Raw genomic sequence first — 132,723 nt, forward strand, 5'->3', positions numbered from 1 at the left:
GCCACAAACCTACTTAACGCATTGTGCATTTTGGGAAACAAACATACATGAATAAACAATTATTTAGTAATAAAATATTAAAATAATATACAGGGGGTAAAAGGCAGTTCAGAAGGGAGAATAGAGTAATTTTGTTACAACCTCACTAAATTTAGGATACACACTAAACAAAGTAAACTGTATATAATAGAAGTACTCAGTTTCGTTTACAATCCTTTTTTTGCTCTTTGCATATTGAAGTGTTGTATGGGTTGGTGATTTCTTAAGCTCATAATTTTTTAAAGTGTTATTGTTTTATTTCTGCACCTAGTTAGTGGCAGAGCTAAGACCAGAATTAGAGCTCTCAGACCACACTAGCTGACCTGGGCCTTCACTGAGCTCTTTTTCTGAATTCACAAAATATTTATCGTCTACATCACTCAATTCACCACAGAATTCTACACAGCCATACATTGTCTTATTATATTGTGTCAATCTCCTAGAGTTCATAGATTATTATTATAAATGACATAATATCACAATACCTAATAGCCATAGGGCATTTTTAAGTTTACAAAGGGTTTTTTCTACATTATGTCATTTGATCCTCACAATAACCCTGAGAAGTAGGTTATTATTCATATTTTGCAGATAGAGAAACTGAAATTCAGATGACTTGCCTAGGGTCACATTGCTAGTAAGTGTCTAAGTCCAGATTTGTAAACAGGTCTTCCTGACTCCAAGTCTAGCACTTTATCCACTATAATATGTTCACTGTCTATTAAACTAAGACTAACTTTAATTTTTACAAAGTCCTTTACATATACCATCTCATTTAATCTTCGTAACAAACCTGTGAAGTAGATGTTATTATTGTCTCCAATTTATAGACAAGGAAATTGAGGCTGGGATGGGGGGGGGGAAGCATAATCCCTCCTACCCCACCTCTTAACTCAGTTTCTTACATAACATGGCCCTACCAAGTTCCCAGTCCAAAATCCCCCTGGCCTTTGTTTCATAATATTCTGGCTTCTAAATGCTTCCCTGCTGGACTGACAACAACATCCAGCCTGAAATCCTTCCTCCAAGGTGATCATGGCTCAAGCTCCTGGATATGGGGCCTCCATTGCCTCCATTCTAGAACTGAGAGTGATGAATAAAAAAAGACCAAAGACCCAAACGCATTTTGTGGGCCATAGGTACTAAAGGAGAGAGGGGAAAGGTGGTCTTTCCTGCCCACACACAGCTCAAGGCATACCGTATGCTTAAGGTAAACAAGACTGTCATCCCTTGAATACTGCCAGAGAGAGTGAGACAGTCCTAATTTGATGGTTTCAAAGGCTCAACCTGTTCTAGTTCTGCAGCCAAGGGAAACAAGTTAGGGAAATGCAGCATACCTTCACCCAGAAGCAGACACCTCCTGTCTCCCACAAGTGCCTTCATCTTAAATACTCTGGTCATGAGCCAAAGTCAGATTACATTTTGTAGTTGAGTCATTTCAGTCATACCCAACTCTCCGTGACCCCATTTGGGGTTTTCTTGCCAAAGATGCTAGAGTGGGTTCCTTCTCTAGCTTATTTTATAGATGAGGAAACTGAGGCAAACAGGGTTAAGTGACTTGTCCAGGATCACACAGCTAATAAATATCTGAAGTCAGATTTGAACTCAGGAAGATGAGTCTTCTTCACGCCAGGGCTGGCACTCTATCCACTATGACACCTAGATGCCAGGTTATACTAGTAAAAGGTTATACCAAAATATTGTGATGCTATAGCCCAGATGAACAACAGCCTATAGTGCAAGAAAAACTTGAGATCTATAGAAAAAAAGGATAATTTATCAACGTTAACCATGGTTGGTCCATGAGTTATAAATCAGCTTATATTTTTGCTGTGAGCAAAGCTTCTAAGAAGAGGTCAAATCTACAACTAATTCTTTTTCCTCCAAATGAGTTTGTTTATTTATTCATTTAATGTCTCCTCTAACTCAAGACAGCAGACAAATGGCCTAACCAGAGAAAAGCTGTTACCCTTTCTTCAAGTTGTTTTCCAACCTGAGGATTAGGGAATTCATTCTTGTTCTAGGAAGTTTGGGAACAGGTCACAATGTGAGCAACCTTAGGAGGGAAACTAGAGGCCAAGTTGTCCTTAGAGGACATGCAAGCGCCAGCGTGGTGCCTAAATGATTCAGGACTGGGCTAAATCTAAATTCATGTTCCTGCCTACCCATCTCCTTCCCCCAAATCCTTCCAGATATCATAAAAGACAAGTAAAATGCCTCCCACAGAGGAGATATTTAATAGATGAATATTTAATGGAAGTTAAATCAGGCTAGGTCAAGGACAAGCTTGAAGGGGAAAAGGAAGAAATCACCAAAGGGCAGCCTGAGGAAAATGAGGAGAATGTGTGAGAGTGGGTAGAAATAGTCCTGTTCCCTTTAACTTGACAAAAAGAAAGGGGTGGTGAAAAGTGAGGGGTTAAGATCCAGGTCTTTTTTAGCATCACCTTGTAGAACTATGTCCCCCCAAAACCACTCTCTAAATAACTGCCCAGGTTCCATCAATGCAGAACTCCCCAGAAGCTTGGGACTACAGGATTCTCAAGCCATGCCTTGATTGGAGGTCAATAGCCTCTTTCTAGATTAGATAGATAGAATGAGGGGTTGGTGCCGACCCTGGGGCTGTTAGGACCCTGGCACTTGGCCTGTTTCCTGGGTAAACCAGGCAGGCTTAGTAGGAGCGGAACAGCAGGCACCCGGAGGGAGGGCCTCCACCCTTGGGGAGCCCCTGTAGTCTACTTACACATGCGGGCAGAGCCTGTCCACGAGGGACACACGAGCCCAGAAGGAGGGACCCAGCTGGCCATTACCTAATGTTCTTGAACCGTTGCCTAATGCAACGCTTTGCTACTTTACTTACTGGAACATCTTGGATACTTTATGGGGACATCCTGCCTCGTGTCTCACGTAGTTCATACAGGTCTGATACCATCTTGCAACATGCCCAAGCATTCCCATGCCCTCATAGATACCGTAGCGCAACATCCCCCCTCGTTCCCATACCCCTACAGATACCACTTTTCAACAGTCCTGATCTTTCCCATACCCTTGTAGATACCATAGTGTACCATACATTGCAACAATCCAGATCCTTCCCATGCCCATACCAATATCCATACCGGAACAAAGTGCAACAATATACCTGTACTGCAACCTTTCTATCCTGTCCCTCTGCAACATTTCTGTTCCTTCCCATGCTGTCATCCTCATACCCATTGGCCACTTGCTTATGCTCGTGTAGTGCAAACCCTATAAAAACGGATGATTTCTCCCCATAAATCAGAGTTCCTTCCATCTTGACTCACGTACCGAGACAGGTCCTTGGTGCACAAGGACCCCCAAAGGAGAGGAGACCACAACAAGATAGACAGATAGATAGATAGATAGATAGATAGATACATACATACATACATACATACATACATACATACACACACAAATATACACATGTACATACACATATATAGTAAATTTTAAATTCATTTTAAACTTACAATATCCTCTTAGTTCAGGTTCAAGGTTGAGAATTCATAGCTGACTCTTCATGACCCCATTTGAAGTTTTCCTTGGCAAAGATAATGGAATTATCTTTAAGATATAAATATAAAAATATAAGAAAAACCCTTTCCTTCTCCAGCTCATTTTGCAGATGAGGAAACTGAAGCAAATAGATTTAAGTGACTTGCCCAGAGGTGAGATTAGAACTCAGGAAGATGACTCTTCCGGACTCCAGGCCCAGCACTCTATTCATTGTGCAACCTAACTGCCCAAAAAGAGGCTTACTTAGCTCTAACATAGCAAGGATATTCAACAAGGACACACTGGCACATAGCTTCAAGGGTCATCATCCCCTTTCGCCTCCCTATCAGAACACATTTGATCAGCTGGGCAGGGTATGATTATTTCCCCAGTCTTCAGACAGCTATGTAGTCAAAATGGCGCTGATCCTATACAGGTGGGAATTTTTATGCCCATAAGTAACCAGAAAATCATTTCAACACAGACAGATGCCACCGGGAAGCTTCTTCGAGCAGAGCTTGAGCCTAGCCCTGTTCCGGGGCCAATCAAGGTCTTGGCATCGTTTCCATTTAGCCTAATCTTTATGTTTGGGAAATGGAGATGTCAGATCACTGTTCAGCATTTGTCTAAATAGAGGTGATCCTATGTCCTAGGAATGGTTCTAGAATCATTAGTTGTAGTGCTCTCTCATTCATCCATCAAAAAAAAAAGCATTTACTTTTAATTTGTTATTGTTCAGTCATTTCCATCACGTCCAACTCTCCATGACTCCATTTAGGGTTTTCTTGGCAAAGATACTGGGGTTGTCTTCCATTTCCTTCTCTAGCTCATTTTGCAAATGAGGAAACTGAGGCAAACAGGGTATAGTGACTTTCCCAGGGTCACCCAGCTAGTAAGTGTCTGAGGCCAGATTTGAACTCAGGAAGATGAGTCTTCCTGACTCCAGTCTGAGTACTCTATTCACTTTGCCACCTAGCAGCTCTCTTATTTTTCATACATTTAGTTTTTGCTAAATTAGTTTTCTAAATCATGATTTTTCTCACATTGGAGAAGGAAGAAATAGAAATCATTTCTATCCTTAATGAAAAGTAACCTCCACTTTTAACTAACAGGTAACTGATATGTGGGCCAGTTGAGGAAAGTTCTCTGAGACTTTACACAATATGGGGGAAGGGAGTCCTTGGGTATTTCCAGGCACAACAACCGCAAAAAACACTAAGAGTTCACAGTGACACTTTCTAATTCCATACAAAGAGGGAATGAGCATCAAAAAAGGCAACCACAAAGTAGCCATCAACTTAGGCAAAGAATTTCCAGGGGGAAAAGCATTTATTAAGCACCTATCACATGTCAAGCACCATGCTAAGTTTTGGAGATACAGACACAAGAGTGAAAACAAAACCTCCTCAGACTCACCATTAACCTCTCCGTTGCCTTTTAGTTGATCTATAACTCAATTTTTCATTTACTCTAGAGTTCCAAGATTAGCAGAATATATATATAACTAAAAAGTCATTCATTGGTGGGCAAAAATACAGGCCTTTGTTTTAAGTAGAATCTTGGGATCATATCTTGCAATTAAGATCAAACTTTGCAATTTCCCAAAAGCCATTCATCTCATTCTTCCTCTAATGTTTAATTCTGGGCCAATCTCCATTTGCCATGCCTGTCCAAGATAAATATATCAATGGGCTAGCTCTATCAGTTTCCCATTTAACTATGTATTATAGGCTGGACAAGGAACATTCTTCATCCACTTAGTTTTCCTGTGCAATCAACTCAGTTGTGAACATAGCATCAATTGTAGCCAAAAGACTGACAAAGTGCTCTTGTAAAGAATGAAAAAGTTCATGAAAAAAACTGCTCCTTTTTTTCTATTGAAATGGTTGATTGGATCAAATAAACCAAATGTCCTCTTATAACTTAACCATAGCTACAATCAGTAAACAAAAAGCCTAGAGATTTTTCTATTGTTGCCACTAGCTTGCTCGGACTCCGTACACAACAGTTTCCCCATCAGTCAACTGAGGATTGCCCACTCACCTTTCTTATTTGTGACAAGATAAACTTATAAGAGTCTGTTCCCTACATACATCAAAGCAGCAGTCTACATAAACAAACTCTCTGAATCTCTTTGTCATTTACAAAACTTACCTGGAATGTTTCTGATTTTATTTCAAAACTCTTTGGAATATTTCCCCCTTTCTACCATCATCCACTTATTTTTTCTCCAAAAATTGGACAGAAGTCATACAAGATTGATTCCTTTTTTTGCAGGGGTGGGGAATGTCTGGCATAGAGACTTCGCGAGTCTGTAGGAATGTTCTACTTCTGTGACTCACCGTGTGGCCAAACAGCAGAGAGGAAGGCATAAATCTATGAGGACAATAACAGCCATCACTGGAGTACCAAAGATTTACTAACTTCTTCCTGCTACTTAAAAAAAGGTCCAGCAAATGTACTGAAATACTCACAGGAATAGCTTTCTGTTCATTTCCTACTGGTTGCCTAGATACAGTCACTTAGTCTCCACAAATATGTTTTGATGAATTATTTTCATGTGCCTATCCAAAATTCAAACTTGAAATTCAAATTCAGCAAACATTTATTAATCACCTAGAATGTAGAGAACACTATATATACGAGGCCTTCGGGAAATACACATTCTCATTTGTAGAGCTTACAGTCTAGTAAGAGATATAAGACTCAAAGACAACTAACAGAAAAGAGAACTCCATAAACGCCAGAGGGACAATGAGAACACGTTTTGCAGTTTGAAAAAATAAATGTATTACATACAGTATTATATTTCATCTGATTCTCAATAAAAGCTATGGAATAATTAGCCCAATTTTATAGAAGTAAAAACTGAGACTCAAAAAGTAACTTGTCTAGTGTGAGAGCTATTACATGTTTGAAGTAGTATTTGAACCCAGATATTCTTATTTCCTAGTCCAACAGGCAAATTACCTAACCAAAAATTTGCTATGTGAAGTCCATGGATGGATTTGTATAGGGGAGATCATTATTAGGTAAGGGAGATCAGTAAGCATAGAGGAGGTAGCATTTGAGTTTTGTTTTCTTTTAATGGTAAGTAGCAAGAATAAGGGATGATATGACGGGCTGCCTAAGTGCTATACGCATTGTTAACTCTTCAAATACCAAAAGACGGCCTGTTCTTTGTTGACTGTTTTAGCTCCATTAGACATGCTGTATTTCCTTTTCCCACTTATCCCAGCAGAGGACTTATTGCCTTTCTTTTTTTTTTCTTTATTGTATTTTATTTATTCATCGCTTTTCGATTTTTCAGTCAGTCCCAGGGCTGTCCACCCCTTTTCCTCCCAAGGTCCTGTGGCCTGCAACCCTTCCCCAAACTCACCTTTCCACCAGGGTGGACAGACGCCAAATTCCCATATAGGATATCTCAGATTAGTGCAGGAAAAGCAGGGATATCAGCATATCACCAATAGGAAATGCAGCCCTAGCCTTCTCCCGGTGTCTAGCCTACTCTTCCATTCCTTTACCACTGCACCCTCTTTTATTAACCAATTCTCCTCTAGCCTAGCTCTTTTCCTTTCACATTCTTTCTATCTTTGGGAGTCCATTGTTCAAGCTTAAAACTGCATTAGGACTTTTAGGACACTATGTACTAAGCCTGAATCTGCCCCACCCCCAATGACATTCCTGTAACTTCTACCCATTGATCCTAGTTACATCTTTTAAGGACAAGCAGAATAAGCATAATCCCTCTACCACAAAATAATCCTTCAGGTATTTGAGTAGCATCACAGTATAGTGGAAAAGATGATTAATCTGGAGACAGGGAAGCTGCCTTCAATTCAAGGCACTGCTATTTAAAATCTCTGTGGATTGTGACAAGTCACTTAGTCTCTCTGGGCCTTAATTACCTCACGGATAAATTAAGGGGCTAGACAAGATGATCTTGAAGGTCTTTTCCAGTTCTAAAATCTATGATCCTACAACCCTTTTGATCCTCTCTAAACTACATAGCTAGGTGACACAATGGATAGAGCACTGGACCTGGAGTCAGAAAGACCTGAGTTCAAATCCAGTCTCAGACACTAGCTGAGTGAACCTAGGCAAATAATTAACCTCTGTCTTCCTCAGGTTTCTCATCTGTAAAATGAACATAATAATAGCACCTACCTCCAAGGGTTGTTGTGAGGAATAAAATATTTGTAAAGAGTTTTGCAACTGTTACATATAATGCTAGCTACTATTATGTTTTATATATGTATATGTATATTATGTTATATATAAATGCTAGCTATTATTAAAATCTCTTAGGTGTTCTATCTTTTCTCTACATGTCATTTTTTCAAGTCCTCTCACCATCCTGGTTGCCCTTTTCTGTATATCCCTAGCATATCAAAGCATCTCTTGCTCTCAGAATTGATTGCTGTTAGGCACTGTGATCGGCCCTATGGGGAACAGAAAAATGAATAAGAATGGTCTTTTGTCTCGAAGAGTTTAAAATCTAGTAAGAAAGTTGAGACATATAACTGACCATGCAAAACAGACATTTGTTGTTGGTGTTCAGTCATTTCAGTCATGTCTGACTCTTTATGACCCCATTGGCGGTTTTCTTGGCAAAGACAATGAAATAACATTTTGCCATTTCCTTTTCCAGTTCATTTTACAGATGAGGAAACTAAGGTAAACAGTGTTGTGACTTGCCCAGGGTAACACAGCTACTAAGTGTCTGAGGCCAAACGAGTCTTCCTGACTCTAGGCCTGGGACTCTATCCACTGTGCCACCTAGCTGCCCAAAACAGATATAGAAGGCAATAATGAAGAAAAATACCTCGTACTATGACTATTTGGCAAGAAGCTTAAAGTAAGAGGACTACCTGATGTTAAAGGAGAAACAGGGCTGAAATGAAAGGTGGAAGGATGTTAAAGACACTCTTCTCGTTTACTACTTTCCAGCTCTCCAGCCCTGCCAACAGCAGTTCTGGAGAGGACATTAATTGCTGCTGAGTAGAACTTGGCCAATGTCACTTTTTGCTAGCACTGAGACCATGGTGGTGGCTCAGCCCCACCCAGCTGAGGTACTCAGATAAAATTCAGTGAGGAGAGGGACTGAGATAAAGGTTTAAAAAAAATGAAATTGTAAAGCTAGGTTCCACCCTTATCTTTGGACAGCAGCTTGCCTTGGCTGGTAAAAATGGTTTCCAACTCATTAATACTGTAAACTTTCATAGAGTACAAAGGGTAAATTTAGAATCTTGTGGGAGCTCTCTAGAATACCAAAGCACTGCTCATGTTAGACTTGTTTAATATTATTACTTTATCTGCAAGAAGAGGGTTATCATGGTTAACATCATTAGTGGATATATGGAAAAGAGTTCAGGAAAGGGTCCTTGAGTGCTCAGGTAGCAGTGGGGAGGGGATTTGTAGCTATGAAACCTCAGCCAGTGGTTTAAAAAGATTAAATATGAACATTTCAATGGCTTTTGAAGGTATTCTGCATATTTTCTGCCCTCATGGTAGCTTGATACTTAAACTACATTTGTAGAAAATATGTTTCTTGAAATATTTTTGTGTAAATTATTTCGTTCAATCTTTATGTCAAAAGATTGTACAAGTTCCATTTAGAGAACTACATTTCCCGTAAGTCCATGCAAGAACTTTCACAATGTCAGAGCCAGTAAACACTTAAGTGCCTACTATGTGCCAGGCACTATGCTAAGCCCAGAGTGTATAAAGAAAGGCATTATATAATCCCTGCACTCAAGGAACTCACAAATTAGTTGGGAAAGACAACAAAAATAGAAGCTTAAACGTAGAAGGGGGAGGGTGCCCAATGTGGAGCATCATGAAACGCTGTAGTCCATGAGGGAATGATCTGAGGAGGTATGAGTTATAGAATTCTTTGCAGAATGATAAGTTTCTGGAAATCAAGAGAACAGCTGGGTGGGAGATGATGAGATGAATTCTTTGAGCACCCTTCTTAAATGGTGTGGAGAATCTGAGAGTAGCCCTTCAATATCCACCCTCTATCCTCTTCAATCAAAGGGAGAGACCCCATGGGCAGAGGCTGCTGAGGACCTGTGAATGATGAGTCTTTGAAAATCATGAAATCCAGGACAGTGGCCAAGTGGGAAAGGAAGCATACTGGACAGTAAAAGGAGAAGAGGTCTTAAAGACAGCATTGGGGGAAGTTTGGAGCTAGAAGGCAAGGAGAAGGATAGCTACCAAGAGCAGCAGGAGTGTCTCTAGTAACAGAACAATGATATGTGGGATATGATCCCCCCTCTAAGAGGCTTCCCTTTACATTTATCTAGATCATTCCAATGTTTTGCATTCTGGGTAAAAGTAATGGGAGGCGACTTCTATTGCTCTTGGTGTCCTGAGAAGTCACTCTTGCAGGCTTCAAGTGCTTTTCAGTTCTGCTACTGAAATTCCCAGTATACCCCAAAAGCTACAGCAAGTTTTCCTACTAGCTTTCATGAATGAATGAGATATTGCTCCTCCCAATGGTTCTGGAAACAGATTATGTTGGAGATAGCAGAACTACTGGTAAACTGCCTGGATCTCTTCCACAGTAAGAAAAGGCGAGTAGAATAGAAGGAAACTGAACCCAGAACCTGAAGGCTGAAAGATAATCCACTATTGGCTGGTCATGACAAAGAAATTCAAGAGGCAATGAGGGCTTAGATAATCAGTCTAAGCAGAAACTGACTTAGATGGATGCACCTAACAGAAGAGACCTGTTACAGTTAAAGGAGCATTACTTTTAAATAAAGTAGCTATGTTTCCATTTCTGAGTGATATGATCTATCTCACAGGGTGAACTGATGACACACAGAATTAGATCTGGTGATATCGGCCTCCTTGCTATTCCTCAAATACAACACTCCATCTTCTAACTCTAACCTGGGTGTTCCCATGTCTCTTCAAATTTTTGCTTCCAAATACAATGCTTTTTTTTCTTTTTCACACTATTTGGCATGCTATTTTTTATATGTTGCATGAATATTAGATATATTTCTTATCATCTGAGAATACCTGGAGAGAGAGGAAGAAATTTTGCCTTAGACTCACACAACAAATCCTGGCTATTTAAGTGAAAAGAAAAAGAAGGAAGGCCCATGCAGTGTCCTTGGCCTCTGACCCCCTACAGAGACAGCCACAGCATTATGGCGGCCTTGGTCTTCTGCTGCCTACGCTGCTGCAGCAACTCCAGAACCAGCCACATCCCGTTGAAGGACATGCCAGCCGTGCAGCTGGATGCTCAGCACGTGGGAACTGATGTTGTCACTATCAAAAATGGAAGAAGGATATGTGGGATGGGAGGCTGTTTAGCCAATGCACCTTTGCATCAGAACAAAATCAAAATCCTAGCCACTGGATCTGGGGCATTGGAGTTGGAACCAGAAAGTTAATTTGAATCAGATTCCACTTGGCTGAGACGTTCATAACCTTGTGATGGGGAATGAAGGAGCCCTTTACCACAACAATGAGGAAAACAATAGGTTGCCTGCAAACAATCTTCCATAGGAAGGAGATGTGGTGGGTATTACATATGACCATGTAGAATTGAATGTTTATTTGAATGGAAAGAATATGCACTGTCCAGCATCAGGCATACCAGGGACAGTGTATCTGGTTGTATATGCTGATGACGATACAATTTTGGATTGTCAATTCAGTGACTTTTATCATATTCCTCCAACTGGTTTTGAAAAAACATTATTTTAACAGCAAATCTTCTGAATATACTTGCATATACTGAATATACTTCTACCCCTATGATATCCCCCCAAAACATTTACTACCATCTTAATAAAGCCTCACTTGATCCACAGGAAGTACATTCTCTGTTTTTAATAAATGTTTGTGAAGTTATCTAGGGAACCAATAAGTTAAACACAACAGCAGAATTGTAATTTAAAATAGTAGGTCGTGTTTCTTGATGGAAGAATCTGCATTTTGGACATTTTGATTCTTATATGTATAAATGGAAATTCACAGACAATATTAAATGAAAATTTGGTTGCTCATGACATTTAGAAAGGAAATTTATTTCTTACATGAGACATTTGGCTTAAGTCATAGGGATAAAGTCAGTTGTGATTTTATTCATTCCAAAGTTTGTACCTTGTTAAAAAGAGAAGCACTATCTTGTCTGCAGTCCTCTTATCTTCTTTTATAGTATCCTTTTTGTGTACAGAATGAAGAGTGACAAAAATGTAAAATTAACTGTTGGTTTTTTCCAGCATGTCTATTCAGTATAAAAGTTGCTCTTTTTCATAAATGTTAAATTTATGTTTAATGTGTATGATTCATTGCTTTGTATTTGCTTTATGTAAGAAATAATAGAATTATATATTTTTAATGATTGCCAAACACTATTATTTTGAATGTGAAAAAGCAAAACTGAACACAAGAAATATTTATGAAGACCATCATGCTGTATTATTCTACTCTCAGAGTAATTGTGGATTGATCAGTGACATAGTGTACACTGGCAAAACACAATGGAAAATTATGAAGAAGCTTTACACTTGAACTGTAAATCATAATATCCTTTTCTGGAATATTTTATTTAAATGTCTTATTTTTATGCAATGAACAATAAAATGAATAATGGCTAAGGTAGAAGAAAAAGAAGGAAAGAAAGATAGGAAGGAAGGAAGAAAGAAAGAAGGAAAGAGAAGGAAGGAAGGGAAGAAAGAGAAAGAAAGAAAGAAAGAAAGAAAGAAAGGAAGGAAGAAAGAAGGGAGGGAGGGAGAAAAAAAGGATGGAAGTAAGGAAGGAAAAAAGATCAGTTTTAATCAAGATGGGAAGTCTTGCCTCAACCTTGGATCATTCCCACCATCCATTGCCTTCACTCCTACATATGTATTGCTGAATAAAGTTGGAGAATCCAGTACTGACTGGATTCACTACCAGTTTATGTTACATAACCTCAACTGGGCTTTCCTTACTTCAAGACAATTCTTTTATATCTCCTTAATTCACTATCACTTTCACCACAATGGCACTTCTAAACCTTTTTATTCCTCCTCAAACCTATCTTGTCTCATCTTCACCTCACCCTCTCAGCTGAAAACCTTGCCTCATATTTTGCTGAAAATATTGATACCAACAGCTGAGAGATCCCTATTCTCCCCTCCTCCTTATCTAACATCACCAAGATGACTTTTGTTACTCTTCTCCTTCAACTCAGACTCACATAATTAGGTGGCTCTTCTCCTTGCCCTTTATATGCACAAGTACAAGTGATCCCACTTATTACTGTCTTTGCCAGCAGATTGCCCCCTATATTACCTTTATCCACCCACTTATCTTTAATTTCTCCCTATTTACTGACTACTTCCCTACTACCTACAAACATGCCCATGTCTCCCAAATCTTTAAAAAGTCCTCATGTGTGGCCTAGCCATACCAGATCTAAAACTGTATTATAAAGCAGTCATCATGAAAACTATTTAGTATTGGCTAAGAAATAGAGTGGTGGATCAGTGGGATAGGTTAGGTACACAAGACATAGTAGCCAATGACTATTGTAATCTACTACTTGATGAACCCAAAGACTCCAGGTTCTAGGACAAGAACTCACTATTTGACAAAAACTATTGGAAAATTGGAAAATAGTGTGGCAGAAACTAGGCATAGACCAACATCTTACACTTATGTCTTCAAGATAAGGTTGAAATGGGTAGATGATTTAGACATAAAAGGTGATACTATAAGCAAATTAGTAGAAAAAGGAATAGTTTACCTGTTAGATCTATGGAGAAGGGAAGAATTTATGACCAAATAAGAGATAAAGAACATTATGAAAAGCAAAATGGATAATTTTGATTACATTAAATTGAAAAGTTTTTGCACAAACAAAGCCAATGCAACCAAGATTAGAAGGGAAGCAGAAAGTTGGGAAACAATTTTTGCATCCGGTGTCTCTGACAAAGGTCTAGTTTCTCAAATATATAGAGAACCAAGTGAAATTTACAAGCATACAAATCATTCCCCAATTGATAAATGGTCAAAGGATATAAACAGTCAGTTTTCAGATGAAAAAATTAAGGCTCTCTAAAAGTCATATGAAAAAATACTGCAAATCACTATTGATTAGAGAACTGAAAATTAAAACAACTCTTAGGTACCACTTCATGCATATTGGCTAATATGATAAAACAGGAAGATGATAAAGGTTAGAGAAGATGTGGGAAAATTGGAACATTAACACATTGTTGGTGGAGTTGTGAACTGATCCAACTATTCTGGAGAGCAATTTGGAACTATGACCCCAAGGGCTGTAAAACTGTTTAGACCTTTTTATTCAGTAGTACAACTACTAGGTCTACATCCCAAAAAGATTGTAAAAAGGGGGAAAGGATCCATATGTACAAAAATATTTATTAGCTCTTTTTGTGGTGACAAAGAATTAGAATTCAAGGGGATATCCATCAATTGGGGAATGGCTGAACAATTTGTGGTATTTGAATGTGATGGAATACTATTGTACTACAAGAAATGATGAGCAGGCAGATTTCAGAAAAACCTGGAAAGACCTGTGTGAACTGATGCTGAGCGAAGTGAACAGAGACAGAACATTGTACACAGTAACAGCAACATTGTGTAATGAACAACTTTGATAGTCTCTTCTCAGCAATACAACGATCTAAGACAGTTTCAAAAGACTCATGATGGAAAATACCATCCACATCCAGAGAAAGAACTATGGAGTCTGAACGCAGATCAAAGCATGCTGTTTTCTCTTTTTTTTTCTTTCTCTTGGTTTCTCCCTTTTGTTCTGATTCTTCTTTCACAACATAACTAATGTGGAAATACATTTAATATGATTATACATGTTGTAGCCTATATCAGGTTGCATGCTGTCTTGGGGAAGGGGAGATAAAAGGGAGGGAGAATAAAATTTGGAACTCAAAATCTTATAAAAGCAAATGTTGAAAACTATCTTTACATGTAATTGGGAAAAATAAATACTATTAAGTGGAAAAAATTAAAACAAAAATAAATAAATAAATAGCCCTCATGTGATTCATCAATTACTGCTAGTGTTCATCTCATATTTCTTCTTCCTTTTAGCAAAACTCCGTGAGAAGGTGTCTATAATAGGTACTTCCACTTGTTTTCTTCTCACTCTCTCCTTAATTCTCTTTAGTTTGGTTTCTGATGTTATAATTCAACTGAAACTGCTCTCTCCGAAGTTGCTGATAATCCCTTAAATTGCCAAATCTCATGGACTTTTCTCAATCTTCATCCTTCTTGACCTCTCTGCAACCTTTGACACTGTTGATTACCCTCTTTTGCTGGTCACTCTTTTTTCTATGTTTTCCTGACACTACTCTCTTCTGGTTTTTCTCCTACCTATCTAACCACCTCTTTTCAGTTTCTTTTGATGGCTTTTTATCCAGGCCATGTGCACTAACTCTCAGTTTTCCACAGGGCTCTATTCTGGACCCTCTTCTCCTTCTATATCATTTCACTTAAGCCTCTCTGGATTTAATTATCACCTCTATATTGATGATTCTCAAATTTACCTATCCAGAACCAACTTCTCTCCTGCTCTCCATCTCACATTTCCAACTGCCTATTGTACATCTTAAACTGGATATCCCATTGACATCTTAAACTCAACATATCCAAAACTGAACTATCTTTCCCCCACAATCCTCTCCTCTTCCTTATTTCCTTTTTACAGTTGAGGGTACCACCATCCTTCTAGTCACATAGGCTCAGTGTCATCCTCAACTCTTTACTCCTTCTTACCCTCCATATCCAATCTGTTGCCAAAGCCTATAGTTTTTTTGGAGGGGGGAAGGCAGTGCAATTGGGGTAAAGTGACTTGCCCAACATCACACAGCTAGTGAGTGTGTCAAGTGTCTGAGGCCAAATTTGAACTCAGGTCCTCCTGACTCCAGGGTGGTGCTGTATTCACTGAGCCACCTAGCTGCTCCCTGCCCCAAGCCTACAATTTTTACCTTCATGACATCTCTCAGTATGCCTTCTTTCCCTGGGCACTGCCACCACCCTACTACAGCCTCTTATTACCTCGCTCCTAGACTACTGAAATAGTCTGCTGGTTGGCCCACCTGCCACAAGTTTCTCCCCATTCAAATCCATCTGCCACTCAGCTGTAAAAGCATAGTTCTGACCATGCTCTAACCCCACTACCACCCCACTCAATAAACTTCAATATCTCCCTGTCACCTCCAGGACCAAATATAAAATCTTCTGCTTGACATTCAAAGTCCTTCATAACCCATCCCTCCTACTTTATATCTTATAGCCCCTCCCCCCTTCACACACTGTCATCCAATAATCCTGGGGTCCTTGACATTCTTCAAACAAGACACTCCATCTTTTGATTTTGGACATTTTCACTATCTGTCCCCACACCAATAATCCTCTCACTCACACAGGGTGTCCCTAAAGTCTGGACACAGGAAAATATGCATATTTTCATTTAATTGGAATATTAATATATCTTAGCCCCTTTGACTCCTTTTTTGGGGTGTGCTAAAGGAGAAGGTGTACTCAATGAAAATCACATATGTAACACACTTGATTGAATGCACAAAGAGTGAATGTGCTAAAACTGACAGCAATATGGAGTTATTGCATCGAGTTCATGTGAATCTTGCAAAGTGCATCAACCTTTGCATCACAGGTGATGGAAATCATATTGAAGATGTTATTTGTTAATATTCCCATTAAATAAAATGTTGTTGAAAATTTCATCCATTTCATTTCCTGAAAATATGCATCTTTTCCTATGTGTCCAGACTTTAGGAACACCCTGTAGTCTGGCTTCTTTAAGTCCTAACTAAAATCCCACCATTCCTGCTCCCCTTAATTTTTATGTCTTTCTTCTGTTGATTATTTCAAATTTATCCAGCATGTAATAGTAATGAAAGAAAGGCAGAACAGAAGAAGACGATGTTGAAGATGTAAAATTTTAGATTATCTATGACCCCGTGCTATTAGTATTCTGAATGAAAGTGAATGAGAGTCTGGTGATGACCACAAATATTTAAAAGCCTATCACATTTGTTATATGCTAAGTGTGATAGTCTGGAAAAAAACTTAGTTTTTAAGGGCCTATAGTGCCCTTGCAATAGTGTGTTGTGATAGAACTTAGATAGCCTCCCTCTTCTCATCTCTTATTCTTGCCCTCTTCTGGAATCTACCAAGAACCTTTCATGCTAGAAATTTCATTCAACTCCCATTCAACTTCCTTTCATAGAACATCAGAGTCAGAAAATCTATCCAATGCACATGGGGCTAGATCTCAACCCCTCTCTATGAAAATACCCAGTCTTCTCTAGGATCCTTGACCTGCCCAGACACATTCAACCAATCAACAAGCATTTAGTAAACACCTACTATGTGTCAAGCACTGTGATCAGTTAAAAATCAAATCAAATCAAACGCTCCCTGCCCTCAAAGAGCTTACATTCATATGGCTGAAACACTATTTACACAAATGAGGACATATACAGTAAGTACGAGGTAATTTGGTGGGTGGAGGCATTAGTAGCTGTGGGCGTGAGTAAAGCTTCATCCACAAATGTGAGCTTGAGCTGAGTTTTAAAGGAAACTCAGGGTTCTAAAAGGTGGAAGTGAGGTAGAAGTGCATTCTAAACATTATAGAAAAGAAGTCCAAAGGTGCACAGCATGTGAAGAAGAAAGACAGTTTGGCTGGACTAAAGTACATGTGAAGGGGAGTAATACATGTAGCACATACAGACTATGGAGCTACTCTCCCAAGCCACATTTATACTAGCAGGTCAGGACCCCAGAGCAAGGTCATTGCTTCCTCCTCCCTCAGGATTCTAGATCCCCATAGGATTGTGGGCTTTTCTAATATTATTTCTCACCAACCTTCATTCGATCCATACTCCCAAAGTTATTCAACCAATTAACATCTCCCCAATATCATCTAACCATTACTTAGCACCTATTACAATTTTGACCAGTTGATATTTCCTCAAAGTCATTGATAAAAAAAATTAAGACAATTTAGTTTTATGGGGGGATATTTGCTAAAGGATATGGTAAGAATCAAATTACAAAAACATCTCTGGAACCAGGACACATTCTCTTTGACCAACTAAGTCACTGAGTTTACTGGGTTCAAACTTAAAGTGGTAGCTTAGAAGCAGTCATCTTACCAAGTTCACTACTGAGTTTGCCATCACCAATAGACAAGTTGCCCCCTTGCTTTCAGGATGTGATATTTCAGCCTCTGCATTAATCCACTGATGGATTACTTCAAGCAGGCTGTCCCCAGAGCTAGGCTTCTGTGTATATTGGAGACTGTGCTATGCATGACCACTTCTGGACAGCTGGTGGCTATTCCAACCTTTGAAAGTTCTCAAGTTCATTCCATCTCTGCTATTCATTTATCTAGTGTTGAGGAAGAATAAAAACAAAAAGGCAGAGGAAACTATCATGCACCATCACATATTTTCTAAAGCAGGCTTCCCAAGCTTCTATGTAGGTTGGCATCAGGCAGAAAAGATTGTACATCATCAAAGGACTTAGGCCCCTATTGGCCAATACCCTATTACATGGATAATAAAACTGGAAAGATAGGTTGGAACTAGAATCTTACTACTGAACTAGGATAAGCTTAGTGAAAAAAGTTTCAAGACCTGGCAGTAGACTCTCATAGGACGAAGGCTCTGTCAAAATATTTTATTGTATACCTTCCCTGTCTTGCCCCCTTTTGGAGGCACCATCTGTTCCCCTTAGTTGGAAGAGTGGGTGCTTCTCTAGCATCTTTCCTTTGTTATCCCTGCCAAGCCCCTCCAGATTTCCTCCAAATAAGCCACAATGGCCTTCTCTTAAATATGCCAAATAAAAGAGTATTTTTCTTTAGTAGTATCTAGTTTATCTAATTCTTCTATGAACTATCTCCCATCCCCACCCTCACAACATTCCGCTGTCTTTTTGTGTCCCAGTTGCAGTCTATAAATGAAGGATTTGGAGGTTAGACTGCTAGTCTTGAGATCAGGAAATCCTGGGTTCAAATCAGATTTCTCACATTTATTAGCTATGAAACCGTGGGCCAGTTACTTAATCTCTCAGCCTCATTAGACTGTTTGGAATGTAGTTAATGCTTATAAAACGTTTCTCATTCATTCATTTTCATCAGTAAAATGGGTGTAACACTATATTACCTACCTGAAAAGGCTGAAGTTAGTGTTAAAAGATATATACATAATGCATATAATATTGTATATACATGCATACATATATAAAACCCTATATACGTGTATATGTATATGTGTGTATACGCCTACTGATCAGTAAGACAAATTTCCTTTACCCAAGTAAAATTCTTATGCTACATAAATGTCAATTATTGCTATGCTGATTTTTTAAAAAGCATTTGACTGTGTAGTACAGCAAATTTTGAGTCTCCTCCAAATAGATCTATGTAAAGATGATTTAAAATTCCTTTATAAATTCAACAACAGAGATAATTTTATTCAATGATCCTCTGGCATCAATATCAAGCAAGGAACAAAACATGGAGACACATCCCAGTCATGGAGAATGTCCCATGCATCTAGGCGTAGTGGAACATGCATGTAAGCCCTGCTACCACCTGAGACTGATGTCTCCTCACTTGAGTTGAGGAGTTTTGGGTTGCAGTAGGGCTTAAGCATGTCAGGTATCCTAACTAATTAAGGTATCAATTGGCCCCAGAAAGGGACTTTACATTCCTAGTGTCTGGAACAGCACCACACATTGAAAATAAGGAAGCACTTAACAAAAGTTCTGGAATTGAATTAAATCTTTCAGTTCCATCTAATACTACCTGGCTATATGGAAATATTCTTCATGACTAAGTAGGGTGCTTATGACCATAAAGTTGTAAGTTTGTTTCAACACAGAGCAAGTAACTCAGATAAAAACTTTCCTGGACACTCCTGTATACAACAGCACTAAAAGAACATTTTCAAGGACAGAAGAAGCATCACGGTGTTTTGCTTCTTTCTTTTAATCAACTCCACAGTCAAACTTTGTATTGTATGGGATATTTTTTGGCTTATTTAACCAAAAAGGATGTGATGATAATGACAAGAGACCTGACCTTGATATAGAAAGGAAAGAGGAAGTATCTGAAAATATTGGAATAATAGTAAAGTGTGTGCAAAATTCTAATGTAAAATGCAAATAACGGTGATGAACGAAAAATAAAGGATAGTCAAGATTTATTTCTGATTGTTTATATTATATAAATAAAGATATTTATATAAATCTTCCTCTTTAATTTGGTTGCTTCCATTTGGAATTTTAGCAAGAAAGTGACCCCAAAAAAATCAGTATTCTGTCACCCAAAGATCCTATTTCTAATAGTATAATCCAAGAAACCAAAGATAGAAAGAAATATCTTCTATATGCCAAAATATTTATATCAACACATTTTTGTGGTAGTAAAGAACTAGAAACAAATGAGATACCTACTGATTGGGAAATGGCAACAAAGCAATTGTACTGCATGAATGTAATAGGATATCACTGTGCTATAAGAAATGCTGAACATTAAGAATATAGAGAAGCATGGGAAGACATATGAACTGATGCCAACTACACTAAGCAGAAGCATTAAAATTATATACACAATGACTACCACAATGTAATTGCAAACAGAAGAAAAATGTTATAAAATTATAATTACCAAGTATGGCCTCAAAGGAGAGATATGAGAATGTGTTTTCTCCTCTTTGTATATGTGAAGACTATGAGTGTGGTATACTACATATACTGTCAAATTCAGCTACTGTATACATTTTGCTGAATGATTTTTATTTTTTTATCATTAGGGATAATTTTCTGGATGGAAGAGGGAAAGAGGGAAGGGAAGGTGCTATTAAAAACCAAATAAACCAATAAAAATTATATATATATATATATATATATATATATACATACATACATACATATATGTGTGAATATACATTTGTGGGGGAGGAGAGAACTTCTCTCATCTTGGTATGCTAATGACTCCTCGATACAGTCTAATGAGAAGATCCTTGTTAGCTCCCATGAGAAAGAAGAAATCTAGACTATCATAGTGGAATAAAAACTTCCTAAGGCTTTAATTCTAAGCTGTCCAGAGATTCATAATTTGGACACCTAGAGATGCAGAACATTCTGCCTTTGAGTTGTTGGTGACCTTTGAATGACGAGTGAGTTACTAGTGTGACATAGAGAAACTGACACATCAGGTACTAATATGTAGTGAGAAGACAGTATGGTGTTTAAAAAAGGCAATGTACTTGAATTCAGAAAGCTGTGTTCTAAGACCTGGCTATGTGTCTTTGAACTTCAGGGTCCTCATCTGTAAAATAGGGTTAATGATTTAAAGTTTTTTTTACGCAGAAAGTATTATATTAATGTGAGTTTTCGTTATCAAGTACCTAAAACCACATTTCTCAATTGCAGCATGTTGTTTAGAAGCTCCTGATATCTTTGTGATTTGATTTGTATAAACTTATGTTACATCGGTGACCTGTGATTTTATTAGCATAGGAGCACCTTTCAACTGCAGATAGATCATAGCCCATAGATCTATAACTTAGAGAATCTTAGGAAGCTGGGCTGGCTAAGCTTCAGGGACATTAGGTGGATTGCCTGTGGTCATATAGCTAGTCAGTGTCAGAGGTGGGGCTTAAATCCAGATCCACTATAGACTAGACTATACTGCCCATGTCTCTCTGATAACATAAATTTAGGTTAACAAGATAGATGTTTTGCATGTACAGATTTGCTGATTTTAGTAATATCCCCATGCTTTGTTTTATTTTGTCACTGGGAAGCCTAAAAATCGAACATAACATGTATATGTGTATATTTGCCTGTACATATAACTTTTTGATTCTGTCTCTAGTACCATGCTTTGTTCATAGTAGTCACTAAATATATATTCATTTAATTAAATTGAAATTTTCCATTAATAATAAGAATTGTATAGTGCTTATCATATGCCAGGCACTGTGCTCAGCATTTTACAAATATATTTCATTTGATCTTTACAGCAACCCTGGAAGAAAGATGACATTATTATCCCCATTTACAGATGAGAAAACTGTGTCAAACAAAGGCTGTGACTTGCCCAGGATTGCACAGATAGTGTCTAAAGGTAGATTTGGTCTCAGATCTTCCTCACTCCAGACCCAGAGCTTTATCCACTGAGCCACCTGTCTCTATGTTTTTGTCACAAACAGTAGAAATTGCCTTTCTTATAAAAAAAATTCATTACTACCTGTTGTAATGTATGGATGCCTATTCAACATTCATTCAACAAACATTTCTTAAACTCTTATAGTATTCTTGAACTATAGTTATTCTTAATGGTCCCTCATTTCCATCCTCAATGGAATCCTTGGAAAATAGGGCTGTCTTATTTAGAAGGATTGCTTCATGCCAGAACTTATTTTGAAATGCCAATGTTGACTTTCTCACAAGACTCAAGCCTCCTCCACACCATGAGAACAATTCCAGGATAGGTCCAGGAACTGTAATGGTGATGTTGAATGTTTTGGCAACTTGTCCCATATTCTTTATACAACCCATTTGTCTAGACACTGCTTAGCTCTATAACTCCCCCTCTAACTTGACGCTATCATTTTCAGATCATGAGTAATAGCTTGTGTAATCAGGGTTATTTTCTTCTCTATAAATCATAAAAATAACTAAAGAAAATAATTAACATTTTATTTACAAATGAAATTAGTACGTTGCATGACAGAGCAGTTTTTTCACCTTATAATCCAGTCCATCAACATCTGTTAGTATCTTTCATACACCTGTGAAAAAGATCATTTTTATCATCATGCGTCTTCTTTCAGTACATATTGCATAGATTGAACATCAGCGTTTGAAACTATAATCACATTACAGAAATGTGCTCCTCCCTAATGGGTGGGACACTTAAACTAGTCTTACTTATTCTAATTTTTTTTCTTGCCATGTCATTGGGATGTCCTGAACATGCAGACTAGTTCAACCCAAAGAGCAGCCCTCTCTTTCTTTATCAAGCTCCTGCAGTCCTTGAGGCTCTTAGTATGTCACTGGTCTTTGATACCAACATGAGGTTCAAATTCCCAATTTTGGCCATATGCTTGCAGTTCTCTATGATCATTTTATTTGGATTTTTTGTTGGCTATGAAAATCAGGAGCCATATGTCCAGCAGAATAACAGCACCAATCAGACTGGCAGATTCCTTGAGCTATACCCCTGTGAGTATGCCATTGCTTATGGGTCATGGGTGTTCTTCATTTCTCTCTTATGGGACATTGGTGTTCTCCAGTTCTCTCTCTTCAGCTGTGTCAAACTCTTAAAATTCTCTTCTGAGCTCTTTTCAGAATTTAAGAATAGCATTGGTTTTCCACATTTTCATATGTTTTTGCTGTTGCATTTAATCTCATCTATATGAGCATAACATAGATAGAAGCTGTCTACAAGCAGAGGACATGGTTTCAAATCTCACCTTTGTTACTTTATACCTGTGTGACCTTGAGCAAGTGACTTAACCTCTCTAGGCCTCAATTGCTTCATCTATAGAATAAGCAGATTGACCTGGATGAACATTAAGGTCTCTCCACTTGTATGTTACTATCACCACCACCACCATATATTATGCCAATCATTATAAGATCACAGATTTAACACAAGAAGGCATCTGAGAGGCTGTCTAGTCCTATTCCCTCACTTTACAGATGAGAAAACTGAGGTCTAGAGAGGTCAAATGACTTGTCCAAAGTGGTAATAATGGTATTCGAAAGCAGGTCCTCTGATTCCAGAATAGGTACTCTTTCCAATGTACTACATCTCCTTAATGATGCAAAACAATCTCTTTGATTGCTTGGTGTGGTTTGGTTTGGTTACAATGAATTGGCTGAATTGACTAGGGAGTTCAGAATGATATAGATAGGTACAAAAAACTTGAGGTCAGTCAGTCATTAAGCATTTGTTAAGTACCTATTATGTGCCAGGCACTGTACTAAGTGCTAAGATGATTAATAATAATAAGCAATAGCAATAAAGGCAGAAGACAGACTCTGCCCTCGAGGAGTTCACAATCTAATGGGGGTGGTGAGGAGAGAAAACAAGCAAATATATAAATAGATTTTAAAATACTGGGAGAGGGAGACTATGCTCCATAGTTCCTGGGAGGAGGTGAGGGGAGGGGGCAGTGGTCCTAAAGACCAGAAAGTAAGGATTACTATGAAATTCATGAGGCAGCTCAAAGAATAAGGGCTATAATAATGTTCTATTACCTTAGTTAGAAAACAATGTTCACTCTGTTATCATTTCCCAACACTTTTCCTACGGTTCACTTATTAAGAGTGAGGAAAAACTCATTATATATTATAGAAACTTTGAAAAGGCCTTGCAAGGATACTGTCTTGAACATCTTTGTGTCTCCACATAACCTAACATAGTGCCTTGAGCACAATAGGTACTCAATGAGTATGAGCTGAATGAATGGATGAGTAAATGCAAGTAATGTCAGAGCTAGAATTGAAACTTAGATCTGAATAAATCCAGAAGAAATTTAAGAGGGCAAAAATGAAAAGGTATGGTAAAAGTAAACTTGTAAAGTGCAATTCATAATGGAAATGTCTTTTATATTTAGAACAAGTCAACGGGGTAGGACTATGCTGCACTGCTCTGTAATAACTGAAACTCGAGTATTAGTTAATCAGATCTTAATTTCTCTGGCTCATGGAATGTTTTAATGAAGCTTCTTGCATTACCCCATAGTAAACCATCATGTTGATTAAAGAATGATGTTGATAGGCTTAAAGATGACTAATAGCTGCAATTCTGGGACTTGAGGGCAAAGGCTAGACCCCTCATGGATACCCAAGGAGCTTCAGTTTCAAATTTGATAAGCACCTCTATAAAATGAATGGACACTTGTTTAGTATTGACCCTTGACCTTCAACGAAGTACTTTCACATGTATTATCTTATTTCCATGAGTAAAGACAGGGAAAGACGGATATAATTATCTTCACTTTACAGTTTAAAAAACTAACCCAGTAAAGTAAAGTGACTTGCCAAAAATTATATATGTCAAGTGAATGATAGATCCAGGACTAGAACCTGTCCTCCTAATTCCTTCCCAGTACAAGCTCTTTCCATTACATAATTCCAAAAATCAAATGAGATTAAGAAGCACCAAGCCAGAGTGATCACTGTATTATCTCTATCTATTATCTAGTACAGGAGTGGAGAACCTGTGGCCTCAAGGCCACATGTGGCTTTCTATGTCTTTGGGTGCAGCCTTTTGACTCAGTCCAAGTTTTACAGAACAAATACTTTTTTTAAGGGGATTTGTTATGTGAAGTTTGGATTCAGTCAAAGGGCCACCCTTGAGGACCTAGAGGGCCACATGTGGCCTCAAGGCTGCAGGTTCCCCCCCCCCCCGATCTAATACATCCTCCATCTGCTTAGATGTGGGAAGGAAACGATCTGTCTGGAATTGGAAGTCTGTTTGCATTTTCATTGTTGAAGTATCCAGGCTCCCTTGCCAAACCACTTCAGTGTTGCAGAGCTGTGTACCCTATGTACAGAGAATAATACAAAAACATAAGGGTGGCAGAGAGGAGGAATATCGAACGTACACACTTATTTAAGAGTATAACTACACCATCCTCAGATTCTTAATTCTACGAGATTCAAATCATGGGATTTATTTATGCTTTTTTAAGGGACTCTCATGACAGCTACTGAGGGCAGCTAGGCCTAGGGTCAAGAAGACATGAGTTCAAATCTGGCCTCAGACATTTATTAACCATGACCCTGGACAAGACATTTAACTCTGTTTACCTCAGTTTCCTCATCTGTAAAATGAAAAGGAAATAGCAAAACACTCCAGTATCTTTGCCAAGAAAACCCCAAATGGGGTCAAGAAGAGTCAGATTTGACAAAAACAGCTGAATAACAATAGACTACTAAATATAGTTAAATTAATGGCAAGTCTAATACTGAACATGAACCAACATAAACCTACAAGCAAAGCCCATTTTATCATCAATTCGTATAGATAAGCAGCTGCCACTTCCACTATCCCCAACGAGGGCAGTGAAGAACTGAGTGGGATATCAGGGACTGAGGGTTGGAGGAGAACATTTTAGGAGGAAGAGAGACCAGGTATCATTAGAAAACCAGAAGAACAAGTGATAAAAACAGGAAGAGGTGGAAAGATTCCCCCAGTGCAACTCCACATTTCTCAGACCTTTTCCTTAGGTTGTCCCAGTGCCAAGAAAAGAGAAAGTAAACTCTTTTCCTCCCCTCACTCCTCTCTCCTTTGCATGATCTCCTGCTCCGGGTCCCAAAAATCAGACTGGAAAATTAGTTGTTATTTTATGAGCCAAATAGGATTTCGTAATCTGGTCTAGGAACCGAAATACCATTCATCACATCTTTCCTATCAGAAAATGTCTTTCAGGGTCCAAATGACTGATTTACAAATATGTTTTTAGAATTTACCACATTCTGAATGAATGAGTGAATGAACAAAATGAATGGTTAAATTGATCGATGAAGCATTTATTAAGAGTTTACTATGTGTGAAACACAAGTGCTAAGTGCTAGGGACAGAAACTATAAATGAAAGCAGTTCCTGCTGTCAAGGAAGTCCCATTTTAATGGGGGAGACAGCACATATGAATGGTTTCTGCTACATGTCCGATGAAAAAGTCCCATGGTCCTTAGGGAGCAGAGGCAAAGAAGATGTTGCTGTGTCTTGTTTAATGTCATTTTCGTACGTTGAACTATTTAACAGTGCCAAGGATTTTTGGTGGCAAGAACTTTTCTTTCTGGTTGTTCAGTAACTGTAATTGTAGCACCGACAGAAGCAGTTGCCAGGCTACATCTGCACAGAATGATGGTTAAGGGCGCTGGAATGGATGCAGTGCTATTCCCAACACTCTTGGATTGAGGGTCCTGGACTGTCTCCATCAGGGTCTAAGGAGAGATGGTGATCAAAGTGTTGGTAGTGGTGTAACTTGCCTGGCACATGCTGCCTCCTGTCTATCCCTCAGGATGCCTTGCTACTTCAGCGAGCCCGGCTTGCCTACCTTGTATGTAACAGTTGGTTGATAGTCTGTAAAGATAGCTGGCCCCCTCTCCATCATTACTGTGAGGGTTAGGAGGGAAGCAAGATCGGTGGTCTGGGAGGCACTACCACTCCCAGGGCTCTTGTACTATTTGGCCGGCTTGTGATGATGAGGAAGGTGGGCCCCCTCCCCACAATGATTTCTCCCTTAATTAATAGCTATGGGGGCAATGATGGAAGTAGATTTGGTGTTTTGGAGCCTACCAGAATTCAGTTTACAGAGACAATGTTTTTTGTATCTTCCATAGTACAAATCAAGTGATTTACAAACATTCGATAAATTATTGTTCGGTTATAAATAGACAATTAGAGATCGACAAGCCTGGGTTCTGGTAATTCATTGAGATTCAGATTCCTCATCTTAAGTTCAGTACTTCTGGAAATATAAATATATATATATATATATGTATAAAATACACACATATATACATATAAACATACACACATGCATATATGTGTATGTATGTGTGTATACCTCTACTAAAATCCTAGGCATGAAGGTGAATTGATATTCTCAGAAACTAGGCCAGTTGTATATGTGCTTAGATAGGTCCTACCAAGCCAGAAAGCTTTCAAATATGGGCTAGAGAACATAGTGTGTCTGCAGTTTAAGGACCAGCCAATCATGTTAAGAGAGGCTCAAGACCAAAGGTTGACCACAAGCTGATGATTGTTTTCAGCCAAAGCAGTTCATAAAGAATAGTCCATTAAGGCTAAATACACATAAATATCTACCCATTAAAAAAAACTTTTACCTGTCTGAGAAAAGTTCATGAGATATACATAGAGAATGAGGAAGAGAATAAGCATCTTTATAAAACCTACTATGTGTCAGGGACTATACTAATCCACTTCTACAAATATTATCTCATTTGGGGTAGCATAGTAGATAAAGTACTAGACCTGGATTCAGAAAGTCCTGAATTCAAATCCACCCTCAGACACTTACCAGTTATATGACCCTGGACAAATCACTTAGCCTGTATTTGCCTCAGTTTCTTCACCTGTAAAATGGGGATAAAAATAGTACCTGCCTCCTACAGTTGGTGTGAAGATCAAATGAGATAAGCTTAGTGCCTGGTAAGAAAGATATGTAAGCAATCATTATTATTAGATCCTCTTTGAAAGAAATTAATATCTTCCTTACCAGAAGCTAAGATTCAAACATAGGATGACTGGGACATAGATTTAGACCTGAAAGGAATCTTAAAGGTCATCTGGTCCAGAGATGTCAAACACAAAGCCCACAACATTCTTGAGTGTGACCCTATTGTTGTTCATTAGTTTCAGTTGTGTCTGACTTTTCATGACCCAATTTGGGGTTTTCTTGGCAGAGATACTAGAGTGATTAGCCATTTCCTTCTCCCTGGTGACCCTAACTAGATTACAATAAAATTGGGAAACATTTTTTAAAAAGTAAAAATACAATTAAACAAAATATTAATATATGATTTTCTAAGTTAATACGCAACCCACAGGTCCTTATGTACATCTTAGTGCAGAGGTTCCCAAATTTATTTGGCCTACTGCCCTCTTTTCAAAAAAAAAATGTTACTCAGCACCCTCCTAGAAATTTACCTTCTTTAACCCTTTAATGGTTCTTTTTTAATTGCATCATTTCAAAAAAATGCAAAATATTTTTAACGATTCATCTTAAATTTAATAATTTATTGTAAATTTATGGGTTTTTTTCCTGCATTGAAATTTTGCTGACTCAATATTGCCTCGTGTAAATGTATAGTATCATATGACAAACAAGTTATTACATGCACATATCCCTGCAGATACATGCTGGACTTCCTGACAATGCCCAATAAGCTTACATGCCAACACTTGCTTGTTAAGACCAGTCAGTGAATTTGACTACTGATTGGTTATAACTTGCATTTTGAGTGTTTATTTGGAAAATAATGTAATCACTATTACTTTAACTCTGTTACGCAACAGATAAAACATGTACTAACAGTTTTTCAAAGTTTTCTTATCTTTTCTTCTTTCCTTATGTTTCCACCACTCCCTTATTTTTATTCAATGCTCCCCAATTGCACCCAAAGCAGATTGTTCCAGCACCCACCAGGGGGTGGTATCACCCACTTTGGGAACCTCTGTTTAGTGGTCCCCACTGATTTTGACACCACTGACCTAGTCCAACTTCCTAATTTTATAAATGAGGAAACTAAGTCTCAGAGGGGTTGTGACTTGACCTGTCACATAGCTTGTCAGTTTCAGTCTAAGGAGACCGAGATGAAAATACAGGCTTTGAAAATAAGGGAAACTCCCAATGTTAGACTTGGAGGTGAATTTCATTTTAAAAGTAAGGAAATTGAAGCCAAGAGAGGAAAATTAACTTGCCTAAGATCATGCAGCTAAAAAGAGATAGACATAAGGTTGGAACGGATGTGCTCTGACTTCAATTCTACTGCTCTTTCTAATAATCCTCAATTGAAGTTGACAGTTCCACTGCTGCTAGAGAAAGATACAAAAAAGAAACTTGGCAATACATGAGATAATAGAAGAATTAATGGATTGTCTGAAAACCATATAGTGTAGGGGAAGGAGAACCACAGCAAAAAGCAGTAGATATGGCTCTTCTTCTTTTCCCTCCTCTTAACTAACTCTGTGAACTCAGAAAGGTCATTTAACCACTCTGTGCCTCAGATATCACATTGGAATAGCTGAGATAATCATGCCTTACTACTGTATGTGCTCCAGGGGGCTGGACTGCATGATCTCTCACATGCCTTTCCTGCTTTAAGATCTATTATCCATTACAGTGGATTTATGTTGCTATTTGCCTATGAGTTGTATAAGAAAAATAATGAAAATGAGGCCACTCAAGATCATTCCTTCCCAGTGCCTGGGAGGGGTCATCAGGGATGCAGAGATAAAGAAGAGGAACATTTGGCAAATGAAAGAGACAGAGACAGAGAGTATATTAAGTTACTACAGTCTTACTGCATCTCTCTCAAAGGGTTAGCCCAGTCAGATCAAATAACAATTATAGTTCACATTTGTTCAGAACTTTAAAGTTTACAATGGACTTTCCCAAAAGCACCAAGGGAGGTACAAAATGTGTCTGTCTCCATTTTTCAGATGAGGAAACTAACACTCCAAAAGATGAAGTGACTCTCCTAAGGACAGATCCCAACCTAGCTATGCCTTCTTATTCTGTATGATACTTGTTCGTGTTATTCCACTGTTCTTTTATAGAGAATTAACTCCAGAATTAACCAATTCTGGAGGCCTACCTCTAGGGTAAGGATTTTTAATGTGGGGGACACAGCTAAGTGCCATAATGGATAGAAGGCTGTACCTAGAAACATGAAGACCTGAGTCCAAATCCAGCCTCAGACATTTATTAGCTATGCTACCCTAGATAAGTCACTTAACCTCTACCTGCCTCAGTTTTTATATCTGTAAAATGAGGATAATAATAGTAACTGTTTTATTTTATGCATTTAAAAGCATTATTCTGAAGAGTCCCTGGGCTTTCCCATGCTTCCAAAAATGTCCTCAATGATATGCCTTAATGTAGTTTTTAAGTGTAGGTTAGCGTCAGAAATATGCTGCAGCTTACTTCAACCCAAAATGTGTCTCTCTGCTCCTTTTTGGGTCAACTACAACTTTAACTCACCATAGATTATTGTATTTCACAACTCATAACCTTAAGACTTTCACTGGAAGAATGCTTACATTGAAAAATGTATCTTTTCACTGAGGACTAAAGTAAGATAGTTAAAAGCACTGTAACATTTCCCATGTGAGGTCCACGATCCTACTCCTTTCCTTGTATTCAGTTTTAGATCCAATTAATTGTCTGTCTGGAGTGCTTATCCCAAATTTATATAGTAACATATTAACATACTTGCCATCCAACTACATGTGACAGTCCTGACAATAAGCATTTTTCATACATTTAGTTTTTCCCATATTAATCATAATGCTAAATTCTTTTGAATAACCAAAGATCTAATAGAGGAGGTTTTGTAATGTTTTGGTGTTTGATGTAGGCAATGTAATATCATCTGCAAACAGAAGCATCTGGAGGATGTCACCATCTATAGGGAATCATTCTTCTATTAGGACTTTATGAATGATATCCTCTTGTGGTAAAGATATTTGGTGAACATATGTCTCTTTGCTTTATGTCTCATATAACAGTAAGAATCAGGACATCAGTGGTGGAATTGCAAAGCTCATAATGTCAGAACCGGGGTTCAAACCTAGGTCTTCTGATTCAATGGCTGATGATTATGTGTCAGATTGTCAGATTGGAAGACAGTCAGCAGTCCCATGGGTTTGACCTTCATTCTGTGCTGCTTAACTTTTTTTGTCAATGATCCAGTGAAGACCTGAATGTATATGCTTATTCAATCCCATTTATTAAATACCTACTGTGTGCAATAAGCTACACTAGAAACTAGAGATATGAGTTTTTTAAATGTTAATCATTGTCCTCAAAGAACTCATATTTTCCTGGTGAGGGAGATGCAACTGTACACAGATACATGCATACAAGATAATTTGATGATGGAGAGATCATTAATAGTTGGAGAAAATCAGGGAAACCTTCTAAGAGCAGATGATAGCTCAGTTGCACACAGAAAGAAGAAAAGAATTATGAGGTCAAGATGAGGAAGGAGTACATTCTAGGAATGAGGAGCAGCCTACACAAGAGTACTGAGATGGGAAATGGAATGTCAAGTTGAGGAAACAGCTAATAATTCAGTTAGACTGAAATGTAGATAATGCCATATGAGATTAGGCTGGAAAGATAGGTTAAATCCATATTGTTGAAAGCATTAAACACGAAGCTGAAGGGTTTTCATTTTATCCTTCAGTTGGTATGGAGCACCTGAGGATGTATGAACAAGGGAGTGATATATGGTCAAACTTGTGCCTTAAGAAAATTATTTTGACAGCAGTGTAGAGAATAGACTAGAGAAGGGAAATGCTGGAAGCAGGGAAACCACAAACCATAAATAGAATCATGGGATCATAAGATTACAGGTATAGAAATGGAAGAGAACTTAACTTAAAAGTCACCTAGAACTACCTCTAAGGAAACTAAGAATGAGAGGGATTAAGTGACTTTGCCCAAGTTCACATAGCAGGAAGCAGAGTCAAGATTTAAACTCCAGTTGTGTGATTACAACGTCAATACTTTTTCCATTGCTCCAAACTATGGCAATAGTCCAGGCAACAAGCGATGGACCAAAATTATGAGAGTTCCACTGTGAATATAAGATAGCTCCAGTGTGATTGGAGAAAAAGATGGCTGCAAGGCTTGAGGGGTAAGGAGTGTGGTAGTACTTGCCACAGAAATAGGTTAATTTGGAGGAAGGATAAGCCAAGGGGAAAGATAGTTGAGTTCTATTTCATATGCATTTTATTTGAGATGTTGACAGGAATTTCATATAAATTTGGGTTCAGGTGATAAAGACTGAACTTCAAGACATGAGAGATAGATATATAAAGTTTGGACTCATCTATAGGAGATGAAAATTGAAGCAGATGAGATCACCAAAAGAGAAAAGGTAGAGAGAAGAGAAGAGGACCTAAGAGAAATCCTTGAGCAACACACAGTTAGGGAGTAGGAGACAAATGACAAACCTGCAAAAAATACCAAGGAATAGTCACGTGGTTAGGAGGACCAGAAGAGGAGAGTATCAGAGATGCAAAGGAAGGGTGAATCCAGGAGAAGGGTGATCAACATTGTCAAAGATCCAAGAGGATGAGTTCTAAGAAAAGGCCAGTGGATTTAGCCATTAAAAGATCCCTTGGAGAGAGAGAGACAGAGAGAGAGAGAGAGAGACAAAGAGAGACAGAGAGAGACAGAGAGAGATGGAGAGAGAGAGAGAGAGAGAGAGAGAGAGAGAGAGAGAGAGAGAGAGAGACAGGGAGAGACAGAGCCCAATTTCAGTAGAATAGCAGAGTCAGAAACATAATTAGTAGGGATTAAGTTGTTGTTTGTCCTTCATTAGGACTAATGTCCTTCAAGAGGACTAATGACATCCAGAGAGTGCTGTCTTGACTGGCAAGTGAATTGGATTTGAGTGAAGTGGGGCTGTGCAAAGTCATCAGCCTCACTCTCTCCTCCAAAGTCATTGGAGTCCAGTGGCAAGACATAGGTCAGGATGACTGGTAATGTCCCTCCAGGGATTAAGTAGATAGTGTGAGGATAAAGAAGTAGAAGAATTCAGGAAGACTAACCTTCCTGAGTGCAAACCTGGCCTCAGACTCTTATTAGCTATGCAACTCTGAGCAAGTCACTTAACCCTCAATTTCCTCATCTGTAAAATGAGCTGGAGAAGGAAATGGCAAATCACTCCAGTATCTTCGCATTGGACAGAACTGAAAAACAACAACAAAGAAGCATAAAGACTTGGCAGTGAAAGATAAGAAATGTAGGGTGTAACCTAAGGATATATCAGAGAAGGGTTGGTTTTGTTAGTTTCTTTTATAAGGACAAAATAGCCCTGAATGTGTTGGTAGGCAGAAATCCAAAATGATTGAAAGGAAAAGAATAATTGTTGGACCAAGTTATGGGAAGAGACCAGAGTGTTTGGGACAAAGGACAATAGTAGAGAAATTAGCCTTGACAAGAAGAATGGCCAGATCTTCCTAAGAGCCTGGAGTCAAGGAGAGGATGGAGTTTTGAGTTATGGGGTGGGAGATGAGGGAGCTCATAATAAATGCCCTTAATTATTAAATTAAGTAAATTAGTAAAGTGGGAGATGAGGTCATCTGCTAAGATATAGGGGATGGGGAAAGTGTTGCAGTCTTGGAAATAGAGGTGAAGGTTATTGATTGAAGTGAAAAAGAGAATCATTCTAAGAAGAATAAAAACTTTTCCTATGATTATTGAGTATAGCTTCAATGTTGGTTCCCCAGCTTAGCATTCAGACACTGGGAAACTGGGACTGGAAATGGACAGGATGTCTGGACAAGCACCTCGGTGGGTAAATTCCTGCTGATCAGGTCCCCCAAAATAGATGGAGTTCACACTCATCTCCATTTTGTGAGTTTCATTCCAAGATGGCATGAATTATCTGTATACTAATGTAATGGCAAGAAGGGTAGGACATTTTTACTCTTTTCTCTTTTGGAATCCTGAGGTAATCAAGTACCTTTGAGTCTTGCCTTTCAAATGTAATGGCAAGCAAAGTGGGACTTTTTGCTGTTTTTTGTTTGAGTGCTTCTCAGCACTGAGGTAATCAAATGCCTTTGAGGAGTCTTGCTTTCGTTTCTTTGAATCAAGAGTCTTTGATGACCTGCTTAAGAAACAAGAAAGCCTGGTTCACATGGGTCTGTGATGCTCTCCGACCCTGAAGAAGCATTTAAGTCACAAGAAAGTGTAGGTCACATGGGTTTGAGTCAAATGGTTGTGACACCCTCTGACTCTGAGTAGAGTATATAAGATCTGAGGTTGTGTTTTGTTTTGGAGCTCTCACTCACTGAAAGAGTGTTCTGTGATTTGACCAGACCTTGGGTAGCTGTCACGGACCGCTCCTCCAACCCCGCCCCACCCCCAGCTTTGAAAACCCAGATGTTGATGCTTTTCTCTCTGGTAACTGTATGTATTACTATAGTTAGATGGTTAGAAGCCTATCTACTGGTTTGTGTTTATTTGTTTTGTGCGTATATATATATATATATATATATATATATATATAATATATGCTTGTAATTTCTGTTTGTATGCTCTCTGATGTTCAGGGTGCTGGCTTTTTCCCCCGAACTAAGTGAATAACATATGCATGTTTAATTAAAGTGAGATTGTTCTTTGATCTGCTTTTCTAAGGAAAGCAATTTTCCTTAGAAAAGCAGATCAAAGAATCTAAGCTGGCAGCCCTCCTGTGTGCTCTTATTGTTGGTCTTTCACCTCCGCAGCAGCTGCTAGCAACATTGTTGTTACAACTAAGGATGCCCAAACCAGTAGAAGCAGATTTAAGGCCAGGAATACAGCTAGGCAGGAGGAAAATGATGGGCTTGCTGCAGTCTAGGGGTCCTGGGAATCCTGAAATTCTAAGGCAAAAGTCATAGGTCCTGCCTCTATAGAATTCGACTCAAGGTCAGAGAAAAGGTTTATTGTTTCACCAATAGAAGCAGGCAGGACTTTTAAGAACCAGCTTGTACTGTGATTGTATTGTGATGCTTGTATTGAGAAGTAGGCCAGACTCTTAATTGGTCAGATTTTAAGAATCTGAGCATTTTAATGGAAGCACTTGGACTTTTTCCCCTTGCTGTTCCTACATTGCTGCTTCATGTGTTTCCTTCTTCTGTGCAAATCCTTCTTCCCTTTAGGAGTTCAAGACTGTGTGGGTTTGGCCCTCTTTCCATGTCCAAGTCAGTCTAGGAATCTTTTTCTCCTCCCCTATGGAATCTTGTCAAGGTCTCACTCTCTATCTCTATTTCTGTGTCTTTGTTTTGGTCGATGTCTCTACCTTTTCCTCTCTCTGTGTGTCTCTCTTTGTGCCTTGGCCAGATGTCTGTCTCTGTCTCTGCATCTGTATCTTTGCCTCTGTCTCTCTGACTTTTTCTGTGTGTGTGTGTGTCTCTCTCTTCTCTCTGCCTCTGTTTGTCTCTATCTGTGTCTCTCCTTCCTTCCCTCTATTCCTCCCTTTCCCCCTTTTCTCTGCTGAAGAGTCTCCATATCTCTGAATGGTATCTCCATCTGGTCCTAGCCCCTAGGTGTATAGGTTTCCTTTTAAAGATCATATGAGTATCCCAGGACTTTTTCAAAGTCTGCAAGAAGCCCCCATCCTCTCGGAGTATCAGCTTCTGTGTCTTGTCTTCTTGTCATATTTGTAGATGACACAAAGCTAGAAGGGATGGCTAACATGTTGGATGGCATTAAGTATGCAAAAATATACAAAAGGCTCTAATAATGGGATGAATCTAATGGTATTAAATTTAACCAAGATAAACACATAAATTACTATTAGGGTCAAAAATTAAATTCACAAATTTTTGTTTGGGGTCTTTATAAAGGAAATTTGGCCAGATAGCAGCGCATCTGAAGAAAGAAAAAAAGACCTAGGGCTTTAATGGACTAGAAACTCAATGACATAGACAAAAAAGCTCATGTGATCTTAGGGTTCATTAAGATACTCATAGCAGTAGAAAAATGATAGCTCTGCTCTCCTCTACCCTGATTAGAATACATGTAGCCTGTCATAATTCGTTTCCAGAGGTCATAGTTTAACAAGAACATTGATAATCTGGCAAACATACAGAAGAGAACAATCAAAATGATGAAGGATTTTAAGGAGATAAAATATGAGAAATCATTGAAGGAACTGGGGAGGTTTGACCAGAGAAGAGAAGAATGAGAGGGAACATAAAGACAGGCTTCAAGGGAGACTTTCCCCTGGAAGAGAGTTCAGACATGTTCTATTTGGTCCTAACAAGCAAAACAACTGATGGAATGTGTCAAGAGGAAGGTTTTGACTTAATAGAAGTAAAAGCCTCTCAGCCATTGTTGTTCAGTCATTTCAGTCATATCCAATTCTTGGTGGCCCTATTTGGGGTTTTCTTGCAAAGACACCGGAGTGGTTTGCCATTTCCTTCTCCAGCTCATTTTACAGAGGCAAACAGGGTTAAGTGACTTGCCCAGGGTCACGCAGCTGAGGCCAGATTTGAACTCAGGAAGATGGTCTCCCTGACTCTAGGCCAGTACTCTATCCACTGGCCACCTAGCAACTAAAGCAATTCCAAAACAGAATGGACTGTGTGGAAAGGTAATGAATGGGTTTCCCTCACTGCAATTCAATTCAATAAGCTTGTATTAAAGCACTGGGAAGTAAAAAAAAAAAAACAGAAGGTAACATAGCATAGTGGGACTAATGCTGAACCTAAAAGACTTGGGTTCAAATTCTGTCTCTGCCACATAATATGGGAGGCAGCACGGCATAATGGATTAGACACTGCCTCTGAAGTCAGAAAACCTGGGTTCAAATCCCACTTCTACTTATGTATGCAACCTCAGCCAAACTGGTCCTCAGTTTCTTCATCTGCAAAATGAGGGAGTTGGACTAAATGGCTTATCTGTTTCCTTCCAACTATAGTTCTTTGATCCTAAGTCACCTCCGAGGTCTCTTCCAGATCCAAAGCTGCAATACAATATACCACTTTACGTATGTGTGTGTGTGTGTGTGTGTGTGTGTGTGTGTGTGAGAGAGAGAGAGAGAGAGAGAGAGAGAGAGAGAGAGAGCAATTCAGAAAACCTGAATGCCCAGCAGAAACTTACTAATTGTATGACCTTGGGTAAGTCACTTAACCTCTGCCTGCCCCAGTTTCTTCACCAGTAAAATAAGGATAATACAGTTATCCCTTCCACATCACGACTTTTCCCATCTCAGTTTCAATATGGCGCTTGTTGGAATAAGAAATTAAATGGGAATTTTGGAGGATTTTTGCAGAAGCCACAGACAACACGTGAAGACCAGCAGACAACACAGAAAACATTTAGAAACTCAGAAATGGGCGAAATGTATGTCTAGTATTGTGTAATATTGACATATTTTATCTTTCAATGCCAAAATAAATCAGACCTGTCTGGTACGATGGGAGAGCCAAAAGATTTTACCCAGATTTTCCATATTGGGGGATCTCACCCCTAAATCCCACCCCCCTGTGTTGAAGGAATAATTGTAATAGCACCAAAATCAAAGAGTAGTTGCGAGGCTTAAATAAGAAAGCATATGTGAAGCACTTTGAGAACCTTCAAGTGCTTTATAAATGCTAGCTATTATGACGCTTACACAGCTAACAGTGCTTGCTGTTTATCCAGCCTGAGCAAAATTGCAAAATAGATTGTTCATCTTTGACTTACCTTTCTGACTCCCCAAGTATTCTCATTCCCTCCTCTGTCCCCTCATTTTACTTCTTCCCAAGCCAGTTGTATCTTTTGTTCCTTGATTGGACTACATGATCTCCAAGATCTTTTCAAGCCCTAACCCAAGTCAACCATGTATTAAGCTCCTACTATGCACAGGATACTCAAACTCTCTACAGTTTTAATCTCTTCTAAATTGTTAGGTTATTTAAAAGAGAAAAACAAAAAGAATGACAGCCCACTAAAAGTGAGATCCCACCCAGTATTGTTTGCTTTTTAATAAACAACTACTAAAGACAAAATAATTTTTAAAACATTTTAAGAACCAAAAAAATAATGAAGTTACAATGGTGGGAATGGTAAGCCATGAGATTGATATTTGGGGAGATGTAGGGACATATTTGGTAGGCCTATTCTCGCTATATAAGGTCAGGTTAGCTCCTCTAGGTGACAGTATTCACACAGTTTTTCAATCTACCTTCACTGTTCTATGTACATGACCTTCTGGGTCAATGATTTAAGTCTTTCAATAAGGCCTTCCTAAATGAGGTTAGATAAGGCTTTTGAACTTATGCTTTTAAATGCTCATGTGAGGTTAGTGTAGCATGCTGTGTTACCCTGAGTAACTTGTTTAATTCACACTGTACCCATGGACCCTTGGGCTGTTCAGACAAAAAGCACAAGTCTAAATACCTGAACAGTAGATGACAACTGTGTCAGCTTGATGGATTTTGGGGACTCTGTCTCAAGTGAAGATTTTAATGAACTGAGTCTTTATTCTTGCCTAGGAGCAACCTACTGTTAACCACCCCTTGGGAAACTACTGGGGGAATCAAGAAGTGTTCGACTCCAGGGAAAGGAAGAATTCTTTAAGTGATCTAAGAAAAATGCTCTGTCTTTAGAAATAGGAGTCATTAGTTAATACTGTTTTTGCTGGATACATTACCAAACTGCCCTGTGGGTAAGGATTATGGACATACATATATTGACATGAATGGTCCCTCAGTGGTAAAACTGTTAACTTATGTGGCTGCCCTAGGCCTTGGAGGCATATTTATTTATTGGATTTTAAAAACTGTGCCCACCGCAAAAATGGCTTCTAGGCATAAGTTCAGTAAAAATAGAACTGACCAAAATAAGAAAAATAACATTCAATTATTATTATGTATTTAAATCACAAAGGTGAAAGGAGTTTTAGAGATATGACATTGTAACATTATGGATGAGGAAATTAAGGCACAGAGAGATTAATCAATGTTTTCAAGGTCACAGAATTACCGGTGACATAAAAAGGACTTGAACCCAGGTTTCCTGACTCAGTTCAGTGTTTTGTTTTGTTTTCTATCATACTACACAATCAATCTTGCATCCCCAACTACCTACTCGACATCTCAAAAGGGATGTCCAGCAGACATATTAAACTCAACATGTCCAAAATGGAACTCATTATCCTTCCTTAAACCACACACCCCCCTTTAAATCTACCTACCCTATTGCCGTATAGGGCAATACCATCCTCCCAGACCCTCAGGCTCAAAACCTAAACATCACCCTTGACTCCTCACTATCTCTTACTCCCCATATTTAATCCATTGCCAAAGATTGTCAGTTTCACCTGCACAAAATCTCTCCAAAATACCCCCTTCTCTTCTCTGCCACTGCCACTGCTCTGCTGCAGATCTATGTGCTAGATTGTCTTCTGGTGGGTCTGTCTGCTTCAGGTCTCTACTCTAATCTCATCCTCCAGCCCCCAAAAGAGATTTTCCTCAACTGTAGGCCCAACCATGTCATACCCCCCCCATTCAATAAATTCCAGGGACTCCCTATAGCCCCCAAGACCAAATACAATAGGTGTGTATGTATATATGTGTCTATGTATGTGTGCCTATGTTTATATAGATACATATATATATACATACACACATATGTGTGTATATTAAATAACCTAGCTCTCCTCCTACCTCTCCAGTCTTTTTATACTTTACTTTCCAACATAGTCTTCAATCCAGTGATAGTGGCTTCCTGGCTATTCCACAAACAAGACACTTCATCTCCTGACTCTGGGCATTTTCTCTGAGAATATCCCATGCCTGGGTTACTCTCCCTCCTCATCTCTGCCTCTTGGCTTCCTTTAAGTCCCAACTAAATTCCCATCTTCCATAAGAAGCTTTTACCAACCCCTCTTAGTTCTAGTGCCTTTCCTCTTTTAAATATTTCCTTTTTATCCTGTATGTAGCTTGTTTGTAGATTATTTTCTTGTTGTCTCCCTGTTTAGATTGTGAGCTCCTTGAGGGTGGTAAGAACTGTCTTTTACTTCTTTTTGTATCCCCAGGGCTTAGCACAGTACCTGGCACATAGTAGGTGTTTAATAAACTTTTATTGACTTAACTGACTGACTGCCCCAAGCAAAGTGATGCACCAGAATATGTTTAAATTGGATTCCTCTCTAAAAGCAGAAATATGAATGAATTGACCTCCCAATGCTCCCTCTAACTTCAGAATCTTATCTTCAAATAGGATTTTAAAGCAAAGGGCATTATTCTCTTCTGGTAGTGTTTGGATTGGTCTACCCCTAAGGTTCCTTCCAATCCTAAGTTTCAGTAACTCTGTGATCTCCACTAAGCACAGAATAAGAGGAATGGAAAGAATGGTTTTAAGAACTTCTTCATAATGAAGTCTAATATTTTAACAGCTCATAAAAAGAATTTTAGGATCTCTTCAAGTAGTTTGAGTGAAGTCCTACTCGAAAGTTGGAGAGCAGCCTGACTAATCTCCCAGCAAAGCTTTAACTAGGGTGGTACAATTGGGGCATTGTCCTCAGGCACTGAAATTTAACATGTGCTGATAAATTGCACGTACATACCTTTTGCAGTACTGACACAGCAGGAATTTAACTTCTACTTCACAAGGAAAATCAATTAAAATGGGAAACTACACTCTAGGTGAGCTCTCCCTTGACCCCTTATTCAGTGCCCTCCCTTAATGTATCCTTGGGTCTTCACCCATAGAACCAATGTCCTAGGTCTTTATGATCCCACAAGGCAATGTTATATGATTGCCCACCCATGCTCTCCCACCTGTAAATTGAATTTCACTGTATGCCAAAATTGTTAATTATGACTCTGCCTCTAGATGTCCCTTCAAGACTTAATTTTTCAGAATGCACAATGAATAATTTGGCATTAGAGCACAGAAAAGAAGATATTTAGTGGCAGGAAGAAGGAAGGAAAAAAGAATTTGTTGTGCTTATTAAATTCCAGGTGCTTTACAAATATTTTATCTCGTTTAATCCTCACAGCATCTTGGGAGGTAGGTACTATTATCCACATTTTACAGCTGAGGAAAGAGACAGACAGAAATGAAGTAACTTGACCAAGGCCACATAGCTATTGTCTGAAGTTAGATCTGAACTCAGGTATTTGATTCCAGACCCAACATTCTATCCACTGTTCCACCTAGCTGCCTCTGACAATCTAACTATATCTGCATAGATAGACCCACACACATGTATATGTGTATAAACATATGTGTATGTATATTTTATCCATATATACATGTTTTAATGAGGGGTATATGTAGACATATCTACATTTACTCTGTACATATAGAGAGAAAGTATATAGCACACAGAGGGCAAGGTAAAAGAGGGTAGTCTCAAAACCACCACAAAAAGGAATTCCCACCCACTCACCTGTCCCTCTACCTGGCAACTGTAACCCAGCCCAGGGAGACTTGCCCTAGTTGTGACTGGAATCTGTGGGATGCTTCCCTAACAGAAGGGTTTCTCTGTGTTCTTCCCCAGTGTTCCAGGATGTCCACGTGATGATCTTCACAGGTTTTGGATTCCTCATGACCTTCCTGAAGAAATATGGCTTCGGCAGTGTGGGCATCAACCTGCTGATTGCTGCCCTGGGTCTGCAGTGGGGCACCCTCATGCAGGGGATATTACATCACCACAAGGAATTTCACATTGGCATCAAAAAGTAAACATAACCCTTTGTCATCTTAAGGTGTTAGATGATAGTGTGTTTTGTATGGGACTCTGGAAAGAATAATGGAGCAGGAAGTAACCAGCTTGGGTTCTAAACCTGGTTCTGATATTGTGGGTTGTTAGGAAAGACATTCCTCCTCTCTGGACCTCAGTTTACGTACTAGTGAAATGTGAGGAGGTGTTGAGATGGCCCCAATTATTAGTGCCTCCTTTAGGAGCTATTTTCTATTCCTTTTGAAAATATCTTATATACTTCTCTGTATGCTTGTTGTATCACCTCAGTAAACTGTAAGCTACTTGAGGACAGGGACCCCCTTGGTTTTTGCCTTTGTTGCCCCAGAGCCTAGCACAGTGCCTGTGACAAAGTAAAAATGTTCAACAGATGCCTGCTGAATTGAATTGGATTGTTCTAAAGTCTCTCTCAGCTCTAGAATTCTATGAGTCTGTGATTCTAGATTCAGATTGATTTTTATATTGTTTAGTCTCTGAACAGGTAGAAGGAAGAGGATTCCATTACACCCCTTCCCTGTTCTTTTCTTTTCTTTTTCTTTCTTTCTCTCTTTCCTTCCTTCCTTCATTTATTTATTTATTCATTATTTGTTTGTTTTCTCCAGCATGATAAATGCAGATTTCAGTACAGCCACAGTTTTGATTTCCTTTGGAGCTGTCCTAGGGAAAACAAGCCCAGTCCAGATGCTAATCATGGTGATTTTAGAAATTGCTGTCTTTGCAGCCAATGAGTATCTTGTGGGTGAAATACTGAAGGTGAGTCTTGGGAGGTCTCATACATAGAGGGAGTTCATACAATCTCCATTGGAAGGAGATCATCTAGTCAGATCTCATCTAGTCCAACCCATGAATTGGATAGAAGTCCCTTCTCCAACTTCACTGTCAATGGTTCATCCAGACTCTGTTTAAAGACCTCCAAGTGAGCAAGATCCCATTACCTCCCAAAGCAGCCTATACCATTTTTAGATAGTTTTAATTACGAAACTTTTCTTTACATTCCCTCATTATAATTTTCATCCATTGCTCCCAGCTCTGGCTTTTGGGGCCAAATTAAACAAATCTTTCCAGTCAGGGAAGCTTGGCCCTCTCTGTCAGTAGATCAATAGTAACGAATATTTTTTATACAAAGATTGTTTTTCTCCTTTCAGGCCACCGATATTGGAGCATCAATGATTATTCATGCCTTTGGAGCTTATTTTGGTTTGGCAGTAGCAATTGTCTTATATCGGCCAGGTCTCAGGAAAAGAAAGCATGATAATGAAGAGTCTGTGTACCACTCGGATTTGTTTGCTATGATTGGTAAGTAGACATCAGTTTGCCCAGTTCTACTGCCTCAGGGAGAGAAGTCTGTGCCGTCTATCCAAATATACTATTCAAATAATTCCAATCCATACTGCTCTAGTTCAGTGACTCTTTACCTGGGGACTGTTAACTTGTTTAAATATATATGTGTGTTTATTTCAATATAATTGGTTTTCTTTGTAACAGTATATATTTTGTTTTATGCATGTAATAATATAATTCTCAGAAGGGGTCCATAGGTTTCTCTATACTGCCATAGGGATGTGTGACACACGAACAGGTTAAGAAGACTTGTACTAGATGAATAAAACTGGCCTTTTCAGTGCAATTATAATTATATAACTCACCAGTTATAATCATTACATTCATTCATTCAGTCATTCAACAAAAATATATTATATACCAGAATAGGGGCAGCTAGATGGTGCAGTGGATAGAGCACCGGCCGTGGAGTCAGGAGGACCTGAGTTCAAATTTGACCTCAGACACTTGACCCTTACTAGCTGTGCAACTCTGGGCAAGTCACTTAACCCCAATTACCTTACAAACAAAAGAAAAAGAAAGAAAAATAAATGCCAGAGTAATGTAAAGAGAACTAGATGTTAACCTCAGAGATGTTAAGTATAAATTCTAGCTCTGCTCCTTACTACCCAGATTTCCTTAAGTCAAGTCACATTGCCTTTTTTGTGCCTCAGTATACTCAACTGTAAAATTAGGAGATTGGATCAGCTGGCCTCTGAGGTCCCTTCCAGCTTCAGATGTATGAACTTCCCATGAGCCTAGGAGGGAGTTAGAAGAGGCAGTACAGTGTAATGAAAAATGTACTAACCTTGGATTCTCAAGATCTGGGTTCAAATGCTGGTTCTGATACTAACCAGCTATGTGATCATGACAAGTCACGCATGCTGTGACCCTCAGCTTCCTACCCAATAAAATTAGGAAATTCATCAAGTTAATCCCTAAATACCTCTTTCAACTCTAGTGTCTGTAAAGCTAAGATCCAATTTAAGTACAATGTGTGGAATTAGGTACTAAGAGAGATACAAAGAGTTTTTTTTTAATCTCAGCTTCCAAGGATCTTATAATAAGAAAGATATGACTTCACAAATATGCATTGTACCACTTGGGATATGAGTGCATTAAAAAGAGAATAATTGTACCCCACAATTGCCATTTCTAAACAGCATCATTAAAACATTAGGCAACACAGTGTTATGGCTAGAGCCTGCCACCAAGACACTTTACCTATCAGTGCCCTTAAATAGGTAAGTCTATAAATTTAATAAATGTATAAGACTATAAATTTCAAAGAAGCTACTCACCTGCTTTGCTTGAAGGAGTTTCTTTACCCAAGTTCCCCACATCAGTGAAATCACAGGTCCAAGACCACCATTTCCTACACATGTGCCCCCCCCAAAAAAAGCCTACAGGAATCTAAGAATGTTAGACAATTGCTTGAGGCCAGACCAACCAGCCCAGTTGTTCTTTTCCAAGGGTTCAATACACTCACCAAAAGGAAGTATCTCCTCTCCATCCTGCAATCATCTTGTCCCACCCCAGCCAGGTATGTAGTGGAGCCTGTTTGGGGAAGCTGGATTTCCCCTATACCTTGCCCCCTACTGAGGACTCTCCTGTCCACTCCTGTCCACATTACTGTGGAACCACCTGAGGCTTTATGAAGTCCCTCTTAGGTCCAGATCCTACCATCTTTTCCATTGTGGAATGGAATTGACCGTGAGTTCTCAAAGGTCATACCAATGGATTGTAAACTCTGTATGGACTTACTGTGCCAGAAAGGTTTCAAGTATATGTCTAGCAATGGACTGTCTCTGAGGACCAGTCTAACCAAAGGTGTTGATGGTGAGGGGTTTGGGGCCACAGCCTTTTCAAAAATATTACAAAGTTGCAAAGTAATTGTGATCTGCCTTGACAGAGAGAGCAACCATGGGTCACTGAAGTATCAAAATATTTTTTAGAACATAATACTTGACTTTCTTGGTTTGCAAACAGGTACACTTTTTCTTTGGATGTTCTGGCCCAGTTTTAACTCTGCAATTGCTGATGCTGGAAACCACCAGTACCTGGCTATTGTGAACACGTATTTCTCACTAGCTGCCTGTGTGCTCACTGCCTTTGCACTCTCCAGCCTTGTTGAGCACCGTGGAAAACTCGATATGGTGAGCATGAGAATGGGCAAAGGGGCAGTGTAGGCTGACCTGGAAGAGATTCTACTTGCCCCAGTGGTTAAACTCCCCTCTAAGGACACATTGGGAAACATCTCTCTGTGCTTCTTTCTTCTAGTGCTTGCCAGGTTGGATAGACATAGGGAGAAGAAAGAGATATAATGTGTTTTGGGCAGTGGTATAGTATTGGGCACTTAGTGATACACCTTTTTAAAAGGAACTCAACATTTTTCAAGACCTTAATTTCTTTAGACCATTATATTATACTATAATTATCCCAGACTCTCATATTATAATATCTTAGACTACAAAGCCCGTAGTACTTAGGTGGTTTTTTGATCAATTAGGATGGAAAAAGCTTTTCAAGAATAAAATACTTGAGAGAATTTCAGTCTTCCAGGGCTTCTGCCCATCCTCCCTTACCACTGGCTTTCTCAAGGCTTTCTTACCACTCCTACTGTTCTAAGCCCTTGTGTTTGCCTTAGTCAGCCACCAACACGAACATTGTGAGAATTAGATGTAAGTATGAGCGTTGAATCCTTCGGAAGGAAATCACTTTATAAATACAAAATCATACAAACATATGGACCAAAGCTCCCCCTATCGGACATAAAAACATATTGGGCAACTAGGTGGCCTAGGGGATAGAATACCGAACTTAGAGTCAGATATTTACTGGCTGTGTGACTGCATGTAAGACATTTAACCTCTCTCTGCCTCAGTTTCTTTACCAATAAAATGAGGTGGTTCTAATGTCCCTTCCAGATTTAAATCTATGGTACTATGACCCTTGAAAGCAGGCTCCATTTCATTTTTTTTCTTTGCATGCCTAACACCTAGTCTTATGTTCGGCACATAGTAGGTGCTTGTTAATTTATTGTATCAGAAGAAAAAGTAGTCTATTTTATGACATACACTCCAAAAGACATTCTCGTTTTTCTTCAACAGAATATCATCTCACTGCATTCATACTTTCTATATTCCACATAGGTTCACATTCAAAATGCAACCCTTGCAGGAGGAGTAGCTGTAGGCACCTGTGCAGACATGGCAATCCAGCCCTATGGTGCTATGCTAATTGGTAGCATTGCTGGGATTGTCTCTGTCCTTGGATTCAAATTTCTAACAGTAAGTATGAAATAAAGTGGGACCAAGGCTTTGCTTCTCTCATCAGCATGGTAGTCATTAGCAAGATTAAAAAGTAGGGGGAAGCTTGTTTGGTATTTTTAGCCTCCTCGTTATGGATCCACCCCCATTTCAGGTGCTTCATGGTTTCTAGTTCTCTCTCATTCTTCTTGATGTTAGTAAAGAATATTAGACATTTATACCTTAAAAAAAATTTTTACTCAATATACTACCTTTCCTAAATGATAAGCATTTTTAAATCCTTAAGGCTTTTTTTCTGAATCTAGAGAATTAAAGCATAAACAATATAGAGGAGAAAGTAGGGTGGGAAGAATGACCAGAGTGCCTTTATTTTATTATTTTTATTTTTAGTTTATAACACTCAGTTCCACAAGTTTTTGAGTTCCAAATTTTCTTCCCCTCTCCCCTCTCCCCTTCCCCCCCAAAACAGCATGGAATCCAACATAAGTTCCACATATACCTTTGCATTAAACATATTTACAAAATAGTCAAGTTGTAAAGAAGAACCATGATCAATGGAGTGAATCATGAGAAAGAAGAAACAAAACCAAAAAAAGATATAGGAAAAAAAGAGAGAGCAGGTAGTTTCCTTCAATCCTCATTCAGACTCCATAGTTCTTTATCTGGATCTAGATAGCTCTTTCCATCATGAGATCTTTGGGGCTGTCTTTGAACCTTGTATTGCTGAGAAGAGCCAAGTCTATCAAAGTTAGTCATCACAGAATCAACATATCTGTGGTTGTGTACAATGTTCTCCTGGTTCTGCTCCTCTCACTCAGCATCATATCATGTAGTTCTTTCTAGGTTATTATGAAGTCCATATCTTCCTCATTTCTTATAGCACAATAGTTTTCCATTACATTCATATACCACAATTTGTTTAGCCATTCCCCAATTGATGGGCAACCCCTTGATTTCCAATTCTTTGCTACGACAAAAAGAGCTGCTATAAATATTTTTGTACATACGGGTCCCTTTCCCCCTTGTGTGATCTCTTTAGGATACAGCCCTAGAAGTGGTATTGCTGGGTCAAAGGGTATGCATATTTTTATAGCCCTTTGGGCATAGTTCCAAATTGCTCCCCAAAATGGCTAGATCTGTTCATAGGTCCACCAACAATGTAACAACGTTCCAATTTTCCCACATCCTCTCCAGCATTTATCATTTTCCTGTTTTGTCATGTTAGCCAATCTGAGAGGAGAGATGTGGTACCTAACAGTTGTTTTGATTTGCATTTCTCTGATCATTAGTGATTTGGGGCATTTTTTTCCTATGCCTATAGATGTCTTTAATTTCTTCCTCTGAAAACTGCCTGTTCATATCCTTTATTGATATCTCTGAAGTTACCCCGTCCCTATCCACAACTAGTAATGCTAGACTTATATATCATTATACTCTGGTACTCTGGATTCACTGGGTTTTAGATATATGTGGGAGAACCAAGTTGTAGCCAAAGCTTTATAGTACAACCCAGGAAGTCACACCAGACTCATAACTAGTATGAAGCTAATAGGGCTGTGTCCCAGTGCATCAAATTTAGAAGGCACAAAGTATACTAATTCTCCCAATTCAATTAAAACTGTATTATTTCTATTTTTTTCACATGAATTAGAAATTTATTTGAGGGCAGCTTTGGGCTGCTTACATGTTGTGTGCTCCCAGCCTTAGGTACCAAAATTGCTAGTTATGTCTCTGATTTGGAGACTTTCCTTCTATAGATAGTATTTGTTGAAACAATAAAACTTATGAACTATTTTTTTTTTCATTTTAGCCAATTTTTGCTACCAAACTGAGGATTCATGATACATGTGGTGTTCACAATTTACATGGTTTACCTGGAGTGATTGGGGGCATTGCAAGCATTGTGGCAGTAGCCTTGGGAGCCACTGATAAGTGAGTAAAGAAAATGATTTTTCTTTGTTTTCATGAAACCAACTTTTAAGTACCCTCAAGGTAGTGGTAGGGAACTTTTAATTGTCCTCAGGGTAGTGGTAGAGAAGCTTTGAAATACATAATGATTGTAGGGCCTTGTTGCTTAGCAATGTTAGTACACATTATTTCAAGAGAAGGTTTAAAAATACACAACAGTGTCTGAAGTTGCATTATCTAGATTGTCAATCATGTTATCTCTCAACAGAGCTGTAATTAGAAACCCTTGTAGCTGGGACAAGAAGGACAAACTGTGCATGAGACAAAAGAAGGGAACTGCTCTCAAATCAACAATTTAAAACAAATTCAGTTGTGTGTATGGGGGTGGGGAGGGTGGTATTCCAATATACTGACCCTGTTGAGAGGCAAAAGATCTCAGGGCACCATAACAATGCTTCACCAATGAGGAAGAGGGAAGGTAGGACAGAACCAGGGAAGAGTTCACCTGGAAAGCAGCCAATGAGAAGAAATGAGTGAGTTTCCTAATTTAAATTAATTAAATTAATTATTCTTGGGGACTAGATGCTAAATTCAGTTCTGTGTTTGTTTGTTTTTCTACACAGCTGAAGGAATAGATGTATGGCCAGTGACTTCTAAATTTTACATCTTTGGAGCCCAGTCTCTCCACCCTAGCTATGGCTCTGTCTCTTGAGTTCCAATTTCCACATCTGTAAAATGAGTGGGTTGTCCCTTCTGGTTCTAAATCTTAAGACCCAATGATGTTGCTATCACTTTAGCATTTTAATTTTGTTTATGTTAAACCTAGATAACCGCTACCTAATACTATCAAAGATTAGCGTCTTTTGGGAGTGACTATAGCAGTCATCCCAAAAGAGAATCGGCACTACTGGACATCAAAAGGCAACCCAAGGCTGTTGAAACTTTTCATATTCCTCACCACCAAAATGGAAGGGTTATGAGATGAATAAATTTGAAAATCATCCCCAAATAACCATGAATAAAAAGTGGCATGGGATAAAAATTTATAGAAAAAAATGCAGAGAGGAAAGGCTGCTAAAGGCCAACCATTTCTCAAGAAGAATGATTAGTTGACCCAGCTAGTTTTCTCTTTGTTTAAATTTATTTTATTTTTAATTTATGGAATAAAATAAGTATTTCTATAACATAATATAATAAACAAAAAAGATGATTGGCCATAAAACTACAAATCTATTATGTACAACTTACTATTCCTTTTAAATATATAATAAAGTCATCATGTAATATTTTTCTTTTTTTTCTTCCCAATATATGTAAATCATTCTATACCTATTTCTACTTATCATTTCTTTCTCTGGATGCAGATAGTTTCTTTCTTCATATGTGTTTTGTAGTTAGTTTGAGTGTTTATAATAATCAAAATGACTTGTTCTCTCTTAGTTTTGCTCATTTCTCTGAGCTACTTCTCAAACACTTTTTCTTTCTACTATTAAAAAAACTATAGGGAAACACTTTAATCAGTAACTCTTCCCAACACATTATGAAATATGTGGCTTCCTACAGACAACTCATCTTAAGCATGACATTTGATACCTATCAGTAGAAATGATTAATTAATTTTAAGAGATTAAGACCCTCTAACTTCATCCTTATGTGTTGAGTTTCATCTTTTGAAAAGGATAGTTTCTATCCATTGAACACGCTGGCTATAAGCTTTAACTTTTTTTTCAATTCTAAGGGAGCTTCTTTCATCTTCTACCTTTAAAAAAAAAAGAAAAAGAAAAAAAGACTGCTTCTCCCTGTCTCACCCAGGATGGAAGGTCAGCAGCCACTAATCGGATTGATCTCACTAAGTAAATGTTTGTTGAATTGAATTAACTGAAGAATAGATATCACAACAGATACCATACCTGAAGAACAGATATCATAGAGGTTATGGCCTCTCCGATGGCCTAAAGCGTTACCCTTTTCTTGATCATCCTGAAGATAATCCATTAGACATTAATTGTGAGAGTCCACATGGCTTAGTTTAAAAAGAGATGGCCAAGTTCCAGTCCCGTATCTGACACATACTGGTTGTATGCCTCTGGAAAAGTCTGTTAACCTCTGAGTGCCCTAGAAAGCAATCTAAAACTTTGAGTTTCAGAATAGTTACTAATAAGACCTCTATCCATGAAGTTATCTACAGATTTGGAACTGGAAGGGAACTTAGAGGTCATTGAGTCCAACCCCTACATTTAATAAAGTGACTTGCTCACCTGGGAGGAGGAGGAGGAAGAAGAAGAAGAAGAAGAAGAAGAAGAAGAAGAAGAAGAAGAAGAAGAAGAAGAAGAAGAAGAAGAAGAAGAAGAAGAAATGATAATGGGAATGATGGTGGTGGTGGTGGTGGTGGTGGTGGTGGTGGTAGTGGTAGTCTTTTAATACTTCCAAGTGTGGGAACAGGGTGTTTTTGTCTAACACTGGCCATAAATTTCTCTGAAAATAGAATATAAAATTAAAGAGATTGGGCAAAATTTTTCATTGGAATTTTTCCATCAGTATGCAGTGTTGAACTCAGGACTATAGATGGCAGCAATTACCATGCTATAGAGAAAAATTACTCCTGGAACACTTTTTCAGAAAACAAACTCACTTTTTTGTTTTTGACTTCCTAGGACCACTATGGCCATGCAGGCAGCTGCCCTGGGTACTTCCCTAGGAACGGCAATTGTTGGAGGACTATTAACTGGTTAGTAATATGTAAATGATTTCCTAAGTCGAAGTGGCTTTAAGATATGTAATAGTAAGTCCCCTGTTGAGCACTTTTGATTACATACTTTAGAAATAAGTTTTAAACCAATATTACATCAGAGATGATAAAATTTACTAGTGATGTGATATGAATACTAGTTTACTCATATGGTTAAGAATAAATGTGTGAAAAACTTACTATGTGCCAGAGACCATGCTAATTTCTGGAGATACAAATAAAACAAAACAGGTCAGCTCCTGTTTTCAAAGAGTTTATATTCTAATGGGGAAAAACAAGACATAAATAAGAGCAAGGGCTGGGAAAGGCAAGAGAATGGGACATTAGATGGCATATCTAGAGATACCCAAGAAGTACTATGGAGGCCTAGAATACAGCAAGATAAAGCCAAAGCTGGCTTCAAAGACCAGGGACATAGACTCAATAAAAACAAGGGCCACTCCCTATTTCTCCCAAATCTCAAACTCTCCACTAGGGCCAATCCCAATCAAACCTGTGAAACAAGCATGGTTAGTCATAGAGGAGGAGCCGTGGTCTTCATATAAGCTTCCCATACGTCTCTCTGTAGTACTCCAAATGGGATATTGATTCGAGATAGGGAGCGTTCCATTGGTTCTAATAGACAGTCACAAATGGGATCACACAGAAGAAACCGCTGTTAGCAGATGCTTTAACACTTATTTGATGCATATATTATCTTGAGTTTGGGTGTGTAATGTTTTATGTGTCTTATCTCTTCAACTTGACTTTAAACTCTTTAAAGTCTGTGCTTTAGACAGGTCACAGTGCAAAAATATTAAAACTGATAAAACTAGCAAGCAGATACTTAGTAAGCTCAGACTCTGCTCTCAGGTACTGTGTAAATAATGGAGATGATTGTTATTGAAGTATCTTAATTACTATATTCAAGTATGCCTTTGCTTGTTCACCATTGGTTATCTTCTTTGTGACAGGTTTAATTCTAAAGATACCGGTATGGGGAGAGCCACCGGACCAAAATTGCTATGATGACTCTGTTTACTGGGAGGTACAGTATACTATTTTATGATAGTGTAAAATGACAGCTAAATAGTGTTTTCTTCATCTCAAGGCTAGAATTCTTTTAATCCACATTATTCCTCTCCATAGCCATAGGAAGACATATTGATTCCCAACCTTACAGAAAGAGAAACTAAGACACGGAGGCCAAGATTCAGATAGCATTCTAAATCAAGGGAAAGGAATTTTATTTCTTCAAAAAAAAAGTGCTGAGATCAAAGAGAGAGTTCTATGACAGAATAAAGATGGAACTAAAGTGGAGTAGGTATGGGGAGATAGAAATAAATTTAGACAAGAAAGGGCCAGAAAGAAAAGCTATATGCACAATACCCCTTTTCTCCCCATCAAAGGAAAAAAGAATCTTGTGCTGTGATATAATATTAGCACTTGAGATGCATACAGCCAAGATCACCTAGACAGGTGGGCCAAGCAAGGGTGGGGTACCTCAGCGACTACTCATCATGATTCCAGTATTATATCTGTAAGACTACACATATCAATATTTTTTTTCTACAAAACACCTATTCTTACACAGGCATTGGAGGTGGAAAAACAGGTAAGCTGCAATATCCATGTGCATCTCAGGGATGTGAACTGGCTACCTAAATTCAGACTTCAATTTCTCATGGCCACCAGGTGGCGCTCTTACTACAAACTTCTCCAAGTGTGGTTTCCTTCAGGCAATATGGCACAAGAATAACCTAGTTCTTGCAAAAATACCAGGAGCCAGTTTGGAGGCCCTTCAGTAATTAGCCTGAGATCCCTATACTCTCAGCCTCTAATGCTTGCTTGAGGTTTACCTCAGTTTGACCTAAGATTTAAAATGTAAAGATAATTACCACACAGTATTTGAAAAATTTCATCAAAATTGGCTCAATTGCCACCATTTCACCTTAAGATTTTTATCTCCTGACCTTTCTGACCCAAAAGAAAAAAATACATTTTAATTTTTTTTTTGTTTTTTTAACTTTTTTTTAGAAGAAATACTTTTATTATCGATTGTGAGTACTAGACAAAATCAGAAATAAAGAGATAAAACATTAACACCCTAAAGGAACTCTCAGCTGCTCCAGAAGTTGGTCCTCCCATTAAGATCTTCATTTTAGCTGAGTAAATAGATGCTCCCTGAGGACATTTGCAGAAGTGAGTTATCAATCCCTCACACCATCCTACCCTAGCCCATCTTCAACATTTCAGACAAAAAAAGAGGAAAAAGAGAGTCTCAGAGGAGTTAAGTTGAGTTGACCCTCCTCCCACTCCCATAGAGACTGGCACCACTTCTTGGTCACTGAGTAGAACAATCACTACTCTCCAGAAGGTACCTCTCACCTGGGTTGTTGTTGTTTTTTTTAATATTTTGATAAATGCATTTCAATATCATTGATTTCCTTTGTAAACCCATATATTTTGTTTTATGCATTTTAAAACATTCTTTTGAAGAAGGCTTCATATGCTTCCTCAGGCTGACAACACAGAAAAAGTTTAGAACTCCCTGCTCTATCTCCAACATCACCATCATCTGGCCTGGAGGCCCAGTACCTCATAAATTGCTGTGATATGGGGGGTGTGGTTTTTTTTTTCTGTCCAACCTACATCTCAAGCCAGTTTTCAATGTGATTTCTCCTGAACTTCTCCTGCCGAGCTCGTTATAAAGCAGTTCACTCTGTTTTTAAAATGCGCCACTGCAAGGCTGCAATTAAACTACATTTCTGACAATGCAATTTACTTTAATCCCTTGAGGCTGCACAAGCCACATATATGCTGCCTTCTCCCCACCTTCTTCCTGATGCGAAAATCACATGAGATTGCTAAGAAAGAGAACACCTGGCAAAGCAGGCGTTAATTATTAATGGCAAGAGAGCAGCCTCTTTCTTTGCTTCTCTTTTCTACTCTTCTTCTCTCCCTTTCCTTTATCTTCTCTCCTATGTCCCCAGCAGGACAGAGTGACAGGTCTATTATCTAGGTTACAGGTCAGACTGGGTTTCTGGGTGGTTAAAAAAAAAAAAAGCTAATGTACCATACACACGCGCCCACACACACACACACACTCAAGTCCTGCATTTACCCAGATCATGCCATTTATATAACCACTTCAAAAATTACCTATTACCTCCAAGCTTGACAAAGAGCTCCAGTTTTTTTTAAAAAAAAATGTGTTTTTTTTAAATGACATTTCAATCTGTTTGTTTGTTTGTTTGTTTTTTGGTAGGTTCCTGAAGCCACAGAACATAAATATTATTTTCGTGAAAGTGGTGACCACAGCCAGCTGCAGCCAGAAGCCTAAAAACAATTCCATATTCTGCCCTCACCGAATTTTCTCCCAAAATACTCTTTTTTTTTAAAAGCACTATCCAAATAATATCTCAAATTTTGAACACAGACAATAACGAACAGACTTTATGTCCCAAATTACCAACAGAGGAATTTCATTGGTGCTACAAATGTCTGTTGAATTTTGATTTACTTATTTGCCTGAGAGAATATCACTCACAAGACAGTCCAGAATAGGTCTTCCTATGCATGTTGTCAAAATTAAGGATTCCCAAGTTTTTTGAAGTATAAAGACAGTTTTTTAACATTTTTTAAATTTACTCCCAAATGATTTGTAGTTGTATTATTAGTATCTGTTGATTGAGAAAATACATAATGACAAAAGGCTACTATGAATTCAGAAGGGCTTTTAAATGAATTTGTATTTTATTGATCACAAGACATTTATATACTTTTAAAAGTAGTACTTATATTTGTGGGAAACATATAATTTATTCAATTTCAGAATTCAAATTCTTTTAGATGCTATATCCACAGTGCTCTGTATAGGAACGCTATTGATTAAACATGCATTAGAATGATAATTCATATAGGAATAAATACACAGTTGCTTGTATTAATGAATATTTTTGTCTATAGAGATAATATGGTTTATTATTGTCAGATTTGCAGTTTCTTTAGGTCATATTTTCAGGGGAATTATTATAAAATATATTTTTGTATATTCACTATTCACAATAAGCATTAAAATCCAAACTAATTGAAGCTAATTTTTATGGTTTTTTTTAAAATAAATTAAATGATGTAACAAAGTACAAAGTTTGTCTTTGGTTTCCATTTTGAAGCCTACTAGCTTCTTAGCATGTTTAGAATCATTTATCAAGTACTTATTAAGTACTTACTATAAGGAAAGGTATAGTGTATATGTATAAACCCCTCTCATCTCATTTTAATCCATTGTGAAAAGAATATGAAGTTAGGCTAGCTCCTCTTATTTTTCAGAAGGGAATTACCAGCATGGAAAATAATCTGCTATTTTATGAGATTTGTCACAAAAGTGTACATTCCCTTTCATTCAGCATTCCATTACTGGATATTTACCTTCAAGGAGCTGAAGGACAGAAATTTCCTATATGTAACAAAATATTCATAGTGGTATTCCTTCTGATAGGAAAAAATAAATAAAAACAAAGTCGATGCCCATTGATTTTTGAAGAATGACTGTTGTTGCCTGTCCTCTATTTTCAAAGAAGACCAATGATATTACATGCGAATGGTGGTATATAAAATGGTAGTAGAACTATTACTGTGCTGTAAGAAAGTACAAGTGTAAATAATTCAGAGAAACTTAGAAAGACTGCTGCTCAGTGACTGAAAGGATTGTATTCCCCCTTCCTCCCCATTAAAAGCATATATAGTCAAGAAAAACAAATTCCCACATTACCCATGTTTAAAAAAAAAAGCCCCAATCTGTACTCTTCTTCCTTCACCTCTCTCTGAAGGTGAGCAGCAAGCTGCGCATAACTACTCTGAACTATGGTTGGTCATTGTGTTGAGTAGAACTCCTTTCAGTTGTTTATCTTTACCCCATTATCTTTCATATATGAATTGCTCTTATTCTGTTCACTTCACTTTGTATAACTTTGTACAAGTCTTTCTACATTCTTCTAAAACCATTTCCTTCGTCATTTCTTGTAAGACAATAGAGTTCATCGCATTTATGTACCATAACTTGGTCAGCCATTCCCCATTATTGGGCATCTATTCAGTTTCCAGTTCTTTGCCACCATGAAACGAGCTGCTATAAATACTTTTGCACAAATAAGTCCCTTAAGAATTATATTTATAAAAGTAACTAGTGGGGAAGCAAGATGTTATCTGGTATTCTCCCTCCCAGATCATTGCTAAAGCTGATGCTGAGGCCTCTTCTTCCTCTGCTGCTCATCCTCCATTAAGACCCTTTCTCCTGAGGACTATACTGGAACTTAATATTTACTCCAGTCTTTTTGATGATTCTGGTTCTATCGACATGATAACTTCTATAGGACCCATAGAGTGCAACTGTGTTTGCTCTGCCTTTCAGCATAAGATTTTGTGCAAGGTCACTCCAATTTCAAGAACTTTTCAAAGTTAATCTAAAGCCTAGGGTTAAGATTGATTAAATGGATTGAGCATCTCATAACTTTAAGTGGTTTAATCACTTGATTTATTTACTCAATCACCCCACTTAAATATCTTATATCTTACATCTTCTATCTAGGAATCAAGGAACACTAAGGGCAGAGACTCTTATTTGTTTAACTAGTCAAAGCACAGAACACAATGTCTTGCATAGGCATTTAATAAATATTTAATTAAATTGTTCTTTTCATAAGATGTACTGTTTGTATTAGTTATCTGAATTCAATAAATACTTATTAACTACCCACAATTCACTACACACTGGAGACATAAAGACAAAAATAAAATAATTCTTATCCTCAAGGAATTTACATTCTATTGAGAGGATGTCATTTTTATAAATAGGTAATTAAATATAAAGTTATTTCCTGGGGCGCTGTCATCCACCCATTCTTCAGGGGGAAGTCTTCACATGCTTGGGATAAACATTCTTCCAACTCACCTGCTGGTTTAGCCCATCTTCTCAGATGGTTTTACACAGTGCAGTCTCTGTGCATGCTATAGCTTCTTGGAGCCACAGGTGAGGTTTGGGTGAAAGGTAGATAAGAAAGGTGTATGAGCAGTCTTGAAAAAGGCTTGGCAAGCCCTCACACCAGAGATGCTAGTCCTCCCGGAACACTACATACACCTCATATGAAAAAACTTCCCATCTTCAGATGAGAACAATTTGTTTCAAGGGCCATGAAGGCAGCCGAAGCAGGCTCTGTGGAGTGCTGAAAGCTTGGTCAGACAATGAAGACAGCAAGATCATCTACTGCATTCAGGCCATAGCCGGTCATCCTGACTTTTGTCTTGCCACTAGACTTCAGTGATTCAGGAAGAAAGAGGCTGACTCCTTTGTGCAACTCTGCCTCACTTAAATCCAATTCTCTTGAAAGTCAAGACATCACCCTGTGATGTCATTGGTCCTCTTTGAAAAAATGAAGGAGAAACAGCAACAAAAACATTTCTTGAAGTAGGCAAGTATATTAACAGCTGGATCACAAAAGGTCAGCACCTGAGCTGAGCTTTGAAGGGCAGTTAAGGGCAGCTAGATGATACATTTGGTAGAACATGAGATTTGGAGTCTTTAATCCTGAGTTTTAATCCTGCCTCAGACATTAACTAGATGTATGACCCTAGGCAAGTCATTTAATCTCCTCAGTTTCCTCATATGTGAAATGGGGATAACAACAGCCCCTACCTCGAAGGATTGTTATGAGGATTGAGTGACATAACAAATGTGAAAGTATTGGCAAACCTTAAAGTGCACAAAAGTTGTTACTACTATCACTACTTACTACTGTGACTATGGCTACAACTAAGACGACTAGTACTACGGCAACTATTACTACTACTGTCACTACCACTGTTGTTAGGAGAGAGAGATTTGAAGAACTGAAGAGATAAGAAGGAAAAGCCTTCTAGGCAAGGGAAGCCTCATATGGGACAGCACAAAGCCAAGAGATGTGATGTTTTGGAGCAACAGGAGAAAGGCTACTTTAGCCGGGACCTAGAATGCATGGTAGGGAGTAATATGAAATCAGTCTGCAGAAGACAAGCTGGAAACAGATTTTGAACACTTTCAATGCCAAACAAAGGAATTAGTAATTTATCCTAAAGATAAAAGAAAACTGCTGAGGCTGCAGAAGGAGCATGCTATTTCATCTGTGTTTTAAAAGTATCAACTGAAGGCTAAAAGAAAACCGAGAGTTCTAATCCTTCTTGTTGAGTTTCAGCAAGTGAACCAGAATGAGTTATCTCCAGAGAAATATAGGTAGGAGTATATCCAGGGAGGGGGAAGGGAGATGTTAAATACACCAAGGTTGTGGTTGTTTGTCCTCCGTTCTCGAAGAGGACCAATGACGTCAGAAGGTCAATGCCTTGACTTGTAAAGAACGTAAGCAAAGAAATGCCCTCCCAGAGAACAGAACTGCTGAAACATATACAAAAACTTGTTGGCAAAGGGGTGAAGAGGTTTTGAAAAAAAGGCAGAAGGACAGCAAAGAAAGTGATAAAAAGAGAGTAAAAGAATGATTGTGAGAATTGAGAAAAACTCACCAAAGAAGGAATGATTTCTTCAAATACAACTGAAACTAAAGTTCAATTGCCAAGATAGGAATTGGAGTGAATGTAATAGTTGTCTTCAAGGATAATAAGGGCTCTCATGATAAAGGGAGTAGTCTTGTTTGGCTTGGCTCCGGAGGGCAGAGCTGGGAGCAATGGGTGAGAGGGTCATGGAGACTGATTCAGTTTGCACATCTGGGGAAAAAAAAAGTGTCCTAACTGCTATAGCTAACTAAATAGGAAGGAATTGTTCCTGGAGGGTTTCCATATCTGGAGATCCTCAAATAGAAGTTGGGCAACCATAAATCAGGGATGTTGGAGGAGAGATTCTTGCTTGATTTGGGCTGGATGACCTATAAAAAGTCCCTTCTGATTGTGAGATTTTCTGATCCTTTGATTATCCTTCATCTCTTTATCCATCAACTTTGATTCAGAAGATGTAGACCTTAAGCATCATAAATTTGATTCTGTCTATAAATGACTAGGTGTATATTTTTCTTAATTCTACAAGATGATAGGCTAATATGTTTATTAAAGGACTATGGTTGTTAAACCTGAAAGTTTGGTTGAAGGAGGCAAACAAGCTAGGTGATAGAAAAATCCATGTTGTTTATTATTTTCCCCTAAAGCATAGCTAAGCTAGCTTACTTGTACGTACAAGGAGTCAAAGCATAAGCTCTGGCTGTCTGAACAAAGAAATGAGAAAACTTATATACGTTATTTTCAGCAGACCCAGCTAGCCTGTGTTACCTCACTTTTATGATCCCCATGTATGTTTCACCATGATACAAGAAGAGGATTTTCCTCAATGGAATAGATTTGTAAATACAATAAGATAAGAGTGTTGACAAGGGTCAGTTGAAGTATATACCCACAGAATATTAAGCGAGGTAGTCTCTCTCAGGATTAGGGTCTCATCCCTTAACGGTTAACAGGGGAAAGAACGTTCTTAGGTCAGCCGGATCTGGCCTTGCTGACGGAGAAAAGATATTCTCTGAGCAAACTTGAGAGAACAAAGAATGGACATTGGGAATATGTAACTGTAATTTAAAGTTACTTTGTATACAAGTTGTGCAATTAATTGCTGGAATTAAATTAGAAACATTTTAAACTTTGTTAAGAATGGCTTGTGTTTTATTTTGTAAATGCCATCAAAGAGACATGGCATGACTAAAAGTTTATGATGTTATATGTACTGTGTTACTGGGATACCAGGAAGTTTATGATGTTCAACATTGCAAAGTGCAAAGGATTGCATTACTTTGTATGGTTCGTGCTTAAGTTTTCTTGGTTATCTAATATGTAAATGTAAAACATGTGATATGCAAATTTCCCCCTCTCTATACCAGTCTATTGTGAACCATCTAAGTGGTTTGGTCTGTACCTGACTTAACGTAATTGTGCAGTTTTGTGAATTACGAGAAAAACTTTATTGTAATTGTTTAAACTCAGCCCTGTATGACTGGGATACCAAACCATTTATTGCACTGTTTGAACTTAGCCCTGCGTGGCTGGAACCTATGTTTTGCTGTTTTTCTCAGAAGCTAGTATCCCAGTGGTGACAATTCTGGGAGGCAGAAAGTCCAAATCCATCTACCTCACCCTTCCCTCACAACTGCAGAAGTTACTGAGCCTAGGGCAGTTTGCAGCTGCTGGGGACAGAGTAGGCAGAATGCATAGAACCTGGGTGACATTTCCAAGCTTTGCCAAAAAGGATGGGCTAAAAAAGTACCCAGGGGGCACAGGACTGTCAGGATACTGTCAGTCTGTGAATTTCTGCCCTTCTCCTCCTTTTGCCAGGTGGGGAAGGGTGATTTAAGTTTTCCCTACAGTTCTCCTGCATGCTCTTCTCCTAATCTGATCTGGGAGGAAAGGAGTTTGTTTTAGCTGCTCTAACTTTTACTGCAGCCCTGGCTTAGTCAGAGACAGGACAACAATGGTGAAAGATCTCAATGATTGTAACTCAAGTAAACTTCACCTTTTGCTCACTCCTTGAAAACTGTTTGCACTTAAATCTAAGGCAAAATATTCCCTCTTAACTCTGGGGAGGGAGTGGGGAATGATAAGTGATCAGCATTGGGAGGAGGTGTTTCAGCAAGAGTGTGCTCCTGGGGTGACTTTACAGTGTCAGGAGTTCTCTCTCCCAAAATCCAACTAACCAGTTCCCAAACTTTTTTAATGAATAATCCCAGAATCTGCTAAAATGTTTCAGCTCTATTTTTTCTGTAAGTTCAGTTGGCCAGACCAGACATTACAAAAAAATAAAAGAGTTTCTGTTTCCCTAACTGCAGCCTTAGAATTCTCTGGCTACCTGCGTTTCAGATTTTACCAAAGTATAGACATTTCACAGCACACACTCTCACACCGATGATTGACAAAACAAATACAGAACAAATACAGACTGAGCTCAGAGTTTAAACAACAGAGAATTAGAAGCTTTTGTGAATTGGCTATTAGCACCCCTATGGTCTTTGGGGAAGCCTTGGTGTTCCTGATTTTTCTGACTCTCCATATCCTATCCCTTAGGAAAGGGGAAAGGAGAGATGGAGGAGGACTAGGGCAGGTAAGGGAAGGCCAGGAGTAAGGATAAAATCCATTTATCCTCCCCATAATCAGAGCCTTTAAGGGAAGGAAGCAGGAATAGGGCAGAAGGCAAAAACAGAGCTCTCAAGGGAAGGGGGAAAAATGGGGGGAGGAGGAAAGAGAGGAGGCAACGGGAGCAGAACAGAACCCCTCTCTGGTTAGAGTAGGTAGTGGGAGGCAGAGGGGGAGGGGGTAACAGCAAAGTGCAGTTTTTCTCCCCCAGATCGGGGCCTCCAAGGAAAGGAAGGGAGGGAGAGGGTGAGGAATAGGGTGGAGTGAGTGGAGGAATGGTTGGACTTCTAATTCTAGTTTTTGACTGATCCATAGCTAATTTTCTAGATCAATCAGTGTTTCCAGGGGATCTATGTGCGTTTGGCCACAGATCTGCATTTTACCGCAGATTTGATCGATGCCCCCAGAGCTAGCTTAAAGGGAATTTTCAGACTTCAACCAGTTTTGTAGGAATCCTTTTTGGAAGCTGGGAATGGAGACAACTTACCCCCACCTTGTCAAGGCCAAAATTCCAGGAAAAATTAACCTGTGGCACCCAAAGCATTGGCAAGGTTGGGCTGCTTTGTCCTGTTTCCATCATGTCTATCCGAAGTTCACCGCACCATAACTGTTAAACCTGAAAGTTTGGTTGAAGGAGGCAAATGAGCTAAGTGATAGAAAAATCCATGTTGTTTATTATTTTCCCCTAAAGCATAGCTAAGCTAGCTTACTTATACATGCAAGGAGTCAGAGCATAAGCTCTGGCTGTCTGAACAAAGAAATGAGAAAACTTATATATGTTATTTTTAGCAGACCCAGCTAGCCTGTGTTACCTCACTTTTATGATCCACATGTATGTTTCACCATGATACAAGAAGAGGATTTTCCTCAATTGAATAGATTTGTAAATACAATAAGATAAGAGTGTTGACAAGGGTCGGTTGAAGTACATATCCATAGAATATTAATTGAGATAATCTCAGGATTAGGGTCTCAACCTTTAATGGTTAACAGGGGAAAGAATGTTCTTAGGTCAGCCAGATCTGGCCTTGTCGACAGAAAAAAGATATTCTCTGAGCAAACTTGGGAGAACAAAGAAGCCCAGGTCCTGGCACTTCAAGTGGGTCATTAATTCAGGCTCTGGGTCTTATTGAAATTACAAAAATGATATAAAATGGTATAAAATGTTCCACATGGTGTATCTAGTCAACACTTAAAAAAAAAAACCTGGAAAATGTAAGACGAGAATTTAGTGGTATATAAAGAAAAAGAAATTAGATGACCTTTTGAAGGTCACCCAGGTCCATGGATATAAAACACCATATAGAATGTCATCTTTTTAAGATATTGATTGGTTTTGATTTTTTCTTTAAATTCTTTGCTATAAGGTATACTTCTCTTGGAATAAAGAGGGAGAGAGAGAGATAGGGAAATTTAAGTGATGCAAAAACAAAAAATTTCAATGAAATCTTTTTTTTAAAGCTGACCAAAATTTTCTTTTTCAATCAGTTATATTAATGTTGTATAACTACAAACTACAACCAGGAGGCAGCTAAGTGGCTCAGTGGATAAGGTACTGGGCCTAGAGTCAGTAAGACTCATAATCCTGAGTCAAATCTGGCTTCAGACACTTATTAGCTGTGTGACCCTGGGCAAGTCATTTCACCCTGTTTACCTGAGCTCCAACTATTCCAGTATCTTTGCTGAGAAAACCACAAATGGGGTCATAAAGAGTAGAATACCACTAAAACAACTCAACAACAACAAATACATCTAAGTGATAATACCATAAAAATAGAAAAAGATTAAAATAGTCTTTTCCCCCATCTCTTTTATTGGGCTCATGCTCTCCCCATCCCCTACCTTCATACACATACACACACACACACACACACACACACACACACACACACACACACACACATTGCTTTAACATTGTCCCCGTCATTTCTTGTCTCAATCCAGGTAAGAGAATCCCATCAAGCTGGATATGGAGGGGAAGGAAATACGCATTTATATAGTACCTACTTACTCAGTGACAGTTACTGTTCTCGGTTTTTTTTTCTTTTTACAAATATTACCTCATTTAAGCTTCATATCAAGCCAGAGAAGTAGGTGCTCTTATTATCCCCATTCTACAGCTGAGGAACCTAAAGAGAGGCTAAGTGATTTACCCAGGTTCACATACCCTCTAAGTGTCCGAGGCTGAATTTTAACTCAAGTCTCACTGGCCCCAGGCCCAGTGCTCTAATCGCTGCACTATAGACTGCCTCAGGAGTTACTGAATTTAGTAAACTTTTCTTACTGTGAAAAGCCAGACAACCTGGAGTTTAGTTCTTGCTCTCACAGAAAGTTTTGTGACCTTGGGCATGTCACAGTGGTCTTTACTTTGAATATGGACTGTGCCAGTGTCACCTGTGTAACCTTAGAAGATCACTTCCCCTCCATAATTTTTATATCCTTATCTGTAACATGAGAAATGTGGGTTAGATCACATTTAAGGTCACTTCCAGATCTAAAATTCTATGAAATCTTTGCTAGTCGGAATTTCCCCAAAGCCATTTGTGTAGGTATACAATCTGATGCTTGGGACCTGTAGTAGACTAGACCTTGTGATGACCCAAACATCTGGAGATGCAACATCCACAACTGTGAAGCTACTGGGTCCCTTGAGTGACAGCTGAGTGGCTTGAAGATTAACAGAGACATTCAGCATGACAGAGAACTACCCAAGGATTTTGTCAATAGCTTTGCCAATTTGCATTTTGCTAATAGACTCACCCTATAATGATCAGTAATGAGATTGGAAGTTCTTAAAATATATCATTCTGGTCAACTCTTTTTTCATTAATTCCTGTGCACTATGTTATTAATATAACTTATTCATATTGCAGGTAGTTTTCTTTAATGTTAAGGAAGAGTTTGAGCCGTGAAGGGGAAAATTGTACCCATGTTTCTAAGAACTCTGAAGAACAAAAGTCATAGATCATAGACTCAGGCCTAGAAGAAACCTTCAATGTCACCTAAGTCCAGGGGTGGGGAACCTGTGGCCTTCAGGCCATTTGTGGACTTCTAGATCCTTAAGTGCAGCCTTTTGACAGAATCCAAATTTTATTATTTTTAATCCTTTTATTAAAAGGATTTGTTTGGTAAAATTTGAAATCTGTCCAAAGGCCACACTTTAGGATCTAGAAGGCACATGTGGCCTGAAGGCCACAGGTTTCCCATTCTTGACCTAGTCCAACCCCCTCCTTTAACAGTTGAGAAAACTGAGGCCTAGAAAGGTCACACAGGTAGTAAATGACAGAGCCAGAATTTGAACTGGGATCTTCTGACTCTCATCCCTCTTTCAATTGTACCTTCAGTAGCAAATTCTGGTGCGTACCCTGGCACAAAACATTTCACTCTAGTGTATTGCCTAAATTGTACACTGAAGGTTAAACATGTTCATTCCTCTCTCTGAAATTTTTGTTCTAACGGCTAATCCTTGTTATGAATGACATAAAACTCTGTATCTATGTGTGAAAATGGGTAAATTGGGGATTAAGAAAGTGAGATGGGAAACAGAGACCAACCCAGGAGGTAAACGTTTACCATGATCACTAAAACTTTCTCACTTCCTTACTTGCTCCCTATAAATAAGGGAGACTGACAGGGAACAGCTAGCAACACTCAGGGCTCCTTCCTGCTTCTAGGCAACACCAGTATCTGCCAACTGTTTCATTGCATCTTGTCATATTCATTGGTGTTGCAATCCTAACAATTACTGATAGAAAATGAGTGAATTTGATTTGCTTTCCATACTTTCAGGGCTGAGTCTGATTTTGATTTTGATTTTAAATATTAAACTCACTCTGACTACCAGTTTCAAGAAACATTCTCCTCCAGGACCAAGACCCTTGCCAGTCATTGGAAACCTACACGTACTTGGTCTGAAGAGGCCCTACCAAGCCATGCTGAAGGTAAAAATGAGTGATTTGCGCATGGAAAGTATCCTTTCAAAATTATGGTTCAAGTTATATGGAATAACAGACACTTAACTAAATGAAAGTGGGCCTTAGACAAATTCAGAGTGTGACTTGTATGTCGTTGGTTGTTTGTCATTGGTTATTAGTTGGTGGTTATTTGGTGGTTGTTATTGTTATACAATATGGTGGGTCATGGGGGGTAAGAGCAAAAAGAAAAACAGGAATAACCACACCTAGGAAGGGACACCCACCTCCCAGAAAACCCACACAGGGCCATTCTACCACATGCCTCTGGAGGAATATGATTCAAATGAGCAATGAGGGGAGTATGACCATAAAAATGTCCTCCTGCAGAGGAAGCCCCAACCCCGCACCTTGGGGCTAAATCCTATTTGCTCCCTGTTAGTTATGTCTCTGTGTAGTAGTGTCTACTATCAACTAGTTCGTCGGTATATAACTAGATAACCAGAGAAGAACTAACTATATAGATTAGCTATCAAGTGGTGCTGGTCAGTGATTTAAAGCTTTTCTGGATAGCTAATATACGTAGGTTTATTTCCATCGTGGTAAGTGGTGTTGCCACTCTGGGACATTTTGTGGTTGTTTCTGTGACTTCAATGAGTATATGTATGACATTAGATAAGTTACATTGCCTTTCTAGACCTCAGTTTACTCCTCTGAACAATGAGGGAATTGTTTCCAAAGCTCTCTGAAGTCCTCATTAGATCTAAGATTCTTATTCTATGGTTTCTTGACTCATGCAGCACAAGTTGAAGCCCACCTTCCTTCAAATTTGAAGAATATTAATCAAATTAAAATCTCAGCTTATGTATTCAGCAGGGCTGAATGCTGGAGTCCAGTTTCATGATATAATATGCTAGAATGTAAGGTCCTTGAGGGACTTTACACTTACAACTGACCCCCAATTATCTAAAATTTGAATTCAAATTTTACTCACACAAGGGCCATTTCTAAAGCACTTCAAAGTTTGCAAAGAATTTAACTACCTACACTGTCTCCTTCAAGCCTCTCTACAACCCTATGAGGTAAATAATATAGGTGTTATTATCCCCATTTTATGGAGGAGGGAACTGAAGCTCCTAGAGATTAAGTGACTAGCCCAGGGTCACACAGCTAGTCAGAGTCAAGGACTGGATTCAAACTTAACTCTAATCTAAGCATTCTATCCATTATGCCACTCTATCTCTAGGTGGTGCTTAATAAATGCCTAATATGATGTTTGCTGCATAGAAAGAAAATACTAGTGTTTGAAATTAAAGATAGTTATTTGGTAGTGGGGCAAGATCTTCCAACAACAATTCATTTCTTCATTGTCATCTTCTGCTATCCTACAGAGCCATGATAATTACTCTTCATTCCATCTTTAAGGTCTATCAAGTACTTCATTATCTCTCTACCAACTCTGGGGCTCTTTGATAATATTTTGTTTCCCAATTACATGTTAAAACAATTTTGAGTTCAAATTCTATCTCTCTCTTCCTCTCGCCTCCCCCCTGCCTGAGAAAGCAAGCAATATGATATAGGTTATACATGTATAATCATGTAAAACATTTCCATATTAGTCATTTTGTACAAGAAGACAAGAGGAAGAAAGAAAGGAAGGAAGGAAAGAAGGAAGGAAGGAAGAAAGAAAGGAAGGAGGGAAGGAAGGAAGGAAGGAAGAAGGAACAAAAGAAAGAAAGGAAGGAAGGAAGGAAGAGAAGGAGGGAGATGGAGAGAGAGAAAGAGAGGGAGAGAGACAGAGAGAGAGAGAAAAAAAGAAAGAAAAAGAGGGAGAGAGAAATAAAGAAAGAAAGAGAGAGAGAAAGAAAGGAAGGAAGGAAGAAAGAACAAAAGAAAGAAAGGAAGGAAGGAAGGAAGAGAAGGAGGGAGATGGAGAGAGAGAAAGAGAGGGAGAGAGACAGAGAGAGAGAGAAAAAAAAGAAAGAAAAAGAGGGAGAGAGAAATAAAGAAAGAAAGAGAGAGAGAAAGGAAGGAAGAAAGAAAGAAAGGAAGAAAAGAAAGAAAGAAAGAAAGAAAGAAAGAAAGAAAGAAAGAAAGAAAGAAAGAAAGGAACAGAGAAGAAAGGAAACAGAGAAAGAAACAAAGAAAGAGAAACAAAGAAAGAGAAAAAAGAAAGAAACAAAGAGAAGCAAAGAAAGAGAAAAAAGAAACAAAGAAGGAAAGAAACTCTGGGTCTTTGATTACGCTATTTTCTACTTTAAATGTCCTTTCTTCTACTTTCTTCTAGAACTAGATCAAAGTTCACCTATCTGAATTTTGAGCTTTGCCTCTAATACTCACTTTCCACTGGCCCACCCCAATGATATTCCCCTTGTCACTACTCTTATCAGATAGGACGCTCTAAATGTTTCATCCCGTTCTCTATTGTTAATTTATAATTTATTTTTAACTTAATTTTCCACTGCCCTACAATCTCTCCTCAAATTATTGTGTCTCTTCTACCCCTCTCCGTTGTAATTCTAATAGTTTTGTTGTCCAGCTTCTCCCGCTCCCACCCCCACCCGAGCTCCAGCACCAGTTTCTTGGAGGAAAAAAGGTACATTCGTTCATAAAAGTTCTTCATTTGGTCCTAGACCTCTGCTCAAGACCCTCCACCTAATCCTCTTCCTTAAGGGAAATGAAGGAGATGAGAATACTTCTGTCATGCCCAAACATAATTAATTCCTATTTAATTCACCTCTGTTACTGACATGAGCTGTTGGTAGAACGACACCCCACGAGAGCCAATAGGGATTGGATATACAATATATCGAGTAGAAGTTGTGAGTCTGCTGACTGCTATGTACTTTTTTTTTTAATTTATGAAATAAAACAAGGATTTCCATGACATAGCTTAATAAAGAAATAAGGTTGCACATAAAATAGCAAATATATTATGAGATGTACTTTCTAAACACTCACTATATTATTACATTATATAGCATATCATATAATATGATCTATTACTATAAAATAATATCACCTCATCTTTATTATATAATGTAACCTATAATAAAATATTATGTTATAGTATGACATAGGCAATAACATATTATTTTCATGTATCCTATAACATGCTCTATTATGTTATATAATAACATATATTATGATACATTGTACATACATAAGTATATATGCATATACATGTATATTTTTTATATATAAACATAATATTTATTGACCAATTCATTTTTGTCAGACACACTGGAAAATTAAGTGTAGGTCTGTTAAAAAAAGGGGGGGACTTCTCAATATTATATATGCTGGGGAGATGGGGGATGTAATATGCCATTGTTCTCCTAAAGGCTAAGTAGAGAACTAAAGCCACTATTTCTTGAAGATTTGATCACATAATCTTAGACTTGGAAGGAATCCAAGGGATCATTTACACCACTGCATGATTTGGCGCAGCCAGAACTAGAACCCAGACCCCCCACCTCCCACTCCAGGTCTCTTTCCACTGCATTGCACATTCTGAATTGCTTTCTCTTTTTCTCTGTATTAAAGCTCTCCCAAAAATACGGCTCCATCTTCAGCCTGAGGATGGGCCCCAAGAAGGTGGTGGTGCTGTCCGGATATGAGACTGTGAAAGATGCCCTAGTGAACCACTCTGAGGAATTTGGAGAGAGGGCCCATGTGCCTATTTTTGAAAAACTTTTTGAAGGAAAAGGTAACCAGGCTTTATTGGAAATGTCTCTTAGCATATTAACTTTTCTGCTTCCTTACAGGCTCAGTGTGTTCCTCTGCTTTTTCAAACATTTGTGGTTGGAGTTTTCCCTTCAGCAATGTACACAACAAACATTACTTTGACATCAGCTATTCTCTCAATAAACAAAAGCATCATTTAGCAGGATGCTTATAGTAAAAATAAAAAGATTATTAATTATTAGCTTGGCATCAGCCCTCGCGATGCAGCGGAAGAAAGAATCCTGGATTTGGAGTCAAAGGACTTGAGTTTGAATGCAAGCTCTGCCTCTTACTCTCTGTGGGACCTTGGGCAAGTCACCTAATGTCTGCATTCCTTAGTTTCATTTTCTGAAAAATGAGAGGATTGAACTCAGTTCAGAGGATCATAGATGTTGAGTGGGAAGGGGCCCAACAGGCCATCAAGTCCAAGCCCTTCATTTTATAGATAAGGAAACAAAGGCACAGAAGATTAAAGTAACTTGCCCAGAGACACATACCTAAAGTCTAAAGCAGGATTTGAACCCAGGTCATCCTGGTCCAGTGCTCTTTTCACTACACCCAAATTACCTTGAAACTCCTTCCACCTCTAACTTCTTCAGACAAGTTGCATATCTAAACACACACACACACACACACACACACACACACACACACAAAACACACAATGTATACCCTTTTTTGACCTGGACTTGTGATTTTTTTTTTCTGAGCAGCTGTAAGAGTATTTAATGAAATATATTATTAAATAATCAACTAATTAATTTTCTATTTGTGATTAATTGATTAAATAACTTCCTGCCGTTGTTGTTGAGTCATTTTTTTAGTCACATCTGACTCTTTGTGGCCCCATTTGGGGTTTTCTTGGCAAGGATACTGGCATGGTTTGCCATTTCCTTCTCCAGCTCATTTTACAGATGAGGAAATTAAGGAAAACAGGTTAAGTGACTTGCCCAGGGTCACACAGCTATTAAGTATCTGAGGCCATATTTGAACTCAGGAAGAGTCTTCCTGACTCCAAGCCCAGCACTGTATCCACCTAGCTACCATTTAAAATATAATTTACTATCAAGAAGTTATTAAGAGGATGTAAATTCTATATAGGAATGATCAGTAATGTATATCATGCTATCCATCAGTTCAAATAGGAGGTAAACTGACTAATTCTTGGGCACTTTTAGAATTACAGATTTAGAGGAAAGAAGAACCCCATAGTTCAGCAAGTCCAGAACTTTCATTTCACAGAAAAAACTGAGGCCCAGAGAGGTTAAGTGATTTGCCATGGATCACACAGCTTATAAGTATCTGAGGTAGCGTTAAAATTCAGGTGTCCTAATTATCATTGCAGTGTTCAAGCTATTAAATTGTATTACCTCTCATAGATGTCAATAAATCTGCTCCCTACATGACTAGGTGATTTATCTCTTCTGGGACAGTCTATCTGTCAGAGTGGAGTCAGAGCCCAGAGTCAGCAGTATCCTTATTCCTTATCGCTGAAATGGATGGAGAGGCTTTGGAAGCTGGTTCTTAAGAAGCAGACACCTAAGCAGAAAAAGCAAAACTCAAAGCTACTGAGGCCAGTAATTTATTTGCAGCCTCCACAGAGATCTAAGTAGTTATTTAAATGGAAAAACTAATATTCTGCACAAACCCGACATCAAGGAATTGAAGGAAATACTCTAGGCCACTTTAACATGAACAAAATAGAAGAGAAATGCAGCAACACCTTTGGTCTGAAAAGCATGAAACAATTTGGGAGAATCGGTTTGCTCACACTCATGCTAGGCAATGATTTTGCCAGTCTATCAACAATCCATTAGGTGGGGCTATGACTCAAATTTGATGAAGCTTCTTAGAAAGATCTTGTCATGAATTTGCGGTTAGAAGGCTTCTGTGTGGAGCCCTATGTCTGCTACTTTACCTTTTTTATAACCATGGATGAACATGACAAGGAGATGACCTAACAAAAAATTTTGTACCCTCTAAGTTCTGGTGCCTTGGGACAAGCTCTGGTATGGGGCATTATGGGTAGGCACTGTATCTTACACTTCTCAGTGGCGTCCTGATACATGACCCTCCAATCAGGAAGAGCTGGGTTTATATCTCACCTCAGATACTTACTAAGTTTTGTGACCCTGAGCAAGTCACCAACCTCTCAGCCTTAGTTTCCTCATCTGTAAGGAATCATGGCAAAGTGAATAGAGATCTATCCTTGAAGCCATGGAGACCTGGTTCAAATCTTGCTTCTCACATGTGTGATGTTCGTCAACTCTTTTAACCTCTCAGTCAGTATTCTAGGCAGCTTTCTAGAACTATAAGTTTCAGAGGTGTCACATTGGTAGAGAGCATTTGTTCACCTGAACATACTCAGTAACAGTAAAATCACAAATACAGTCCCTAACTTCATTGGCCTCAAAGGATTATGAGGTTCAAATGAGGTAATGTATATTTCAAAGTTTAATTCACTATATAAATGCTAGTTATTATTCTTTTCCTGTGTGCCCCACAAAACCTACTATGTGCTGAGCACACAGTAGGAGTTTGGTAAATACTTGAATTTAATCCAACAAACTGGCAAGTAAATACTTGAAAAGATTTTCCCTACCTTTAGGAATCTCCTTTTCTCATGGTAACAACTCAAAAATCATAAGGAGATTCACCTTGACAACTCTGAGGAACTTTGGCATGGGCAAGAAGGCCATAGAGGAGAGGATTGTGGAAGAATGTCAACATCTAATACAAGTCTTTGAGTCCCATCAAGGTGAGTTGTCTAGTTAATCAAAGAATTTAGGGTTTTAGAGCAAAATAAATTAACAGAAATAGGCATGCATGGAATATGGTCCCAGTGTGCCCAATACACACCCTGGTGGAACATTCTCATTGGACCATCCCTGTCATATTAGGGGAGAGCAAATGGGAATGCTCCCCCAGAGAGTGCCAATACACCTGCCCATGTTCTATGCACTTCTATGATACCCAGTATTATATCTTTTCTCCTAATAAATATCATCATTTCACTATTATCTAAGTTATTTGGCACAATGAAAATGGATAATTTTTTTTAAAACCTTGTTTTATTCATGGTATATAATAGAATTCTTGACTTGTTACTTCCTAGTTACATGATCTTGGGTAAGTCATTTCACTCTCTGAGCCTCATCTTCCTCATCTGCAAAATAGAGAAATTGAAATGGATGATGGTCCCCAAGGCCCACATCTTACTGAGCTGTTTATTTCCTCAAAGTAGTGATGTGCAGAGAGGCTAGATGACCCAGAGGACTGAGTGCTGGACCTTGAATAAGGAAGACCTAAATTCAAACTCTACCACAGACACATATAAGCTGTTTGACCTGGGGCAAGTCACTTAACTTCTCTGTCTGCCTCATTCTCCTTACCTCTAAAATGGGGATAATAGTAGCACCTGCCTCCCTGAATTGCTGTGAGATCAAATGAAACAATATGTGTAAAGTGCTTTGCAAGCCTCAAAGCACTATATAAATTCTAGCTATTATCATTATCTGAATGTGATAGGTCATTGACAAATCTGTTTGTCTTGAATTGCATTACACAGTACTTGGCATATATTAGGAAGTTAATAAATGCTTGTTGGTTGATTGATTGCATTATATTGTGTCAACCCTCCAAGAAAATTCTCCCTATCCTTTACTATTTAGTTCAGAGTCTTATCACTAATCCTCTTTTGCCTAAAATTCTGTGATGTTGGTATGCTATAGTATCTGTAAACACATTTTGGCACTTGGTTTTATGAAAAAAATGTGTATGTGATTCACCCCAACTAACCAACTACTTTCCAGGAAAACCATTTGAGATCAGTACAATAATGAATGCTTCCACTGCCAACATCATTGCGTCCATAGTGCTTGGGAAGCGGTTTGACTACCAAGATCCTCAATTCCTGAGATTTCTACATTTGCTCAGTGAAAATTTTAGGCTTGCAGGGGGTCCCAGCATTACGGTAATTGTCTCTATTTCTTGTCTAATGTCATTCCCCGAGAGGTACACTTAAGTAACCAAAAAAATGGAAGTACATGCTTCTTAAGGATTACAGATAAAAGGATAGATCATCCGGCTCAATCGTTTCATTTTATAGATGAGGAACTTGAGAAAATATGGCAAACAAAGTGGCAAAGCTGGAATTTTAGCCCTAACTCCACTAAGTCTAAACCCAGTAGTCTTTCCTCTGCACCAAGTGACTCTCATCCTTTGCAAAGCTGCTTATTTCTGGTTCAGCCCTTCAATTTAACACAAATGGGCACTTTGCAAATGTTAAAGCATTGCATAAACTCCCTATGTGGCCTCAGTCATTCCTGTAGCCCTTTTTGATTCATCTGTTTCCAATCTATGAAAGGGAAAATTTCAGTTCAGAAACTGATCTGTTAGAGTAAATGCTTTGAAAAAAAAATGGAATATTTAAAGAAGACGTTTGTTAGCAAACATTATGTGTTTAATAGAAGCTCAAGACTTGAAGTGTTCTCAAGGAAGAATGTTTCACTATCATACTTGCTGATATCTCAGATTGGGATAGGTAATAAGCAGACTGCCCTCATGTATCATAGAAAGATGAAGGAATAGGTCTTATTAGCAGTTCATAATTTGAAAGTCACACTACTGATATTGATACCCCTTTCCTTGGGAAATGTCAACCCCGTTAACTATAAACACAGGTTGCTGAGGACAATGAGATATACAACTATAGTGTGTAACTATAAGGGCAACCCTATAGTTCTGCTGTACTTCTGTCCTTTTTCTTTGATGATTTTAGTATGTACTGAAGCCTGCTCCGAATTTTCTGCTTTTCATTTTATAAATGTCCTCAGTTCAATGCCCACCTCCAGCATTTAAAAACTTGCCAAGTCATTCAACCCTTCTAAGCCTCAGCTTCCCCATCTAAAAAATGGAAAAAGAGTATTTTAACTATCAAATTCATAGGGGTGTTGTAAAAACAGTGCAGTTTGGTAAACTGTAACTCACTAAATTAATGTACATCATTATCATTATAGTTATATATAAATATAATATGCATTATAATTAAAAATAATAATGTACATCATTATCATTAAATTTAAATATGGCAATGAACTCAACACAAGGAGCAGAGTCTCACGGTAATTATATACTAGCATAGGTACTAAAGGGCAGCTAGGTGGCACAGTAATTAGAGTACTGGGCCTGGAATCAGGAAGATTTATCTTTCTAAGTTCAAATCCAGCCTTAGACACTAGTTGTATGACCCCTGGGCATGTCACTTAACCGTGTTTGCCTAAGTTCCTCATTTATAAAATGAGCTGGAGAAGGAAATGGCAAATCTGTCCAGTGTCTTTGCCAAGAAAACCCCCAAATGGGGTCATGGAGAGTCAGACATGACTGAAATGACTGAACAACAGTAACATAGGTACAAAAAAGAAAAAAGGGAGAAGATTCAGATATAAGTTAGGCTAGATGACCTCTGAGTTTCGTTACAGTTCTCAGAGTCAATCATTTTATGATTGTAAGTTACAGGAAGACAGATAATCAATATAGTTAACAAGAACATCTCACAAATAAGAGTTGTCTAACTACAACGCAAGTTTACCATATAGGTAATTAATTCTCTGTCATTGGAGGTATTTCAGAAAGGCTGGATTGTCATTTCTTCTTCCACAATACCCTTCAAATGTGTCCCTGTCTCTCCTCTCCACTCCACTCACATGGCCTAGTTCAGGCCCTTATTACCTCTGGCCTAGACTATTTCATATCCTCAATGGTCCTCTTGTCTAGAATCGACCCCTTCTCTAATCCATCCTCCATGTACCCAACAAAAATATATTACTAAAAATCAGCTCTGATAATGTCATTTTCCTAATCAAATCATTTCAGTAACTACGTATTACCCATAAGTAAAACTTAATTTTTTTTTAAAACTTAACAATTTGGCTTTGGCCTACCCAGAATCATTACTGGGTACACATTACTCTCCTTTGTGAACCCTTCAGCCTGGCCAAACTGGCCTTTCCTGCTTTTTTTCACGTGTCACATTCCACCCTCTGTGTCTGAGCCTTTTCACGTATTGTTCTCCATGCCTTGAATATTCTCCCTTTGCCTCCTTGAATCTCTAGCTTCCTTCAAAGCTTAGTTCAAATTCCATCTCCTAGGTCTTTCCAGATCCTCTCATCCCAGCTGCTAATGTGACATCCCATAAATTACTTTCCATTTATTTATATGTGTATACTTGTTATTTTTTTATAGAGTATAAGCTCCTTGTAGAGTTCTTTGCCTTTTTATACCCTGAAAGAAGTACAATTGTTAAATAGTTAATGGAAAAAAAGCTTGTTGATTGATTGATGGATGTATGGATGTATGGATTACTTTGGGGGGTTTTAGCAGAGGAAATTCATACTAAAGGTGGGTTATATCTATTACAACTCCAAGATTCTATGCATATTTTATCTTGCCGTTTTTATTCCTTCAGCTTTTCAATGTGTTCCCAGCCTTGGGATTCCTTCTGCAAGATGTCAAAATGATGCTCAGGAATAAGAATGAATTGTTTTCTTTTATAAGAACTACTCTCTTAAACTACTCTCAAAAACTGGATGAAAACAACCAGAGAACTATGATCGATGCCTTTCTTATCAGACAACAGGAGGTACTAGAGATATGCTTTGGGTCTTGACTTAATCAAAGGTATTTTCATAAAATTCTTCCAGATACAAAAGGCCCAAATGGCCAGAATGACGATGTTAATACCTCATACAATTAATTCACACGGGTCTTCTTTCCCCCTCCCCCTCCTTGATTTGTATTCAAAGATGAAATGAAATGATATATTCACACATTAGTGATATAATAAATTCTTTTAAAAAATCTTCTTCTTGACATTTAAAGACTCTTGCAAGTTAGTTTCAACCTACTTTTCCAGGCTTATTTCCTACTATTACATTCACCTATACCTCTATTTCATATCCTGTCTCTTTATCTTTGCATAAATGCCTGGAATGCAGTCCCTTCCCCACCCCCTCCATTCCTGGTAAGCGTGGCTGAGGAGCCACCTCCCCTAAGAGTCCTTTATTGATTCTCTCCCTTAACCCACTTATTAGCACTCTGTCTGGTTGAAGTTATTTTGGACAATCTCTATTTACTTGTGTTTAGGTGTTTTACCCCCAGTAGAATATAAGCTCCTTGAGGCAGGTACCATTTCCTTTGTCTATCTATCTATCTATCATCTATCCATTCATCCATCCATCCACCCATCCATCTATCCATCATCTATCTGTTTAACAATCTATCTATCCATCTATCCACCCATTCATTTATTCATTTGTTTATTTACTTATTTATTTTTGTGTCCCTATGATCTAACCCAGTTTCTTGAACAAAGAAGATGCTTAAATAAATGTTAGTTGAATGTAATCAGGCAGTGTGATAAGAGAGTCTCACCTAAGCAGGATGTCCTGAGTTCAGATCCTGCCTCAGATATTTTTTTTCTAGCTGTGCGACTTTGCTCAAGTCACTTAACCTCTCTGAGTCTCAGTTTTCATATCTGTGAAATTAAGAGGTTGAAAAAAAATAAAAAAAATAAAAAAAAATTAAGAGGTTGGACTATAACTTCTGAGGGCACTTCCATTTCTAAGTCTAAGATTCCACGAATTATTGATTTGAATGATCCCTATGTTCCTTTCCAACTCTGAGATTCTAATATATATGTAAACTGCTTCAAGAACTTCCAACCCCTAGCTATATAATATTGTTAATAGATTCTTTTTACTCTGTTAAAACCAAAGTATAGAAGATATCTGACATTTCTTACCATTTTCTTTTGAAAGTTAAAGATATTCCTTCCTGAAAAAATATATATCTTCAGCTAATAGTTTGGGTTTTCTTTTAATATTCTTTCCTGAAAATTTCCACTGAATTTTTATTACCCAGAGTTCTACAAAAGTCGTTAGGATGAATGAAATGTTTAGTTTGAAATCTGTGTAAATGAGCTTGACTATCATCATCCTATCTGGGAGTGGATTTCAGGTTTCTGGTGTCGTTGTTTTTGTCCCTCATTACTCATTCTACTGTTTCAGGAGAAAGACAAACCTGATGACTATTTTAGCAACGATAACTTGATGCACCTTGTTCATACCCTGCTTAGTGCCGGATCAGAGACCACTTCCTCTACCCTGCACTGGGGAATTCTACTCATGGTGAAGTATCCTGAGATCCAGGGTGAGGACCTGTATTGTCTTTTTAAAATTAAATTTGTATTTATGTCTTTTTTTTAATCTCCTAGATTTATCTGTTCTTCTCCTTTCCTCTTCTCACTTCTCTTCCCCTTTTTCTCTTGGTTTTGTTTTTTAATTATTAGCAATATTATATTATATATCAATATTTTGTTTTAATATAATATATTGATATACAATATTATATTATATTACTATTTTGTTTTTATATAATATATAATATTTTATTATATATTAATGTTTTGTTTTAATATAATATATATTTTATTATATTAATGTTTTGTTTTAATATAATACATTGATATAATATATTATATTGCATATTAATATTTTGTTTTAATATAATATATTTTATTACATTAATATTTTGTTTTCATATAATATATATTTTATTATATTAATATTTTGTTTTCATATAATATATTGATATATTTTATTATATATTAATATTTGTTGAAATATAATGTATTGATATATAATATATGATATTTTATTGTATATTAATGTTTTGTTTTAATATAATATATATTTTATTACATATTAATATTTTAATATAATATATTTTATTATATTAATATTGCGTTTTGTTATAATATGTTGATATATAATTTTATTATATATTAATATTTTGTTTTAATATAATATATTGATATGTAATATTTTTAATATATAGCTTTAGTCATTGTTAAAGATGAGCCTTATTGTTGGATTAAACTTCCTTCAACAGAGTTGTCCCTATAGATGGACTTTGTGAAGTCTATTCACCAATTTTTGACGCTTTTTACAGATTAGTTTTTATAATCTTGAATATTACATAAGAAATGTAAGCCTTATTTATGTTTTTTTTTTCCCCCCACAGTTCACATACATTAGAATCGGGGACAGGGGCTGGATCTGTAATTTCATTTATATAGGGAACTCTCAGGTAAAGGAATTCCCCGTATCAATGAAGGTCTATACCTTTTCTGCCTAGAACACTGTGTTTGTCCTTCATTGTCAAAGAAAACCACGGCATCAGGGAAATGATAACATGACTTGTAGTTGACTCTGATTTGAGTGAGGGAGAATTGTGCAAGGTCACCAGCCTCACTTTCTCCTCCAGAGCCATCTGGATGCAGTGGCCAGATATTCATCAGGAGAACTGGAGGTGGCCCAGGATGCAATGGGAGACCCTGGCCCTTTTAGGCTAAGGCCTTTCCAGGTTCTCACTTTGAGTGGGGAAAAGCCCATTCAATGAATAGGCCTCTTTAAAAAGTGAGTCGAGGGATGGCCCCTTTAATTAGAAAAAAAAGAAGAAGAAGAAATCAAGCTAGGAGGGGAAGACTCTCGGGGTTGCTGTTCCAAAGAGAAACAGTTACCATTGACATTCACTCTAAGCTAGGAGGGCCCAAAATGCTGAGAAGTTATAACTTGTGTAGGGTCACATTGTGAGAGATCAGTGAAAACTAAGTTTCCACAGAATAATTAATGAAGTGTCAGCTTGAACAAAGAAGGAGTAAAAATTAACCAGGGCAGGTGGACCCAGCCAATCACAGAATAGCTAGTGGTTTTCTGAAAACCACAAATTCAGGACATAGGAAAAACTGGCCTAAGCCGGCCAGATAACAGTCAGGGTTGAAGAGAGAACTGTGTCAAATGACTACCACGCATGCTTAATTGACTAATTACATATTATCTTACACATCCACAGGGAGTTTTCTGCCATTTTTGAACATGGGATGTATGTTGGGGGGGGTGGGAATATCAAGGAGTGACATGTAAAGGGAGTATAAGAAATATTGTAACCCAGAAGGTGAATGGACCAATCTGTTCTCTGAAGGGAGGTACTGTGCTGATGCTGCATCGGTCTAACAGAATAAAGCTGGTCTTGCTCCTGTATTCTCCGCTTCCTCTTCCCAAAGAAGAGTGAAGCCCTCTCCTGGCCAGGAACATAAGCCCAACTCCCTTGGATTCCTCAATAACAAATTGTCCTTGATACCTAAATCTCTGTGCCAAGCATATTTCTAACAACATAGCCACTAGATATCAGAGGCCAGACTTAAACAAAATCTTGAGTACTGGTATGCAAGTCTATCTATTATGCCCCTGCTTCTCATCTTCTGATGGCACCCCTCTATCCACTATATCATAATCACTTGAATAAGGATGATTTTTCTAGACTGCTCAGATTATAATAAAGTAAATCTTTTATGCTAAACCTTGGGTTAACAATGGCTTGATGAACTTCCATGAATTTCTTAAGGGTAGAGGAAAATATTAAGGGGCAAACCTTTGGGTATTATGTGTAGTCTATTTTATCCCTTGGGTGGTAGAAGTATGGAAAAAAAACCAGCATCAGATGAGGGGAGCCATCACTTTGAGGGTACTTTTGGTGTCTTCATCAAATATAAAAAAGACCATCTCAATAGTTATTTTTACATATATGTATATGGATACATACTTATACATACATACACATATATATGTGTTCATGCATATTCTAATTCCTCTACTTCCCCATTCCACCCTATAAGAAAAGGTCCACAATGAGATCACCAAAGTTGTAGGATCAGCCCAGCCTCGCATTGAACACCGAACTCAAATGCCGTATACAGATGCCGTCATCCATGAAATTCAGAGAGTTTCTAACATCCTGCCAATGAGTGTACCCCTGGAAACTACCAGAGATGTCATCTTTAAAAACTATTACATTCCAAAGGTAGGAGAGTCAGAGATAGAATGTATCTGTGCAGAGGCTAAAGGTACTTCAGCAAACAAAAATTAGAGAATCAGTACCATCATTATGAGGTGATCTTTACAGGAAAAACTACAAGAAAAGGGCAGTAGCTCATTTAAGGGGACAAGTCCTCAGATTATAAAAATATATAATTATGGAACTATACTCAGAAAGATCCTCAGAGGCTATCTAGTCCACACTCTTCATTTTGAAGATGAGGTAACTAAGGGTAAACGGATTGAGTGACGTACAAGGTTACACAAGTAGTAAGTATCAGAGGTTGGATGTTGACCCATGGTCTTTTTCCTTTAGCTACTTTGAGTTTTCTATGGTCATTTTCTCCCTCTTTCCTCAATTTTATTTTTAAAAGCTTTTATTCCTTTTTTAGTGGGGTTTCACATCAGTTATATTCTTTAATACACTCCCAAATGAAGACTCCTTTGTAACAAAGAAAACCAATAACAAAACAGTGGCCACACTCAACATTCATAGCTTCCCATCTCTTCTAAACTTCCAAAAACTATTAAAAGATGTAATAAAATATAATCCAATAGTTATTTTTTTAACTTCAGTTTTTAATAAATGATTTATTGAAAAGATGACATAAAAAGCTGACATGGTTCTGTGTAGGAAAGTTGCCATTTTTCTCTTCTTTTTTTCTATCCTCAGTCAGTCAACAAGCATTTATGAAGCCTTTTCAAAGTGCCAGGCACTATACTAAACCCCGGGAATATAAATACAAGTACAAGAAAGGCAATCCCAGCCCTCAAGGAATTTACATTCTAATGAGAGATAACACATGAAAAGAAGCTAAAAAGAGGTAGGGGTTACCTAGGGAGCAAGGTAGAGGAATTTAAGAGTGCTTTTAGAGGTGAATTAAGGGAGATTTGGCATACTCTCAAAGGTAAAGAACCCTCATATAAGCTACCAAAAGTCACATTCTAGGAAAGAACATAAGAACCTTTTATTACTCCTTCATGATCATCATTAATGAATACTTTATTTCTAGGGAACTGAGATCATTATCTTGTTAACTTCAGTGCTCCAAGACCCAACCTGGTGGGAAAAACCTTACGCCTTCAATCCCCAGCATTTCCTCAACATGGAAGAAAAATTTGTCAAGCCAGAAGCATTCCTGCCCTTTTCAGCAGGTAACTTGACCCTTCGTCTCTGGGATTCAGTGGGGAAGACAAAGGAACATTAGAGTTGTGAATTCTGGAAGCCATTTGGGCAATGGGCTTTCCAACAACCTATTTTTTTTTTTGCACTTTGCTATCTAGTACTTGACTTGTGTGTGGATAAAAATTATCTATCCTACAATAAGAGAAAGTGAGGCAGAGCTCTGAGTTAATGGTCATGGTCCCCTCTAAGAAAGTGGACCTCAGATCCTCCTCAAAATCTGAGATGCCCCCTCCTTCTAGGGCCCTATTTTTATAAGGTTCAATATGTAAACATTCAATAGCAGCTTTACAAGATACAGAATAATTTCATTGCTTGACATAAGACACATACCGTATTTCCCCATGTAAAAGATGTTCCCATATGTAAGACACACCTTAATTTGGGGGCCCGAAATTTGAAAAAAAAAATGTATTACATAAAGTTATTGAACTCAAGTTTTATTCATCTGCTCATAGCTTTCAGGCATCTTTTGGGCAAGTCTGGTACGTGTATGCATGCTTAATCCAATTCCGCTTCATGAACCTGAAGCACCAATTGTGTCTTCCTTTGAAATCAGTAACTTCTTTTTCATCAGCAGTTCTTCTTGCCTCATGCTCAACCACAGGAATTCCAATTGCTCTTTGCTCTTCAATCCCTATCTTCAATGCACTCACATTTTGCTGACTTGCCTCTCAAGGCCGTCTGCTGTGGTGTTTTCAGTAGTGTTTCTTCTTCCCGTTGCCAGTCTCGAATTGTTTTCTCAGTTGGAGGATGACCAAACTTACATTCAGCAGCACAATTTCCATTCACTTTTGCAAACTGGATCACTCTTAACTTGAATTCAGCACTGCACAAAAATCTTTTCTGAGCCATTTCTGGGCAGAACATGGCAAAACGTAACCTAATATACCGGTAACAAATGCAAAACAATGAGCGCAAAGGTAACAAGTGCAAAAAAGCGGTAAATGCAAGCAAAAAAATCTACAACTACTATATGAGACGCACCCAGTTTTTAGACCCAAAATTTTTCGAAAAAGCATGTGTCTTATACATGGGGAAATACAGTATATAAGCAAAGCAATATATCCACAGAATCATGAGTTGGGCAAAGCAAGGAATATCTCCACTGACTAGGTGGGAGGACTTTCCATAGCGTTGAGTTACCTCTGCCACATTGGGCTTGGTCACCATGACGAGGAAAAACAAGGGTGGAGGGTCTCCAGACAGCTTCGAATGATTACACAAGTGATTTTGCCATCTGCAGCTCACAGCTCCAGGGCCAAATATATAGAACTAATAATCACATCAAACTGATTGATATTGATTGGAATAAAGTAAGTGGTCTTCAATGAATCAACTTCCTAACTTGGTAGCTCCATAACCAAGTTGAAGTTGGTACTAGCAATATTGCAAAGTAAACTAAGTTAGTCATACTCTCTCTACTTTTTGCCCCTTCCATCTTGATATTAAGGGCAGTTAGGCTATGCAGGTGACACAGGGCTAAGTTGATAGATGGCCAAGTTCAAGTAAGCCTGGGTAGGTAGAGGCCAATTCCTGCCTACACATAGGGTTAATCCTAGGTTCTTCATGATTTAATATTTCTTTATTAGACTTTGATCTCTCCTGAGGCCAAGGACTGTGTCAGTCTTCATCTTTATAACCACCTAGCTTCAGTGCCTTACACATAGTAGATTTTCTAGGAAAATCAAAAGCTGCAACTCCATCAAATCATAATTAGCCTTCACTATTCAGAAAAGAAGAGGTGAATATGAAAAAAAATCAACATTGCAAACCACATTCTAGGCTTCCTCTGGCCACCATTCTTGGCAGAGTTCTCATTCCTCCTTCCTTTCTTCCTCCTTCTCTCATTGCTAGCAGCAGTAGAGAAGTATAGATTCACCCAGGCATGGGAGTTAGGCAACTCAGTTCTTAGCTGATATGTGATAGCTAAGAGGAGTCATGGGTTTGACCCTCCAGGTGTTTTAAACACTTCTGAGTGTATTTACTGTGTCAGGAGAACAATGTGATGTTTGTCTCTCAAATGGAAATGCTCTAGGTTAACCATGCTAATTGAGGTTTTATTCTTTATATTTATTTTTAGAATCTGACTGAACTTTCACAAAATAGGCTGGGAGGGACAGGAAGCTTGCCCATCCCTAAGAATATGGATTACTTACTCTTAGACACTATTCCTTCCTTCAGATAGTTGCCACCAGGTGAATTGTCACAAATTTACAACCTTTTGGGGGTTTAGCTTAGAATCAAACAAGTATAATAGGTATAGGCTTTCTTCAGGTATAAATGACACAAAAACAAGAATACAAATTGATCAATCCTCATTTGTGTGTGGGATTTACCACGTACAATTGTGAATAAAATTCTTTAGTGAGAAAACTGCACAATTATGATCACTTCTACTTTTTTTTCAATCATAGAGCAAAGGTTAAGGAAATGCAAACATTTATGGACAAAATGAGTTGCCTATTTTCTATTTAACTGTTCTAAATTGCACTGATTTAAACATTTGCTTTCTCTTGGACCTGGCAGGAAAGCCATTACCGTTCACTTTCTTGTAGTCTCAATCAATCAACAAGAATTTATTAAACCCTTACTTGGTGCCAGGAACAGGACACAGAGAAAGACCTTGTCCTCAAGAAGCTCACTTCCTAATGGGGAAAACAACATGTAAATAATTAGGTAATAAGATATCTAGAGTAGATAAAAGACAATCTCAGAGGAAAAGGCCTTCAAAAGGAAGGGTTTGTTCTGTGTGGTAAATGAAGAAAGGGAAACAGCGGCGGAGTTGAGGAGAGAGCATGCCAGGGACAGGGAACAACCAGTGCAAAGGGACGAGGGCATGAGATGGAATGTTGTGTGCAAGGATAAATTAGGCTAGCATATTTGGATCATAGAATGCACGGAGGGGAGTAATGTGTAAGAATGCTGGAAATATAGAAAGTCCAGGTTATAAAAAAAGGCTTTATGTTTGATTATGGGGATAAGAGGTGAGCCAATGGAGACATGAAGAGATCAGTGATTTAGGAAGAGTATTTTGGCAGCTGAATAGAGGACAGACTGAAATGGAGAGAGGCAGGGAGGACAATTAGACAGCTTTTGTAATAGTTCAGGCAAGAGGCGATGAAGGCCAGAATTAGTATTGTGGCTGTGTGAGTGGAGGGAAGGGAATATATACGAGAGATGCTGAGAAGATGTGAGAAGGTAGATTTCCCAAGCCGCATCATCACCAATGCAACCACCTGGATATACGTATACGGTGAGTGAGACACTGAGGTTTCAGGCCCACATGACAGGGAAGAGGATGATGCCCTGAATAATAACAGGGAAATTGTGGAGAGGGGAAGGTTTGGTGGGGAAGGAAAATGAGTTCAGTTTTAGACAGGTTGAGTTTGAGATATCTATGAGACATCCAATCTGAGAAATTTAAAAGATTGTTGATGTGGTACTGTAGTCCAAGAGAGGTTAGATCTGCATTTATTGATCTGAGAAACACCTGTGTAAATAACCTAGCCTGAGGGAGGTGATGAGATTGCCCAGTACATGTAGGCCAAAAAAGAGAAGAGAGCCCATGACAGACACTTGCTGGGGGAGGCGGTAAAGGGGCAGAGGCCGGCATACTCGTTGTTGTGTTGACCTTCATTTTTGAAGAGGACCATGACATTAGGGAGATGATGACATGACTTGCAGTTGACTCTGATCTGAGTGAGGGAGGGCTATGCAAGGTCACCAGCCTCGCTTTCTCTGCCAGACCATCAGGAGACCCAGGATGCAATGGGAGACCAATAGACATGACATGAATGAAGAAACAGTAAAGGAGACCAAGGAATGATTAAACAAATAGGAGAAAGAGGAAGGAGGAGTGTTAGGAAAATCCCAAGAAGGGAGAGTATCCAGGAGGTAACCAATTGTGTCAAATACTGCAAAGAAGGAGGAAGACCAAAAAATGGGCATTGTACTTGACACTTAAAAAGTCATTAATACCTTTGGAGAGAGCAGTTGCTGTTGGATGATGAGGTCAGAAGGCAGATTGCAGGGAATTTAGAAAAGAGGGAGGGGGAAAAAAAGGAAATAGGTCACTCCCAAGCCACCCTGGCCACTTTTCTAAGTTCTTCCCAAATACTGTTCTTAAGAATCAAGAGCTATTCTGCCTCACATACTTCAGGGAAATAATATAATACATGGAAATTTTTTGAAATAGGTTTGGGAGAACATAGAACATAGGATTAGAGATGAATAATTATAGCCAAGTCCAATTACATAGTATTTTATGCTACAAAGCACTTTACATATTTTATTTCATTTGATCCCACAAAATAAATGTATGAGATAAACTAGGGTGGTTATTATCATTCATGGTTTATAGATGAGGTACCTGGGACTTATGGTAAATGACTTGCCCCAAGGTCAAAGAGCAAATAAGTGGCATAGCCAGGACTGAAACCTATGTCTCCTGACTATAGCCTGTGTTGCTTCTACTATTATTAACAGCAGTAACCAGGGCAGGGGAACCAAGGCTTTGTCCCGCCCCAGGCACTGACTCTTAGATGATGCTAGCAGCATTTATATTCCTTCAGTTGCATAAAAACAGCTGGTCTTAGTTCCCTGTTGGCAAATAAGTTAAAATAGATACCAGAAGGTAGACTTCCCAAGCAAACCCCATCACCACCAATGCAGCACTAGAAGCATAGGCTTTTCACACACTTAATTCTAAAAAAAAAAAAAAAATAGATAATTTGTGTCTCTCTTAAAAAGAAATTTTAGTGAATTAAAATATAATTTTAGTTGTAAATAAATAAAAGTGTTCTTTATGTTTCCATAGTTAATAAATGTTCCATTTAAAAAAACAATTCCCTGGTGCACACCTTACACCTTAATGAAATGAAGTACACTTGCTGATGATTCCGGTTGAGTTCCTTCCCCCATTCTCCCACAGCTGGACAGCTTTGCTGTGTTCAAGGATCTCCCCTCAATTGAAGCAGTTTTAAAAGGTTGACCTGAGACAGCAAGCTTTGCAAAACTAACCTCAGAATGAAAAATGGTTGGACATCAAAAATGGTAGTTACATCTATTCTCAGTAAATAGCTCTATCACAGTGCAAATAAATCAGGAAGGAAGTTGCCCCGAAGAACAATCTTATCATATTAATTCCACACCACACCTATTGGAACTGGAAATTCTCCAGATTCTCAGATTTCTTACTTTCTGCTCCAGTTCTGTTCTCTCTTTCTGAATAAACAGTCCCATTTAGCTTATCACATACTGAATTAAGATAAGTAGTATTTTCTGAGGGTGGTAAGGGAGCTAGGGGTGGGGTTATTTGGTCTTAATCACATGTCCTTTTAATCTGACCAGCCAGAATTCTGATTTCTGATTTTCCATATAGCATTTCTTTCTTTATCCATGAGATTAGTCTCCTCGGTTAACTGCTATTGATAAATTCACTGATTAATGAATGCATCTTTTCATTGGCAGACTTGGGGTCTAAATTGAAATGAGAACTAGAGGAGGTTGGGCTATGGGTACCTTAGGTACTAAAACTTCAATGACATCAGAATCAGATGACCCCAGAGGGCAATCATACATTTTGTCTAGTGGAGGGGGGGGTGAGGGAGAAATGGGAAACAAGCATTTATTAAGCAGTACCATGAGTCAGGAACTGTGCTCAGGGCTTAAGGGAATATCACTAACTTGAAATCCTGGAAAATCCAGCTAAACAGGTATCATCAAAGGAATTTGTGGAGATAGCCTGATCTGTCACAAATCCATGCATATCTGGGGGCAGGGTCTGTTTAGTGCCAAGACACACAGTTTTAATTATTTTTTTTTTGTTGATTCTTTTTGCTTTTACATCACATACATTTCCAAATAGTTCCTCCCTTCTCTTCTACCCAGTGAGCCTTCCCTTGTAACAAAAAGTTTTTAAAGAAGGGTCATTTTTTAACAAAACTAAGACATCAGCTGATTTTGACAAAACACCCATAATTGTTCCCCACTCTCATCTCAGTAATGAAGGGAAAATGTTTACTTTCAAAGGAAAAAAAATATTCCCTGCTTGGAAGTTTCAGAGAAGGTGATGATTATAAATATTTTCTTTCTCCCTTTGACCCTTAGCGGTATTAGCCAAGTATATCTGTCACCCCCTCTACATACACACCTTCAACTCTAGGTTGGAGAATGTGTATAGGTCAGTCTTTGATTGCAACAAATATCTAAAACAGGAATAAATGGGGACTTAAGAATGAGAAGATGTCTAATTGGGATGCATAGATAATTTAGCTAACAAGTAGATATAAGGAGATGGGAAACTACAAGGCTGGGAGGTGGACAATGAACCACAAAGCTCTCCTTTGATGTTTCCAGGAATAGTTGAGTCGAAAGGACACTATTAGCATAGGAATTTCTTCTAAAAGAGTTAAGGGTGCTAGACAACAAGAAGGGCACTGGTGGATGGGAGTTCGATAACTGTAGCAATTAGCTGTTATTTGATCACATAAAAGAGCCAAGAGTAAAACCTATATCTCCTGACTATATCCCATTGTTCTGCTCTTATTCAGAGCAATAACTAGGGCAGGAGTGCAGTAGTGGAGAGCGCGTTACTTCATGCGGTGAAGGTGTGGCAAGAGTTAGTGGAATGAGTATACACAAGGGTCATTGGATGCTAGAGGCCAATGGTGAAAGTAGATGCCTGTCTTCGCTGGGGTGTACGGAGATGTTCACAGGTGGCTGTGTAGATCCAGGCCAGGCTTGTATTGCTATTAAATCCACACACAGCATATACCAGGAAGGGTAAATTATGATACAGCTGTGAAATCAGGCACAGCCCAGCACAATTTGATGAATAGTAGTGGTGGAGTTTGTTCCTGGTTCACGTACTTAGAGAAGAGTGCTGGCTATAGCAATGAGCACCACACATGAAGTAGGTCAGGATTTAGAGTCTGGAAGCAGGGGTGAAGAAGCTTGGTTTGTCTTTCTACCTCCCATGGTGATTTCTGGATGACCTGCAAAAAGATATTAAATTATTTCAATGGGAGAAGTAAGGGGAAAATGAAACAGGTTTTTATTAATTGAAAAAACATTTTTAATAAAAAAAAGATATTAGCTGAAAAAATTACTTTGAAATTCACAGAAGTGCTTTACATAACATTGTCTAATTTGGGTACCACAAATGACTCCATAATTTGCCCAGAGCCACAAGCCTCTAAGGTAGGATTCCAATCCGATTCTTCTTGACTCCAAGTCCAGCACTCTGTTCACTATACAAAGCTACTTCTGTTATGCCTATCATGTTTTGAAAGTGTATAATGGACAAATAAATTATTTTAACTATGAAGTTCAAGAAACAAATGCACCACATTTGTCACATGGTAGCTATAATAAAGAGAATCCTAAAAACTCAAGAGATAGATCAACCTTCTATCCAATGCTAATGTCCTTACCCACTGGATGACTTCATACCTCTCACATGGGTTTGTGGACACCTACTCAGTATCTGGGCTAGCTCACTCATTCCATACTGCCCAAACAATATTAGTTTCCCAAAGAAGGACCACATCCCCAGATTACAGTGAAACTGTCTATTCAGAACATCTCTATCACATGAAGCCACTTCTCTACTAACTGCCCCCCTGCTGATCCTTAGCCCTCTCCAGATGGGCAAATACTCTTCTAGTCTCAGAAGGACAAAGGACTCATAAGTTCTTTTAACCTAGAATCGTCCTCAAATGGTATTTGGAAAAGTGATGGGAGAGGGGCCCTACCACGGAGCAAGGCTAATTGTCAAAGTGGGTAGAGTCAAGCAGACATGAGTTCAAATCTGACCTTAGACACTTACTAGCTGTATGACCTTGGGCAAATCACTTAACTGCCATTTGCCTCAATTTCCTCATCTGTAAAATGGGGATGATAATAATAATAACTACATTCCAGAGTTGTTGTGAGGATTAAATGAGATAATAGTTGTAAAGTGCTTAGCACAGTGCGCATAGTAAGGGCTATATGGATGTTAGCTATTATTAATATTCATGGAACTCATCCAACTGACTCTCCGGGCCATATAGATAAAGCCAAACAGCTTATTCACACACCAGGATGCTGTGTCATCCAATCAAATGGTAACAAAAAGAGCCCACAGAAAAAATAGCTCATTGGCTCTGTGCAAGGGAAACAAGCCTAACCAGTTCATTCACAGGGATTATGTCATCCAATTAGGTCTCAGTGTCTCTCTTCCTATACCAGGAAGTAACAGCAATCATTTTTTTTTTCTTTTTAATTGAGATGTTAGCATAAAAGTCATAGAATTCTAGGAAAATACTAGTGGAAAAAAATGTTTTGCATGTTACCAATTTAATTTTGTGTACTGCATTTTATGGATTATTTCATGCTTGCTGTGTTAGGAAAGGTGCATGTTATCAGAATTAGTGTTTTGTTATAAAGAATTGTATGCAGAAACATGTATTTTCAGCAATCTATAGTGAAAATTAAAGTTTTTGGTGATTGTAGGAATCTAGCCCTCTATTTCCCATAGGTTCAATGTATCAACATAAATGCGCATTATAGTACTATAGTACTTCATTTTGCACTGTTTTCTAGGAATGTTACACTTGAGAAAGTTGAGGATTGACTCCGTGTATGTGTATAATTTAGTAGTGTGTACATATTACTAGACATTATATTGTGTGTGTATGTATGACACACACATATATGTATGTATGTATGAATGTATGTATGTATGTATTTCATATATCTCAGACACCAAACCCTTATCAGAGAATTTTTATTTTAATTTTTCCCCCATTTGGCTACTTTCCTTCTTTACTTAGATATATTAATGTTTGTGCAAAAGCTTTTCAGTTTTTCCCTCTTCTGCTGTAAACAGAGTATTGTATCCCTTCAATTACTTTTCTTTAATCTTTTTTTAAAGTGGTCCTAGTCCCACTGGCTCTCTTCCCAGTCACCTCTGATCTCTTCTTGCTTGATATCCTCTTCATCTCCTCCCCTTCAACCAGTCCTGTTCTTTAGTTTTTCAATTTCATTTTTTTGGTGCCCCTTTCCAAAAAGGATTTCTCTCACTCTCTTCATCATCCATTTTCTGTTTACTCTAGACCCCCATCCTCTGATTCATGTCTCCTACAATTATCCAGTCTCTCCCAATTTATCTAGATTCTTCATGCCATCAGTTTCCAAATGTCCATTCTAGGCATTTTCTGCCACTACCTTGTAGGTCTTGTCCCATGGATTCAACTTTTCCACTCATTTCTAGAGCAATGTCAGTTATTATTATTAATTATAATAATTACAATAGCAGTTAATATTTACATAATGCTTACTATGTGCCAGGTACCATCCTAAGCACTTTACCATTATTTTCTCATTTGATCTTCATGGCAACCCTGGGATAATAGGTGCTATTATCTCCATTTTACAAATGAGGAAACTGAGGCACACGAAAGTTAAATGTCTTGCCCAGGATCACACAGCTAGTAAGTGTCTGAGATCAGATTAAAACTCAGATTCATGACCCCCATTTGGGGTCTTATTGGCAAAGATATTGGAGTGGTTTGCCATGTCATTCTCAAGCTCATTTTACAGATAAGGACACTGAGGCAAACATGGTTAAGTGATTTGCCCAGAGTCACACAATCAGTATCTGAGGCCAAATTTGAACTCAGAAACATGTCTTCCTGACTCCAGGCCCATCATTTTATCCACTGTGCCACCTAGATGCCCATTACCGTCTTTGCCTGCTACATTTATTCACTTTTGCATTTGTTTTTAGTTTTCAAGATGCAAATAATCTCTTCAGTTTTCATTTTCTTTCTAAAAAATATTTCAAACTTTTCTTTATTATTGAAAGTTCATCTTTCATCCTATATACTTAAACTCAGATTTGCAGAATTGGTCATCCTGGACTGCATCTCAAACTCTTTGGAAAACATTTTTCCATTTTCTCCTTTCTCTAGTGGCTGCAATATAGCCTTGCATCCTTGGAATGTCCTTTTCTTTGTATTTGGAGGTCTTTCTTCCAATGGCTTGAGGAATTTGTTGTTTCTGAATTGGATGTTTTAATTTAACCCCTATGTGTCTTGAAGTTGAAGCCTTAAGTTTTTGTTTTGTTGTTTATTTTCCCCTGGGGGTGATTGCTGGATTCTTTTCATTGGAATTTCACTTCAGGTTCTGGGCAGTTCTCTTCTGTTACTTCCTTCATTATGGTGTTAAGGTTTGTTGTCCTGCCATGGTCTTCTGGGAAAACTATGATCCTTAGCTTGTCTCGGTACATTCTGTCTTTGAATTCAAGATGTTTTGCTTGCATAGTGAACATGTTTTCTTTTAATGTTATTGTCATTTGCTTCTCTTCTTCTGGGCAGTCTCTAAGTTTCTCTTCTTCTAGCCTTCTGTATGTTTGCATCCCCAATATATTGTTTTCTCTTCTGTTTCTTTGGTGAGATTTGCCATTGCAGATTCAAGTTTTCCTATTCTGTTTATTATTTTTTACTGTGCAGGACACAATTCTGCTCTCATAATTCTAACTTCTCTTTTAAATCATTCATTGAGAAAAAGTGTGTTGTAGTTTCATATTCTCCTCAATTTCCACAGGATCCTCTGTCTCACCAAGTGTTGGGTAATTTTCCTTCATTTTGCAGGCAGAAATGCCTGAAGTTGTTTACTAGATCTGGAGGCCGTATTTCTTTCTATTATTGTTTTTCCTGTTGATTTTTCTTATGTTCAAGGTCTTTGCATTTTTTTCTTTCTGAAATTTTTGGTACTTTCCAATCTTTTACCCTCTCATATTCTTTATCGTTCCTTTCCTGACTCTCCCACTTCCCCCGCCCTGCCCTGCCACCTCTGATTGAGGTTTGGGGGCTACATCTTAGAGTATCTCAGCCTCATCCCATGATGAACATTTCATGGTTCACCTGCCTAGATTTCTGCTCCAAGGGACTTTCAGGTGCTCAAAACTCGCACCGGCTGGATGCTGTGCTCTTCCCTTAGCCTTGTGGAGTATTACACAGCTTCCTACACAGTGTCCTAGTGATCTGTCCCACTCCCTCTCTTTCTCAGTTCTCTAGGTGGATTGGATGAAAGTAGAGCCTGCTTTCCCCAGCACCGGTGCTTCCTGGGTTGCAGTCTCATCTGGCTTTTGCTCCTGAAGGGCTTAGCCAAGCTGGCTATTGAGGCCAGAGAAAACTTCCACAGCTTGGAGTCAGGGTCTAGTGCACTGGAAAGAGGGAAAGAGTAATGAAGGTGCTTTTTCATGTTGTACTCTAGGGTGTGCTAATGCAGCCTCACAGCCAATAGAACAGGAAATGTGGGATGGGTGATGAATGAGCTCAGGGTCAGTGAGCATCGATTCCTGAATTTTGGGGGATTTTTTTAAACCTTTTAAAAAATGTCCTAAATCATGGATTTGGGGATTCCAGGTGTCCTAAATCATTGAAATGGATAAAGATGTTTTATCTTTGGTGCATAATTTCTATTTTGAAGAGATTTGAGAGGTCTTGGAGATCAGAGAAAATGTCTAGTTCTCCATCTTGTCGCTCACATGACCCAATAATCTCACTATTAATTTTTGGTTATTAAATCAGAGCTTCCTGATGCTCAGTAACTAATCTTTCACTTAGGAAGTAAAAATTCACTAAATCTCTCTTATATCAAATCATCATTATTTAATTATCCTTTAATTTCCAATTATGATTATGATTATTTTTTTTTAATTTTACCCCCTAAGTCTTAAAATACAGGCAAATAATCTAGAAGACCACAGTGTCCTGAAGTTCCAGCCATTAATCAGTTCTATAACTGGTCCTACATTAGTTTGTGTCCTTGAAAACTGGGTCACATTTTATTTTTTTTAATAAGGTGCTTTTTATCTTTGCCCTTTTAAAGCATCATACAAATGAAACATCACCTTATATCTTTTAAAGGGTGATTTAAACCTTGATACTTTGGCCACAGCTCATTTTCTGCCCCTAGACTGCTCAAATCCCAACCACCTGTATGTTTATATGAAGATTTTAGCAGTTTTTATGAAAACAAAGTTGTTTTTCTACACCTTCCAGGTACCAAACTGTCCAAACTCATCGTGTCCCAAACTAAATTCATTATATTTTCCCCCAAATCCTAGAAAATCCTAGTATTGTCCAGGGAATGGTCATCCTCCCAGACCATTTTCCCAGTCACTGAGGCTCACAAGCAAGGTATCCCTCCTTCCCTCCTCACTTTCATCCCCCACGTCCAATCTGTTGCCAAATCCTTACCTTTGCAACATCTCTCATTTACATTCCCTTGTCTCCTCTCTCCACAATTATCACTCTAATGCAGGCCCTCATCACCTCATTCCTGGACTACTGTAATAGGCTAATGGTTGTTCCCTCTGCCTCAAGTCTCTCCACACTCCACCCTATCCTCCACTTTGCTGCCAAACCCATCAAGTCAGATAATGTCACACACCACCACCCCCTATTGCATCTCAAACTCCAGTGGTTGTTTCCCCTCTCCAGGATCAAATAGAAATTCTTTGCTTAGCATTCAAAGCCCTTTACAGTATGGCCTCTCCTACCTACTGAGTCTTCTTACACCTTACATTCTCCCATATATCTCCATTGTGATCCAGTGATACTAGCCTTTGCTAGTCCCTTTACTGTTCCTTGAACAAGAGACTACATCTCCCAACTTCAGATACTTTCACTGTCTGTCCCTCCTGATTGAAATTCTCTCTCTTCCTCATTTCTGTCTTTTGGCTTACCTGTCTTCCTTCAAGTCTCAGCTAAATCTCACCTTCTGCAGGAAACCTTTCCCAATCCCCTTAATGACAGTGCTAGCCTTCTGTTAATTATCACCGATTTATCTTGCATATTGTATGTTTGTACATAGTTGTTTTTGGAGTTTTTGTCTTGTGTCTCTCTTCTTGTCCCCAGTATTTAGCACAGTACCTGGAACAGTAGGCACTTAATAAATGCTTATCAACTGTGACAGGCAATGCCTTACAGCTTTCACCAATCAATTACTTAATTATTTTTCTTTATGGAAAAGTACTTCTTATGTTCTCTCATCCCTTAACTGTTGCATATAAAATTACAGTACCTTAAAAGGATAGAACCTATACTAGTTATCTCCTCTATAATATACCCTATAGATGGAATAGTTGTTCATTAAGCTTTCTATTCCTCTGGCACATTTTTGGTTGGTTGAGTTTTCTTTTTCCTTTATACCTTCATTGCTTTGGCCTCTACTTTGTTCTTAAATATTCCATGTTTTAAGCCTTTAATTTCCACGACTCCCAGAGCTCTTAAGACAATTCACATTTCAATTGTTTTATTAATTTAATTTTTTAAAAATACATGGTATAATGGATGGCGAGTAAGCCCTGGAGTCCAGGAGACTTGAATTCAAACTCTGATTCATATATACTATGTGATCCTGAGTAAGTCACTTAACTCTTCAATGTGTTAGGACCCTCAAAGATCATAAGTAACATAGAAGTAGCTTTACATGGGGGAGGGAGCTTTCACTTTGGAGGTTCTCCCAAATTAGTGAAATCACATCCCCCCCCCAAAATTCCAGGCTGGAAAGTGGGGATACAGAGGCAAAAAAAACTGAGGGTGCCAGGTGTGAAGTCAGGAAGACATCTTCATGAGTTCAAATCTGGCATCAGATACTTCCTAGCTGTGTGCCCCTGAGCAAGTCACTTAACCCTGTTTGCCTCAGTTTCCTCACATGTAAAATGAACTGGAGAAGGAAATGACAAACCGTTCCAGTATCTTTGCCAAGAAAACCCCAAATGGGGTCATGAAGAGTTGGACAGGACTGAAACCACTGAACAACAAGAAATCCTACCCTCAAGGAATATGCATAATAAGGGGAGAAAGGGGAAATGTGGAGTGTGGTTCGGATTCAGCATGGACAAAAGTAAAAAAAAAGACAAAGCATATATTAAAAAAGGAGTAAAAGTAATTTCAAAAGGGAAAGAGTGTTACTAAGCAAAAGAATCAAGAAAGGCTTCTTGGAGGAAATGGCATCTAAGCTGTACTTTTCCCCACAGAAATAGGCAGATATTTACATAAAATAGTTACTATATGATGGAAACAAAAGCCTGAGAACGTGGCATATGGCATCACAGTTACTGTAAACAGTAAAATAGCTCCCAAGGGAAAATTTACATGTACTCACCTATGTGATGATGGGCTATTTCTTGGCACTAAGCCTCCTTTGTTCTGTTTCTGTATGATATCTGCTCTGACCTAAGTGTGGCATAGAGATCTACCACTGTCCTTCTGCTGTCAAGGATCAGGCCTTGTGAGTAGGCTGTCCCCAATAAAATTTATTTATTTCCATGCTGACATGGACTGCCCCTCTTTCTTAGGCATCTCAGTATCATCAAAGGGGTGGGACCATCCCTCTGGAGGGCTTACATATGGGAAAATGAGGCTCAGGATAAATAAAGGACCTCCTTAAGGCCATATGATATATAGGAAACCTTATATGTTATTTTATTATGTTTTGATTTTAAAACTTATGCTACTTTTGCTATAAGCCTATTTCCCATTTGTCCTTGCAGGTAAGAGGAAGTGTATAGGGGAGTCCCTAGGCAAAATGGAACTGTTCCTGTTTTTTACAAGCCTCCTTCAGAAATTCGCCTTCCATCCACCTCCTGGAGTTTCTAACACAGATCTGGATCTCACCCCAGGCATTGGATTCACATCACGGGCAACATCCTACAAGATCTGTGCTCTGCCATATTCCTAGAGGCCTTTCTTGAGCTCCTTCACCCGGCCTCCTATGTTTCTTTCTTTCTTCTCTATCACTGATTTCCCTTCTTCTGTTCAAGCTTTGCTACCCACCAGTGGGAGGTCAGATGACTGTCCTAACCTCTTAATCTCATTTGCCTAAGGGATCATTCTGGTCTAAACATAGAAATCCTTTTGGCCTACCAGTAGGATTTTCTCAACTAGTCATCTCATTCTAGTTGTTGTAGAACAGCATTTTTCTGATGCCCCTGTCTTCAGGGTTGAGGAAAAAGAGCCAAAGCAGTAAATGCTGATGCCCCGGACATTTGACACAGCTGATCAAGAAGCCACTTATTGCTTCAGATTTTTTTGCTTCAAAGATGGAAGTTTTAATTACTCCCAAACATCAGGAAAGCTTTCTGAAATCAGCTCCTTAGATAGTTAGCACAAAGATAACTGGACCACACTCTACCCTTGGTAGACCCACAAGCATCTCCATACATGTACACTGCTGAAGAAAATCCACTTTCAAATGTGGATTCCACCATTAGACACAGCTCATTGGCCTTAGTCCTATAAGCAAAGTATTGAAGGATAAGGACTATCAAACACAATTTGGGATGCAAAACTTAATAACTGCATAAACACCAGCAATTATTATTACTACACAGAAGAGGTGTTTTGTAATCATTTATGATGTCACAAATTTCTATCTGCCTTCCAACTTAGTACTTCTTTCTCTCTTCTTACAAATTACTCCAAATCCAGCATAATTCAGAAAAACTTTCTAAATAATGTCAAATAAGCAAAAAATTTATCTTTCTTGACTTCCCAATTCAATTAATTAAAACCGCATAAAGGAAAGAAAGGGAAGAAGGGCAAAGAGAGAGAAGTAGAAAGAGAAAAAGGGAGCGGGAGATAGAGGGAGTGAAAGAAAGGAAGAGAAGACAGAAAAGAAGGAAATAGGAAAAAAAGAATATGCTCATCTCTTTTCAAGGGTTAACTCTTTAGAGAGCAAAGACCAGATCCTTGGCATTGGCTACAGGTCATGTAAATCAGAACTCAGCACCACTGTATCAGTTGCTTAACTACTTTTTATTTGACACTTTAAAAATCCATTTCTTTCTCTTTTTTCTCCATATACACAAAATATAATTTGTCTCTACACATCACAATTATTATAGGGTTATTAAATCATTTAAAGTTTGATCAGGTGCCATTTGACTCCTAAAAGTCTGGAATTAGGATGATGAACCAGAAGTTATGTCTCTCCAAAAATGCTTCTGCCCCTCCACCTCCCAATTACTGATTGCTTATCAGGCAGATGTTTTGACTCACTCTTTTTTTTTTCTTAAAGGGATATAAGCCAGTGATCAAAATTATAATGGCTGCAGGCATTTACATAGTGCTAAAGCACTTTACAAGTATCCTCTCATTTACTCCCTCACATCAGCCTAGGAAGTAGGTGTTGATAAAGAGATTCAAAGAGTTTAAATAACTTGCTGGTAGCCCCAGAGCTGAATATGTCAGAGGAAGAATCTGATAAAGCCACAGACTGGAGTTTCCAGTTTTCAGTCTGTGCCTCTGTACAAATTACCAAAAATGAACTCTCTTGAATATAGCACAAATGCCCCAAAATACAGTTTTGAATTTGGAATCAACCTAGTTTTCAAATTTTAGTCTTGAGAATTGGATGTTAATTTCCAGTAATAGTCTGTTTTGCAAATATCTGAATGTAAGATTCATTAGAGATCGCTTTGGCTACATCTTAAATCCTTCATATCCGAACTTAGATTCTCTTAAATTCTTCCTCTTTCTAAAGTCATCTAGATGGTCTACTACTTCTTTTTTCATCTACAAAAATTAATTTGCCTGAGTAGATCTTTGTTCCTTTGTACATTGTTCAAGTTATAACCATTTGTTTTCTTATCTAAAAATTCAAATGACTACTCCACCTATTTTCCTTTCCCCATACTCCCCACTTGCGGCTCCAGCAAGATGTGACAGCCTTCAGGAGAGAGTGTGTGGAAATGTTCTTTCTTCAATAAACTTTTGACTTTTTCCCTGACAGGAGTTTTCCGAGTCTATGCCATTCCACGCCTTTATCAGCCAACAAGTAGCACCTTCAGTGTACCAGACATAGTGCTAAGGTTTGGGGCATTATGCTTTCGTTTCCTCATCTGTAAGCTCCGGGGAACTATGCTTTAGCTAATCATAAACTAACAACATTTCTGACATATGTTCACCTCTAAACTGACATAATCCTTACATTAATAACTTTATCTTAGAATTTCAAAGACTAAAAAAAAAAATTAATTAAAAAAAAGAATTTCAAAGACTATTTTGCTTTAGGATGTAGTCAATCTTTTTACAGACCTCTTCACTAATTGGTAATTTAAATATTCGCCAATCTCCCTAGGTCTTTGCTTAACTCTTAAGAGAGGAAGCAAGCTGATTTGGCAGTTAGGGAGACCTGGACTTAAATCCAATGCCTCAGTTTCCTAAATTGTAAAAGAGATAAGAGCCCCTACCTCACAGTGTTGTGAGGATCAAAAGAAATCAGAAACCTAAAGTATTTTGCAAACCATAAGGAAATAAATAAATGTCAGCTCTGTTTGATAAGGAATTATATGAACACAGATTTAGAGCTGGAAGGGATTTTACAGGTTATCTAGTTTGACTCACTTTATTTTACTCATAAGGAAACTGAGGCCCAGAGAGGTAAAGTAATGTGTCTAAGGTGACAGAATCAATGGTAGAGCTGAGAGACAAAACCAAGTCCACTTTATTTCCACCTTATCACAATGCCTCTTCTAATCTCTTCCTTTTCCTAATTCTATTAAAAATGTTTACACTTACTTTATAGACCATAAGGTATTTTTAAAATATATATATCCTCATTATTTTTGGTTGGTTGGTTGGTTGTTGTCCTTTGTTCTTGAAGAGGACTACACCTCATCATATTATAGAGAACTTGGACCACCCAAAGTCAGTAAGTCAATAAACAAAAGATAAGGAAGGGAACAACATTAAAAAAAAATAAAAACCCAGGGATATTCCAGTCACATTCCAAATCTCTAGTGTTCAGATAAGCATTGGCCCACAAAAAGGTCTAAAGGTGTCACACTTGTGGTCCAAGGGACCAGAACCAGGTTAAAATGTAATTGTGAAATGTTTAACAAAATAAATAAAAATACACGACACAGATAATGTTAATTTATAGTTTGCTAAGTCAAAATGCTGCCCACTTTTGTGCCATGGGTCTAATCTATCAGGCCCAGCTATGATTCATCCCTTAGTTATAAGGACCTCAAGAAAACCAAATTGGTTTCTGAAGCTTGGCAGGTATTTAGCTCAAGGTTCATATGGAATTAATTCAATTCAACAAACGTTGGTTAATACACCAACCAGCACGTGCAAGGCACTGGGGAGATAAAGATAGAAAAGTGTCAGCCCTTAGGGAGTTTATGTTCTGCTGGATTCCAGAAAGGATTTCCTAGGAAGTTAAAGTAGAAAATAATACTAATAACTAGCAAAATGCTCTATATACAACCCTCTAAATTAGGTGTTACCATCCTCATTTTATAGATGAAGCTTACAAAAGTTGAGTCTATTGCTCCAGGTCACACAACCCATGGGTATCACAAGTAGTCACCAAACCCTTCCTGACTCTAAATCCAACTCTAGGATCAATAGTCTGCCTCTTGGGATAAAATGACTTAAACAATCTATCCAATCTCTTACAGCCCTGAGTTACTGGTAGGGGAAGTAGGAGAGAGAAAGGGATACTCTTAAATTTCCCCGACCTGGCTATAGGCTAAACCCTTCCTAAACAAAAGGATTTTCCCAGAATAAGACTAGTTTTGAGAATGCAACAAGTGCAACCAAATTATGTGGCTGTCTTGCAACCCATTTGTATAGCAGGGGAAAGACTTTTAAAGTGTACATGTGAGGGAAATATTTAGGCCTAGTAAGAGGCCCCAGATGGATTAAGCAGATAGACACCAAATACTTGCTGATTGAAAAGAGGAAGAATGAAATAAATAATTTTCTTTTTTTTTCTCACTAAATATCTGAACAATAGAGCTGAATTCCTTAGAAGAAATGATCCAGAGAAAGCTGGTATAAGGTTTTAACAGAGAAGACAACTGGGGTACATTTTGGATTCAGAACCAGGAAAACTTGAGAATAGAAACCTAGAAGGCCTTACTAAGGGACCTCTTTACCAAAAGTTTAGAACAGCAGTTTTCAAACTTTTTGGTCTTAAGACCCCTTTACATTATAAAATTTATTGGGGAACCTCCCCTAAAAGAACTTTGGCTTGTGTGGGTTAAATATATCAATATTTACCATATTCAAAATAAAACATCTTAGCATTATTATCAAAATAGTTTTGACTTATATATCCCCTGAAAGAGTTTTGGAGATCCTTTGGGAGAACCATTAATTTAGAATCACCTAAATGCAAACCCCTTTTGTTAAGGAACAAGAACAAAACCTCAGTAAAGGCCTTTGGTTTCTAGAGGATTCAAGGAGTTTAGACTTCTCTGACGAATGAAGGAAAATGCACTTATTAAGCACTTACTGTGTGCCAGGAACTGTGCTATGTGCTTGTGATACAAAAGTAAGCAAGACAATCCCTGTTCTCCAACACCTTAATAAGGTCTGATAAGGGAAGACCACACAAAATTGGGAGCTATGAGTGAAAACAGAGACAAGGATAGGAGCTCTGGTGGTGGGAATATCTGGGAAGTGCATAAGGGGTAAAGTGGTGAGAGGAAGGAAAGATCAGAATCCACTATTAGCTGGAAGAAGGGGCTGACTCCTGTTCTAGGGACTGCTGGCTCCTTAGATTATCTTGGGATACTTCTAGATTTTCTTTGTCTGGAAAATGTTGGCAGTCTTCTTATTCACTGTATTAGCTTGGGAAGAAAACCTAACAATCATTTTAAAAGGAAACACATGGAAAACACAAACCAGGCAAATCAATGATGTCTCCGTTTTGGGTCACTGAAAAATGAGATTTCTCAGAATTTAATATTCCCTTGGATAAAACCCCAGCCTACTGACTCATAAATGAGTAACTCAAATATATAAGGAGAGTTTGGTTTTGGAATTTTGACTCTTAATGAAACCTAAAACATGGAAGTATGTTATACTTCCAGCAATCATTGAGCAGGATTATTGAGCTTAACTAGAGGCCACACACATCTTCTGTCCTACTGAACCACAAAGTAAACTGGAATAACTAGTTTTTGAAATAGTGAAGTGCAACTTCTAAATTCTTCTCTCAAGTGAGTAAAAGCCCCTGAATAGAAGGGAGTGCCAAGTGGAAATGGCAGAATTGTGTGAGTGCCTGAACACTCATAGTGGGGGGATAGGAGAATTGCTGCCACAGTCTGTTTACAGGAAGCTCTGTCCAGTTCCATACACTCTGCTGTGGGCAATGCCTCTTTTGTAGTTAAGGAATTTTCACCCCATAAAAAGGTGTGTTAGACTACCTAATGCTTGTTCATTTTAGAGTGACATAGCACATTGTCTGAGAATCACAGATTTCAAGCTGGAAGGAACCTTATAGAATATAGATCATATGTCTAATTCCCTTATGTTACAGATGAGGAAACAGGCTTAGAGAAAAGAAGAGATTTGCCCAAGACCACACTCATGAACGTTCAAAATGGTGGAGATACGATTTGAAACCAGCTACTCTGCTTTCAAATTAAGTACTGTCCACTGAACCTTGATGCTATCACATCAGACTAACCCATCTCATTATCCTCAAACTGTGTTTGGGTTTAGGCTCTAGCTGCAGAAACGAAGTCTATTATGTTTCATAAATAGCCACTTAACTAGCTGGGTAATGTTACATCATTTAATCTCTCTGGGTTTCTCTTACCTCACCTTTAACATGGGATTATAAGTATGCTTTACCAGACTGTAGAGGCCTGGATTAGAAGATTTTTAAGGCTCCCTCCAGCTCTACAGTCAACAGTTCCACATGTTCAGGGATACAAAAAGTGTAAAAATCATTTAGAATAAAACATTGCTCAGCTAGTTATATTGGGTTATACTCCATAACTGGACGGGCCTGAGAACATCTAGTCTGAACCACTTATTTTACAAATGAAGAGACTGAGGCCTAAAGAAGTTAAGTGCCTTGAAGGTCTATTAGGGTATAATGGATAGTGCTTGATTTGAAGTCAGGAAGATCAGTGTACTAGCAGTGTAAACTATGCCTCAGCTCCCTCATCTATAAAATGGAAATGATACCTGTCTCAAAGGGATATGTAAAATACTTTGCAAACTTTGAAGAAGCACAGAAATCAGTTATTTTTTTAAAGCTAAGATTCCATTTGGTTTATTTAAATTTTTTAACTCACTGTTATGTCTGGCATATCTAGTTCAGTCTACTTGGGTTATAAATGAGAAAATTTGAACACCAGGAGAGTTAATGGACAGGAGGATAAGAACATCTATGTTCCTTACCTCTTCCAGCACCTAACACAATACCCAGAGTAAGACACACACACACAAAAAGATGCCGGTTAAATTGAGATCAATTTTAGCGACAGAACATTTTGTTACTCTTAGGATTCTGAAAACCAGATCTAATTATATTCATGATAATAAATACAGTCAATAAATTGGACATTTAATGGCCCTCTCCAATAAACACAATATACAAAAACAAAACTATTAAATGAAATTCAGTTACTTCAACACCAAGCAAAGGGGTAAAAATGCACCATCAGTTCAGTTTTGCCTATTAATAAATAGCAAAAAAAAAAAAGAAAGCCACTCACTTTATTAAATTGCACATTTCAATCTATTTCCTTTATAACTATACTTGTACTGTGTTTTGAAATCAACATAATAATCCTTTGGACGGAAGGGAGTGAACTGGAAAGACGACCTTTAACCTCCTCCAGTAATGACTAGACTAAAAGAGATCTCTCAGCTGTTAGTGCCCTATACACCCACCCCCAAAATTTCCTTATTTTTATTTTGTATGTGTACGTGTTGTCTCCCCCTGATAGACTGTAAGTTCCTTTAAGGGACTATTTAATTTTTGTTTTGGAATCTCCAGGACCTATCATAGTGTCTGCCACAAAGTAGGTGCTTATTAAAAAAAAAAAAAAGTTGCTGCCAACTCTTTGGGGAAGTCCCCATGGAAGGGATTGCCTCTACCATAATTCTCTCATTTGTTTTTTTTTTTTTCCTTCTTTCTTCATAACGCTCAGAAGTGACAAAGGAACAGAAAACTTGTGTATCAGGAAATTGGACAGTGAGAGGAAAGGGTTATACTTACTGCCCTGTCTTGTCCTTCTAACTCAAATTCTTTGGCACTTTCTCAAGTAAGTCCTTCATTTTTTGTTCGGAGCTGCATCAGCTATGAGCAGTAGAAACCCTCTGTAGCTTCTTCGTTAACTTCTCAGAAAGAGAAAGGAGCCCAGGAGATCGATCAGTGGGAAACTTTTAGTTAGAAAGTAGCAAAAAGTTATTTTCTTTTTGACTTACTTTTTTTTCTTTTTTTTTTTTTTGGAACTTCTACTTAGCACGAGCACAGAAAGTAAGCTATTTCCTCCAATTCCTCGGTAGTATTTAACTGCCCAAGGCTGTCACAGTATCGAGTTTCACAGTCACAAAAGAGAGAGAACGTTTTGTTTACTGTACTACAAAGTTTCTATAAACTCTTCCGCCTCCCTGCTGTTGTCTCAGAATTTGTAAAACGGACCTTTTGGTCAGTTAGTTGGGGGCCGATACGTTTTACGTTTCCGAGACACAAAAGCTTCTTTTTTTTTTTTCCCTTGGAGATTTTCATTATTACTCCTCAGAGCCTTCACTTGTCACCCAATTTTCTTTTTCTCCAACTTTAGGAGTCTCTTCAGGCGCTCCTTTCAGGGTTTAGGCACAACGTGGCTTCCTTTGAGACATAGGCAATATAGATTCCATACCCCTTCCCCACCCCCACCCCCCTCACCTATTTCCAGACAGTTTCAGGGAATTCACTCTGTCCCCCGTAGGTCCAGAAACTAACAGAAGTCATGGAGCGCTCCTCTGTTTTCAGGGTCATCTGTCCCTTCAGCCACGCGGTCTGCAAAATCTCCTGCTTCACTTGGTAATCCAAAACCTTCACGAGCACAGATCTGGGGTGTTTGGGCGGCAAGTTCCTGGCTTCTGTTCCTGATGGGCCTTCTAGACTGCTCTCCGGGGTGGGGTCTCTCTCAGAGCCGGGAAGAGGGCAGTGCAGCTCATGTTCAGTTTCTCCCCCATTCTTCAGCTCCCCACCGCTCACAGTCCCTCTTGTCCCGTAGTCCTTGTGAATCCCGAGCCACCGCTCCGGGTCGAGAAGAAAGAGCACCTTCTCTCTGACCCTGGAATGGTGGTCCATGCTTTCTCCTCTTCCTTATTCGGTCGCTGCTGAGGCTGCATCTCTCCCTCCTTGGGTCCGAGCTTCTGGTGGAGTTTCCGTTGGCTCCGGCTGCAGCTGTATGACTCTGAAGGATAAAGCGAGTAGGATAGAGGCAAAGGAAGTCTCAAGACTCAACTCGTTCTGAAATTCAAGTGGGTTCCGCAATCCTGGCTCCCACCTCATCATAAGTCAGTTGGTTAGGTGAATCAACCAGGCTTCCAGCTCAGAGCTGACCTTTAATCCCCACGTGGGGGAGTAGTATTTTAATTCATTCCATGAATAGCCGCTTAACGGGGCTAGTAGAGGTGAATTTACTAGAGGTCCTTATCCAGGCAGGACAGCCTTGGGCGAAATGTTGAAGTTGGCGGAATTTACCTTTGCTTCTCTCCTCCTCCTCCCTGCCCCGCCCCCTGTAACATCTCTATCATCATCTTCCCCTCCCCCAACTCTTTTAAAGAAAAAATAATTCTCTAATAAAATTATCGGTTTTATTTATATTTTTAATGGTATATATTTATATAATATATTTATTATATTTATATATGTATGTATGCATATATACAATTTTTTTTTAACAAACCGTGTGGTGCATATCCACCGTGGCTAATTCTCATTCCCGGGGGTGTCCTTTTTCAATGCTTTTTTTTCTTTCTTTCTTCGTCCATTATCCTTTATTTTCTCTGCCCTCTGATTCTTTGACCCATCTTTCCTTCCTTTCTCCTTTTCCCACTCACCTCTCTCTTCTTTCATCTCTTCCTTCCCCTTTCTCCCTTTCCTCTCATCTTTCATTTCCCTCCCAACCATCCTGACAATCCACCCCCTTCCCTAGTCTATTATTTCTACTTGTTCTTCAGAGCAGAGGAGTGAACTTTTGCCTCTCTCCACAACGAACACAATGCTTGGATAATATTGGCCTTAAAAAAATCTTTAATGAAGGAATGACTTAGGACCTTTGGACCAATAAGAAACAACAGGGCCCGAATTTCCCCAAGTCAAAGCAGACCTTTGCTGGCTAACCTTACAAATGAAAGAACAAAGCAAACTCCAAAAACCCACAAGCTTTTTTGCTGCCTTTTCTACTTCACTCATCTAAATGTATTTTCAGCTCTACACCTTGAATCACCAAGCTAGAATGTTAAAAGCCTTTGAGCAAATAAGATTTTCAGTCATTGTGTTTTTGTTTGTCCTGCCTTTTGAGGATTTCTAAAACAGCTGCTCAGTTCATCTTTGTTTTCTTTAGAATCCTATGCTTGTTCTACTTGGCCATCATCCATTCCTAATGTTCTACTTGGCCATCATCCATCCGAATGTTCTACTTGAAAGGATGACATGTATGGGTTAGTTTTTTAAAGTAATTTTTAAACTGATCTTTTCAGTGGCATTTTTTTCCCTCTTATTTTCGAACCTTGACAATAGAAAAGGTGGAAAAAGAGAGGAGAATCATAGGATCATCCACTTAGATTGAAGAGACATTAAAGATTATATTGTCCAACCTCATCATTTTACATATAAAGAAGTTGAAGCCCAAAGAACCAAGTGACTTACTTATAGTAACCCAGGAAAGGGACAGAATTTTGAGAAGGCAGGGATTTTAGGGAGGTAAAAAGAGTCTCCTCTGATCCATTATCTGGCCAAGTATTGTCCTATTCAAAATCATCATATGTCATTCCATTGCAACACTGGGTTTATTTCATGAACCTGGGCATTCTAAGCCTCAGGAGACTGCCGTGGTGTTTGGTCTGATAGCCCTATAATGAGTGAAACCCATGTGCTCTACTTAGAATTTATCCTGGCTGTTTTTCTTCCATCCCAAGATCTACTTGTGTATCTTTCTCTCAGTTCAAAGCTCTTTACCTCTTAGCTGTTCTGACAAACTAATCTCAGTTAATGGGCTGGTGGAACATTAACTAGTCTCAGAGAAGACTTTATTGATAACTAGGGACCTCCATTCCCTGTCTGTGTATGCAGTTTAAGGTAGCCTTTTGAAGACAATGCCCTTGCCTAACTCAAAACAACAAGTATAATGGTAAGAATTTCAAGCCTGATAGGGACAAAGGATCAGACAGGGGAAGGGGGAGATATTGGGAGGGAGATTATGCTTTGGATCACCTCTTCAATTGTGTTTTACAGGGAATATCTTCCATCAAGGACACTGTATGAGAAAATAGTAGAAATTTGGACTAGACTGAGCTAAAGCAGAGTCTTTGCTCAAGACTGTGTAAGATGTGATTACATTTTCTTATCTGTAAAATGCAGTTTAGACTCTCTCTTCCCCACCTCCACCCCTAGGAATGTCCTGAGGATTCCTGAGATAACATCTGTGGTGGGTTCTGATTGAGAGATCTGGTAAGTTTAGGTGGCTATTACAAAGAAATGAATATATGAGTGGAAGGAGACCCTGCCCCTCATTCAAAGGCTTAAGCAAAGAGAATTTGTAGATGTCAAGAGGTTGGTTGTGTGGATTAACTCCAATTTCCAATTATATATGTGTGTGTGTATGTGTGTGATATATATATATATATATATATATTTATATACAGTTTGTACATATTTACATGTAGTCTCCCCCATTAGACTATGAGCTTCTTGAGAGCAGGGACTATCTTTCACCTTTCTTTGTAGCCCCAAAGCTTAGCACAGTGCCAGTTACATAGTAGGCACTTAATAGATGTTTATTTATTGACTGGCATGGAGTAAAACAGTGGTGTCAAACTCGAATAGAAAAAGGGGCCACTATAATACACATAATGATCCTTATGGGCTACATATTGACTTGTAAAACCACAGAATAATATTATCTATGTATTATTGTATTTTTATTTATTTTGTTAAATATTTCTTAACTTCATTTTAATCTGGTAATCAGAAGTATCTTGGGTCATGTGTTTGACACCTCCAAAGAAAAGGAACAATAAGGTAGCTTTCTAAAAAAGATACTGTCATGTAAATAATAATACCAAGGTTGAAATTCAAACTCAGACATGAATAGTATGGACCTGGGTAAACCACTTAATCTCTGCAAGCTTCAGGTAATTCCCTAAAATTTATCCACTAAATTATAAATGATTTTTTAATAGATTAGGGAAGGGAAAGAGGAGAGATAGTGCTCTACTATGAAGGAGACCCCAACCTAGGAGATTATCTCAGACTTATTTAGCACCAGGTTTCCAAGGAACCTCTGGGGCATTTAGCGTGAGAGGCACCCCTCCCCGCTGTGATTCTGCTCTCTGACTCTCTTTCTCTGCCCCTCCTGCACTGATCTTTGCCCTCTCTCACCCTCTGTATTGAGAGGCAGGGTGACATAGTAGAGCCAAGTTGAAGCCAAGTAGACCTGGATTCCAGGCCTACCTCTGAAATATACTAGACCTGCATATACATGGGCAGGTTATTTATTCTCTCAGTCCTCTAGACAACTCTCTAAAACTTATAAATTACAGAAAAAGTGTCAACCTGCATTGGTAGAGAGAGTTTTCTTGCCTAAGGGATTTCCTATACCAATAAAATCAGAGGTACAGTACCTATCTTTATTTCTATGCCATGCAAAAGTTTTGGTATGAGAGAAGGAGATGCCACTCCAACAAAAATCATAGAAAATTGACATATGAAGAGAAGTCAAAGTAAATCAAATTCAGAAGAATGAAGTCTGAAGGTAAATTCAACTGGCAAGCAGGTGGCAGGTCTATCTAGGACAGGAACAGGGAGGAAGTGCTGATGAGGGTGTAGCAGCTTTCATGATTCAGGATGATTTAAAACTCAGATAAGTAGTATGAAAGTGGCTTCCTCCCTGCTTCACTGTCTTGCCCACTTGAACTGGGAATGTAAAGTAACTATGGCAAAGGAGATATATCAGATTCCTGAGATTCTGAAGAACATAGAAAAGATTTCAGTCCCACTGTCTTGTAGTAACTATAATCTTCCCTCTCAGATCCATAAGAATCCTGCCCACCTCCTCCATTATCCCCATTATCTTGCCTGGGTACGCAGCCCTGTTCTAGAATTAATTTTTAACAGCCATTCCATAATAAAGATCCTGTAAGGACTTCCCAGACAGATACTGCTCTGTCTGCCCCTCCTGGCTAGACAGAATTTCTCACTTTAAAGTAATTTGCATGGGTTAGAGAATATATTGACTTGCCTGTTCAAGCAGGTTGTAATCACTTGACAAATACCTGAGGACCTAGTCATGAGGGATCAAGTATGCTTTTCAAATGTGGGGGGTGGGGAAAAGGTAGAAAATGCCAAGTTCTTTTGTTTAATTAAATGTTGAAAATAGGACCATGATGAAACATTTTGAGAGTATTTTTCCTCCTTAAATATGCCCAAGAAGGTTTGTATCAAGCATTTAAGGGGCTTAGAAAGTTGCTTTAGCAAAGACCCTCATTACCCTTACACAGGGGTCTGCTAGAGCTAGTTTGAGCCAGCTAGCGAATTGTTAAATTTTCAGCATGAGCATTTACACCTCAGATATTTGCAAATGCTACCATTCAGGACTTCATTTCTTGTTTTGATTTTCTAGACTTTAAAAAGTGATGGAGAAAAGGTTAAGAATGCAGATTAAATTTTTAAGTGTATCCTGCAAACGTTTTTTTTTTTTGGAGAGCTAGTTGTTAAACATTTACCAGCACTGCCCTTAATGGTTATTTTGCCTAAGGGAGGTTTGGGTAGCAGGGACTCCTGAGGCCTAGGCACACTATATGTTAGCTTGACATGGCTAGTATCACAGTTTGCTCTTCAGAGCTGTGGATTAAGCTGAAAGACCACATGGATGAACCATTTGTCGACTCTGGCAAAAGGATGGGCCATTCAAACAACAGTCATTCATTCAGAATAGACTTCTTATTCCACCCACACTTACCCTTTAGCTAACTCGTTGACTAGCCTATTCATACTTTCAATTATTGAAGCCAAATGGGCCTGAGCTCTTTAAACAGGCATGTTCATTTACCTAGATACTTTCTTTTCAGAAGGCTGCTCAACCAGTTAATTTTATAATCATTATTGAGTATTTGCTATGTTCAGAGCATTAGGGAAGGAGGATGGGTACCAGATATAATCTCTACCTTCAGAGAAAGAGTTTATTGTCTATTTGGACAGGGGAAACTAATGTACATGAAACCACTCCATTTCCTGATTTGTAAAGTAGGTGAATTGGATTCATTCATTCATTCAATAATATTTATTAAGCATCTGCTATGTGCCAAGCATTGTGCTAAGTTCTGGGTATACAAAGAAAGGCAAATGACAATTCCTGCTCTCAAGTTCACAATCTAATGGGGAAGACCACAGACAAACAACTACGTGCAACTGTACTACAGTATATCCAAGATAAGTTGGAGATAATCAACAGAGGGCAGGGAGTAGAATTGAGGGTTATAGGAAAAGGCTTCAAGTAGAAAGTGGAATTTTAGCTGAGACTTGAAGGAAGCCGAGGAAACTAGGAGGTAGAGGTGAAGAGAGAGAAAATTCTGGGTATAGAATGCCTCATGAGAGAAACAGCAAGGAGGCCAGATCAATGTCTTCACACAAATCTTCCATAGATCATATAGCTAACCAGCCAAAGGGCACCTTTTGGAAGAGGAGAGTATGTAGGTTGTCCTTATGACTCAGGATACCATGATTTTAACAAGAAGAAACAGAACCAGCATTGTGCAATGGAAAGGAGGTTAGATTTGAAGCTCGAGGATTGTGGTTTGAAACTCAGTTCTTCCACTGACTTGGGCAAGTCCATGAAGTTCCCACAGCCTCAGTTTCCTCATCTGTAAAATAAAAATAAGAATATTTACCCTATCTACCTTCCAGGATAACTGTGAAGATCAAATGAAGCCATAGAATCATAGATTTAGAAGTGGAAGGAATCTCAGAGGCCTTGCAGTCCAGCCTACTCAGTTTTACCAAGAAAGAAACTGAATCATGGAGTGGTTAAATTATTTGCCCAAGTTCATTCAGTTAGTGCCATCAGAGGAGCCTTTAAAACTTAGGACATCTGCCTCCAGGACCTTTGTACAGATTATTAAATGATAAAGTTAATGTGGGTGAACTGGAGAAGGAAGAAGACTTGGGGTTGAAAAAGCTACTCTCTCTCTCTCTCTCTCTCTCTCTCTCTCTCTCTCTGTGTGTGTGTGTGTTTATCTCTCTGCATTAGGGTAAGACACACCAACTACTCTCAGACTCAATTTTTTTGTCTTGTTTTTTTCACCTGTAGCTATCTATTCTTCCTCAATATTATTGCCAAGGCTTTTTGAGATTTAAAGATAAGTCTCCCAGACACTAGACTCTCCTCTCTCTAATGCAGACTCAAAACAGCTGCCAAAATATGCTCCTAAGGTATAGGTCTGACCATGCCCCACATGTATCTGCTCAATACTTTCATAAGATCTTTTTTGCCTCTAAGCCATAAACTCCTCGGCCTGGCATTTAAGCCTACAGTTTTACCCCAATCTGCCCCTCTAGCCTTATTTCACATTACTTTTACTCATAAACTCTACATTCAGGCCAAACTGGATGCTGATCATCTGCTTTAGCATTCCATGTAATGCCTTCATATGTTCCTCCCCAATCTCTCCTTCCCATCCCATGCCTAGAATGTACTCTCTCTTCATTTGTTTCTACCTGTCAGATTCCTTATTTACTTTCAAGGCTAACTTCAAAGGCTAAGTCTTTTGTGAAATCTTTCCTGATGACCCCAGCTATCTGTACTCTTTCCCTCCTTGGATAATTCTAGAGCTTTGTCTAATTTCTCTTCTGCCTCCTTTTAATCCCTACCCTGTACTTTATTTCTGTGTGTTCAAACTTGGAGTCATACTTTTCTACTTGTTCTCCCATACTCTCTGTGTGCAATCACTCACCAAATCTTTTCAATTCTACCTTGTTATGTCTTGAAATCATGCTCTTCTCTCTGTGATATTCTGTGTCTGGCTTGGTTCTACAGTTCCAATTCTTAAAATTTTGGAGGGAACATTTATAACTTGAAAATCCACAAATGCCACAAATCAGTGCTTAACTGATTACTTAATATATTGTATAGACTTAAGAAACTGATGAGAAAAGTTAATAATTTAGATTAAATTTCAAAGTGTGACATTATATAATTTTCTTTTTTCAGAGAGACAGTTGTTAAACTTACCAGCACACCTTAACCTTCTCTCTTCTTTTATTGCCACCACTTTAGATGAGACCCTCATAACCTCTTCTCTGAACTAATTGAAAAGCTCCTAACTGGTCCTTCTGCCTCAAGTCGTTTCACTTTTCCAGCATCTCCACAATTGCCAAAGTGATATTGCTAAAGCAAATCTCTATGTCTGTCCTTGCCCAATCTTAACAGCAATGTTGCTAGCAGCTGCTGTGGAGGTGAAAGACCAACAACAAAACCAACAAGAAGAGCACACAGGAAGGCTGCTAGCACAGATTCTTTGATCTGCTTTTCTAAGGAAAGCAACTTTAAGGGGTTTATAATCTCACTTTCATTAAACATACATATATCAGTCACTTAGTTCAGGGGGAAAAGTCAGCACCCTGAACTTCAGAGAAAACACAAACAGAAATTACAAGCAGAAATTATGTAAACAGAGCAAATAAACACAAACCAGTAAACAGGCTTCTAACTGTCAAAGCCGGGGGGCTCTCTGACAGCTATCCAGAGTCTTGTGTGGTCAAATCACATGATACTCTTTCAGTGAGTGACAGCCCCCAAACAAAATGCTAACCTCAGAACATATATATATATATATATGTATATATATATATACACATATATATGTATATATATAATATATACTATATATTATATATAATATATATATTATATATATATAATATATATATAAAAAAGTCCTACCCTTCTTACCATTACACCAATGAACTCTAGGGCTACCTCTCACCTTTAGGATAAAATAAAATTTTCTCTGATCAACATTTAAATCCCTTTACAAATGGTTCCAGAATACCTTTCCAATCTTGTTATGTACAATCTCTATTCTTTTTAGAATGTCAGTTCCTTGAGAGCAGGGTCTCTTTTACTTTTTTTTTTTATTTATACCCCTCACTGATTAATACAGTCCTTTGCACATAGTAAGCATTTAATAAATGTTATATTCATTCTTCTTTCTAATCAAATCAGCCTTCTTGCTATTCATCACTCAAGATCTCCCATCTCCATGTATTTATTATTATTTTTTTGAGGCAATCAGTATTAAATGACTTGCCCAGGGTTACACAGTTAGAAAATGTCTGAAGCTGGATTTGAACTTAAGTCCTCCTGACTCCATAACTGGTGCTCTATCCATTGTGCCATCTAGCTGCCAAAGGAGGTACTTAATATATACATGATTGATTGGTGCTGTGCACCCTTTCCCCCCCTCCTTCCAGTAGAATAATTAAATTTTGGATGGGATTGTTTCATTTTCTTCTTTGTATTCACAGTGCTTAGTACAGTGCCTGGAACATGCTAGGTATTTAACACGTTGTTGGGTTTTTTTTTTCTTAATGGTATCAAAGAATAAGTTTTCTTTCCAAATTCTTGGATCTGGCACTCTCATTGGGCCCTTCCTATTGCCCTATAAGAGCCCTTGCTTGAGTAAAAGAATTTCATTTAGATTTTATTTTATAATCAAATGCTCCATTATTAGAGGTTATTTTCATGTGCTCACTCATCATATGATCAATGTTTCATCCTAGCTTCGGGCAAGCTTTCAAGTGAGGCTTGCTAATTTTTATTAGTCAGCAACAGGAAGTTGCATCACAATGTAATGATGATAATGAGTCAACAACATTCCCCTCTTCTCTCACTCTGCAGCCCCATGGCAACTCTGTACTTCTGCCCTTATTAATCCTGAACACAGACAGAGGTCTGATTCAGGAGAAAGCCTTACTTGCTCATCATTTTTCACAGCTTTCAATAAAATAGGAAGGAACCAACAGGAAAACTGTGAAGCCAGTTAGGACTTATTAAGGGGGATTTTCAAGCAAAATCATCCTTACAGTTAGTCAGATATTGATTGTGGCTAAAACCAATCCTGATTCAGCCATTATCAAAATTTATTGTGTAGTCTGTATGTGCAAAATGTCGAGGGGGTTTGGGTGAGGGGTGGGGGGGGGAGGTGTTATATTTTCTTTTTACCTTATTTGCTATACTGTTTGATTTGCTATGCTTTTACTTTTATGTCTTCATGTTGGCTGGTAAAAGTGGGCATATTGGTGGGGGCTCATAATTTATAGTTTGGGTGGGTACTGACCCATGATGTGCTTCAAACCTGTGAGGGAGGCATCAAATGCTACAATTACTTAAAAAAATAAATGAATCATTTTCTTATCAAATTATAATATTAACTTAATACTATACAGGGACCAAATTAGAGTTGTAATTGTCCCCTCAGGCATTAACAGTTGAAGCATAGAATCACAATATTAGAGATGAAAAGGACCTATCTTAAGATTATATAGTCCTACCTATTCATTTTATAGATGAATAAACTGAGGCCCAGAGAGGCAAAATAATTTACCCTATCACAGAGTAATATTTATTGTTCTTGGGTAGGTAAAGCCAATATAATTTTTAAAATGACAATTTTACCTAACTAATCTATTTATTCAATGCCATCCCAATTAAATTATTAAAAATTATTTTACTGAGTTAGAAAAAAAATTATTTCATTTGGACAACAAAAGGTCAGGAATTTTAAAGAAACAAGGGGAAAAAAGTGTAAAGGAAAGAGATTCAGCAGTATCAGACCCTAAATTATATTATAAGGTAAGAGCGTTACGCAAGTATAAAATGAATAATTTCAATTATTTTAAGTTAAAATTTTTCTTGTACAAATAAGACCAATGTAGTCAAGTATAGAAGGAATGCAGAAAATTGAGGAAAAACTTTAATATTGCTGTGGTATAGGAAATGATGAGCTGGTTGACTTAAAAAATATAGAAAGATTTGGACCTATGAAGGAAAATGCTATCTCTACCTTCAGAGAAAGAGATGACAAGTGGAAAAATGTATAATATGGTCTTACATATATGTGTATGATGGTATATATGTATGTTTATAGATATCTACATATATGTGTGGGTTATTTACATATTATATACACATAGATATACATGTGTGTGTATCCGTGTTAAACTGTAGCCTTCTTAAGAGTGGGGGACAGGAAAGGAAGAGGGGGGAAATGAAATAAATATTGCACAGCAGAGAACAAAAGAAAGCCTACAAGAAAGTGAAGAAAAACTGGGTAACTTTGAAAATAATGTGTAGTATTTATTAGATAAGTTATCTTGAAATGGAAATGTATTGTTTTATATTGAATCTTCTTATATGTTATGCTGTGTACATGGCAATGTACTTTTTTTTCTCATGTTACAAGGCTTAAAATAATTTTTTACAAAAAAAGAAAGAAAAAGAATTTGCCCTATCATGTAGTAGATTAATGTCAGAGATGGAGATAGGACTAAGACATAAACATGTTACTTCCCAGTCTATTTTTTTTCCTATAAGATACTGTCTCCAAAAAGTATTTTATCAACAGTATTTCCAGTATGTACAAGGCCATCTCTCCAAAGATATCTAACTCCTTCAAGTAATTTACAAGGTAACATATGAATGTATTATGCTAAGGATACAAGGTGGGGTGGTCAACCCTGGATCAACCCTATATTCAGTAGGTCTACAAACAACTGGAATGTCCATGAGCTGTAGAAAACTGTTATTAGACTCTTTTTTAAAATAAAGAGATCTAGAAAACGGTTATTAAGACTCTTTTCTTATAAAGAAATACATATTTCTTTATGAAGAAATGGAGAAATAGTTCTTTATAAAGAAATGGAGAGATATTTCTTCATAAAAAGAGAGTCTTTATAACATTTTGCTATATTACTTTTTTTTAAAAAAAAAGGAGTCAATAATAGTTTGCTAGAGTTCACGGACATTCTAGATATTCGCAGGCTTATTAAAACAAGATGTTCAGCTATCATAAATTCCAGGTCTTAGGTAATATGATGAATTAGGCAGAGTTGATAAGATTGGTCTTTGTTGTCTTACCATCCTCATCCTTCATGCAAGAAGGTGTTGGTAAATGTTTAAGAATATACACATATATGTTCAGTACATTTTTAAGTTTAATCTGAATCATTACATTTTCTCAGTAGTTCTCTTTAATCTAGACAATTAAGAAAACAATAAATCAAAATCTGACTTATAGTGTTTGCCATTTCCTGAGGTGCAAAATACTCGCATTGAAAATTTAACAACCAGCTCCTTTTCTCACACATCCTTGCCTTCATATTAAAAAAAAAAATCTCGTGGCAATTTGGATGCATGGTCTCATTTTCAAGATCTTGATTTCTTAGAGCAAAAGTTTTCAAAGTTAGGGCCATTGACCCCTAGGGGTCCCTAAGACACCTTCAGGAGGGTCCATGAGGTCAACACTAATTTCATAATAATACTAATGCCAATTAAAATACTACTCTCTTTTCCAACTATGTGAGACTAGTTTTTTTCATAGTCTTCAACCAAAATAACATATCACAACAGATTGAATGCAAAAGCAGATATGAAAATCTGTCTTCTATTAAGCCAGACATTAAAAGGTTTTACAAAATAATGTAAATCAGTGCCACTCTTTTCACTATTTTTTTATTTTGGAAAATATATTTTTCATAAATATTGCTTTGTTAATAAGAAATGGGTTTAGTATGATTATTTTTAAGTGAATAAATATTTAAAACTTTGTTTTAATTTCTAATTAAATTCTAATTAAATTACTGTATGAATAAATTACTAATACAGTAAATATCAATATGTAACCCTATTAAATAGAAACATTTTGGGGTAAGGATAGAGTCAAGATGCTAGTGTGAAAGGAAGCTGTTCAGTGAGTTTTTGTCCACAAAGTCCTCCAAATTGATTTAGAAAAAATCCAAGATTGAATCTTGGTGCAAAAATCCTGACAAAATGAGTCCTTTGTCCAGACCAGCTCACATAGGGAGACAGAAGGGGAGATGTCCAGAAACTGGTGACCAGGTGGCTAGAAGCCCTGTGAATACACTGTGCACTAGGGCAAGGAAAGGTTCCAGACTGGTACTGGGGCACCACCAGACCAAAACCAGGGTATTGTGATGGGGACATGTGCAAATTGGCAGCTTAGTCACCCACTATCTAGCTCTGGATCACAGAACCAAGGTGGAGTAAGAAGGGGACCTACACCGCTGGGGTGGTATTCCATGGTAGGGAAATCTTGGGTTCTGTTTGCAAAAAGGAGGAAGTTCAGAAGCCAGCAGCAGCAGCAATAGCAGCAGTGGGGTGGCTCAGATCTCAGAGTTGGGTCTCACTTAAAGCATGTAGCCAGTCTGAAGAGCGGTAGTCAGACCAGAGGGGCAATGATCAGACTTTACTTTGTATCATGCCACTTTGGTAGCTCTGGAAGCTTACAGATCCCCAGCCTGTACCTGAGATCCTAGAATGACATTCACTTATACCAAGATGGCAGCAACAGGACCAGCTCAGACTTTCCCTCCAGAAATGTGGCAGAGCTTATTTCTAATGTTAAGTCTGAAGTCAGGAAGTAGGTTGGAAGAATGGGGAGGGGAAAGGAACCCACCATAGAGAGCTATTCTGGTGACAGGGATACTCAAGACACAAACATGGAAGCGAATAACTGCAAAGCATTTATAAGCAATGCCTCAGAGAAAAACACATATTGTACACAAACTCAACTAGAATTGCTAGAAGAGATGAAGCAAGTGGTTTGTTTTGTTTGTTTTTTTAAAGAATTTAAAATTTTTTTTTATAAATGGAATGAGAGCGCTTGAGAAAAAAATTGGAAAGGAAACAATAGCTATGGAAGAAAGAATTGGAAAAGGAATTAAGATCTTGGCACAAGAGGTTCATCTTGCCCAACCAAAAAACTCCCTGAAAATTAAAATGGATGAAACAGAAACCAAAGACTTCATGAGGCAACAAGAAAAATTAAAACAAAGTCAAAAGATTGAAAAAAGAAAAGAAAAGAAAATATAAGGTATCTCACAGAAATAATGACTGACCTGGAAAACAGATTGAAGAGGCAAAAAAATTATTGGACTATCTGAAAGCCAAGACAAAGCAAAGACAAAAAAGGGACTAGAAATCATATTTCAAGAAGTCTTAAAACAGCCCAAATCTCTTAGCACCAAAGGACAAAGCAGAGATAGAAAGGATACACTGGTTATTTCCTGAAAAAATAAAAGATAGAGAAAACTCTCAGGAACATCATAGCCAAAATACAGAGCTTCCAGGTCAAAGGAAAAACACTACAAGAAGGCAGAAAAAAAGAATGAAGCACAGAGAAGCCACAGTCAAGATCATACACATGATTTAGTAGCTATGATTTTAAAAGAGAGGAGAACTTGGAATATGATATTCCAGAAGGCAAAGCATGTGAGTTTATAGCCAAGAGTAACTTACCCAGCAAAATAAAGTTTAATGCGACAAGGGAAAAAATGAAATAGAAGACTTCCAAGTGTCATGATGAAAAGACCAGAGTTACTGAGAAACTTTGAAGCTCAAAAAAAGGAGTGAAGAAAAACATTTAAAAAAAAGGTAAACATGAATAAATAATGGTAAAGAACTAAACAAGGATAAACTGCTCACATTCTATTATGGGGAAACAGTGCATGTGCCACCTCAAGGCCTGGGAATGGTTCTGTTATGTCTTTATGATGTTAAGAAAAGGATGGAAAGAGAGGAGAAAAGAATATGTTGGGGAGAAGGGAAAATAGCTTCCATAATCTGAATGTCCTAGTAGACATCTAAACAAACAAACAAGGAAGGGATGGGGGAAGCTGTTGACACTTAAACTTCACTCTCATCTGAACTGTTTAATAGAAGAAGGAATACTCATATTCACAGTTGGGTACAGAAACCCATTTTACTCAACAAGAAAATAGGAAGGAAAGGGGAGAAGGGGGAGGAGGAATTAGAGAGAAGATAGATTAAGGGAGGGATTAGTCCTAAGCAAAGCAAACTCTGAAGAATATTATCTATCTATCTATCTATCTATCTATCTATCTATCTATCTATCTATTTATCTATCTATCTCTATATCTATATATTATATATAATCTTTTTTAGATTGCAAAGAATGGGAATCTGAGGGAGTGTACATAAATTGGGAAAGAATGAACAGGGTGTGGTACATAAATATGATGGAATATTATTGTTCTGATCTCATATCAGAATAATGATCTACTAGGGTCACACAACTAGGAGAATATACATAGAATTTGAAATCAGGTCTTCCTGAATCTGGGTCTAGCACTCTATCCACAATGCCTTATAGTTTTATGATTTCAGTGACTGCTACTTTTTTACTTTCAGGGAACTAATTGTGGAAGAAAAACTCTTTTCTCTGATTTTTTTTAGCCAAATTCCAACAGAGACAATTTATTAATAACAATCAGTGCTGTTTGTTGAAGGCTATGTGGAATTGCAATAGACTCCTGTAATTTCCTACATTTTATGGTAATCATGAGACAAAAAAGTCCATAGAAATATTGATACAAGGGTTCAAAGTTTCGTTAATGGTTTTTGATTTACTAAACAGAATTATAAAAATGTTCATATTGGGCACACCCTTGGAGAAGTATCTTCCCCACCCCACCCCCCAGTATATTATTCTTTATTTGACCACTTCCTTTAAATATTTCCCTTTCAATCTAGTCAAAGGTGAACTCACAAGATTACTTCCACTCTTTTTTTTAGGTTGAAGGTGAGCAGGAGATTACCCTCTTGATTTTGTTCTCCATAAACTGAACAATACTTCCTCTGTGTAACAAAGGGATATTTGCTCTATTTAATCTTAATTTCTAGGAGCCAACCAAGATCTCTTTGAATTTAAGTAGGTTTTCTATTACAAAAACTGTTTGTGTCTTTTGATTCCAGTGAAACTAAGGATTTTAGACCAGGTCACTATCATGATATTTTTCTCAATATTTTAAATAATACTTGAAAGGCAGTGTGGCATAGTGATAGAGAGGTGGTTTGGAAGCCAGGAAGATTGGCTTTCAAGTCTTGCCTTTCACACATACTGGCTGTATAATCCTGCACAAGATGGCAACTAACTAAAAGATTCAAAGAAGGAGCCAACCTGTATAGGTAGAGGGATTTTCCTCACCCAGGAGTTCCCTATACCAATGAAATTAAAGGTCCATTATCTATCTCCAATATTTTATGGCACAAAAGAGGCCTTAATGGATAATAATAGCTAACATTTTAGGTAGCTTTAATATTTACAAAGCATTTCATGGATATTATCTTGTTTGTTCCTCACAACAAACCTCCCTGTAGACTCTATGTTACTGTTATGCCATTTTATAGATGTGAAAACTGAGGCTGAGAGAGGTTGCTTGGCTTGCCCAGTGGCACACAGCTAATAAGTGTAAGAGGAATAATGCAAGTTCAGGACTTCTTGACACCAAGTCTAACTTTCCAGTCTATCTCCTAGTGTTCCCCTATGGGTGCCCTCAGCTAAAGCCAAAGAAGACAGCTGTCTTCTGAACAGAACTTTCACCTTTGTGTAAAATTCCTTTTTTCTTGGAATATAGTTCTTCCTCTTTCCCAGTTGTTCAAATTCTATACATCCTTCAAGAACCAATTCAACTTCTCCTTCCCAGAGAAGGACTTTTCAGAACAGACCTGCTCAGGTAACAACTTCTTCAGTTTATCTCTCCTTCCACTGAAATACTGTACCATTTATTCTTTCTTTTTTCTTTTCTACTTTAATGTTTCCATCTATCACTTACTTAGCACACTGTATACGGCTAGGTTTGGTTAACTATCTTTTCATATGTATATGTTTTGTTTGCCCATCTCCATTATATTTCCATTTCCATTCAAAATTTGAACCTTGAAAACCAATATTGCATTTGACACCTCTTATAGCCCCCATAACATTCTAAACACAATCCTTAGCAAAGAGTAGGTGCTGTAGTGGATGAAAAATGAAATGACAGAGAAAAACAAAGTTTCAATCTTCTAAGAATGTTGATTTATTAAGCTATGCATGTCAATTGTCCAACAACGTGGGACCAGGACCCTTCCTCAATTTAGGGCTAGAACTTGAATACTGGAGGAGACAGACTTTTATACATTAAAAACAATTAATCAAATAAGACCAATTAATAATCCATTAGGTAATTTGATTTCTCGTTGGATGAAAGATTATATGGACTTTCCAAGGAAGGGAGAGAGTGAACAGACACAGTTCTCTGACTTCAGAAAAAGAGGTGTCCCCCCCTCCCAACTGCCTACAAACAATCAAAGGAACATGGAAATGTTGAGGTTTGGGGTTGAGGGGTGCTCGAGACCCCAAAATACCGACATGCCGGGTCCTGCTCAAATGAATTTGACTCAAGACTTCTCAGCCAAAGAAAAACAAAGTTTATTAAGGATTCACCATATTGGGTAAGCTCTTAGGGAGCCTGAGCATGTGTGACACTAAGGTCGGCAGACCAGATTAATCTGAGCTGAGCTAGGTTGAATCTGAGCCCCTTCATGGAGGAAAGATGGATCTTATATATAGAAAGGTTGTGGGAGGGATCTAAGGTGGTCAAGTAGTCAGAGGTAATGGGAGGAGGAGTTTAGGGTGGATGGGGGTGTCTGGGGTGAGGTCAGACTCCAGGGTATGAAATAGTTGAAGGGTTCCTAGAGATGACTGACAATTGAAGGCTAGGGTAATAGAGCTAGGGTAGATATTCTGATAAAATGAAGGGTGGGAAACAGTCAGAAGGAAATCTGGAGGTAACCAGATAATGGAAGGCTAGGCTAGGCTATTTGGGCATGAAAAGCCAGAGCAGGTGGGAAGATTCAGGGTGGGGCTCAATGGGGTTCACACAGTCTAAACCCCAACAGAAATGATAACTGATGGATCAGTATTTTCCAGCTTTCAGATAAGGCATATGGATTGTTTGAGATGTACAATTGTGAGAAAACTCCTTGTATCAATCTTTGGATCTTATTGAGTTTCTGGAGCATAACTTTAGTCAAGGGCCTCTAAAGCAGGTAGAGATGGTGCAACTTTCCAGTCACTCAGGGCTAGATTAAAACAATACAATAAGCTTTTCTCCCAGTTTCCACTGTAAGAAACAGGGGGAGGGGTTTTGTTTCCACAGAGTTGAAGGTGTCCTCCCCCTTCCCCACCACAGCTTTAGCAGAAACCAGGCCTCAGGTAGGTCTGGTGAAAGGTCAGAGGCTTGTACACATGATTAAATGAGCCATTGGAGGAGAGCATGAGGTAGGCAGTCAGGGGTTGTATCTGGTCAATGAAGAGCCTGGCGGGAGATTTGAGGTGAGGGTCTATAAAAGGACTGACTTCCATCTGAGTCCTTTGTACTTTCTCCTGTACTCTGTTCAGGGGAGGTACCCATTTATTCAGGTGGAATAAATGTAAATTATAATTAAAATGTTCCTGGCTTCCCAATGAGTCTTGCTTATTTCTAGACAATGTAAGTATGTTTCTAACACCACAATTGAATAAACTTTTTTCATGAGGGAATTTGGACTAGACCCGTAATTGAATAGAAACTAAGCAAGCTAGCTTCAGAATTAAGTCACAATAATTAATCATTTGCTGTCCTAATTCCCTCAGTAAGGGTGTGGGATATGCCTTAGTCTAGATATCCTGAGGAGGTTGAACTAAGTGTTACTTGGCCAAAGTAAGCAGAAAAATGGGCTGGGTTGAAAGGCTAAGGTAAACAAACAGAGTCATAAAACTTTAGATCTAGAAGAGACCTTATAATTCAGCTCTTTCATTATTTTTTTAAGAAGTTTTATTGATACTTTTAAAAAATATCATGGTCATTATGCCCTAATGAGCACCCCCAGCCCTACCACCATCACACACACACACACACACACACACACACACACACACAAACACACACACACACACAAACACACACACACACACACACACACACACACACACATGCGCGCACGCGCACAGGAGAGAGAGAGAGAGAGAGAGAGAGAGAGAGACAGAGACAGAGACAGAGAGAGGGAGAGAGAGAATTTTTTAATAAGAAAAAATAACCTTATAAAGGACAAACTGTTAAGCAAAAATGATACTGAATATTCCGACTGCTGACTCAGTTTCCGTATAATAATAGCACCACCTGTTGAAAGGATAAAATTAGATAATATTTGAAAAGCGTTTTGACAATCTTAAAGCACCACATAAATATTGGAAGGTACCTTAGAGGTCATCTTATTCTCTCCCCTCGTTTTATAGATGAGGAAATTGAGGTCAAGAAAGATTTAGGCACTTACAAAGGGTAACACAGCTGGTCAATGAATGAGGCAGGAGTCAAACTTGTTTTCTAGATTTCAAGTCCAACAGTTCATCCACTACACTTTCTTCACTAGCTCTGTACTTGGAGTGGGAAGGTGTTCTAAATCATCTATCCTTCAGGATCAATACCAGTTATTACAATATTTAGAGTTTGCTTTTGTAACTCTCCTATTTTACAGATGATAAAACTGAGGCCCGGGAAGAGGTGACAAACAAGGTCTCACAGCTAGTTAGTGGAAGAGTCAGCACTAGAATCCAGGAAATTTTGCTCATAATCTCTCTACCTAGCAGTGTCTCAGTAATCCATAAAGATCAAAGATAAGTTAAAGCCAAAATGGGTAATTTTGCACTGTGGCCTCTATTGTTTAAGAAAGCTTTATTTTGCATCACAAATGACCATTCCAGGCAGGGTGTACCTCAGGGCTGGGCTCCTTCTTAAATATTCCTAGAGTATAGCACTGCTTGGAAGGATGGCATAAGAGGATAATGTCCTGATTTTAGCAGTAAATTAGAAAACCACTGAATCTGGATGTTGGAATGACACTGTGGGGATTAAAAATTATCCAGCCTACAATAAGAGAAACTGAGACGGAACTCTGAGCCAATGGCACTTTATTAAAGGGTCCATGGTCTCCTTTAATGAAATGGACCTCAGGTCTTCCTCACAATCTGAGATGACCCCTCCTTGTAGGGCTCTATTGTTGTAGGGTTAGATATGTAAACATTCAAGAGCAACCATACGGATACAGTATAACTTCACTGCTAGACATATGGCACATAGACTAAAATAAGCAAAACAACATATCAGCAGAGTCATGAGTTGGGTAAAGCAAGAAACATCTCCTCCGCTGGCTAGGTGGTCATAAGATGGTCATAAGATGGGCACCCGCTCATGCTGGACAAGAGAGAATGGTCTGGAGGTACAAAAACAATTTGGGGGGACTTTGCATGTGATTGAGTTACCTCTGCCACACTGGGCTTGGTCACCATGACAAAGAAAAACAAGTGTGGAGGGACTCTAGCCACCTTACCATGATTACACAAGTGATCTTACCATTGGCAGCTCATAGCTCTGGGGCCAAATATATCAAATTGATTGATACTGATTGGAATAGGCTACGGGGGGCTCTTCAATGAATCAACTTCTTCAATATCCAGCAGTCACCTAATCACAGCTTCCCCTTTCCCATCACTCTAAAGTAGGATCTTTTATTCCCTTCTCTATATATATCTTGAATATAAAAAGACCTGGGAAAAAAATGAAAATCCCAAGACGAAGTGTTAAGGGAAGGTTTATAAAGAACTTTACATACATCTTATCTCATTTGGTCCTCACAAGGTAAGTATTGTTGAATCTTGTCTGACTCTTCATGACCCCATTTCTTGGCAAATACTGGAGTGGTTTGACATTTCCTTCTCCAGCTCATTTTATAGATGAGGAAACTAAGGCCAAATAGGGTTAAGTGGCTTGCTCAGGATCACATACCTAGTAAGGTCTAAGGACAGATTTGAACTCAGGAAGAGGAGTCTTCCTAATTCTAGGCCTAGAGCTCTATACATTGAGCCACCTAGCTGCTCTATAAGGTAAGTACTACAGATATTATCCCCAGTTTAAATATGAGGAAGTTTAAAATTAGGAAGTAATATGTCTATGATTAGCTCCTGAGAGATCATATTCCTAGCCAGTTCCCACAGGACTCCAGCCTTAACAGAAATTTCTCTCTCTCTTTTTTTTTTTTTTTTACAGCTTGCTCTTTTTCCCAGCCTTGACTTTTGAGCTCTTTGTCAAGGTAGGACTCTGCACCCAGAGTGGAGAGTGCTCTGACCCAAGCTTCAGAGGTTTTGCACAGCTGTCTTCAGAGGTACTTCTAGGTACCTGCAAATTTTCAATTTTTCTAAGATGGTATGATCAAAGGAGAGGTGTCTCTTGGCCTGTGCTCTGGTCTATGAGTGACTTTAAGCCCTCTTTTCTGCCTTGTGAGTGTGAGGAGGATTCCCTCTCCATAACTGCCACAAGCTCGGCCACACCAGTGCTCCTCCTCACCCCAGGCCCACCACCTAGGACTGCAACCTAGATCCAAGGAGGGCAAAGCAGGAGAATCCTGCCTCAGCACCAGCAAAGAGATCCCTGCAATCCCCCTCTGATCAGATTCTTGATCCCCCCACCCTCTGTAGGCCTGGAGCTCTGGAAACAGCCACCACAGCCACTGCTGCTGCTGCCACCACCACCACTGCTGCCCTGGGGCTGGGGCTGGACTGTGCTCCTCTCTCATCCACCTCTGACAGAGTTTTCCCACTGAGTATCTACTTTGTCTTTGGCATTTGTGGGTTGAGAAGTCTGGATATCACCACAGCACATCTGTGCTGGCACAGCCCATGCTGCACTTTGCTCTGCTCCCAACCCAGTGTGATAGACTTTTCCTGTCAATGTTCCAGGTTGTGTTGGTTTGGAGATTTGTTTCACTCTGTCATTTTGTAGCTTCTGCAGCTCTAGAATTTGCTTAGAGTAATATTTTACAGGTATTTGGAGGGTTTGGGGGGAGAGCTCAAGCAAGTCCCTGCTTTTACTCCACCATCTTGGCTCTGCCCCCCCCCCCCCCAATTTCTCTTTCTTAACAAGTAACAATCTAGTCTCTCATTGAAGATGTCCAATGAGGAAAACTCAATACCATTCAAAGCAACTTATTACACAATGGGGGCCACTCTAATTATTAGGAAGTTTTTTTTTCTTTATGTCCAATTTAAATTTACTTCTTTCTATAATCTATGCCCAGGGTCAGAAGTCTATGGAATTATATAAATAATATTAATGTCTCTTCAATGGTAGAATAAGCAGAGTGCATTAATTAGAATAATAATAATAATAATAGCTCACATTTATATGGGCAGTTAGGAGTCAGAGCAGGTAGAGTACTGGGCTTGAAATTAGGAAGACTCATCTTCCTGAGTTCAAATCTGGCCTCAGGCACTTAATAGCTGTATGACCCTGGGTAGGTCACTTAACCCTGTTTGCCTCAGTTTCCTCATCTGTAAAATGAGCTGGAGAAGAAAATGGCAAACCACTCCAGTATCTTTGCCAAGAAAACCCCCAAAAGGGATCTCAAAGAGTCAAGCACAATTGAAAGCGACCAGTCAGCAACATTTATATAGCGCTTACTATCTGGTACGGTACTAAGCGCTTTACAATTATTATCTTGTTTGACTCTTACAACAACCTCGGGTAGTAGGTGTCATTTTACAGATGAGCAAACTGAGGCAAAAAGAGGTTAAATGACTTGCCCAGTTTCACACAGCTAGTAAGCGTGTGAGGCTGAATTTGAACTAAGCTCTAGGCCCAGTGCTTTGCTCATTGCACCAGCCAGCTGACCCTATTATATTATTTATTATTAAATAAAATAATGGTAATGGTCATTTATTTATGAGAAAGCAATATTTCACACTTTCTTCTATTTCCAAATAACAGAGAAACCTCCCCTTGATAATGTGTTATGTTGAAAAAGACTTTGAGCAGGTATGTATGTATGTATGTATGTATGATTTGAGAGGCGCTGTCACCTAGCCTATAAATCTCATTCCCATCAGCCTTTTTTAATATGTCTGAATTCTATGGATAGAAATCTATGGAATAATTAATGGATTGGGGGTCAGTCTTTTTTAGTTTTTGGCTTTTTCATTCTGAGTGGCCCTGGATAAGTCACCTAAACCTCTCTAAGACCTTACATCCTCAACTGCATTTGTACTACCTGCCTTTCAAGTTTGAAATGAGGAAGGCCTTTTAAGGGAGCAAATGAAAGGTGTTTGTTGTTACCTCCTTAAAATATAAATACTTCCCAGAAAGTGGAATAAGACTTTAAGTCAATATTAACTAACAACTTGTCTGGCCTCCTTTATCAGATCCCTGCACACAGTAGTAGGTTACTGAGAGCAAAGCCAATAGGAACAGAGAATAAAATAGTTAAGGTTTGGAAGTGAGTTAAAAAGGATGGTGAGAGGGTGCCTATAAAGCAATTTCACTTTATTCACATCTCTTAGGACTGACTTAATGATAATATGACTGTCAAGTACCTGCTGGCCTTTTTCCCCCCACTAAAAACACTATCCTTAATCGTTGTCTCTTTTAGTGTCCAAAATTCCATTTCTATTTACGGTGGAACTGCATTTAGGTTTCAGGTCTGCCATCTAGTGCACATTATAATAACTGCATATCCTTGATCAAAATAAAAGGAATGCTCCAAAATCTGGGTCTATTCAAATCAACATTTATTAGGTACTTACAGAATTCTGTGCTTAGAAGATAGATAGAGATCAGTTAAGATTAATTTCCTTCCTAAGTGGTCTTTATAGATTAATAGGAATTGTAAGGCATTCACAAACTTTTTTTTTTAAGTGGAGGGAGAGATAAACTAGTGATTTCATCCATGTTGAGAATTGTTGGATGGAAAGTCCTTTCACGAGTCAAGTTGCAGATAGCCATCTCTTCTGCACCTTGAGTCAGGGTCTCTTATAAGAGATCTCATAGTTTTAGAGTTGTGTGAGGAACCGAACTACCTGAGATCATACAGCTAGTATGCATCCAAAGGACTTGAACCTAGCTCTTCCTGATTTCAAATTGTTGTTGGTGGTGGTCAGTCATTTTCAGTTGTGTCTAACTCTTCATGAGCTCATTTGGGGATACTAGAGTGTTTGCCATTTCCTTCTTGAGTTCATTTTACAGAAGAGGAAACTAAGGCAAACAAGGTTGAGTGGCATGGTCAGGGTCACACAGCTAGTAAGTGTCTGAGGCCAGATTTAAACTCAGAAAGATGAGTCTTCCTGACTCCAGGCACAGCACAGTATCCACTGTGCCACCTAGCTGCCCCAGATTTCAAATCTGTCCCTCTATTTATTGTGTTCCTTACCTCTTTGCAAATAACTATAACAGAAAATAATGTGCTGAGTGCCTAAGAGAGGTAGAAACAAAGTGCTTGTGAAGGAAAGGTCATTAATGACTCTTTAGACCAGGAAAAATTTCATGGAAGGCTTGAGCTTTGAGTAGGCCTTTAAATGATGAATGAGACTTCAGCTGTGGGGAGGGCAGCTCACGGTTCCCAATTTCTCTTGCTTGAGAATAGGGGATAGATGATCTGTTCCCTTGCTTACAGGACATGGTGCATTTGCCCCTAGTTCCATCCAATCCAGGTTTGGATTAAGCAGGTCAGTCCTGAAGTCTAGCTCTTCATGGGGCTTGGTTGCTAGAAAACTGCTGGTTTTTCCAAAATTTTGAAGCTCACAAGGTCAATCTCCAATACTCCACCTAACATAGGAGGGGATAAACACAGCAAGGAAAGAAGAAATTATAGGGCCAGGTATTCTCACAAACCACATGGCAGGCTAGGCAAAATTAAAGTCAAAGGCTTCTTTCCCTACCCTGTAGTTTACAGTAATGGTGTCAAAATTCAAATGAAAACAGATCCCCATAAGCTGCATATTGACGTGGAAAACCACAAATTAACATTATCTATGTTGTATTGTAATTTTATTTATTTTGTTAAACATTTTCCAATTACATTTTAATCTGCTTCTGCTCTGCTCCTGGGAGTGGACTGTGGTGATAATTTTGATGCTCCCTACTTAAATTCATCAGCATTTACTCAGTTTGTTGTGATTTAATGGGTGTCAGTGACTGTATTAGTGAATGGAGCCAAATAGGATCAAGTTTAAGTTAGTTGTGTAAGTTAATGCTGCTAGGATAAGAGTTGTATATTTTAGGACCGAATAACTGCCTATGGATTGGTGATATTGATATTATGTATTAGTGATATCACTGTAGATCATAGGATAAAATCTTATGACTCTGTTTTAGAGTAGCACATTGCATTTGACCCTGAGGCTTGTTCTAGCAACATCAAAACCCCCCTCACCCCTATGAATCACTGTCATTGCTCCAGTATGACCTTTCCTTGTGCCCATCCCTTCCTTAACTTCTAGAATATTGCAGGCCAAAACACCAGATGTTTTACTTCCTAGTCAAACCCCTGCTGAGGTGGCAGGTGGAGTGCCTTTTGGGGGAAAAACATCCCTGCCATTAGTGACTCAAAAGCTTGCTGACAAAGGATGGACATCATAGAGATTTTCTTGCTTCTCGTGTTAACCAGTCATGAAATGCCTCATTCTATTTTTAGTGTTCTCCGAAGTATATAAAAGTAACTAACACCCAAGAAGAGAGGTCCCTGATCATAAGGAATATCTTGGGCCCAATTAATTAGGGTCTCCTGGACTCTCTAATAAATTGAAAATGCTTGGAGTGCCTCCATGTCCCTTTGCTGAACATTGGATTGGAATTTGGGGGTCACAGGAGGAGAGCCAGAACTAAACCCAGGACTTTTTCCATTAATTCTCCTTGAGAGGTGGGACTTTTTTTTCGTACTTTATTTGTATCCCCAGTGTCTGGCCCACTATAAGCATTTAATAAATTCTTATTGACAAACTGGGAAACTGCCTGATATCCTTAAGCTAACGCAACTCCTTTTGCACATTCCATGTTGCAAGTATGCTATTCAGGTTAGGACTAATACAAAGTGTGTTCCTTCTCATATCTTTCCAGAATTCTAGATATGGGTTTAGATTTCAAAAGACTTTTCAGTTCAATCAGTAAATATAATTGAGACCTCAGCCAAGTTATAATTACTCAGGGTAGGTAATAATGAATACCTGAGAGGTCAACAAAACAATGACTTTAAGCAGAGTAGATGCAATTAATGAAGTATAAGATAAAATTCATCACAGATTCACTATGCCTAACATAATTGATTGTATTAACATGCAAATAAGTGTATTAAATTTTTCTCCTATGCTTGCCAAGTGGATGATTTGAATCTATATTAATAACTGAATTAATATGTTCCCTTTCTAAATTGCATTCATTTCTGCATCCATTTCTGGAAAAAAAATTAGAATACAAAATAGAAGCAAATGTTTTGGTATCAATGCAGCGTTGGACTATCACTATGCCTCCAAGAGGAAGTCAGGGAAATTCTCATGATGAAGAGTCCCATAGTAAATGTTCTGTGAAGAGCATCCCACAGAAGTTCCATTCTGATAAAGAAAATTTAGAAGGCACACTGGAGAAATACTGTGGATATTGACAAATGCAATGATTTTGGGTAACCACAATTTGGTTCCGTTAACCAAAGTATTCCTGAACTCTGGTATCTGCTCTATTTCCATCAATGGTTTTATGCAATGCATTTCCATTCTGATTGAGTGGGTGAATAAATAGATAAAGGGAAAGAAGCCCAAATTAAAAACTCCCAAACCATTTAGGGATAATCAAGAGTGATTTGCACCATTAGGGAAGGATCAAATAAAAAAAAAGTTAGGGAATGAAATGTGTCTCCTGTAGTAGAAACCAAGGATTATTTTAGGGAAAGGCAATTACAAACATGCTTGAGACTTAAGCCATATTGATGAACAATAGATCTGGACTTGAGGAAGAGGAAATCTCTCATACTTTACCTGCCCACTTCCCCCTGACTTTATACCCAACCTTCCATAAAGATTTTAAAACACAAGGCAACAACAACAACAATAATTTACAGCCATAACTGACAGTCTTTAAAAAAACTTTTTATTGATGCCTTTTGTCTTTACATCAGTCAGTTCTTTCAAAAAAAATCCCATTAAATTGGAATTTTTCCTTTTGACAAAGAAAAGCAATTAAGTAAAACCATTTGAATCTGACTATATACGTATATGTATACATATACATATATATATGTATATATATATGTGTATATATATATGTATATATATATGTATATGTATATATATATATATATATATATATATATATATATATATATATATATATATATATATATATATATATATAGATCTATATACATATTCAGCGTTCTGCTATGGCAGCCATAGTCCCTGGCTCCTCCATCATGAGAAGGGACCTGTCTGTGCTCAATAATCTGCTCTGTGAGACCTCCATTGGTTCAGCTTCCTTTTGGTGATCTTTTCTTTTACATTGTTACAATCATTGTATTCTTTTGCTTTGGCCTAATTCTTCATCAGTTTATGTAAATATTCCCATGTTTATGAATTCCTCCTATTCATCATTTTTTACTCCTGATAGGAAATATCGTAGATGCCTTATTTTTGGAGGTCAAGTAAAGGATAGAAAACACAGCACAAAGGATATATATATATATATATATATATATATATATATATATGTATGTATATATAAATTTTTTTGTAGTGTGTGACTGGAGATTGGAGGGAGAGAAAATAAATGCTTTGCTAATTGAAAAATCCAAACCAAACAAAACAACAAAAAAAAGAAGCACCAAGGAAGACATTATACAATTACTTTGGATAAGCATTTGCCATTTACCTTTTGAGAAGTCACTTAATCTTTCTGGGTCTCTGTTTGCTCACCATTAAGATGAATGAATTGGACTAAATGATCTCTAACATTTCTTCCAATTCTATCTTCTTTTTGCTTGGCTCTCAATATTGTTCCCATATAGGTTCTCTTTTTAGAATGATATTTCACCTTCTTACCATGTTCCCTAAGTGGTCTTACCCTTACTATCCTTCTATTTGTTGTGATGAGATGACCAATGGACATTGGATACCTTCCAGTTGTGCTTCCCTTTTACTTCATTAATCTTGATTCATTTCATAGATTTTGTGTGAATTCTGTTTAACAATAATTACAAATATATATTGGGGCAGGTAATGAAACAATTCTATTCAACAAGCCTTAATTAACAGCCTACCAAGTGCAAGCCACTGTGCTACATACCACTGATAATGAAAAATGGCTCTCACACTCGACTTACATTCTTTTGGAATAAAAGCTCTTAATGAACTTAAATTCAGCAAAAGAGAAAGGATTATATCAACCACAGAGACCTACAATTTTTAGGCATGTCTTTTTTTTAAGTCTGATGACTCATATTTCTGATTCTCTAAACTTACTTTTTCTGTTCTTCAAAGGCTCCTCCTGGTACTTGGCTACCTTTCCCAACTGACACATTCAGGTTATTACAGCCTTCAGAACCCTATGAAGATTTGGCAGCTCCAAAAGTTAACAATGAGATCCATGAATTAATCTGTATGGCTGAGTCAATCTTATCAGATGCCAATGGTCGTTTTATCTATAGCTGCTTTAAAGCAAAAATGAATACACACAGACAGAATGTGAACTTGTACCTTTATTGTTAAATTCAAGAAATATTTATCGAGCACTTATTTTGTGTAAAGCAAGCTGGTAGGCACATCTCTTTTGAGTTAAACACACACAAACATCCAGAAACCCAGTAAGCCAGTAAGAGTAGCAAGATGGAGGGAAAAAAGTTAAAGAATATTAGCTCGACAATGAGGAGAGCTGGGTTCTAGCGCTTTCTGTGCTATAAGTATTTGATTTTGAGCAATTCACTCAAACTTTCTGGGTCCATTTACCCAGGGTTCAAGGGGTCAATTTTTTTTCCCCTAAGGTCACTTGACAATATAAAATTTATCGACTTAACGACTTCTAAAATTATATGAAAGGCAGAATGGTACAGTGAATGCTGTTTGATTTTGGACTAGGCATAGTGAACAGAGATCTGACGTTAGAGCTAGGAAAACTTGAGTTCAAGTTCAGTCTCTGAAAGATACTGGCTTTGCATGTATTTTTCCTGACTTTACTATGTGACACTGGGCAAATCATTTAACATTTCAGTGTTCCAGGCATCTTTGAGGTTAGGTTTCAAAGAAGGCATTGGCCTGCAACAGCAGAAGGAGTTTCTTTATCTGAGAGTTTTTATATCAGTGTAGTCACAAGTCTATTTCCTATCCCTTAAATTATACGGAAGTTGTCTTTATGAATATGTTCTATTAAGGAGTGGGGGCCATACAGTTGTGGGATTCAAATAAATTAACAACCAGTCTTCTGGCCCAATGACCATTTTTTAAAGTTTTGTATCCAATGCTGTGTTCATTTTATGCTTACAAAAAGAATCGCCACCACCTCCCTGTTCCTTCCCAGAAAAAGTCTCTTTTACAAACATTTAAAAATTAAAAACCAAATGAGGACAGGTTAATTTTGGTACAATTACTGAGCAACATAACTGTCATAATTAGAGTTGCGATATCCTATGCGGCACCCATATTATGACAGCTATGTTGCTCAGTAATTGTACCAAAATTAACCTGTCCTCATTTGGTTTTTAATTTTTAAATGTTTGTAAAAAAGGACTGTTTTTCTGGGAAGGGACAAGGAGCGGGTAATTCTTTTTGTAAGTATGAAATGGATGAACACAGCATTGGATACAAAACTCAAAAAAAAAGAGTAAGAAATGTAAATTTTTACCCACCTTAGAGAGAGCCCTGATTACAAGTGCCATTTTAACTGGTTCACCGAACTCAACATAAAATTAGGTATCACTTTGACTGAACCGGTGTGAACTGGCTGAATCCCACCTCTGGGGCCATACCCAAGATATACATATTATATATTTCTTAATAGAGTGTCCTTCACATATACCCTCTCAAATATTTATCTGTAAGGAAAGCAGTATGGCTCAGTAAAAAGAGTGCTAGATTGGGAGTCAGAGGACCTGGGTTCT

The 132,723-nt window shown here is 38.2% G+C and overlaps 3 protein-coding genes and 1 pseudogene across 3 annotated transcripts; 3 read left to right on the top strand and 1 right to left on the bottom strand.

Moving 5' to 3' along the window:
- The first annotated feature begins 10,718 nt into the window (after nucleotides 1-10,718).
- LOC118858825 lies at nucleotides 10,719-11,295 on the top strand (annotated as a pseudogene).
- Nucleotides 11,296-22,634: 11,339 nt separating this feature from the next.
- On the top strand, nucleotides 22,635-54,109 carry RHAG (Rh associated glycoprotein). Its single transcript, XM_036768005.1, has 10 exons — nucleotides 22,635-22,809; nucleotides 41,341-41,521; nucleotides 42,144-42,294; nucleotides 42,687-42,837; nucleotides 44,851-45,017; nucleotides 46,014-46,151; nucleotides 47,941-48,062; nucleotides 50,693-50,766; nucleotides 51,741-51,814; nucleotides 54,035-54,109. The coding sequence occupies exons 1-10, from the start codon at nucleotides 22,635-22,637 to the stop codon at nucleotides 54,107-54,109; spliced, it is 1,308 nt and encodes a 435-aa protein (XP_036623900.1).
- Nucleotides 54,110-64,673: 10,564 nt separating this feature from the next.
- Nucleotides 64,674-95,414, top strand: LOC118858200 (cytochrome P450 2K1-like). Its single transcript, XM_036768690.1, has 9 exons — nucleotides 64,674-64,859; nucleotides 68,376-68,538; nucleotides 71,164-71,313; nucleotides 72,368-72,528; nucleotides 75,022-75,195; nucleotides 76,622-76,763; nucleotides 79,291-79,475; nucleotides 80,503-80,644; nucleotides 95,227-95,414. The coding sequence occupies exons 1-9, from the start codon at nucleotides 64,674-64,676 to the stop codon at nucleotides 95,412-95,414; spliced, it is 1,491 nt and encodes a 496-aa protein (XP_036624585.1).
- A 7,962-nt stretch (nucleotides 95,415-103,376) lies between these two features.
- C7H6orf141 (chromosome 7 C6orf141 homolog) lies at nucleotides 103,377-104,422 on the bottom strand. The gene is made up of 2 exons (XM_036768340.1): nucleotides 104,389-104,422; nucleotides 103,377-103,801 (listed from the first exon to the last, which is right to left on the bottom strand). Exons 1-2 carry the CDS (start codon nucleotides 104,420-104,422, stop codon nucleotides 103,377-103,379), a joined length of 459 nt encoding a protein of 152 aa, XP_036624235.1.
- Nucleotides 104,423-132,723: the final 28,301 nt, after the last annotated feature.

The sequence above is a fragment of the Trichosurus vulpecula genome, chromosome 7, assembly GCF_011100635.1.
Source record: "Trichosurus vulpecula isolate mTriVul1 chromosome 7, mTriVul1.pri, whole genome shotgun sequence".
Classification (NCBI taxonomy): domain Eukaryota; kingdom Metazoa; phylum Chordata; class Mammalia; order Diprotodontia; family Phalangeridae; genus Trichosurus; species Trichosurus vulpecula.

Coding starts and splice junctions, on each gene's coding strand:
- RHAG (XM_036768005.1), top strand. CDS start 22,635: ATGTCACTGGTCTTTGATACCAACATGAGGTTCAAATTCCCAATTTTG. Junction 22,810..41,340: donor ATTCCTTGAGCTATACCCCT/GTGAGTATGCCA, acceptor GTTCTTCCCCAG/TGTTCCAGGATGTCCACGTG. Junction 50,767..51,740: donor TGTTGGAGGACTATTAACTG/GTTAGTAATATG, acceptor TCTTTGTGACAG/GTTTAATTCTAAAGATACCG.
- LOC118858200 (XM_036768690.1), top strand. CDS start 64,674: ATGAGTGAATTTGATTTGCTTTCCATACTTTCAGGGCTGAGTCTGATT. Junction 71,314..72,367: donor AGTCTTTGAGTCCCATCAAG/GTGAGTTGTCTA, acceptor ACTACTTTCCAG/GAAAACCATTTGAGATCAGT. Junction 72,529..75,021: donor CAGGGGGTCCCAGCATTACG/GTAATTGTCTCT, acceptor TTATTCCTTCAG/CTTTTCAATGTGTTCCCAGC.
- C7H6orf141 (XM_036768340.1), bottom strand. CDS start 104,422: ATGAGAATTAGCCACGGTGGATATGCACCACACG. Junction 103,802..104,388: donor CGGTGGATATGCACCACACG/GTTTGTTAAAAA, acceptor CGACCGAATAAG/GAAGAGGAGAAAGCATGGAC.